Source organism: Lepidochelys olivacea (genome assembly GCF_965140295.1).
Source record: "Lepidochelys olivacea isolate rLepOli2 genome assembly, chromosome: 9".
In the NCBI taxonomy this organism is placed as follows: Eukaryota; Metazoa; Chordata; order Testudines; family Cheloniidae; genus Lepidochelys; species Lepidochelys olivacea.
Window position 1 is genome coordinate 72,846,877 of NC_140419.1, and position 123,580 is coordinate 72,970,456.

Genomic DNA, 123,580 nt, shown 5'->3' on the forward strand with positions numbered 1-123,580 from the left:
ATAAGCAAATCTCAGATAAAAGGAGAATGTTTGCTGGTTAAGAGAAACACAGAAGCTGTTGACACAGGTCTTGAGGCTACTATTCCCTGTTTGGAAATGAGGTTTGATGAACCATTGGCAAGAAATAGACTATAAGAAATTATCACTTATGAGAAATTAACTCAAAGGTCTGAGGATTCTTGAATAAAGGGGCTAGTTGACTTCAAGACCAAAGGTCCTGAATTATTTGGTTCATCCTAATCCCACAGTCAGATCTAATTGAATCCATTTCCCTGGACATTCTCTGCCATCCTTTCTGAGACCTCAAAAGAGTCTTCACAGGCACATTCCCAAGGAGAGAATGACAATCTTGGAGGAAAGAAGAGCAGTAAGTAAGAGGAATATATCTCAACTATCAAACCCCCTTCGTGGGTGGCCAATAAAACTCAGCCTCCAACGTCCTCAATGGCACTGACTGCCTCCAGCGCCAAATGCTATGAGTTTTGATGTACTCTGATCAAGTGAGATCAAATGAAGATCAAAACTCCTCATTCTCCAGTGTCATCATATTTCATTTGAATTGTATATGTACCATATAAGTAGCTTCTGTCAACTGCTACTTCCTCCAGTGCCATTGTCATTTTACATGCTGAATTTTGATTGGTTTAGGAAGAGGGGATTACTGTGCAATTGAAATTCCCTGACAGGACACAATCTGAGGACCAGCGTATTACCTTTAAGCTCCTTAATTCAGCATCTGGATTTGTGCCTCAGGATTTGCACATAAAAACTAATATGTGAACTATTAAGCACAAATTCAGAGGTCAAATTCAAAAAAAACTCCACTAAAAACTGTTTAATACTGTACTCAACTATGCTTGAAAAAATTAGTATCTTTAGTTACAGCAGACCTACTTAATCATAAACTTAGTTCATTTTGATTTAAAAAAAGCTTGACCCCCAAAAAGACTTATTTGATCTAACTTAACTTCCAGAAAATGTCAATATTTTAAAATAGACTGTAGCTCATTGTTTAACCAAGGAGCGTTTTTATGATATAAATGTGTGCTGCTGAGATTTTTAGTTGTTTAACATGCTGTAGACAGTTATTAGGTGGCAATATATAATTGTTTGGAATACTGAAGCACAATATTTTAAGAATATAAATTGCAAACGGTCATTGAATTAAAAATGTTTTTTAATGATGAAGAGGAAGTTGGATTCTTATGGGAGAAGGCATACAACAGGAAGCCCCAGATGTATTATTTACTCAGTCCACAGCTGTTGTTATAATGGAGATTTTTACACTTCTGGCACTGAAGCGAACTTCATTTAGTTATCACAAGCAATAATAATTATACAGACTCATGGTAGAGCCTCCATTGTTTTGGATATTTGGAGCCTTCTGTTAAACTTGAGGTTGAATATGTTATCAGTGGGAGAGCTTGTTCTGAACATTGAAATCTTTGCCTTATTGAAGGTATGGCAAATATTTTTTTTCAAAATTAAATATCTGTACATTTTTAATTTTAGTCAAATCTATAACAAATATATAGTATAAAGATTAAATGTTGATTTTAAATTGTTAGACTTAATAGACTTAATAGACAATAGACTTAAATTGTTCACTGTTTAAAAAAAAAATTGAAATGTAGGTCCAGTCCTAGAGTTGTTACTCAATCTTTAATCAAGCAAATCTCCCAGTGACTTCAGTGGGAGTTTTGCCTCACTAATTACAGCAGGGTCTGGACCTTAAATTATATATCTAGCCATATGCAGAATAATTTAGATTTAATTTTTAGCACAGGATCGCTTTTCAATAGAAAATAATCTTGAATCTAATGTGACGGAGGAAGGCCAGATGGCTATGGAAAAGTAGTGGAAGATAGATATATTAGCTCCAGGCTAAACAAATCCCTGGTACCAGGTTAAGTGAAATGGAAGCTGCTCCAGGTCAATTAAGACACCTGGGGCCAATTAAGAACTTTCCAGAAGGCAGGGAGAAGGCTAGATTGATTGGGACACCTGAAGCCAATCAGGGGCTGGCTGAAACTAGTTAAAAACCTCCCAGTTAGTCAGGTGGGTGTGCATGTCAGGAGCTGTGGGAGGAAGTTGTGCTGGTGGAGAGGCTGAGTAGTACACACCATATCAGGCACAAGGAAGGAGGCCCTGAAGTAAGGGTGAAGTGGAGCTTGAGGAAGTGAGGGCTGCTGTGGGGGAAGTAGCCCAGGAAATTGTACATGTTATGTTTCTAAAAGGTCAGCTACCATAGCTTATAGTATTAGGGCCCCTGGGCTAGAGCAGAAGGTGGGCCTGCTCCCCACCACCTTTCCCCCCCGATTAATCACTGAGACTGGGAGACAAGAGACTGTGCAAAGAGGGATAACTTCTCCTCCGCTCCATCGCTGGCTTATGATGAAAATGGCTCAGTAGACTGTGACCCTTGTCTCTAGAGAGAGAAGGGTTACGTGGAGGGTCACAGTGAGCTTTTGAGGCTAGCGAAACATGGGACCCACAGAGGCAAGGACAGAGCTTTGTCACACTAAATATAGAATGGTGAGACAAGCAATCTGCAAAATAAATGCACTTGAAAAAAATAACTTCTTTGCCAGCATTAAAACTAGAAGAATTCTTGTTTTGGGAAACCTATTTCTATTGAACTCTATATCCCAATAAACCCTTATTTCCAGATTCTTTATAATCTTTGTGGCAAATTGCCAGTACAATTATGATGGGTCCTGCACATCCTCTTCTTGTGGGGGAGGGTTCAGGGCGCAGTTTCCTGCCCCTGAACTAGGGTATTTACTGTCCCACTAGTAACTCGGAGAAGGGTAGTGGAGAGGGAGGAACTCAGGCCCACCCTCTACTCCGGGTCCCAGCCCAGGGGCCCTAGGTCATTTGCTTGGTCATTTAGTAGCATGGAGGAGTCCAAAAATAATGCAAGGCATCAGACAGACATAAAAAGCAAAGGGCAGATGCCTCCTCTTTGACCACTAATATTGAGGGTAAGTGCTTCATAGCATCATCACCTTAGTCTTGTTTGGATTCAGATTTTGTGCTAATTTTTGTGCTAATCAAGGAAAGAGCTGAAAATTGATGGTATTTCCTTTTGATGAAAAGGAGATGTAGAGCTGGGTGTTCAAAGGAGTACCACTTACACTTCAGTCTATATGTTTTTTGCCAAATCTATCAACTGCTTCATGTCTGTTAACAGTCTGAGAGGAAGAACCCTAAGTCACTTCTGTTTACCTCACTGTTTCTTGAACTGGGACATGGGTATTTGATGACCAACAGTATCAAATGCTGCAGAGCTGTCTGGGATCATGAATATGGATATACTTTGTCTATGTAAAATGAGGATGTCATTCACTGTGGCAACAAATACCGTATTATGGTCTGGCCTGAAGCAGCTTGATTGTGAGGGGTTCAAGGTACTGAGAGGTGACATTAGAAACTCTTTTTTGCTCTCTACTCAGTATTTAAGGTAACCTTATCATAGCTACTTTGTAAGTTGAATTCCAGATTGGAAGTCTGAGTGCAGAGGTCTGCACCAGTTGATTCTGATGCAGAATTGGGGCCATGACATGGTGAGAATGGCATTTCCACTCTTTTTAAGGAGGTTATTTGAAAGGAATCTCTAACGCTAAACACAGAAATGAAATTGTCAAACTCTGTCTTTGGCATCAGAAGCTCCCTGAGATCCTTTTTTATATATCTTCTAAGACACACAACAACAACAAAACAGATAAAGGTACTGAACTACTTTGGAATGGGATGGGGTAAAGTTAGATATAGAATCCAGCCTGTCATACTCATACAAGAAGTGTGCAGCCTAAAAAATTTCCCTCACCCCCATGTGACTGGAGAGGTGTTAATGGACCACTTCACCTTGAATAGTCCATTGAAATGTTTGACTACTTATGCTGAACAATTTGTTCCACCTTGTATTTAGCTGTGACACTGAGTGTGTTTCCCAGACTTGAAGAGCTAACTGTAGCTTGAAATATTGTCTCTCTCAGGGCAGGTCTACACTATGGGGTTAAGTTGACCTAAGTTACGCAACTCCAGCTATGTGAATAACATACTTAGAGTCGAGGTAGTTTAGGTCAACTTATTGCAGTGTCTACACCGCACTGGATTGACAGGAGAGAGTCTTACCTTACCTTACATGTCTCATTCTGGTGGAGTACTAGAGTCAATGGGAGAACAATCTGCGATTGATTTAGCATATCTTCACTAAACCCGCTAAATTGACCCCCGGTGGATCGATCGCCGCAGCCTCTATCCAGAGTAAGTGTAGACATGCCCTCACCAACAGAGGTTGGTCCAAGAAAAGATATTACTTCACTCACCTTGTCAGCCTACAAAGTGACATTCACTGCTTTAAAACTTAGCCACTGAAGTTATGTGTAGTTTGAAATTTTGACAAATGATGGCTGCACCTGAAGAATTTTTTAAATCTAAATACAGAATTAAGTATTTGGCCATTTTAAATAAATAAGAAATGTTCCATCATCTTTTCAGATAAATAAATCCTAGATTTTCCTATACTTCCAGTCTGAAAAAGCTTTGAAGTTCCATTTGGAGAGGGAAATCTTAGTTTCCAAATGTTAGCTGACTGGAAATCTGTCTGCAGCTTCATCATATTTCCAGTACATCCTGATATTGGTCAGGTTGGAAGGAGAATTTCTTGTGATATTGTTATCCATCCACTTCCAGTCTTGGATGAAACTAGGAAGTTCAGAACTACATACTTTTTTTTTAACTGAATTTTTTTCCGGCATGCAAAGGTTTATATTCAGCTCAACATTTTTCATCTAGTCTTAGCGTGAGGAAGAGGCAAAGGCTTACTCTGATTAGGCAAGTAGCAATTCAACACAAAATAAACATTCTCTTTTTTTTTTTAAGCAAACTATGCACCTCAAGACATTTCAGTGTTTGAAACTTAGATCTGTTTCCTAAGTCTAGCCATATTTTTTTTCTTATGGATTTTCACTGTTTTTGTCTTGATAGGGAATAATACTTACCTAAACCATGGCAAAAAACCCAATCATTTAAAAACAAAAACTTCAAATTGGTTCAACAGAATCGCATTGGAAATCATGACATTGAAGACTCTACAAAAAAGCTGAGTGTTTGAAATAATACTTAAATACTAGGTTCATGCTGTTTTTTATTTTAAAGTGGAAATCTTGAAAAGGTTGAATATGCTATGCAAACACAGTAATTGAGGATGGGATGAGGGGGAACCAAAATAAAAAAAAAAATCAAACAATAAAAACAAATAAAAGCCACCAAACTAAAATGCTAGGTTATGGACAAAACACTTAGAAAGTCCAAATGCATTATTACCATTGCATTGTATCAAAGAGAGAGAGACATACGTATTTTAGTAAATGTCCTATTTATTAGCTTATTCCACCATCTAGTGGACAGCTGAAAATGATAGTGTTGAGTTGATTTCAGTATCTTGCGTAATGCTTACTGAAAACTTACAAAAGACTGATTTTTCTAGAAGCTTCGAGCTTTTCATAGATCTTTTCCTGATAGATATCTGCTGCTGATTTGTGCTGTTGATTTTAAGAGCCGATTTAGAGCCTTATTTTGTGCCTTGTTACATCCGTTTAACACAATAGAATTACACTGGTGTAAGACCAGAAGATCAGTGTATGTGTGGGAGGGTGGGGAATGGAGAAATAATCTTTTTCAGATTAAATGAAAGTCAGCCCTCACCTTCTACATCTCATTGTGGTAGGAAAGTTTTAACATTGCTTGAAGTCCGTCACCATCTGCCAGTGGTAAGACTTGTGCTCCTAAGTCAGATACGAGATTTTGAAAATCCCCTTACGCACCTAAATATGGACTTCGAAGACTAATTATAGGCTCCTGTTTTTGAAAAAAATTGTCATAATAATTAGGACCATTTCTATAGATCTCACCCTTATTTTTTTAAAAGTACTAGGAATAGAGACAAGTTTCATTTATGAAACCTGCTTTTTTTATTTGTGGTAAGTTCAAATCAAATTCCACCTGAGAGGATACTTTCCTTCTCTCTCCCCACGTATACGAATATAATTAGGAGAGAAGGTTAAATTTGTCAGTAGTACTTTGTGAAAATCAGTTGTAGTAATAACCGCCACATAAACATCAGACTAATGTAAATGCATATGTTCAGCAATGACCATGTGCCTGAATTTATGTATCTATTTATATTGTACCACTATGTCTTTCCAAAAGAGCCCATTCAATTTGTCAGTAATCCATTAAAAATGGAGGTCTTTATTACTTTCTTTAGTTTCCTTGTAGGCAAAACCAGAAATGAGACTGCGAGCCCATTCATTAGTATTCACAAGGTTTCTTGTTCTCCTACTTAGGTTCTATACTTCAGTCTGTGCCCTAGCAATTTCCACAATGATAGATAGCAGCACACAGGTCTGTTATCACTGTGGTAGTCTCCCATAGCAATTTCTACAGTGATGGCTTCAAGGGGGCACAGTAGTAGTGGACACAGCCAATTAATTTTGTCTACCCTTTTTCTTTTCATAGTTTGATACTGTAACTGAATGTCAAGTGAAAATTGCAGTTCTTGTCCCTAAAACATATCTATCCTCAAAACAATATAGATAAGCATCAGAATAGGTGGTGCTTATCCAAACTGTGAATGCTTGAATCTCTTGAGATTTGCATATCACTAATTAAAGTTTAGAGATGCATGTGCCTATAATTAGCAGGGTTTTTATGACTACAGTGGTCCAATATTCTTCCCTATGATGGACAGACTTGTGGATTTCAGATCCCAGAGGAAAACTCTTAGGCAATGTCATATAGTTTTCTTTTCCCCCTATTGCCTCATGCAGTTTTTTTCTGAGGGGGCGGAGATGTTCTTCTGCCATGTGATTAAATGACTGATAGGCATTGCAGCAATCACATGCCTCAAGAGAAGCTCATCCCATTGTGAATGTACAAAATATTGCATAACCATGCCCAATCCTGTAACAGTTCTGCAATTTGACGATAGGAAGTCAAACTGTGCTTCCCGCAGAAGTGTGAATAGTGGAAAGCTTTGTCTGGCCAGTGGGAAGAAAAGGAGTTGTGGCTCCTCTAAGGGTTCCCCTCCTCCTTTGGGTTCAGAGGATAGGGCAGGGAGCATATCCCTTGAGCCAGAGGCTGACCAGAAGGAAATCAGGTGGGCTGGATCATGTGTACCTATGGGAGGAGAGGTATTTACATATCCTGTCCCCTTTTGGCCAAGGTTAGGGAGTAAATTATTCACTATCTGGGAACCTGATTGGGGGTGTGGAGGGGTCAGTCAAGCTAATTACTTAGCATCTCCATGTGGAAGGGGTCCAGTGAAAATACGGGATCTTGTTCCATACGGGATCTGATTCCCTGGTGCTTGGAATTAGCAATGGACTTAAGAGAAGGCATCCCCTAAGGAAGCTGAGGGAGAGGAGTTGGGTAGGGTTGTCGGGCATCCGGTTTTTGACCACAGCACCCGGTGTGACCCTGACTGCTCTGGTCAGCACTGATGACTGGGCCATTAAAAGTCCAGTTGGTGGCGCAGTGGGGTCCAGGGCTAAGGCAGGCTCCCTACCTGCCCTGGTTCCGCATGGCTCCTGGAAGTGGATGAGAGGTACTTGCGATCCCTAGGCACATGGGTGGCCAGAGAGACTCTGTGTGCTGCCCCTACCTGAGTGCTGGCTCCACAGCTCCCATTGGCCAGGAATCATGACCAATGGGAGCTGCAGGGGCGGTGTCTGCAGGCATGAGTGCAGTCTGCAGAGTGTCCCTGGCTGCCCATGTGACTAGGGGTTGCAGGAACCTGGCGGCTGCTTCATGGGAGTCGTGGTAAGCACTGACAGGACCCCACACTGCAAACCCCCTCCCACACCCTAAGCCCCTGCCCCAGCACAGAGTCTCCTCCTGCACCCAACCTCCCTTCTGGAGCCCTGCACCCAACCTCCCTTCTGGAGCCCTGCACCCAACCACTCCAACCCCCTGCCCAGTCTTGAACCCCCCCAACCCCTCGTCCCCAGCCCCCACCCAGAGCCCACATCCCCAGCCTGAGCCCTTACCTCCACCCCCACACACACACTTCAACTCTCTGCCTCAGCCCGGAGCCACCCCAGAGCCTGCACCCCCAGCAGGAGCCCTCACCCCCCCTCTACCAGCATCCAACCCTCTGCCCCAGCCTGGTGAAAGTGAGTGAGGGTGGGGGGAAAGCGAGTGACGGAGGGAGGGGGGGGATGGTGCAAGCGGGGGATGGGGCCTTGGAGAAGGGGCAGGACAGGGGTGTTCAGTTTTGTTTGATTAGAAAGTTCCCAACCCTAGGGCTGGGGCACCTAACAACTGGTGCAATCAGAGGACAATGCTCTTTCTCCAGCCTCTTATCCTTTGTCCAAGGGGAGGGCAGCTGGACAGGTTTGGAGGAGTGGAGGGGCTGGTGACAGCCCTGTCCAAATATGTGGAAATGATTTAAGGAAAGATAATGACCCGCACTGTACAATTTATTGCCATGTATTTCCCAAATGAACTAATACAGTTGCAGAGTAATTAAACTACATCCTTTGCATCTTGTCTTCCTTTCTGTGTGGCTAAGATGATTGGCTGATAGTGAGCCAGGTCTATAGCTATGTTATGCCTTATAACTCGAATTGCTGTTCATTTGTCATTCCAGTGGCTCTGCATATGCATCAGTGTGATGGGTACCCTTTATGTCAGTGTTGCTGAAATTGGGTCAGAGGTCGGTGGGTAATTTGTGCTTGGAAGACAAGAAAGCATGATGATGGGAAGGGAAGTGTGGTGTGGTTATTGTCCAACAGTTCATCGATTGTGCAATAGGATCCAGTATTTTCAAAGGCGCATAGCATCCTGCCCCATGTACAGTAATTTTCTGTAACAAGATTCAGTCACAACTTCATGTTGAAAGCAGTGTCCCTGAATTTTGTCTCTCCCCTCTGCCAAAAAAGAAATGCATCAACTGATTTAAAATTGATCTGTAGATTTAACCTGAGCATATTTTTTAAAAGGTCACCAACTGTTACAACTTTGTCATTATATCAAAAATAAAAAATTAAGATCTTAGCACTATTTTTCAATATACTCACTAATGAATCTTGACGAGCAAGTCAAATGAACGGCTGATCTAGATGGATGGATGAAAGAATGACAAATAATTGAAGATCAGTAATAAAATGTTTTTTTCAGTAACAATATTAACTTTCAAACTGGATTAGCAAAACTTAAAAGTGCTTAACAGTTAAACTAAAATGTTAAGTATGAAGTTGGTTGAATAGGATGAAGCTGAGGATTATCAAATTTAGGGAATCATAATTTCCCCTACAGAAAGTCAGCTGGATCTGTTTTTGATGATACTGGCTGAATGCTCAGGAGTGGTCTAATTTATAAGAGGAAATCAAGGCTGTCAGAATGGTTCTAGGGATATGAAGGTTACGTTTCATAGGATACTGCTCACCCATGAACATCCTTTTTATGAAATTCTGGTAAATAATGTACACAATTTCATTGGGACAGTTCCACACTCCTAAAACTTTGAGCACTTTGCATTTATGTATTAATAGTTCTCTTTTGCATTTTCATGTTTCAAAGTATACCTTTTGCTTATTTTTCCCCATGTAAAATTGCAAACAGAAGCGGTACAGCACCGGGTTTCTGCCATATGGAAAAGGAGCAGGTCGGCGCATGGGGTGCTGCTTCTGCCCTCACGACCCTTCAAGAGGAAGCAGGTAGAGCAGTAGCAGCTGGTCTTCAGCATGGCTCCCCACTAGCAGAATCTTATGGCTACGGTACTGTGGGGACAGAATGCGCTTAGGCAACTGTGCACCCCTGCACTGCAGGGAGCTCCAAAGAGGGTGACAGTTTACTCGGTAAAGACAAGCTATTGAAGTGATTATACTAGTGGTAACTGCAGTGTCTTGTAAACACAGGCGCACATGCAGTGCAATGTATTCTTGTTTGCAGAGCTCCAACCATTTGTTCATATGCTAGATTAATTTTCAGCAGTAGGGTTCTCCGATTACAACACAGTGGTGCAAGCACATTTTATGCTGGGACTTTAGGCCTGAATTTCTCATGTGTCAAACAGCTGACGATGTCTCTATTTCTAAGAGTAGTTTTAGGTTGGGTAACAATTAGCTAGGTGGGAAAATAATCAGACACTTGCAAAATTGTCATGAAGTCATTTATTCTTGATCTTTTTCTTATACATAATATGCTTTATTCATAGATGTTCATGAGCGATTCTATATACAAGCTCAAGCTAACATTTAATATACTGTTGTCATAAATATAAAGGGAAATTTAAACACCTTTAAATCCCTCCTGGCCAGAGGGGAAAACCCTTTCACCTGTAAAGGGTTAAGAAGCTAAGACAACCTCGCTGGCACCTGACCAAAATGACCAATGAGGAGACAAGATACTTTCAAAGTTGGAGCAGGGGGAAACAAACGGTTCTCTCTGTCTATTGCTTTTGCCAGGACCAGAGCAGGAATGCAGGTTAGAACTCCTGTAAAAAGTCAGTAAGCAATCTAGTTAGATATGCGTTAGATTCTGTTTTGTTTAAATGGCTGATAAAATAAGTTGTGCTGAATGGAACGTACATTCCTGGTTTTGTGTCTTTTTGTAACTAAAGGTTTAGCCTAGAGGGATTCTCTATGTTTTGAATCTAATTACCCTGTAAGGTATTTACCATCCTGATTTTACAGAGGTGGTTCTTTTACTTTTTCTTTAATTAAAATTCTTTTTTTAAGAACCTGATTGCTTTTTCATTGTTCTTAAGATCCAAGGGTTTGGGTCTGTGTTCACCTATGCAAATTGGTGAGGATTTTTATCAAGCCTTTCCCAGGAAAGGGGGTGTAGGGATTTGGGGGGGAAAGACGTTTCCAGGTGAGCTCTTTCCCTGTTATATTTGTTAGACGCTTGCGGATGGCAGCAATAAAGTCCAGGGACAAAAGGTAAAATAGTTTGTACCTTGGGGAAGTTTTAACCTAAGCTGGTAAAAATAAGCTTAGGGGGTTTTTCATGCAGGTCCCCACATCTGTACCGTAGAGTTCAGAGTGGGGAAGGAACCTTGACAACTGTTAAAACTGTATGTCTAGAAAGCTAAAAGTATTGGTTAAAACATAAGCAGCTTGAGAAGTAAGGCTTTCTAAAGCATTTTGTAACAGACCCCATAGTCTGAGGAAGTTTCCTTGCCAAGGAAACAATGACTATAAAGAATGCTGCAAATAGTTTGGACCATGTTGTATATTTATTTAGAAATACAATTGATAAGAAATATATATCTGTAATCACTACCAAGTATAACAAGATATTTGTTTGGTCTTTAAAGAATGATACATTTAGTTGATTCTTAAGAAGCCAATGTAAAATGAAAATCTCTTACCATGAAACTTACAAAAATGATTTATGATTAAATGGCAACAAGAGAGACAAGGTGGGTGAGAATATCTTTTATTGGACCAACTTCTGTTGCTGAGAGAGATGAGCTTTCAAGCCGTACAGAGCTACAAGGCATTTGTGGCTGACTGAGAGTGGAACAGAGATGGCTTAACGTAGAAAGTACTCACAACTCAAGGGATGGGAATAGCTTAATACTAGTGTACAAGTATCTACAGCTGTCTTGTCTTACTGTTTCATTATCATCAACATTAATGGGGATGAACCAAGAAAATGAGACAAATTGCTTTAAGTTGTTGCATAATTAACTACTAAACAAGTGCAGAATGTGAAGGACAGTCGAAGGGACATGAGGAGATTCTATAGATAGACTCTATGCTAATTTCGATATGGATATTTCAGTAGACAGAACAAGGTACTGCCAAAGAAATTGTAAACTGGGATTTAACATGGAGTCATGGCAAGATGGCCAAAGACCTCACCACAGGGATCCCCAAGGGAAACAACCTGTGGATATAGGTTGCTGACTAGAGGTTAACCAGTGCATGCTGAATAGTTGCCATGCTATGATGTCTTTTACAAACTGGTATGGCCGAACATGCCTTACAAAAACTGGTCTATAAGATGTTTACGTGACTGTGTGTGAACTTTGTTCTGGCTTCTAAGCAACAGTGTACAATTGCAAAAATGTCTCAAAGGAGATGCATCATTTTCTCTTGGATGAGGAGAAGAGCCCAAATCTGTATTTTTGTTAGATGTTTCAAATCTTTTACAGGAGCCTGGATCACCCCCACATTAACTTTGCCAAGAAGAGAAATCTAGATAAATAGGTGTGTATTCAGCACTTTGCTCAATGAAGTTAACATACCCTGACAAAAAGGACTGAAAGAAAGAACTGGATAGCCTCTGAGAACACCTATTAATTCATTCCTCTAAAGTCCTGAATTTCAAAATCCAGAAAGAGAACAAGAATACAGCTGTCATAACACCTGAAATTAATGGCTACTTGAGATAGATTGAAAACTATTTTAATAGTATTTTTCTATTAAAAATAGCTTTCAATCTGCCTCAGGTAGCCATTCACTGAAATTGTGAACATGACCTACAGAATACACCTTACATAGATTTACTTTACCCAAGAGATGACTTGGTTATATTCAACTAAATGCTTCTCAGGAAGTACATACCTGAGTTAATCCTAATAAAATAACTGTATAATGCATGTTTTTAACAAGTTTAATTTTACCTATTTAGAAATAATGCTAACTTTAAAAGTCATTGAGATTGTTGGGGTTAGCTATATGAGGCAGTTAATATAATAAGTTTTACTGGTAAGAGGAAATTATGCTTACCTATAGCAAAATATAGTGAAGAGAAATCTTGAGTATTTCAAAGAGATCAGCTTAGAAATCACACACATTTTGTGGTTTACAAAAAAAAAAAAAAATCCTGACATCTGTCTTAGACAAAAGAGAAGGAAGCATTGAATTGGCTTATAAAGTAAATCTTTCTGCCACTGTTTGAATATTTGGTTAAAGTGACGTAAAGAATGTACAGTACTGGTGAAATGCCAAGGAAACTAAAATAGCTTTAAATCATCATTTGTATAATTAAATTTGGAGGGGGCGGAGGAGAATAAAAAAGCTTGGCCTTGAGTATCTCTTTAAAGTGTGTGTGTGTTAGGGATTGCATTAAATTGACATCTTTAATAATAAAGTAACTTTAACTTTAGAATTGTTTAAACTGTCAAGGGCACCCTATAAAATAATTGGCACATACGCTTGACTCGCTAAATTAAGACAGACTCTGTGTCCTATCTCACAGCTGGAAATAGACTTTTATCTGAAGTATCCTTCAGAAGAATCCATTTCAAAGATTCAATGGTCTATAAAAGAGAGGGGTACATAATCCCAAATTATCTACCTTTCACCTAAGAAGACAAAGACACCAGCCCTTTGACTTTGGGAGATAACTGACGGAGCTCCTGGGACAGAATTTATCTTGATGGAAACGTGGTGAGGATTTTACCCTGAACCAAGTCTAGCTTGTTAAGTTTTAGGTACTAGAAGACTTTTTATATTTATTCTTTTGTAGCCATTTTTGACTTGTATTTACTTAAAATCTATCTCTTTGGAATTATATAAACTTAATCTAATCCAGTACTGCATTTCAAGTGAACTGTTTTGTACCTCCGGTTAAAGTAACAAACTGTTGGATATTGGATATTGACTCTTTAAAGGAGCAGTGAATCTGGGCATTTCTCTGATTGTTCCAGGATAGGGCTGGACATTACAGAACACACATTTATTGGGAAATTCAGGGTTGTGGAGAGAGTCACTTTACCGGTTGTTGAACAAGGCTGGTGGAGACCAAAGAAAGTCTGTGATAGTACAGGTAGGCTCCTGGATCCAAAGCATGGGACCAGGACTGCCCAATACATAGACCATAGAAAATGGATTTCTCTTTCTCTAATTAGAGTTTGAGTTCTGTCCTCTGGGATAGGCATTATGCCATATTGATGACACTCCATTCCAAATGCTGGGAAAGCAGAATACCTTTCTGAGTGGGGATGTGACCCACTACATCTTTTGCAAATGTTTTGAAACCCAGTGTTTTTTATCTTGAGACTTGCTCTGTAAGCACTTCAGGTTTCTATGTCTTTAGCTAATTGTGTGAGTTAGAGAAATCACCTTGCAAAAGAAACATGGGCAAAGAACATGGACTGCGTGTGTGTTGAGCCCTCATGTCAACTTGGGGAAGGAAAACTTGGACATGGAAGTAAAGGACGGGGGCTGGGGGAGGGTGGAATAGCTACAGCATTAAGAGATGTACTTAAAAGCAAAAGCCAGACAAACCATGATTTAGTTGTAAATTTTTTCACTTGAGAACATTGTAGTTATAATGCAACCTGTAGAATTATTGTAATCAGATGTGATTAAATGTTTAAATAATCTTCATTATAACTGTAACTTGTTTCATTTCTTTTTAATGACTAGTATGTCAAGATCCAGGGTTGCCATAATTGTTGGTTAGAGAAATTGCTCCTATATTTTTCTGCTGAAAGAACAGTTTAAAGCGCCATTATAGAAGAACTGAAGGGCATGTGCTGAACAGGGAAAGCAAAATGAATAAATTACTCTCAAAAACTTGGATGATCAAAAACATTTTTATTACATCTAAGACATATATAGTATAATTTGTCAGAACTGAACATAAATTCCTTTGACACAAAACTATACTGTTTAATGAAAATAAGCTACACATGGATGGAATCCGCCACTGAATGCTCTGTCAACCTCCTGCATTCCAAGAATAGTTGGTGACAATAAATATGGAGAAAAAGTAAAGAACTTTCTACTCAATTTTACACATCATTTACTGTACCTGCACTGATTCCCCGATTTAATGGACATTTTTCAATGTCACATGCAACATTAGGAGGAAAAGTTATTTTATAGGTTACCTGAGCTGCTCAAAGTGAGCCACTTATCAATACTGGATGGATGGACATACAGACTGACAGATGCACATGTACACCAATATCTCTTTTCCAATAGTGTTCTTGACCATTTTTTTTCAGATTGATCTAAAAATAACTTCCCATGGGCAAGAAAAATCACTTTCACTTGTGCTATTTGTTGTGTATATATCTACAAAATATGTTAATATATGCAGCAACAAAACACGTTGCTATATGCAGCTTCATATAGTAAGAAATAGACTTGATTGTAGAAATAGGTTTGATTGTACTTCCATTAACAACAGAATTTTCTCAGTTTATCTTAGGTAAGAGAAGGATCAGGCCCAGTGTTGGTTGCATGGTGTAGTAATAGTAAATTAGCATGGCAAATCAGTGCTTCACAAAGTTTGGTAATAAATTCCACAGAGTTTCGGATTTGATAAATCTGAATGTTCTTCTTTGGTCATTGGGTCTTGATTGAATTGACAAGTTGCAGTAACCCAAATTCTCCCCATCTACTATCACTGATAGTATGAAGGAGCTGTTATATTTCCATTAATACAATTCCATATAGATCATATAACTTGACAGACGAACACTCTCAGAATGTAGGAGGAAAGACCAAAACAATTACAGCTTTATTTTTTTCCCCATTTCATAAAATTCTAACTAAGGTATTATGCTATTTCCATTTGGGAGAAGGGAAAATTTTATGGGTAAGACACTGGACAGGGCTCAAGATCTAAGGTAAAATTTTCAGAAGTGTCTAACTGATTTAGGAAAATCACTTTTTTGAAAATGGGACTTAGGCTCCAAGTAAGTCATTTAAGCACTTCTGAAAAATTATCTTTTACTTCCTCACTCTACCTGTGTTTTTAAACAGGTCAGAATTTGGCCATAATGACCACATTTTCAGAAAAAACATCTAAATTGCACTCCCAGAACTTGCGTGTGCACCTGTTTACCAAAAAAACCCCAGGAATTTACAGTGATCATATGATGTGTATGTGCACAATTATCTGTTTACTGTGTCAGATGCCAAACTCTGTGTGTGTATGTTAATTTTTTGAACACCATTTCAGAGGCTCCTATGAAAACCTTAGCACTTAGATTTCAGCCTAGCAACAGTATAGGCCTCTGCCTGTAAATTTTCTGGGAAAGCAAAGCTCAAATAGATATCTCTGTACATATGTTATGATTTTGTTCTACAGTCCTGTGGCACTGAGCTCGGGGGATAAATAATCTGTCATCTAAATCTTTATATCACGCTTGTCAATAGGATCTCAGTAAGCTGACTTTTTTTCATTAACTATTGATCTTTACTCTGGGAAAAAATGTGTTGTCAATATTTCAATGGGCATCAGAGTTTATTTTTAGATTCTCTGTGATTTCCAAGAAACGTATTGTCACAGCCAGGCAGGTCATGGGTTGCCAGAGCTAGTAGTCATAAACAGAGTTTCCAGTCACAAGACAGAGAAGTAAGCTGGCTCAGGATACCTGGAGGTCAGGACCCCGAATCAGATGCCAGGAAATTAAGCCGGGGATCAGGAGCAAGAAGCACAAGGCACACAGTGCAAAACAGGATGGATCCCAGTTCTGACAGCTTCTTGTTCCTGCTGCTGGCTTAAGTAGGGCCAGCAGGCCAATCAGCTGCTCTAGGACTTTGCCAATAAGATGGCAGGGGGAAAGCCTCAAACTGGAGCTGGGCTTCATGGGTCCCAGGTAAGCAAGCATTAGCAGGCTGCCAGATGGAGGGTTGGAACATGACTGTTCCGATAAACCCTGCAAATCTGAGACCAGTGGGTCATGACATCTATCCTGGAAATTGTTCAGATTGGATGTATCCTCTTGGAAAAAAACTTTCACAACAGGAGTGCTGTTTTAAATTTATAAAAATGAGTTAATGTAGCAAATTTTGCTAAGATTTGGCTTCCTATATATGATTTTCATTTAATCTATATGTTTCATATAAATGTATAGTGCTTACTATTGAACTACTTCATACTGTACTAATATCATTTTTGGCATAATATTATGAAATCCCATTTTTTAGGATCATTGGGAAATATTATTAGCAGACATTGAATTATTTTATCCATAAAATAACCAGAGTTCTCTAAAATACCATATGATAATTCCTAATGCATGCTCATACACTGTTTGAAAATGAAATCTCTCTCTCTGACGATTTTTCAAAGAACAGAACTAAGTGGTACATTTCATAAATGGAATGCCAAACAAGTTTAGGTTAAACATTTGAGAGTGCTAATGACAGAAGTAGATACAAAACTTGAACCTTGCCCTCTGATGCTTTTCACTTCAGTTTCAATGGGTCTGCTGTAAGTGGTTACAGAATCAGGCCCCTATTGGTGAAGTATTGTTTCTCAAACTGTTCTTAGCAGCTTGAGCTATAAGTTTAGTTAAACATTGTAATTTGCAGACTTGCATAATGCTTTTTTTTCATGCCAGAACTCTCACTAAAAAGATAAAATTAAAGTATTTTACAACAAAATCACCAATTTCACCAATTTACTACAATTTTTTTCAGGGGGTCAACAAGCATGTGGACAAGGGGGATCCGGAGGATATTGTGTACTTGGATTTTCAGAAAGCCTTTGACAAGGTCCCTCACCAAAGGCTCTTAAGCAAAGTAGCTGTCATGGGGTAAGAGGGAAGGTCCTCTCCTGGATTGGTAACTGGTTAAAAGATAGGAACCAAAGGGTAGGAATAAACTGTCAGCTCTCAGAATGGAGAGAGGTAAATAATGGTGTGCCCCCGGGGGGTTTGTACTGGCACCAGTCCTATTCAGCATATTCATAAATGATCTGGAAAAAGGGGTGAACAGTGAGGTGGCAAAATTTGCAGATGTTACAAAATGACTCAAGATATTTCAGTCCAAAACAGACTGCGAAGAGTTACAAAGGGATCTCACAAAACTGAGTAACTGGGCAACAAAATGGCAGATGAAATTGTGTTGATAAATGGAAAGTAGTGCACAGAGGAAAACATAATCCCAGCTATACGTATAAAATGATGGGGTCTAAATTAGCTGTTACTACTCAAGAAAGAGATCTTGGAGTCATTGTGGATAGTTCTCTGAAAACATACACTCAATGTGCAGTGGCAGTCAAAAAAGCTAACAGTGTTGGGAATCATTAAGAAATGGATAGGTAATAAGACAGAAAATATCATATTGCCTCAGTATAAATCCTTGGTACGCCCACATCTTGAATACTGTGTGCATATGTGGTTGCCCCATCTCAAAAAAGATATATTGGAATTGGAAAAGGTTCAGAAAAGGGCAACCAAAACATTTAAAGGTATGGAACAGCTTCCGTATAAGAGAGATTAATAAGATTAGTACTTTTCATCTTGGAAATGAGACGACTAAGGAAGGTATGATAGAGGTCTACAAAATCATGACTAATATGGAGAAAAGTAAATAAAGAAGTGTTTGCTCTTTCTCATAACACAAGAATTCTAGGGGGGTCACAATTTTCTAATTGTTTAAAAATGTGAATACGCTTGAAAAGTAACAGACCAAAACACTTATATTTGCCTGAAGCTTAAACGCTATCATATTAAAAAAACAAACACAGGGGTCTAACATGTATTACAAATTTAAAAAAAAAAAGATTTACGGTTGAAAGTGTGTTTCCACTGCTAAAATGTTAAAGTAATTGGACAAGGAGCTGACATAATAATTTGTTTACTTAAACTGGGCGGAGGGGAATCTCATATTCAAAGGATGTATGTATGTTTGCAAAGAGGGAAGAGATTGGGGAATCTATTCACTTAAGAAAAAAAAAATCTCATAAGAGGCAAGAAACGCTTGGCAAACTAATATTATTTGTCAGATTCTGGAACTATACTTGAATTTATCTAAAATATACTGAGTACAGTGACTATGTAGCATGACATTCAGCTAATGTAATTTTGAAGGCCAGCGGAATAAAAACCTTGTTGGGAGATCTGGTGGGAGAGGGAAATATTTTAAAATGTTATATTTGGCTCTATTTAATCTATTCCTAAAGCAAAAATAAATAACTTGCCCAAAGTATTTTTATGGGGTCCAGGGATGATTACACAGTATCTAGAGAGGTGAATTCTATAAAATTCATTCCATTCCTTTCTTCTATATTGTAGAATAATTTCTACAAGGGGATTGAGACCACCTCCAGCACATCAGATTATAGAGGGTGCTGCACGGGGGCCCTTGTAGGTGTTCTGTCCTGCCATCACTTCCCCTGCAGATGCAAAGGAGAACCATTTTCCCCAGAAGTGCTTGACAGCAACAATCCAGCCTGTGTTCATTGGCATGTTAGTTTACTTGTCTTTTACAGAGGTTTTTTGGGTCTTGTTTCCTATCATTTTTGTCACTCCAGTACCGAGTAAGTCCACCTCCAACTACTTTGGACCCTTCTCCATCACCTTTATTCTCAATTCCTCCTCCGTTGCTCCCTCTCTGCAGTGCCATCTACCCTCTTTCATTAATCTCAGAAATGAAAAACCTAAAATGCTGCTATAATAATTCTGCTTCTGCACAAAACAAAATTCAGCAAAAGGCCCAAAATTAGTCTTCCAGGAACATTTTGAAATGTCCTCTGTGCTCATAAATGTTTACAGAATAGTGAAGAAGATTGAGGACATGTTTGAGTCGAAGTGTGATTTAGAATGAATTTGCAAAAACCAATCTCACTATTCACCAAGCACTAATCTCCATTACCACATAACATACTTAGAGCTCTTAAAATGAAAGGCTTGTGAAGTCAAGTTGCAAGATTTCTCTCATGTGGCACCTACTTAGTGTTTGTTTTCCCACTCTGTATTTGCAGGAGACTTTAAACACCAAGATTTTTGCCAGCCCCATCTACCCCCAAAAGGTGCTTGTTTTACTGAATAATTGTTTTACATTTCATAACAACATACACTCTTGTGGCTATGTTGGTAACCAGAGTGGTAACTCGTTCAGCATCACTAACAGCAGAATTCTTAATTGGTTCCTAGTGTACAGCTGAACTGATGGACTGAAACAGAAATTTCAAAGCATGGTCATTTCTGTGACTTTACAAAAATCTGCCATGTCTACTAGGAAAGCATTAGTTGAGCTAGTCAAATCTTGACTGCATTGTAATTTATGCCAATAGAAGGTCTGCATTAGCATCAGTGAGCTACTGCTAAGTGCTAAGGTCAGTTGTGCATTTCATACTTCAGCTGCAGAGGAAGAATTTTATTGCTTTTCATAGTCATGCTGTAGTGAAAAGGGTTCTTTACGATGCCACAGACGATTAATTGAGGTACATTACCTAGAAACTAAAAAGGTCACACATGGAACATAATCGACACCTCATAACCCCTATAACTGATTACAGAAATGCAAATGAGTACTTCTCAGATTCCTCTGAGTAGCATAACTCTTCTCCAGCCTTGAATTAACTCTCCATTTTCTTACCATCTTTATACTTTAAAATGCTTAATTTACCTTTTCAAGTAATATCAGTCTAAGTTAAAAAATTGTACATCCCTATTCATAAAAAGCCTATTAAGTTGCAATTATATTTTTGTATAATGTGCACAGAGAAAGGAACAGAACATATATTCTAAATAAAACACTTCTTAATGCTTCAATAATCCCCTTCAAGGCCACATGTAATACCTGTGGCATAAGAGCTCAAAAAAGGGCAAACATGGATGGAAACTTGGAACTCTACTAGAATTTTAGGTGATGAAGGACAAACAGTGAGATTACTTAACAAAAATATCATAGCACCTTTTATGAGCAACCCCCCCTTCTCCCCAACATATCAAGAATAGGGGTAGGTCAACTAAAGGATAAGATAATGAAAGATGTGGATCTGAGTTCAACCTATTCTATTTCATGCAACATCAAACGTTGGATCCCATTCACTTTAGGAGGAATTGAGTGCTCAGAGTAACTTGTATATTGCCATGGTGTTCATTTTTTAGCATATCTACACAATGATATTGCAAGGTGTCACTGTAGCATTCCTGAATTGTCACACAATATTGCTGTGTAATTTTACTACATGTAACACTGTGACATGCTGACCCATCATTGTGACTAGCATTCATTGGAAAAATTCTGGATCCTTGGCAGCCCACCTTGTGGACTGCTGGGGAACTGAAAGCCTGGAAAGCAGTAGCTTCCAGACATGCAACTGTTTGGCAGTCAAGACTCCCAGAGCTTCCAGGGTCTGTACACCATTCCGAATCCTGGAAAATTTGGGGGATTGTTCTGAACCAGAATGAAACTAAATTTTGAAATATTAAAATGTTCTGGGAAATGTAAAAAGAAAAGGAGTACTTGTGGCACCTTAGAGACTAACCAATTTATTTGAGCATAAGCTTTCGTGAGCTACAGCTCACTTCATCGGATACATTCACCCACAGGGACAACAGCAATCTTCTGCCTTCCTTTGGTGACCCCACTGTGCAGAGCAACTTGAAAAATCTGGCTTGGGTTCCACAGTAGCTATGCTGACAAACTGCTTTTTTGATTTCCTCATGTTGCCTGGTATCCTCCTTCCTGAACAGCAACACACCTCTTTTTGGCATTATGCTGGTCACTTTGTCTCTAATCTTCCATGTACAGATAGATGATTTCCCTCTCTTCACCCTCCATTCCCATTGCCATGAGACTGCAGTATTTCCACATGCAGTCCCCAAGCACTCACCATTATCTGCCATTTGGCAGTGGAATTATAGGAAAGCTAAGTATAAAAGCCTGTCTTATTCCACATATTCAACTGTCTTATTGAATTGTCATATTCCACATATAAATCCCCATCTGGATGCTAATCTCCTGGGTAAATAAGAGACACTGAGTAGGAGTCAAGGCCTGTTTGAGGGTTTTAAAAATAAATGCATAGTATATGGGGGCAGAGTTGAGACTGACTGTGGAACCTTAACTTTGAATTCCTAGACTTTCAAAGAGTATTTTTTTAAGCATCCTTTTGACTTGCAGCCAGATTCTGCTATGCTTACAAGGGGTAATACTTTTTTTCACAAATAGGCCCATTGGGCCAGATCCTCACTAGTATAGATTGACGTAGCTACCTTACCTTTAAGGCAGCTTGTTGATATGCACCAGCTGAGGATCTGGCCCACTTATTGAATGGGGAGTATTCATGAAATAAATAAGGTAAGAGCATTAAATATTTTCCCTTAGAATTTTCTGTTTTGCAAAAATGTTTAAAATCTTCTAGTAAGGCTTTCTTGCTCAAACAATTCTGTGTTTGTAACCTACAATGAGTCTCAGTGAAGATTTTTTTGTTTCCTGGGAATATCTTAAAACAGGCCTGCTGTTCTGAGACTAGTGAATGTACATATTTAAATAGTTTAAAGTGTGTAACTTTATTTTATTTATAAGATAGTGTGAAAAGCTAATTAAGAAAACTCAAGACCTTCAGCTCAGGTCTTGGTAAATACAGTGAGCAGTGTGTGAAGGAGCACTGTGGCACGTTTTCGATTCACATTTAAGGTAGTTTTTTTCTCCCCTTTTATTATTATTGAGACAAAGAAAGCATCTTCGGCCCTATCTAATCCTCACAGTGCCATGATACAGGAGTGGGTGCTCATACCCTTCTATCTTCAGATAGAGGGCAATGGCAGGAAGGGGACAAAGGATTTCCCTCCTAATGCTGCCACATGGAGGAATCCGAGATGTGGAAAGTCTTGTACATATCATATTACGCAGTCATGAGAGAGCTACCATCCCACAACACTACAGCCCCTGCCCTCCCTCCTTGATATAACACTTGAAGGGTGTTGGAGCGTCATGGTCAAGAGAAGGGGACCCAGATAGTGCTACTTTGTCACAGGAATTCATACTAGCAGCAGAAAGAGCAGGGACTGTACAAGTACTGTGATTGTCATCCTAGCCAATTGGTGTAGGTATTAATTCTCCTGGTAACATGTCACCTGAAAAGCAGTTTAATTCAGAAAAGTGTAATAAAAAAAACCCTGAAGACCAATTTAGATTCAAGTTAAGCAGACATGACCTTTGACATGTCAGTTTTCAGCTATTGCAAGTCATTATAGGTAAATAAACACAGAGGGGAAAAGTCTTGCCTTCTTTGAAGTTCTCATTTGAGCATCTTGATACTGTGTCCTAACAAGTAATTAAGGTTTTATAGATTTTTATTTTTAACTAACTAAATCCATCACCCATTAGTCTTTTTAGTAAATGACAGAAAACTTTATACAATTAATATATAAGGATAATATTGTCTCCTTTGCAAGAGCCACATATTTTCTCATTAGTTTTCTCATCTGTGAATAAAGTTCCTTGCTATTAAATCCAAAATACATGTGAAATGCCGTATCTTTGATATTCCAATTACAAGACTTAAAAATCTGGCTTCTTAGAGCACACAGGTGTTGATGATGATCAGCAATATGCAGCACCATTAATGAGCACCATTTGAGTATTATTTACACTCATTTAAAACACTTCTCTGGACTCATTTTAAGGAGAGGTCAAATGTTTGATAAGATACAACCCTCAATTTCTCATGCTGTTCAAATACTGCAATTTGTTCCTCTTTCCCCTTATTCTATCAAGCAGAGAACTTGCTTGTTGTGGACTTTTCTATGTCAAAATGCTTAAACATAAATCTCCCTTATTGCAATATCACTATTTCTTAATTTTTTTAGTCATATAGTGTTTCCATTGTCATCTCTGGGCACCCACTTAAAACTATACCATTCAGTCTATGCTGACATATCTGTGTGTGGTGTCCCTTGTGGCCGAGAAGAAATAAAAACTTAGTTGTACTGAATTTAAAAAGGGTTATTTATGCCACTGAACAGAGGCACAACATGGTAGTTCTCCCTTGGTCCCAAATTAACACAACCCATACTGTCTACTTATCACACCAGGTTTCCCTAAAACCTGGCCTGCACTACACTGTTCTGGAAAGGATTACTGATTAATCCACAATATCAATATTAATGAAGTGCTAGGTCCTTCCTCAAAAAAGAAACTGAACTAACCCTCACCCAACATATACTCTCAGGGAGAAAGCCTTAGTAAAAAGGCAGCGTGCCCTCAAAGTCAACAAATTTGTGCTCTGTCAGATCATCTGGAGACGCAACTCAAGCTAAGACCACTAATAAGACTCCTTATTTACAACCTCCATAAGAAAAGGAAGTGATGTCCCCTCAATTGAAAGACTGTCACCTCCATTGTTTCTTCTTAATATCTCCTACATCGTCCAGCATCACTGTTGTCTTATATAGGTTGTCTTTGTAAATAAGCCCTCATTTAAATCCTGATCTCACCCAGAATCCTCAACAAATGAGCAACCATACCATCAGAGAATCATGAAATGGAGGCATAGAGCTGTGTGTCATCAGTCTACTGATGTTACCGTACCCAGAACCAACTGAATTATGTGATTCAATTTCACTCCAAGCCACCTCCAAAATCATTTTCTCCATCCCTGTTCACAGACCCTCCTTTGACAGAGGTGTGGCCCATCCAGGAGTGGCGTGTGAAAGAACACGTTCCACTGACTTTTCAAGGAAAAGGGTTTTACTCCAGATATTTCTTGATTCTGAAGAATACTGGCAGCCTTTGACCTATTCTGGATCTCAGAAAGTTGAACTCCTTCATCTGAAGATTCAGATTCTGTATGTTTACCATGACCTTCATTATGCCTTCTCAATCCCTTTAAGGCTAGTTTGGGGCTGTTGTTTTCAGCCCCATTTGTTCTCACATCAGTATTAATCCCTCTCATTGAAAATACCTGAGATTTGCCATCAGTTGGCACACTGTCTATATAAGGTCCTTCCTTTCAGACTTTCTGAAGTACCTTTAAGTCTTCATAAAGTGCCTGTCAGCTGTGCTAGCCCAATTCTGCAGACAGGACATCCATGTCTCTTCTTACTTAGGTGTCTGGTAGTTCAGAGCATTGTCCCAAGGAGTTCCAGCAGAAGCCATGCAAACATTCTGCAGTCTGTTTCCATGGTTGGGCCTTCTCACCAACTGAAAGAAATCTCTCACGGTTCCCACCCCGGGCATGACTTTATTCAGGAAGTCCCTGGATTTGGTGCTGGGGAAAGTTTCTGCCAAAGGACAGGTCTTATGACCTGCACAGCTGTAGAACTCTTACTGGAGGATTCATGTCGGTCAGTGATAGTCTTCTGTCTGGTGGATCTAGGTGGCCTCCATTAAGTGTGGCTGAGCATGAGACCTCTCCGGTGCTGGTTGGCAAGATACTATGTCCCCAACATAAATTACAGTATCTGTGTTGTTGATGCTGCCCAGAGAAAAGCTTTACACTCTCTCTAAAGGGACAAAGTTTTAGGGGTCTGATCTTTTCATCTTTGTTTCTTGGGCAATGATAGTTTCAGATACCTCCAGCCACAGTTCAGATATTCACTGTCAAGGCCACTGAAATATCTGAGAAGTGAGATTGCATATCAGTAGATTAAAGTTTAGGGCAATCCACTGGGGGTCTGCTGTCTGCTTTCTTACATTCCTTCATCATTACCTTCATCTCCAGCACAGCAATGGTACGATATTGCAAAAAATCTTCAATGCACAATCAATGCATAGAGAAAATGCAACCTAGAAGTCAGATTCATCTTCCATAGACAAATTTGTTTTTAAATGGATTTTTTCTTTTAACTGAGCATAATACTGTCATACAGTTCTGGACTCTGGATGTGTAAAGAATGCTGGTGGTTTTTTTATATCAAATAACAAATTCTACGTTTACTTCAGTGAGAGCTAGACCTATGTCCAAGGGCAGAATTCAATCATACATTTAAAGAATGTGTCTATTCTAGGTTGGCTGGTCCCTGTGACTGAAGTAGATCCAGCTTACTTGTGCCAGAACAGAACTAACTGAGCTGTTAAGGGGTGGGGTTGCACCTGGGGCTAAAAGGGTCAGGAAGAGACCCAGTGAGTCAGAACTGACTGAGAGAAAGGGAAAGCAAGAGAGCTAAGATGCTGCAGGAAGCAGGACTGCCAGAGTCCCCTGGGATGGCAGGTAGTAAGAGCCTAAAATGTAAAGAGTAAGCTGAGGATCTCTGTAGAAGTTTAGACAACAAACTTACCTAAAAGAGACTGTGGATGTGGCCGTGAGCCCTTAGCAAACTGAGGAGAAGCCCTGCCCTGTGACAATGTCTTAACAGAAAACTGAAAGAAACTATTTGGATAAAGAATAACAGGGAAAAGCTCTATCATAGCAGCTAATTAACAATTTCTCAAGATTCAAGTGTATGTGCAGGTCAAAATTTCAGACTACAGTTCAATGGAGGAAGAAGAATTTAAATAAAGTTATGAAAGAGAATTTGAGAGTCAGTATAAAAAATGCTGGGACAGTAATTGGAAAATGAAATCCTTACCAGCGTTGACTGCAAAGGGAGTAAAATTTGGCATGCGTTAAATGAAATGTTACTATACAGGTAATTTATCACTCAAAGTAAGTCTGTCTCAGTCCATTTCATTTTGCTTCATTAGTTCCTCCCCTTTCTCCTTTCATTCATCCTCATCTCAGTCATACACACTGTTTACTTCTCTCCTCCTCCTCTTATAGATGAGTTTGTTTTGGTGTTTAAAGAAAATAAGTCTAATGTATCCCTTTTGCCTAAACCATGTGTGGCGTAGAGATTATCTAGAAGGACTTTGTAAATATATAAAAATCAAGTATCTTGATTGTGGTATTACCGTATGGCAAATGGCAGAAGAGGCATCATGTGAAGACTGATCAGTACAGTTCTATAGATGTTACCGGTGCTTTGTCAACTTTTATTTTATTTCCTTTTGGTTGTCATGTCTCAGTCTGTAGTTTTGTGTGCAGCCTAACTAATCTGTGGTTTTGGTGTCAGCCATGTTTTTTGCTTTCAATTCTTAATTACTAGTCCTTATGCTTCCCCTTCCCCTCTATCCTTATAGTTACATCTCAAAAATGTTTAAGTCTGAAACCTCCAGGATACTAATGAGCCACAATGTCAGGAAGAGATTTAGGACTTTTAGCATATGTGGATAGTGCTAAAAAGCAGAACCTATGCTTTAGACAGTTTGATACGCACCTGTATTGTTCTACAGCTAAAAACAATTAGAGCTGTCTCATTTTTTGTAGACCTGGCTTGATGTCAGTAATTGGACATGACTGAGACCTCCTTTTTTGGAAGACAGGATTAGGGAGGTAAATGGATCAGTATAGTAAAAGTAATGTAATGTGTAGATCTATATGAAGCAAGAGGTTTTCTATGTAACTTTGGATGCACTGTACCGAGTGACCCCATACTTATGCCTGATCAACTCAAGTGTAGTTTAACTGTATGCCAATAAATGAACCTGAGCGATGAGACTGGAGTCAAATGAGTTCTTTGGGAACTGAGTGGAAGACTTCTCGGGGGAACTCGAACAAAAGACATCTTATGTACCTGTACAAATAACTTCCAGCTCATTCCCAGACAAAAAATTAGGTTTAAAATGGAGTTAAGTTTGAGAGTACACTTCAGGACATTAGAGAAGTTATCCTCAAAACAAGTATTATGAACCCAAGAAATTTAGTTAATTTTAAACCTAAAAGAAATCCTGTGGAAACAATTCACTGTAACAACTCTCAAACTGTTGTTTATATTAAAGGTGTAGTTCATATATGACACCAAGATTTATGGCATGTCCAAGAAGAACAGCAAAACCCTAAATCTGTTTTCATGAAGTTTTCTAATTGGAAGAAACTTTATTGAAAAGGAAAGAAGTTTATAACAAATTGTTGACAGAATATTAAGATGATTAACAGCTATTATATAATGTTTCTGGCATCCTGCTATAATTATATTAATTGGAGTTGTGCAAAGCATATGTTATTAGAATATGGGAAAACGTAAATATTTCCATGTCCTTTCATTTCTGCTCCTTACATTTTGCCAGAATCATAAAAATACTTCTGAACCAAAGACCAAATCCAAAATTTTGGGGTTATATTTACAGCCTTTCTCTTAAAAGTAATAGAGGGGGGTGGGGGGAATGCAACAGAGTTCTGTTTGGGTAGCCAGTTGTGCCTGTTCTATCCTATGGGCTGAGCTCTGGCTGGATGACATCTTCCATGATGCATCTGCAACCATGTGACTCTCATGATGCAATACAGTCTCCCTGCTGACTGAGTGGCATGGTGCATCATGGGAGATGGAATCCAGCCAGAGATTCTGGTTCATTTGGTCACAATGGAGCATCAGGAACCTGAACTGCAGCTCCCATGAAGCAATGTGCTACAATAGGAGGAGGCTGTTCAATGTTGGACTGATTCAAAAAAATATTTTGAGTTAGATCAAAAAATCAAAAAGTTTTGATTTGGGTTGAACCAACGTGAAACTAAATATTTTGTAGAAAATCCAATATTTTTTGGCAAAATTTTCTTGTGGAAAATTTTGATTTTGTGGAAATGGAGTTTTCTAACAAAATATTACTATGGAAAATTTCCAATCAGTTTTAATTTACACTCGACCCCTAATTCAAATTTTAAAAATTTCTGGTACATTAGTGTTCCCACAGTCTTCTGCAGATATTGGGATATCATTGCTCTGCCCTACTCCATCTGCCTTCAGGTTAGGGTTGCCAACTGTCCAGGCTTTCCCAGGATCATCCCTTTTTGAGGTCATGTGCTTGGTGCTATAAGGGTGCACAGTGCATGCTGCTAGCTATCCAGCTTTATGGACTCAGCATCATCCTGAATGGCCTCATTTTTTTTGTACCTCGGAGGTGGCAGTCATGCTTCAGGTTCATTTTAGAAGCGAGATTTTGGTGGCCTTTCCCCAAAAACCTCTCTACATACCCCCTAAAATCAATAGCATTTGATAGGACCTCAGTGATGCATTCATTCTATTTTCTTTGCCTGATACTAGGGGCAGCGATGCTTGAGAGTCATTCTCAAGTGGCAGTTGAGGAGTGCCATGTTAAGTATCCTGACACAAGGCAAAACCACTTCTCTGACACAGTCCTCACACATTAGAGAACAGGGAATGCTGACCTGGCTGTTACACCCTGACAAAATTTCCCTCCAGGCCTCAAAGAAACTATTCCCTTCTTGCAACCCTGTGGTGGCATGACCCGAGCATCTGAGTTTCAGTGGCAAATAGATTTAATTAGTGGTACTTTCTGCAGAATTTAATTTGGATAAATCCAATTATGTCTTGGTAATAAGACTACTAAATTTTAATGTCTTTAATGAGTGGTAAAATACACTCAAAAACAAACTGAACAACTCTCTCTGCCCCAAAGGTCTTTAGAGATTAATACTTTTAATTGGTTATTGCAAGAAATCAGACCAGATGTGCAAAAAACGATTGATTTTAATAGCTTTTTCCTAAGCAGACCCCAAGCAGGGTTTGATATCATAGGTAAGGAGTTGGAGTGTCCTCCTTTAGCGTAAAGTCTTTCCTACAGCTGGTTGATGAGTGCAGAGCAGCAGAGTTAGTTACTCCTGGGGGAATTCTGCAAGATTGTATGCCCACAGAAAAAACACCTCACTGCAGAATTCCTGTGCTTCCCTGCTGAAAACATCAGGGAAGCCATGCCTGTGTGTGTGTGAGGAGGTCAAGGATGACTATGACCATGGGTGCAGTTTGGGGGGGGGGGATTGCCCCCCCAAACAGAGACTGGGCATGAGGGGGCACACGATGTTATGTGCCACTTCCTCCCCTCATTTCTGCAAGCGCAGAGCTGCCCAGCTGAAGGAGGCTGCACCTCTGCTCCGCTGACTCTGCAGCTGAATGCTGTCTCCTGGGTCCAAGTGCCGGTCAAGCTCCCCTTCTGTGTGCTGAGAGGCTTCCTGTTTTCTGTGCAACAGTGAGTTCCAGCAGTGGGGCTAGGGGAAATTAGGGAAAGGGTGGTGAAGGGGTTGAGGGAAGAAAGGGGTTGGAATAGGGCAGGTGGAGGGAAATGTGGGAGTGAGAGGAGGGGGCTGGGGCATTGGGCAGTGAGGGAGGGGGATGAGATGGGGAAGAAAAGGGGATAGAGGAATCATAGGGGGAAGCGGGAGCCTGGCATGCAGCATCCCCTGGGCAGCAGCTGGGGCTCCCCCATTAAGCAGGCCTATCGAACCCTCACCCTGACAAACCCTACAACACCCCCTCATGAGCCTCCCACACCCAGACCCCCAGATCTCCAAGCCCACTTAGCCCCAATCAGTTTCACCTGAACCCCCACCCTTATGATCCCCAACTAGCTGCACCTGGACCCCCACTCCATCAAGCCTCACTCCCCCAGCACCTGGATCCCCACACTGAGCTCCCAGCACCCGGACTCCCCTACTGAGCCCCCCATACCCAGACCCATCCCATCTCCCACACACAGTCCCCCCTGCTGAGCCCCAACCACCTTCACCTGGATACCCTTCCAAGTCCCATTGCCCCTGCATCCCCCAATGATTCCCTGTGCATCCAGATGTCCCACTGAGTCACCCACACCCAAATTGCCCCACACAGAAGCCTCTCACCCCACACCTGGATCCCCCCCACACTAAGCCACTCCACACTTGGATCCTGCTGGACTGAGGCTGCCGACCCACACCTCGTGTGCCTGGTGCAGTGGGGCAGGGCCCCGGGGTGTTTTTGGGACAGACCCGGTGCTTACACTGTGTCAGGGTTGGGTGCAGCCTCACTGCCAAGTCCCTGTACCGGGAAATGTGGGGGCTTGAGGATGATCTTCCACCTCAGTGCAACCATTGGCCTGTGCTTCCCCACTGCCATGCTGGAGCCACATTTACTTATTGACAAATGTAATTTGCAGAATTAACCAGAATTTTAAAATATTGAGTGCATAATTTTTATTTTTTTTTGGTACAGAATTTTAAATTTTTTGTTCCAGAATTCCCTCTGGAGTAATTAGTGCTGCCTGATAAAGATAAATATAAGTACGGATCAGAAATTGAGGGGCATGTGAAGTAACCACACAGAATCAAGAAATGGTTGCCTGTAGGTTCAAACTTTGGCCAAGATCTGCTGTTTGCTTTGGTTTCAGGAGTCCCTTTTCTCATTGCCAAATATGCTGGACTGTGGGTAGGATTTTGTAGAGGGCACATTTCCTCCATCCCAGAAGAGGTTGTTTGTGAATTCCTTTGGATAAGGATACCAGGAATAAAAACAAATGAAGAAATGACAGTAGGCATCTTACTAAGACTACCTGAGTTGGAGAAGAACACAGACCTACTGTCTAGATCAGGGGTCTCAAAGTCCCGGCCCGTGGGCCATCTGCAACCTGAGAACCTCCCCACTGCAGCCCGTGGAAACTTTTTAAAAAGTTCCCTCATCCGGCCCTCATGTGGGAGGGGAACAGGCAGGAGAGATTCACATGCCGCTCCCCGCAATTTTGTTCCATCCTGCTGCTCCTGGGACCCTCCCGGGGTTGCACTCGGCAACGTGTCATTCACCTCGGGCAGCTCCGCTCCCTGCAAGTGGTTCCCTATTCCTGATGTTGCTGGCTGAGCCGCGGAGGAGAGACCCATGCAGCCACACTGCCCATTCTCTGCTATAGGTGCCACCCCCTGCAGCGCCCATTGGCTGGGGGAGAGGGACAGAAATACCATCACTAGTTGCTGGGCAGAGTCAGCCATGGAGACAGCATCACTAGTCGAGGAGCAGAGTCAGCCGGGGCGGCATGAGGTCAAGGGAGCGAGGGAAAAGGGTGGGAAACCGTCTGGGAGGTAGTGTGAACACCATCTTCGGTGATCTTATTGGCCCACTGGGAGGATTTGAGGACTGGCACTGGCCCTAAGGTTAATTGACTTTGAGACCCCTGGTCTAGATCAACTCTCAAGTTACTGAGAATTAGAAAGGTCAAGCCAGGAAAACTGCACCAAGTGATCACTTGAACCTCAGAGTAGGGGAATACGTGAAGCCCCAATTCCAACCATTCCATATGATTTTTAGTTCTAGGATACACTAAAAGTCAGAAGGGGAATGTTTTGTGGATGTATGTTTGGTGTGGCCCAAGGTGTCAGAAATCTCATAAGAACAGCTGATCTCTTCACATTCCTCATGTAAAATGGCAGAAATTCTGTGAGCTCAAGTAATTAGGTAGGACTTCAAGTATTTGAGAATGAAATTTTGTGACATTTCAGCACTAATCCAATCCCTGAACCCTCGACTATAAAATACCCCGGGTTGTATATACTCTTTTCTGTCCATATCAACTTCACAACTGTGGAGTGCAACACTGAGAGAACTTCATATATCCAGATCCCCTCTGCGTAACGGATAGCAGTAATCGTGCATCATAAGCGGTTCGTTTCTGTTGAAGACAACTTTGTTCCAAAGTTTTTATAGGGAGGTAGGTAAGTGGCAATTTGGTGCAGAACTGATATCTTGTGAAATAAACTGTTATTTATTCAGCCTATAAACCAAAGATTGATGTTGTCAAAACATTAATATAAGAAATATATTCGTGCTTAAAGGTCTTGGCCAGTGTTTCTCCCACCCAGCTGGAGAGTTGTTATGAATTAGACTGAGATATAGGAATGGGAGTTCAGCCTTTCCACCCTGCAAAGAGGAAAGGTGTCAGTGGATCTTTCCTTCCCGTACCCCTTCCACAAATAATCCAAACAATTCAATTGCTGTTATTAGCTAGTGATGAAATACTAATTCTAATGCAACTTCCATACTGTAAGAAAGATTGGAGTAATTTGTTTTTGTTTTGTTCCATGGTCCCATTTATAGGCCAAATTGATTTTTAAAAAATGGACAGTCACAACCTGAAAGCCTGATCTAGCTGGTAGTAATTGAGCTTTTCAAAATGGGGTGGTTTTGCTTTTTATTTTTTGGTTTCAGTCTGAGACACGTCATATTCAGGGTTTGTTTTTGTTTGGAGTTCATTTGATACTGAAACTAAATAATCAAGTGTCCTGTTTTCCTAAATTCATGTGAAACCTGGCATAATTTGCATACTTTCAGTGTAAAGCTGCTTACAGAGTCAGTCCAGGTTTAGCTCACAGATTGAAGAATGCAGCCTGTGCTACAAAAAGTTTCCATACCAACTGTTTACATCTTGGCCTGGATTAAGCAATTACGGAACTAATGGTTGAAGATATTACACTACTTCTGCCAGTTATTTTCTATAGAGGTGGGTAGCAATCCCGAACACTGCATAATCATTATTCAGATTAATAGTTCCATTGAAACCCCAGGACTACTTACACAAGTAAAATTTGCTGATTTGGGCTCTGTGGTAGTTGTGCTAAATGGCCAAAATCTGCCCTTGTGTGTGTCATGTTGTCCCCAAGTCTGTAGGGAAATTAGTACGTTTGTAGCAGAACTTTGGCCTCAGCATCACATTGAGTCATGGTGCTATCACAGCTAATCATCCTCTAGATATTTTAGAGTCTGAATAATTGCACAGAAATGAAGTAAACTCACTTATGGTTTATTACTTAATTGTAGCATAAAAATTGTGTGGACATATGTTGTCTAGTTGTGGTGGACCCTTATTTGTAGAAAAAATGCATAATATACATAATGGAATAGATGCCAGTCAGAGTTTTTGTTTAAAAAAGCAGCTGTTATATGGAAGTGAGCTAATGGTTTTTATGAAATCGGGCAAATTAAAAAAATATGATCCGTATACCAAGTAAGCAAAGTACAGTATTATACAACAAATTTCATCCCACAGGGAATTTTGTACCTTGAATTTATAAACTGCTAAATAAAATAATGGAAGTATTGACAAAAACTTAACTATAACCTTGAGAAAGTAACAAGTTTTAATACTGTAGACAGCAGATATTTTTACAGATCTCCTAATTGTACTTTCTAATTAGCTTTTAAGACTCCCATCAAGGACCTGACATCCTGGTAGCACATAGCAAGGCACTTTTTAAAAAAAAAATCTTTCAGAAAGAGGCTTTTATCCTCTATTTTTGGAAAGCTGCATTTGGTAGTTATTTCACATTGATGATATTGCATCTGATGCATCATAACATATCTCTTCAGTCATATTTAAGTGCAGGGCTTGATACAGCTGAAGCAGTGTCCCAAAACCTGCACTTGGGGAATAGGAGTTTGAAAGAATTGAAATGGAAAGAATACAAGATTTTATTATTGGCTGATTTTTCACTCTTAATTTATTCAGTAGTTTTCTGTGGAAATATCTTCAATAGCAACCCTATAGGTTAGAATGACTTAGCACTCTCAATGCCAAAAAAGTGTGGTTTGTAGGCATTTATTGAAAGGGCTCAATTCTACAAGGTACTGAGAACCTGGCAGGATCATATCCTTAGAAGTGTTTTCTTTCAAATGAGGAATGTGAAGAGCCTATTACTGCATTAAGACATGAATAGAAAATAACAGGATTCCAGATCAACTTTTTCTCTTTCCATAAAATGATTCTTAAGCCCAAAGCTGGATGTGAGCAATTGCTGAGCATAGAGTGGCTTCTCCAGATGCTTACATATTCACATCAATATCATTTTGGTAAGTACTTTGGGATGTTCTGGACATATAATTGGGGGCAATGAAAGAGAGGTGGGCTTACCCATAAGCCCTTTTGAGGGGAAAGTACTACATCAAAACAAGTGAAATATAAAGGTATTTCAAGAACATATTCCCCAGGAAGCATAAAAGGTTCCGAATAAATCGTGTGGATATAAACCTTTCAAGATAGTGACTATTATCTAATCAAGTCCCCAACACCATTTTTTAAATAACTGTTGCACAAGTTTTCTTTCATCTCTAGATACAATATGTTTATGGCAAGGTGCCAGTTAGCAGAACTCGCATATCTACTTCTTGAAGGATGAACAAACCTGACAATCCTGGGAGAATTTTAAGTACTTTAGGATGGAAAGGTACTGGCGAAAAATGAAATTGGCTGTGAACAAACACAACAAATACAATGAAGCTAGCAGACAAAGTATATATAAAGTGAGGTTCTCAAAGGCTGAGCTTGATGTACAGAATAAAAAAAGGATCCTTTCTTTTACAAAGAGTCAGGTTGGGCCCTTTGGGGTATCAAATGCTGAATGAAATATAAGATGCTGCTATATTATAACTATGAATGTTTGAATATAAAATCCAGTAACCTGCATATATGTCAGATTATTAGAATTAGTATGACTTTTATTTCCTGGTTTGGAAGTAAAGTAGCTGTATTAACAAAAAAACATGGGCTCACGCTGTTTTTAGTGTGGAATATCATTTGTTCTAAAGGAAAAGGAATGTTTCTGAGTTGTCTCATATCGCTGTTGCTTTCTGCTTTCCTTCATGATTATCGTTCTTTGTTGGTGCAGTAAATAATCAAATAAGACGGTTTTAAATTTAACAGATTAAATGTATTTTGAAAGCCCCCCTCAACTTATTTTTGAGCCAATCTCTCTACCTGCTTCTTTGTTCCTTCTCTTCACTTTCTGAGTCAGTTCCTGGCTCAACCTTCCCAATCTTTTCCTATTATAACAAAACATTGTTAATTTTGTATACACAATGTAGCCTTTGGGAGAGGGAAGCTATGATAATTTACTTTTATTTTTTAAAAAAATGTGTTTGGTTACACAACTGTTGTAGTGTGACCTCTTTCACAAAAGGAACTGGTTAATAAACGGGATTGGACTGAGTTTTGCTTTATCTGGGGAAATTTTTTTCCGAGTCTGGATGTGAATCGTACTACTTTTTATCAGCAAGGCCTCAGGCAGTATATACCATTTCCAGTTACAATCAAGAGTTGTTCAGCAGCTAGATGAAAGTATTTTTCTTATCTAGAAGATTTGATTTAATCTATTTTGATGTCTACTGGCGGAATTCTATTTTGATTGTCCGGAGCTTCTACTATTGCTGCTGGGACTGATTGTTGGCATCACATCTTGCAAATTTTTACAGGAAAGGAATGCCAAACAGCAGCTGTAGGTATATTAAAAATTAGAAGTGGGAGGATGAGCGAGTCAGGGCATCGGGGTTGGGGCATGGCATTGGTTGAGTTAGAGGAACAAACTGTGGAAGCAGAAAAGTAAGAAAATTAGGTGGGTCTGAGGGTAGATGTCTTTACTAATTGAGGAATTGAGCAAAAGAAAACCCTAACCCTAACAACCCAAGAGTTGTAAGAGATGCTGGTACCATTGCTTTTAGTTGATAAGGATGGAATGCTGACTTAAGCGAAACCTTGAGATAAGGTAGGATCTGGAGGGAATTTGTATAAACAAAGGATAACCGTTAGCCGTTGATGTATGTAACGGGAAAGTATAAATCCTTATCTTATACTTCTTGTATGGGGAAGATCTGCCTAAGGTCAGGGGAGCCCCTGTCCGACTGCAGTCTTCCCTTGCAATTGCTCATAATAAACTCTCTGGCTTGTCGCTAACAAACGCAGAGTGAGGACTTGTTTTCTTCCACAAAACCTTTGAGGATTGGAGAGTTGGTGATAGCTGGGGTAGTGTAGGGAAAATGGGGCTTTCAGGTTTTGGAGAAAATTGGGGGAGAGGTCAAAGGAGGAACAGGTGGAGCTATCTCTTTATTGGGCAGTCTGATAAGGGACTCCTAGAGGAAGGAAGGCGTGAGCAGGAGAAATGATTACAAGTTTAATATACTCTTTAATATTTAAACTGCCGTGAAAGGTTTATGTACCGAGAGAAGCCATGCTGTAGCTTTCATGCTGTTTGTTCGTTGTTCTGGGATCTAGGGAATTCTAGTGTCTCAGGATCTAGTCTCAGAAAAAGAGAAACGCATGTGAAGGGCTGCAACTGAGGAAAGGAGCTTCTTTTCTCTCTCACACATGCACATTTAGTTATTTATAATACACTTTTCTTCCTACCTTAACAGTTCCCTTTTCACCTAGAAACATCAGTTGATTTTGAATGAATAATGAGATGGCAGTATTTGGGAAGTCTACGCACAACCATTCTGTAAGGGGTGTCTTTGCTAATTTGCTGTAAAATTTCAAAGCTTATTGTCATCTTTTGTACTTGTAAAGGTCAGATTTAAAATGTAGACTAAATGTAAGAAGTAAGGCTGATCAACGAAGGACAGAAAGTTTTCTTTGCCTTGTTTTCAGAACTAGCAAAGTTGCCCAAAACAACTTTCCAATGTTTCCTCCAGGCATGGTGGTCATTAGAGGGAAGAGCAAAGCATCCAAGTTGTCTGTTATGTTTTAGAGGAAACTGACCAGTAGATGTGAACCTCTCTGGATGTCCTAAACAGTGAAACATAAGTAGTGATTGTGTTTTCTGGACAAATGGTGTTGTGGGATCTGGAAGCAATGGAGACAGAGGTCAAACAAATTAACATGGCAGTATGGGAGAAATTCAGATAACAAGAAGAATAACAGCAACAAATATTCCATGAATGGGCCTCTGTGTTAAAAGAAACTGTTGGAGGATTGAAGTCAAAAAGTTTCCATAATATAGACCTGATTAACCACTGAAAACTCCTCTCTTGCCTACCCTTGTCTGTATATAATATGCTGAATGAATCATACATTTTTGGAAGTATTTGATTTAAAAGAACAAATTAAATGTGTTCAACTATCAACCAACAGTTTGTGTGCTTGGTATTCAGGATTGTTATACATTATGTAGTTATCACCTTGTTCATTCTGATGATTTTTATTATGATTAGCCAAACTCGGGCACCCCTCCCCTTTTGAGAAGAGTTCTTTTTATCCTTTCAATTCACAATTTTTGTAACCCTTATAGACTAGTAAAAGGAAAAACTCAAACACTAATTTGCTGAATGTATCATGAAATTTGTATCGAATCATCCATGTTTACTGTCACATTAAGACAATCATGGGAAAAATAGGAGGGTAGTACGAACTTCAGCAGAGCCTGGCATTGTGTCCAAAGTTGTTTGTAAAAATTCAACAACATACCTATGCCAAATATAGAGAAATGGAGGAGATGGCTTTGACAAGAAGGCAGTAGACGATAGTAAAGTATTATAAAATGGGGAAGATAGTTTGTCCATTTTATTCACAATTTAAAATAACTTATTACAATACTATATTTTCATGGTAAAAGGAGATTTCATAAAAAACCTTATCATATAGCACCATCTTCTGAGCAAACTTCATATTGCAAAATGTATGACTAAGTTAAAGATCATCTAGTTAAAATATTCTTACAGACATTTTAAACTGCAAAGTTTGGATCGAATCCAAACATGACAAAGTTGCAGGATTTTAGTTTGGGCCCCTCCCTAATGTTTGTGACATATTGAGCTTAAATATCTGTTATTCAGAAAACCTCTAGAACTTGTATGTGAAAAGTAAGATTTATTCTCCATTCATTCATTCATTCATTCATTCATTCGCTTTGTGATAAGTGCAGTATATGAGCACATTCTGAGAGCAGTGCAGAATTGAATCTTGTCTCTTGTACCCTTCCTCCTTTTTTCCTTCATGGTAAGCAAACATTTTATTTTTAAAAAAGCATCCTGATTACACTTGTATAGATTGTTGGACTCATTGGCAGCCACTGGGACATTTTATGAACTTCTGTCCCTTTCTGTCCCTGAGAAGCAGTCACATTAATATTCGGGACTAGAAACGGACTGAATCGCTGCAGAAAGTCTTATAGTCTGTTACCTGACATTTCTTTAAAGTCCAAGCAGAGGAAAGGGACTGTGGTCAGTGAGAAAGCTTCTCAATTTGCTCAAGCCATTGTTGGCCATCTTAAAATGGGTACAAATCTTCTCAGGGAACTAACAGTTGAGAGAGAGTATAGAAGGAAAATAAATGGGATCTATTGTGAGGCATCTTTAGTAACCAGTCTGCAGGCTCAAAACCAGTAACCTGCTTATCCAATCCCATAGTCTTGAGTATGGGTTCATAGTGGGGTGAGAATATGACCACTGATGGAGAAATATCCCACTATTATCTTGGAGAATGAGTCTCAGACACGTACAATTTCACTTGATACCAACAGTATCTTAGAACAGAAAATATGACCAGAACAAAATGATTCTACCCATTCAGGTGTAACTAAAGACCTACAAGCACGACAGTGGCAGCTAGCATTTTTAGGTGCTGACAGCTACATGTGAGAACACAAAAGCAAAGCATTTTTAACTCCTGTTAAAATCATTGCATGAGCTGAGTTCAAAGATAAACTAATGCTTTAGGTCAACAAACAGGCTCTGTTATTTGCTATGACTGGATAAATAGCAGAAAAATAGTTGTTGAATCAATTATTTGAATTTTGAAATGGTTAAATAATTTCTTCTACAAATACTGCTCACCCAAGAAGATTTGGCTGAACACCACAAAATTATGTGTTGCATAAAATACCTAATGAAAAGCAGAAAAATTCACAGAATATAGTATTCAGCCAAGTCTGTTTATACTATTTAACTTTCATCCATGTATATTGTCAGTGCCTGAGATTGGGAAACCTCCTAAAAAACATCTTACAGTTCTAACCTTTCATTTAACCCAATTTTCTAATTAATAGGTAATACTTGAATGAAGTAATCTTTAATCCTTTGATATTGTTGAAGTAATCAAGTGGTGGAATTCCCCCTTATTTAAGTTAGGCTGGACAAAACTTGAGATGATACAGTTAAGAACTATCTAGTCCATCTAGAATCTTATACCAAGCTCATCATTGTGCTGTGTATTCAGTATAGGAACAACTGATGTAGTAATGGCCCAGACCTCACAAATGGTTGATTCAGTATCTAATTTCTGTAATTCCAGAATATTTGGTACTGTTACCTGGCCTTGGACTTGGAGGAGGTTCTTAAGCTACTGCTCCCTCTCCAGCCACATCACTGTTTTATTTTCACTGTTTAAAGTATAAATTAAAATCACTTTTCTTTTTGGATTATGAATGACTCTGTTAAACATTTTGTGATGCTGCATATTAAGGACATTACATAAAATATCAAGTGTTGTGTATTGTATCTCCTAGGAAGTAGAATTCTTAGACTGAGGGAGGGGAGATTCAAATACCAAACTTCACATGCACCTGCAGTGTGAAAATCTGTGTAGCATCAAAAATTAGCGATCACATATGCATGTTAGCCTCGATCACTCCTGGACTCAGTTCCCTATCAGTAAAATATGGATATTCTTTCCCTTCTTCAGAGGGGTGCTATTTTTTGTTTGGCACACAGTTATGAGGGTGATGAGGGCCTAGAAAGGTCCATGAGAAAATTTATAATTCTTGTATTTAGTGCAGGGCTTGGATGATGAGCAATAAATAAAGTATGAGGCCCACTCATTGAAAGATGGGGTTAAAAAACAATATTGAACTGAGGCCTCACATAGAATTGTCCATCATGACACCTAGGGAGCCAGAGGTTATATGGAAACAAAATAGTTTGTGATCACATAATAAAAATCTGCACCATAATGCAGTGAGGAGGGGGGAAGAATTTAGATTTATTGGTTTCCTCTCCCCACCCAGTTCTAACCTATTAATAAATAACATTCACACTACCTCTTTGCAGAAGCATCTTTGCCCTTTTTGAGAGGGCTGAAATTAATGAGCATCTGGAACGTTCTTCCTTTCTTAATGTTACACTGGACAAAGCCTTTGAGACTATAAATGTAGTTGCAGACCCTCTAGCTGCTAACACTCTATGACTTTAAATCATGGCGAGTCTCAAGACACGCTCCTATCAGGGCCCTAGACACCCTATCTCTGTTACCCATTCTTCCCAACTTTCAGCAACTAATCATAAGAAGAAAAGAGAAGCAGCAGATAAACCATCTGTGCTCAGCCAATCCATCACATTCTGTAGAGAACTATCTGTTCCATTTAGGTTCCTTTGCCAAGCCCATTATGGGCATCTAAACAACAGAGAAACAATCTTATACAACATGGTGGGGGGTGAACCAGTTGAACCAATCGTTCTCTTATGTCTCTAATTACTCTGATTCTGTGACCAGTGTTACTGCTGGTCTGCCAATGGAAGGCCTGACATGGGGAGATACTGTCTTTTTGAGAAATGGTGTATTACACATACTGTACACTGAATTTTATATTACATTCTTAATATGCATGATCACAAACTGCTTTACAAAGAGGGTCACTCAAAATCCAAAGAGAAAAGGGAATTTTCAAGACAAGTCTTAGAGAGGAAAGAAACTCAGTGATTTGGACAAAGAAGGAGGGACAGCATAAGTAGCAGTCACTCCAGTGGCGAGAATCAGGTTGAAGGGGGATAATGCAGTACTGGGTCAGAGAGGTAAGAGAAGATCACTTTCTGTAGAACCTTACTCCAGAAATAGAGTTTGCAGATGGAGTAGCAGGTATGAGCATTGTATGGGCTGCTGCCATATAGTAGTTTGTAAACGATGAAAGCCAATCGTCACTTCTGCCATCATTGTAGATTCCACTCGTGCTTTTAAAATGGGAAATCTGAAGTGAAGAAGCCTCATTGTAGGGGATACCTATGTTCTCCTCTCACCTTAGGATGGTTTATAGTCTTCTTCACGCTCCCCACTTTACATTTTTCTCATTTCTGTCTTCCTTTTTCTGGATTTGGGGTCTCAGTACAACCTCTTCCCAATAGACCCTAGCGCTTATGTTTTCCTTGATAATGGTCCTTAATTCTCCAACATTTATCAAATATTGTTAGTTACAAATATTGTAGAACAACAGAAGACAAATATCTTCAGTCTGAGAGAAAATGGTGATTAATGTTCAATCCGTTCCATCTGTTACTTACTTTTATAATTTTAATTGTACCATTTTAATATTGGAATCCAGGCTTGACCTCACTGCCCTTTTTGATTGTCAAGACTTCTAGATCTAGATTTACAGTAGACTCTTTCATCCCATCACCCTAAAAAAATATCCTAAAAAATAAATCAGGATACAAGTGTAACCATGTTTTCATCCTTAAACATTCATTTCAGTAGTCTCTCAATCCTTCTTTTTTTTAAAGAGGTCAATATTTTCTTTATCTTGAAGAGGCATTTTTAAAAATCCATTTTTACTGTTTACTGTCTGAGCATGCTAGAGATTTAAAGGAGTAGGCCCGGGGAAATCGGATTTTGTTTGATTAGAGTACACATCCGTGCCAGTAATATGTGGCTTGGGAAGAGGGAGAATTCATGTTTCCATTTTAAAATTTACCGGCCAGTGGCATTCATTTAGTTCCTTTGTAGTGCTTACATGTTATCAAGAGACAGAGCATGTTATATGTAGAGGCACTTGTGGCAACTCTCATAGTTAAGGTTTTGTTAAGATTTTCAGTTAGAACAGGAATTCTGCCCCTTTTTTTTGGAAGAGGAACACAACATGTGCACTTTGAGTAATATTAGAATTTTTTGAGGATTTTCAAGAATTAATAATCGGTCCTATTAATAAACTTGTCCTGGTGAGCCTCACCTTGTTTAGTATCCCTTTCACAAAAAAACTTTTCAAAATCAGATTTTAAAGATATATATTTAAACAAGTTATTTCCCCTCACTTACCATGTTTCTTTCTCCATTGTGCTTTTTGTCAATGAATATAGACCAAATTTCCCCATCTCCTCTCAGCCATCCTCACCCTTATGCTCTTTTCTCCACAACCAGGCTCATCCTTCATCCCCATATTATGTTGTCCCAGTTTAAAGTGAACTGGCAAGCAGGGTTTTCCTCTGGATGGGCATGGGGAGAGAAGGTCTTGGAGTCTGAATGCCATCTGGAATGATATGTTAACCTTTGTGAAACTGGAATAATGCCCTAGTAGGACTATAGCAGCTGGCATCTAATGCAGCTGTAGAATTGGAAAAATCATAAAATCCATGATGGGGATTTTGGTCAATAGATACTGTTAGAATAGAATGGAACTTGCCAGAATCCACTAGCTGCATTTAGTATTGAGAATAACAAATTAGAGTTTTCTCCTTTGGAAAAAATATACCTTTCCCTCTCTGTGTCTGCATTGAGAGCTTTGCTTCATGGAGAGTGCCTTCTAGTACCTTTTTCAACCCCCTCTTAACTGGCTTACTTTAGTTAGTTTAATTTAAAGATAGATCAGTATCACAATACCATCCTACTTTTTGTTTTTTTCTTTCTAAATATACAGTGTATTAATAGCTGGAACAGCGGTATCTTGAAATGAGGAAAAATGAAAAAGAGTGCACTTCTCAATGGTTATGTAGTTCCTAACAAAACTGGGAATTGGAGGAGGAGGGGAAAGAATATGCAGAAAGGCTGGAGAATTGCCCTTGATAAATTCTTACTATTTTATTCCTAGGATTATGTCATCTGTACTCTTTGAATTCTCTCAGTGGCTTCCCTGGTCTTCTACATTAACCTTTCACATTTCCCTTTTCAAAGGTCTTTATAATTATCCTCATCTTCACCTCTGCCTTAATTTCCAGAAAAAAACATGGGTTTTGGCATTGACCCTATATTCCTGTATTCATCCTCACTTCTCTCTAAGGACTTTTTTAGATCCTCCAATTTGCTGCTTTGTGCCTTCTTTCACCCCATTCTATATTCTTGGAACATCTTCCCATTCCTCGTAGGAACCTTCCTCTCCATCTGAGACCCATTTATTTTGCTAAAAGTAGTGATTTCATCAATGTCTCCCAACCTCCCTTCTAGGACCGGAGCCCTTGTTGTGTGTCCTACATTTGACTTAGTTTTTAAATTGTGGAGAGAGTTTGTCCTTGGTTGTTGGGGTTTTTTTTGTTTATATAAAGCTACGTAAATATACATGTAAAAGAAATACTCCATGAATAGTAATAAAACATAAAATGTGGAAAAATACAGATTTCTCTTTTGTTGCTTGGATACTAGCCTGATGATTGATTGATTGAATAACTCCAAAGTGATTTGGATTTAGAAACCCAAAAGACTTGAAGTCTGTTCAAAACTGGTAATTAGTAAGTGAGATTCCATGTGCTTCATGGACTGCACTGTACAGTGGCCCCTCTAAGTAAACTTGTCAAATAGCAACCCTCAGCACTTTGCAAGTGAGCCATCTGGTCTTTCTGTAGAAGGATTGGGAGCACCTGAGTCTTTCTGCATCCATAGAAAGGGGATTCTCATGTGACTGCATTAGCATTGTAATAACCTTCTTAGAGGTCACACAGAATAGAGAGGTAAGATGCTGAAAGGATTTGGACATTGAGGGCAGGGGAGTAGATCTTGGTTTATTACCTGAACCTGTTATGTCAAGAGAGTGAGATTAGCTCAAGAGAAGAGCAGGATGAACAGCACAGATATCTGGTGGAGAGATGGGTCTAGTGTGCTGAGGGCTAGGTAAGATTTTCTATTCCTCTTAAAAATGTCATTTCTCAGCTATTGGAAGGAACACATGACCTATATTGATGCAGCATCACCAAGAAAGGAGAGAGACTTGCTACTATGAGCAACACTGGGTCTTTTATATAAAACTACTTTAGGAAGAAAATGTCTTTTTGTCACTAGTACTGTTGGAAATACATACAAGTTAGGAATCACACAATTCTTGAAATACTGTTTAAAATTTCATAGAGACTTTCTTAGCAGAGAAAGTAAAATTTATTTTAATTCAGCATGCCATATTATAAACATAATTTGTGTGAATTGATTTGCAACTTTAAAAGCATTTTATTTTTATAAATAATCCCATGGTTGCTGAGTCTTAGAACTTTTCTACACAATATATAGTATAAAGCCTGTTAAAACAGCATATTGAAGAGTTCTGAAAATGCAACATTCCATTCCCAAAGTTGCCTACATATTCATAAAGCACATTTGTTACTATTTTACCCTGAATTTTTCTCAGAATGAAATGATGATGAGTTTTAAAGGCTAACATAGACACTATCCAAATATCATGTTTTACGGTATAGAACATTTTACATATATGATAACATTCCCTAATGTATAATTCCAGCACACAAAATTATCAGAAATGAAAAAAAAAATCCTTCATATAAACTGGCACATGAAAGAGATGTAATGCAGTTGAATATTTTGTGCTGTTTTTCAAGTGATCCTTTGATTCAGTGAAGTTTATCTTCATTCTTAGCATTCTAGCTGGTTTCAGATAAAATGTAAACATGCTTATTTTAATGGTACATAATGTTACACAGTACACATGTTCTTTGACTACATTATTTTCTACTGTACATGTGAGGAAGCTGGCACTCTTCAGCTGAGGTCCTAGATTGTCATATCAATATGATATACATTTTTCCATTATGCAAGCTATATTTGATGAATGTAATTACACTAACATTTTACCAGTGATAAGTCTAACGCATGCTGATTATTCCAAAAAAGCCAAATTTCTTTAAAATATTTTGACAGATGGTTAGTGGGCAATAAACTGACTGTGTGATCAGGGTGCTACTAGTGCATATCAATACATTATCAAATTACCAATTTTTAGATACTGCAAGTTACATTAGCAATCTTTTTTTATAAATGAGATTTCATTTCAGTGGCAGAAACTTAATAAAAGAATGATTTGTTCAGACTCGGGCAGATATTTTAAAATGTTAGAGAATTTAATCGTCTGTATTGCTAAAAATGATTATTCTGTCATAGTGTTTAATAATAAAAGGTTAGACAGTATCATACTTATTATTAGTAACTAGGTTTTGTAATTTGGCACAGAATCAGTTCCACAATTTTCTGATATAATTTGCTTCTATATGCTTTTTAAAAATCCACTAAATATTCTCATTTGTGAAATTAGATGTCATTAAATGTAAACTTACATTAAAGGAACTTTTTCTGTGATTTTCAGTTGCCAGTGTTAGTTCTCAAACAGCCTTTTGCACAGTTACCTATCATTGAAGATTTATTTTATCCAGTGTCTGCTTTTCACTTACTTAAACACACATTTCTTGTTTTCGAAACATATAAACATTGCTGCTGATACGGACAAGAAAATGTCTATTAAGTCTTATTCAGTGACACACATCTATCACTTTAGCTGCTGTTGTATATTATTAACAACAACAAGTAAAGTTTTATAATAGACTTGAACCATTTAACATTATTATTGTATTACTGTGTATCAGGTGTAACAAAATATTGATATTTGCATATGATTCATGTTTTGCAAAAACCTGTCTGTGCAATGGAGATAAACTTCAGTTTTGTGCTCAAACCACGTAATGGCTCAGATCTGAGTCTTCCTCCAGTAGAGAGCTGCAAAAATGTATGTAGTTTGTAGTATGTTCTGGAACTTGTCTCTTCTCCTCTTGTCACATGGTTTTTATGGAACTGTACTCAGGGTTTATTTCACACCAGGGACATCCATCATGGCAATTTCACCACAACAACACAAGCTCCAGCTCTTCCAATATTGACAGGGACTTCCTAAAAGGAGGAAACACATTTCTCTGTTTAGTTAACTTCATGTAATCTGTCACTCATGGACTCAAAGGAAAGCAGTGTTTTTTTTTCTAGTATGTAAAATCATTAAATATGTTTAAATAGAACTATGCAAAAGAGTGATTTAAAAAAAATGCAATGTTTGCTGTTAGCAGAATTTTAATGAACGCTGTCATGATTTCGTGGCCATATGGGGCTTTTCAGTTAGTGGAGAGAAAACTCAGTTTCTTGTGCTCCAGGAGCATGGGTCATGCTACCTACAGGAGAATCTCTGACAACTATAAGTAATAGGAGGTGGTCCAGAACACTGGTTCTCAACCCCTTGGGGGGTCACAGAGGTTTTCCAGGGGGTACATCAACTCATCTAGATATTTGATTAGTTTTACAACAGGCTACATAAATTCAGTACAAACTCAAATTTCATACAGATAATGACTTGTTTATACTGCTCTATATATTAAACACTGAAATGAAATAAATCAATTGGAATGTAAACATTATACTTACATAACTAAATGGTAAAAATAAGATAGCATGCTATTACATAAAGTTGAGCAGATCTTAAAATACCTGCCAGTAGAGGGCGGTGGTGACAAACATTAGTCAAGGCAATACCAAATCTATGCAAATATCAGTATTTTGATCAACATGTAAAATTCCACAGAACGGGATCAGTCTATGTGAAACTTTATTTTTAGGCAGAAAGAGAGAACCAAAAGAATCGGAGGTTCATTATAAAGTGAAAGTATTTGCTTTGACCTTTCACTTCTGCTTTCACTGTGGTTGACACATTATAGTAGGACCAAATAATCTTCATTGATTAGAGCTGCCTTTTTATTCGCGTTATCAAATTTTTACCTTTTTCTTGTATGTTCCAAAATCTTGTAGATTATTACAGCACATTAGAATTTCATAAAGAACTGCATAGCTACAGTACACAATATGTAGTGGTGCAATACAGCTAAATGGTCAATTGTAACTGCAATCAAACAACTATATACTATCTACTTAAGGTGTTCTGCTCATCAGACTCTGAAAGTGGCTGTGCATCCACTAGCTTGGGAAGCGGGGATTGTGGCGTTTAACATTTGATCAAATACATCTCCGTAATAGTCTTGTGTTCAACAGAGCATATCCTGGTCTTGGCATTATAAGTGTGATCAGAGCCCACGGTTGAGGACATTTTGCAAAATTGCTGAAGCTTAAAGTGTGTTACTGTAAATTATTAACATATGCTCTCAGTGTTAATTCCATCTTAATATAGTTTTTGTTTGGGAATTAAGTTGATGTCATATATGAGGCACTACCAATATTTTATACATACGCAAAATAGTATCTTGATTTTTATATGTCCCAGTGTACAGCATATATAAATTATTTGTTTTTAATGTACTCACCTCTACTGTCCCTGTAATAATTAGTGTAGTGTCAAGTTTTTAATTTATTTATATGACATTACCTCTGTCCATTCATTATTTTGTGCATCATATGACTCCACAGTGTCCAGGTAACTGTGTCCATCATAGCCTCCTATTGCATATAATCTGTCCCCAAGAGGACAGACGCCAACAGCATCACGTGGTACGCTTAAAGGTGCCACTGTTGTCCAGGTGTCAGTTTTAGGATCATATCTAGGATATTTTATGACCGTGATTAGAAAAATAATTGGTCACAGGTAAGATAATGATTATAGCATTTTTAAATTCTAAACAACTCAGATTAGATGAACTACAGTACAGAAGAAAATGAACCAATTCATGGACAATTACAGTTAACAGCAGAGAGAGACAGAAGTAAAATGGTTTAATATTTTATTTAGCCACTAGAGGACTCTTCAAGCACACGCACAAAAAATCTTCTCATTTTACAGGACATAGTCACTGCCTATCATCTTAGATACAATTATTTCATGCTGTATAATGTGAAGTGTGCAGCAATAATATTGTGACAGTAGCTTAATCAGATAAATTGCTGCAGATTTCAATGCATTCTTCTTCCCCTTTGCTCATAAAGCATGCAGCCACTATTTCAAGCCAGAGTTAACATTTAAAGTAAACTTCATTGCAAACATGAAACATTTCTCATGTAGGTAATATTTATTTTGATTAAAATATTTATCTTTATAAAAGTCGACAACTCAAAATATATACAGTAAATCTAACATGAGTTTTTTAGTTTGCTTCTGCCTATACAATCGCTTCAGGATACACTGGTATAAATCTCAATTCCCATGGAGTTAAGTTATTCCAGATTTACATCAATATAACAGAAAGCAGAATTTAACCATTCTGTCTATCCCCTCTGGTGTTTTGCATGTTCACCAGTGTTTCCCTTGCCTTTCTCAAAGCACCGCACTGCAGGAGACACCCAACAGTTCTCTCAGTACATACTGCCAATACTGCTAATTAAATGTCCAGACAAGTCACTGTTTAAGCAGGCTATGAGCATACTCTTTTCCTAGTTCATATTGCAAACTGGGATGGTGTGGGGGGCAGCACATAATATAACAATATTATTGTCCTTAAAAAGATGTGTCCAGTGTCTGCATTTTTCGGAGACTCTGTACGTCTGCTGGTAGCATCTCATATGCAAATATGCTTCAATAAGGTTCATTTAAAAATCTTTGCATAAAAGGGTTAATATGAAAGCTTTTCTTCAATAAATGCATACAAACCCAGCAACTATCTTGTAATATCTTGTTGCTGTTCATACTTAGCTCATGGCTTTGAGGGTTTAAGTGGGACTTAAATGGTGCATAGGCCTCGTGTTGTTGGGTATCTGGATAGAGATGAAGCTCACCTTTGAAGAACAGTAATTTAGGGAGGGAATATGCCACATGAGATCAACTTAATGTGCTTCTGAAACAGCTTTGTAAAGGGATGAACAAGTCCTCCATTAGCCATGATAGTTTATACATGCAACCTAGGGGTTTGGTGAAAACATAATTCGTTCAATTGACCTTCTAGAAGAAACACATCAATAGGGCTGATAAAACCTTGCCGGATTCTACTGCTGCTGGGTACGGAAACCCAAACTTTCAGATTCTGTTGATTTGTGTTCTATATGAACCCCAGCCTTCAAAAAAATCTATTTAAATTCAGCAGACCCTTAGCATTTTTATAATTTTACTTTTGTAATATATTTTGCAAATGTAATGTTCCAAGCTAAGGGATTTCCATTGTTGTACTGTAAGTAAATTTGTTTCCAGAGATTTTAAAAAAATAAATAAAAATCCTTACCTTTCCACACAATCAGAAAGTCTAGAACAGTGGTTGGAAGCAGGTGCGTCATGACCTCCCACTGCATATAAAAATCCATTGTACGTTGCAACACCAACACCGCCTCGCCTCTTAGACATTGAAGCACACATACTCCATTTGTTAGTATGAGGATCAAAGCATTCCATGGATTTTAAGCAGGAGCTACCGTCCCGTCCACCAACGGCATATAATCTACAATAATCCACATAGGGATAAACCAGTGCTGTAAACATATGTTCTGTCTTCACTCATTCATTTTAATAGAGATCTTATTTGTTTATTTTAAAGCATTTTAAGTGAGGCTAATCTCACAGACTGAAATTTGGAACTAACTATGCACTAGGGTTCTTTTCCATAATGCTTTCTGGAGAATATGATTCTAATCTCAAAGGGAAAGAATGCTACCATATTTTTGCATGTCTCACTATTAAGTATTATCAGTAGTATAGAAAAGAAAAATAAGATTAAAGAGCCTTTTCACATATGAACTATTCATTAAACATAATCTGAAGAGACAAAACAGGAAACAGGTAATCTTAAAAATAATATTGTTTTCCTACAGATGCTACAAATGTTTATTTTTGGATGGTTGACTTGTTGAACAAGGTATTGTTAAACAATGTTATTATTCCATTAATAATTTAAAACTTTATTAAACTGAATCTTATATCAGTTAAATTATTTGACACATCATTCCCTGTGTCTGAAAGACCTCAAGGTAGATTTCAGCAGGGACCTGTTATATCATCCTTTCTATTAAACTTGTGTGAAGCTACTGGAGGACACAGTGATGTAGTTTGCACTGTCTTGCCATTAGTATTAAAAAGGCATTTTACTTTCGGTAGTATGGTCTTTTTTGTTTTTTCCAGTGCCTGGCTAATATTAGGACCTTGATTAAAATGACCTGACTGAAGTTCAATCCAGGTAAGACACAAATGATGCTGACTGGTTGGGAGCAGAGAGAATATGGTGGGGATGGTGCTTGCTCTGTGACTCAGGATATTTTTCAGCCTTTTGTCAATAACTTTTATAAATCCTGGGACCCTTCTGGATTTCCCAATGTTTCTTGGGGGTTGCTCCCAGGCAGCTGCAGTGGCTTGATGGTGATTAGTGTGAGAATTTATTTCAGATCTGAACCTTATCTGTTATCCATGCCTCTTTCGGTTCCAGATTAGACTTGTACAATTTCTACTTGCAGATTACTCAGACATTATATCCGGTACAGAAGGGGGCAGTGTATTAAATGGTACCTGAATGGGGAAAATTGAATGTGTTCTTGAAAGACTTCATGAGAGTCCTATTCTCTTTTAGATGTAGTTCTTCAAGGTCACGTTGATCTTTCAAACCTTGCATGATGTTTATCCTACACACCAGAGAAATCATCATCTATCTCCATGAAAACCATCTTTACAGGTGAAATCAGATGATATATTCCCACTAGAGCTGGTTAGGAAATGTTTGTTCAAACCAAACTTCTTACTCTCCGCCCCTAAATGTTAACATTTTGTATGCTCATGGCAGTTTCTTTGACTCTGGCACACTCTTCATGGGTTGGACCCTACGAAGCTCGAGTTTTTGAATTCAGGGCAATGGATAAAGCTCACTTCCCTGCACAGTTGTTTGGGCTGAGGAGGTATATACCTGAATGATATTTTTTCTTAATGTAAGAATATATACCCAGGCGCAATGTGATGGGCATGTTTTAGAAATTAAATATAAGATGTACCTCTCCCTTTCTCTGAAGGAGAAAGACCAAATACCACTACAAACTGGTATTGTTCCTACATGTTTCCTTGGGCAAAACACATTGTGTGTACTGAAACTCAATTAAAAAGTTTTCTGGTGTAGTTAATAATTGATGGATAAATATTCTAATTTCAGTACCATTGCTTTTTAAAAAAAAATAGATCCTGGGGAAACAAGGGAGAAAGTCTTTAAAAGTCTACATGGAAGCTTTTCACCAAGTTGAAGGGCAGTAGTAGGAGCTAAATGAATCACACCTGATCTCATCATATCCCCTGTTGTGTAGTAGATTACCTCACAAAACTAACAGACATAATTTAGGTCAGGTTGGAGCCAGGCAGCCTGTTTCAAGAGTGCTTGAGGCCTGAGACACCATGGGGCTGGATTTCCTCTTTAGCAAAGGGATTTCCTGCATATCAATGTAGAAGACACTAAGAGGAGTTTCTTGTAAAATTTATACTGAGGATGTCTGCAAGGTATTTCCTCTGTGATAAAATGGGCTTGAATAGCTAGTTCTGCTTCTCTAAATGTTTTGAGTAAACATATACATGAAACTCTTTTCTTAAGGTCATTTGCCAGCTTCATTCTGCCGTTGCATATTTTGGGTTATAATTTGCTTGAATCTGAAAGTTTTATATAAATGGATTTGGCAGCATGGGATGCAGAGGGGTGTGAGCCAGGGGACCTTGTCATGCTCATCCATGCCCCACAAAACATCATACTGAGAGGCTTCGAAAAGCAGCTGTGCCATTTCACCTGGTTTTCCAATTTCCTTCCTGACTGGTGTGTGGGGAATGGAGGATAAAATTGATCCAACCATATACCAATTTAGGAATTGCTCCACCAATAGCTGAAATGCTGCAGCCCCTTATTAAATTGGAAAAGAGAAGAAATAAAATGTGCCTCACTACACAACACTGGGAGGAGGGGCAATTTTTAGCCAAAGATGCATGGATAGAATGTCTACTTTTGTGCAAAGTTCCTGGGGATCTGTAGTGTCTCTGAAACGTACACAGAACATCCATTTTAAATTCTCATCAGAAAGATCCAGGAACAATAAACTGCCTGGAACTCAATTTGTCTAGATTAGATGGAAGAAAAGACTATATAAACCCTGACAAGACTAAAAACTATGGCTCTGGGGAGATAAATTATTTCAAACCTGTGGTATCATTTCAAATTAGCATAACTATGAATAGCTAAAATACCATAAAGATACAATTTATGAAGGGAAAATTTGAAAGGCTATTTACCACAATAATTTTTTGAGGTTGTGTGGTCTGTGATGATGTCTTTTTGCTATTCTACAATCTTAAATTCTCTTCAGAGAAGACGTTATTAAATATTGGAAGTAAATGGTCACACATACATAGCTGAGCAAAAGTAAGTAAACAACCCTCCAACCCACCCCCAGTCCTTCAGCTTGTCTGTTTACATACTTGCTATTTAATGGGGCAACCCCCACTGTGCTTCTAGGAGTTGACATGCTAGCAACATAATTCCATTGCCGTGCCTGGGGGTCCCATCTTTCTACTGTATTAAGATAACTCCATCCATCATGACCGCCAACAGCATACATTGGTCCTTCAAGCATTGCTACGCCTTTGAAAAATAGAATTAGGGACAAAATTAGATAGGTCTGACATCAGAACATTTCAGTAACTAATATTCATTGCCTGCTATAGTTATGGCTTTTCATTTCTCTAAAAATGTCTTTACAGAATAATCATCTCATATAAATCTATATAAAATCTGCATGACACTGAGCAGAATGTAAGTCACAGACACTTAATGTGAATACAGTATTTCTGCTGGGAAAACACTGACTTTCACTCAAAGATAAACAGGGAAGCAGTTTTAACATGGACGCTCCCCGCTCCAGGGTTTGGCCATTTCCATTTGTACTGAACCCTTCAGGTTAGTAGTAGTAGTATTTATTAATATGTTTAGGAGTTGCACATAAGCTCATTGACGCTATGCATTTAGGTACAGGAACAAGATCATTCAGCTACTGTGGAGCCTTTGAGTTTTCTCATTTCCCTTTAGGGATGGATGGCCCTTCATATTGTTTAGTATACTTTATATTATGTTTAGTTTTTGTTGGTTTTGTTTGAATCTGGATGCCTAAAGTTCGACTTCTAAATCCATATTTACAGGCCTAAATATAAATAGCCTGATTTTCAAAGACACAAAATCTAATTGAAGCTAATAGGAGCCATAGGTTCAAGACAGCTTTGAAAATCAGGCTGATTTAGGAACCAAACTATAAACATTCAGGTTTTAAAGTTATAGTTTATATATTGGGTGAATCCTCCCCATTGAAGTCAGTAGTAAAACTGTCATTGATTTAATTGTGGCTAGGATTTCACCTGTTTATGTAAGATATGTAGAGCTCCTACTTGTCTTATCAAAGCAAATAGTTGCAAAGTTGACAGACCTGGAAGAGCGCTAAGCTGTGATGTCAGTACAGAGTACTTGGTGGAAAGGTATAACATGCCATGGGACTGGGGTGATTGAATGGTTATGAATCTAATTTCATCAGTCATTTGACTTTTTAAATTATTATTCTTATTGTGTTTACTGTAACGATTATCTTTGTGAACAGCTTGAAGATTTTCATGAAATACTTGTTTCTAGAATTGTGTCCTTCTCAATTCACATGCTACAATTTATCCCAAAGAAGGATTTTCAGCCTTTTAAAATCCTGCTTATATTGAGCCACCCAGCCTTAAATTTGTCCCTGTTTTTGTTGTTCTGTAATGGGAACACACAATTGTATGTTTATGGTTGATTTCACATAGTTATTAAAGATGTATAGAGGGATATAGTCCAAAGGTACATTAAGTTGTATGAGCTTTCTCTCAGTAGGATAATTGGTAAAGTAGAAGAATATTTTTCTAAATAGAATTGAAAGGACAAATTCATTGAATGTTGTAAAGTGTGTTGATTATAGGATGTAGGTGTTTGTAAATATATTATTCTTTGCACACTTATATTTAATTATATTTACCAGTGTTATAGGTCCTTATTTTCAGACATGCTGAGCACTCCCAATGCTAATTGAAGTCAATGGCATCTGCAAGGTCCATCGTGTATTGCAAACGGATCCCTTAGATAGTCAATGGGAATTTAGAATTTCCTACTAATTTGTTACTTTTACCTTTGTATATATTTTTGCAAATGTTCAGAGCAAAATTAGCATTGAAAGGCCAGTGCAAGTTTGTTAGGATAATAACAAGGCAGGATTTTATAGCAGTGGGAAAGTAGCTGGATTTGAAAAATATCCTGTATAAACATTGCTTTGTACTGGTAAATATTTAAAAAAATTATGGCAACACTTAACTTTTACATTTATCATTCTTAAAATCAGTAGTATTAATCTGTAAATGTGGTGCAATATGTATTGTACAGTAACTCTAACTCTTACCTAAGCCGTGTCTGTGAGTTGACATAGGAGGCATTATAGTCCAAACTTTGGTAGTTGGATTGAAACATTCAACTGTATTAGAGGTTTTCAGGCCATCTCTTCCTCCCACAATATAGAGCTTGTTGTCTATTACTGCTACTCCAAACTGCAATCGTCTACCATTCATGGTACCAATTTGTATCCAACTGTTTGTCCTAAGGTCATATTTCTCAATTGTAGTGGTACCTGTTAAAAGCATAATTATAAAAACTTTAAACTACATCAGAAGGTCCTTAGTGTTTAACATTCAGTAGTTTCTATTCCAAAACCCTCTCCACTCCCCAACGCATCCCCGTCATGGATACCATTACTAAATTTGAAGGCTTTAACAATGCTGTGCATGGACTCTTATTGAGATCTAGTTCTTAGGTTGAAAATTGGGGACTTACTGAGACAGCTGCATTAAATGCATTGGTATAGCATCGTCAGGCATATAAAAGTAAACCAAGCACTAGAGACTGCAGAATTAGATGTAAACAAATGTTTTGGCTATAGTTAATTTTGCAAAGTTGTTAAATTCATGAGTTATTTAGGTACTGTGAGGTTCTCTTCTCTTCATTTCCTTATGAATATGGTATCTGGGGGCACTGTGGTGCCTAGCAATATTCGTACTTAAATTGTTGCAACCATAAGAAAAATTGCAGATGCCATGTTTAAATATCTGCCCTTTAATATATTTATGAATGTATATGAGTCCTGCATGTGCATCCAAAACAACATTTGATATACTTTTTATTTTATTAAAAACAGACATGGTAAAATTGTCTTGTTACCATGAATTCCAGCCATGTCATGGGCTTGAAATAATCCTATATCTGCAATAATACATGATCTGTATTTTCACTTTTCTTTTTACATTGCTGTGTTTTTTGTAATGCTTTGAGTGAAAGGGTCATTTCTACCTCTATTATTAGAACCCTGACTCCATGCCACTCAAAATTACACTTTTCAAAGCAATGGCTCCTGTCAGTCATTCAGTAGTTGCTGTTGCTTCCATAATTGTTGATTTAACACATCGGGGAGGCAACTGCCCAGTAACTAAGGTAGGCAGGCGGCAATTGTTAATCATACCTATGAGTCCGAAGATTCTTTCTAGCATGATTGGGTGGTTTCATTCATGTGGTCTTGAAGGCAACCATATGGAAAAACAAATTGATTTTCTGCCTGTCCCCTAATGTGAATAAAATCTACTAATTTTGATAGAAGTGAAGGCAAGTACCACAAGCCCTGTAATTAGCAATTAAAGTATGGTTTATGGCACCAACACAACAGCAGGAAGAAACTGGAATGAAGGTTTAGAATTTACTGCATAGTACTCTCACAAATCCAGTCAGGAGTGACTCCACACTATGTTTAAGTATATTGAAATAACCAGAACAATATCTAATGTTCTCTTTTTATCTCCTTCTGGTGGCTGTTGCATGCTTTTCAAAATCTAATGACTCTTGAAATTAATCTGACTAATCCCTACTGCTCTGACTAACACCATGGAACACATCGCTGCCTACCAGACCCTGTTTGGATATACCATTCCAGATACATTGGAGGAATAATGGGGCAATGGAACTAAAGAAATCGAGAAGTTTAAAATAACATTTTAAAATGGTTTGTCTTTTTATATTTTGGCCGCCTTCTCCCCCCCCCCCCCCGCTGATCTTGTCCCTTTTCCTAGTTTTAAACTTTCTTCCCCTTCCCTAGTCTCTCCTTTTATTCTGAATTTGTATATCCCTTTCACTACCTCTTTCAATGCTCTCCATTTTGTTTGCCTATTTGCTACTCATTCCTTTGACCCCTCCCCATTTGCTCTGCTCTCCTAATGCGTGAGCTTTCACAAAATCCTCCAGTCTGATTATTTCAAAAGATTTAAAGAAACATTCAACCCACTAATTTTAAAAGTAGGTGAAATTACATTAACTCTGTATGGTGACACTAGTCAGCTCTGTGTTTTTGGGGAACCAGGGCGCAGTATCTAGCCTGTTTGACTCCTGAAAGACACACCACCCCACAAGTCTCTGATTGAACCAAACTGATCAGAGAAAAGGCTTGCAGAAAGCAGTGAAGGGCGTTGGGAGACATGGCTAGACCTCTTCTGACAAGGGTGACAAGATTAAGAAATCTCCATTAGTATACAGATTGAACAACAGAGACCACTCCCCTAGCCTCATCTGCTTGAAAGATGGGACAGGGAGACCTCTCCATTTGCATACAGAATGGAGAACAGAGAAGCGCACTGAACTCTGGTACCTGAAAAGCAGGGAAGCATTGCATGGGGGATCTCTGTTCCAGACGTTAATGAACCTACACCTGCACACACCCAGATCAGCAGTTATCAGGCCAATTCTAGTAATGAATCCTTGATTGATATCCAAAATACTGAAGCAGCCAAGTTGTACTGTGAGCTCCCTGGAAGAAAACACCACCCCATAGCCAAGAGTGATCAGCTCCTATAGTCTAGCCTAAAGAAAACCCTTGAGTCATCAGTTTACCCATAAACAAAGCTAATGTTCTCCTTGAACCCTTGTTGTTTCTCTACAAAAACCCCTACCTATGCCCAAGTAAGTGTTCTGATGCATGGGCCCAAACTCTGCCTCAGTTCCACTGGGACTCCATCTCCTGACTGATAGTGCTGGGGGCTCTGCCTTTCTCCAGCACTCAGGACACTGAGCTACCACCATCACCTGGGAACCCCGACCAGTTCAAGCCTCATGGAATGGGTGAGATTTCTTTTTCTTTTTCTTTTTCTTTTTCTTTCTTTTTCTTTTCTACCTCAGGTATTAACCTTTAATAATATAACTGTTATGTTGGTTTAGGCTCTCCTTGTGTAGTTATCACTATTATTGAATAAGTAACTTTTATGGCTAAGCTGGTTGATTCTCTCTCTCACAACTTTACTCTTTTGTGTTTTTAGCTTCCCCCATTTACTCTGCAGCAACGCTTCTTTTACCTAAGCTAAAGATCCCTACAGTGCCCAAAATACTCATCAAGTGGGTTACTACCAGTATAATTGTGACGTGAAAGTGGGGATAGGGACATGTTAAACCTATGGCACATAAGAGTGGCAGCTGAAAGTGCTGCTTGGCCCAGCCTGATGAGACCAGGGGCATATAAGGATGACAGCTTGAAAATGCTGCTTGACCCAACCCATTGAGTATAGGGACATATAAGGGGGTCAGCTTGAGAGTGCTGATTGATCTGGTCTGCTCAGACTTGCTCTGTGTGTGTGTGTGTGTTCTTCTGGTTCTAGGGCTGGAGGATCACAGTCCTGGGGAACCTAGGTCCTGCAAGATAGCTCCATTGGGAGGGGACTTGCAGAAGGAAGGAGTAGAGCTCCATATGAACACACAAGTGACATAAGCAGTACATTAATAGAATTACAGACCCCCCCACCCCAGAAGAGTAACCCTAATAAATGAGCATACCCCAAAGTAACGGGCACATCTGGTAACAGTGTATCTGTGCATACCAGCTGTAATTTTCAGAGAAGCCTACAGGAGTCAGGCAGCTAGCTCCCATTCAAATTCAATGGGATTTGGGAACCTAGACGCCTCTGAAAATTTCAGCAAATAAGCCTAGTTTTGATCTTCCTTTGAGCTGTTTCACAATATCCTCTGATAAATACAAATGGTACCATAGGTGGTTGTGGAGTTTTTTTGGTGGTTTTTTTTTGGCGGGGGGTGGTGGGAGTGGGGGTTTTTTGTTCTCCTCACAGAATTGCATTATTGGTAGAGGTGATAATTTACTCCCATTCCCCATGCTGTTGTACTAGTGTACAGTAGTTAGGTGTTGATTGATTTTATCTTACAAATCCAATGCAGGCTCAAGATGTGAGTCAGAGTGGTTATGGGAAAGTGGGGAAGTGAGGAAATACTGACTTCCTAACCATCAAAAGGCGAAAGTTCAAACAAATGGACTCTTTCCAAGATAATGAGTAAAAAGAGTCACTGATGGGAAGTACACATGTTCATAAAAAAGTCCTTTCTTTTTATAGTCCTTGCTTGGAAAACAAATTGCCTTTTTTTTCTTTTGATGGGGGAAAAAAACCCTAGTTTATCTTTAAGCTTACAGTTCTTGGTAGCAGATGATTTACAACAATATCATTTAGTTTGATGAAACTAACTTCAGGAAAGAGCCTCAGTTTCTTTCCTTTATCTAGTGATAGGTGTCATCACGTGTGTTTCACTTTTAAAAGATTGTAGAGTTGCAATTATTTCAGACTCTTCAGGGAACACAAATCAATCATGCTAACCATTTTTCTTGCTCTTCATAACACTGGCTGTTATGGATATTTGATGTTTAGGAGGTGAGCTGTAATTTTTAAAGGAACTCAGTATATGTAATACTTTTAAAACCTAAAAGTGGAATGGGCAACTGTCTTGAAATGCTATTAATATTCATTACATACAGCAAAATGTAATAAAGGAGTGAATCACTAGTCTTGAACCTAATTATAACATCCTATCTTGCTGCTTATTTTCTGAAGAGCAGGAGCTCTGTGACGTAACCCTATGACATTTTGGAATAATTGTATTTCCAGGCTCACATACTGTAGGTATGAGGGTAAGGTTCCTGCAGAACATTAATCAGTATGTTCCTTAATGTATGAACTATTCCATTTTTAAAGTGACATACATAAAAGTATTACAGTCCATATGAACTTGTACTTCCGGTCTCTTGTTAGTAATCTGAAAAGGCTTAATCACAGAGTGCTGTTGAATGACATTTCTATGTATAATTCTTAGTAAATCATTAAAGAATAGGATGCGGACTGTGAAAAGAAACTGCTAAGTGATATTTCCTTGATTTTTTGGTTGTGTACATGCCATTATGACTGAACATGACTTCAGGTGTGAGAATGTGCTCACCACACTGTATGCTTTGGGTTCTTGTCCAGCTGGTTGGAAGAAAAGGGTTTGTTGCATCTTGAGGGGATCCTTCCACATCTGGTAGCAGAGGTAGAGGAAGGGGGGAAAGTTTACTTGTGCAGAGCAACGAGGAGCAGGAAATAGCTGGAACAAATTGGGGGAAGTGGAAGGTGGTGGTATTTATATTTCATGCAGTCCCAGAGAAAGCTCTGCTTCACTTGGATCATTGAGAGGCTGAGAGCACTTCCCCCTCTGCCCCATAGAATCTAGAAAAAAGGAACAGTGTCCCTTCGTGATCCATTGTGAGTATCACACTAGTTTCCCTTTCCTCTCAGGGGCTATGATGGATTTTTTCCCTCACTGTCAGTATGGGCTTTTTCACCTTCTCCACAGCAGGTTTGGGACCCATTAGGGTGGGGCCAAGGGAGTTAGGTTGTAATGTTGCAATTTAGTAAGTAAAATTGTGGCATATGTCAAATGAAGGTTCCTGTTATGGAAAGGCTATAGTTAGTTATTGGATAAAATGGATTGGACAAGGTTGTAAAGGAAATCAGCCCTTATGGGAGCTGAGGAAGGGAAATTCATGGCACCTACATCTGTTACACCAGGGAACCAACTTCCTTCCTCCTCTAGCCCCCTTAATCCTCTTATAAGGGGAAGGCAGTGGCGTTCCAACAATGGGATGGCTGGGAAATGTAGAACACCACTGTAACAATTAGTCTTCAGGGACAAGCTGTAGGAATTTTCTTTGCAGTACTGAAAAATGTTATGTATTGTTGCAAGAGTGAAAAAAACCCAAGACTCTAACGAAAGGTTCTCTTTTTTAAAATATGTGATTAGCTTTGTTTAGAAGCGATAATAAATGATACTCTTAAAATGGTCCAATAATATTGAGTTAATTTTTTTTACTTTTCTATATTTTCCCTCTCACCTTTCAGGATTTGGTTGAGACTGGTGCTCAAAGTTCTAAAACAATATGCAAAAGATCGTTTCACAGTATTTCCAAACTGGCCACACGTAGGTAATAATATAATTTTCTTCTCATCATTTTTTCAGAAAAATTCTGCTGTAAACCTCTAAATTTTTGAGTGCTCTTCTGAATTGAACCTGAAGTCTAAACTTTGAGAAGTTAATCTATTACTTACAACTGTGGGTCTTCCTGCTTGAAGGCATAGCACAGAGTAAGAGGATCATTTATTCTTTCATCCCTAAATTTCTGTGTTTAGAAACTTTCTAATAACCCAATAACTGCTTTGTCACTTATTATCTGGGTGTTCCTAAAATAACTGAAAAAACTTCCAAACTTGCCTTTAGTAGCATCCATGCCTCCCACAGCATAAAGTGCACCCACTGTAGACTTCCTAGGTTTAGTTCGAGGACTCTGCAGCATGGACCTTCTTTCCGGTAGGAGATGATACTTCATAGCTTCCATAAGAAGTTTCTGACACTCAAGGTCATGTGTGAACATTGGGCTATTTTCAAGATCTGCTAGTAACTGAGAAATCAAACAGATTGATCTATACTCATTTAAATAATAAAAGATAGGATAAAGCTTAATATCTGAAACAAAATCACAGATCTAATTATCTTGGGCCCATCTTTCATGTGAGGTTTGTCATAGTCCAAATAAATTATCTGATGCAAACTAATGTAAATATAAGAAAATAAAATCTTGAAAAGGTTTTTATTTACTCTTATGAACAGCCACAATCTTGCTCCCATTGAAGTCAGTGGCAAAACTCCCTTTGGCTTGATTAGAAGCAGAAGCTCGTCCAATATAATAAAGGAGGCAACTTTACTAATAGAGAAACTAATTAGAAGTCCTATGTCCAGTGATGAGCTGCCAGAAGCTCAAGAACCAGTTCCTTCACTCGCTCCAGGTCTTTGGCAGCACTGAAGGACTCGCCGCCGAAAACCCAGAGCGAGTGAAGGACCCACAGTCGAAGTGCTGCCGAAGGCTTGGAGTGCCGCCAGGTCAGTAAAAATTCTCGTGGGAGCCTCCCCAGCTGAGAGCTCAGGCAGAACAGACAGGACGGTCCCGTGGGCCACATCCTGTCCATCCCGCCTGAGCTTCCCCACCCCTTTAACAACCAGTTCTAAACCAGCTTCAAAATTTAACAACCGGTTCGCCTGAACCAGTGCGAACTGGCTCCAGCTCACCACTGCTTGTCTTTTATTTTTTAAATGAAATATGTGTAATATCGATATCCAGCCTGCAACTGTAGAAGCTTATGCACTTTGGGAACCCACATGCAGTGTTGGAGTCTAGGTTTGATCAGCACTTCATATTCTGACATGCGTACCAGACTGACTAGGGTCCCTCTCATACCCTTTAAAAAAACTAGGAAGGAAAGAGGAATGACCTCCGATTCTGACCAACTAGCATGGTTGAAATGCATAGAGTAAAAATATTAAGAGAATCAGAAAGCCATAAAATAATTATGAAGTGATATCTAACAATGCATGTCATATAATGCATTGCAACACATTACATTCTGTTTTGATGTTGGGTTGCATTGACAGTCTCATACCACAAATATCACAAAGCTGTAATAAGATGTCAACTCACTACAGAATTGTAAAGCTGTCTCTGTGACTCCCTTTGATAAAGTGTCCATTTCAATGTTAAAGGTTGAGTAATGATGCATGTAATGAAATGTACACTGCTGGTTTCTATGTTGTGTGGTATGCTGCTAAAATTCAAGACAATAAAAGTTTTGGATGTTTTTTAAAAATTATTCAGTCTTCGGACTGATTTGCAATTTAAATTTAGTGATTTTGTAGGATATCCAAGTTTCTGTTACTAGATGAGAAAATACAGCAAAGCACTCACTACATTTCAGGTAGATACGCTGTAGACTGGTATTTTAAAAATGGGCAGATTTTCAGCACGAATAACCATATTGGCCTTATGATATCCTTTTTATCTGTTTATTGGATCTTTGCAAATCAATAATAGTTACTTGACCATTTACCAAAATATCAAATCTTTTTAGTATAGAAATATGTTCTTTACCAAACTGAAAATACGTACGTCTGTGTGTGAGAGACAGAATACGCCCCTGTATTAGCACCCAACACATGATTGTAATAATCTTTGTACAAAATATGTCTTTTCAGGTATCATTTAAAAACTCATAATTAGCTGGTCAGTATCATCCTGATAAAATATTTGTGGCAACATTTTATGTAAAGTTATAAGATTTACTTGTATATTGTTGTTAACACACATTTCAAACACCACAGCCCTGCCAAAACAGAAATCAGCAAATAGGAATGTTCTAGACAAAGGAATGTGTACTTGCCTTAATTTGCACTTAAGCAATAGACAGAGTCATCAAGCTGGGAGGGAAACAAAGAAGGCTCAACCAGGTGAGAAAAAGCCATCAGGGAACATCCTTCCAAACAGACTCTTTGTCTCTTAGTGCCCAACTTGAAATATTTTTTTCAAGAGGGGGACTGAATCTATAAAAAGGAGGGACAAACGCCCCCTGGGGCCTCTTTTTCTCCCCCTGCCTATCGCATTCACTGCACGTGAAGAGAAAAAGGAATCAGGTGCTGGACTCTGGGTGAGGGGTCCTGATCTCAGAGTTTGCTGAGTTTGCAATAATTTGCTGGAGAAACTTTTCTTGAATCTAATATAGTTGTTTGGGCATTAATAAATATCTGTATTTTCTGGTAACCATTTCTGATTTTTATGCCTAATTACTTATACTCAAATCAATTTCTTTGTAGTTAATAAACTTTTTACTGCTTTATCTAATTGTGACATTCCCCTGGTGTTATCTGGACCAATGATCTGCTAGGTCAATCCTTGACTCTGGGATCCAGCCTTACCCTGCTTCGTTATGAGAACCCCCCCTCCCAGGCTGTTCACTCACAGCCTCTGGCATGTAAGCTGCTGCCAGCTATGTGAGTGAGCACTTTTGGCCAGCAGCTGCTTGGATTGTACAACTGAATGACACTAGCCAATATCTCCAATCCCAGACACAACCCTAGGAACCCCCATCTTTCAGCGTCCAGTTATGCCCACTGGATGCTGCAAGCTTATATGAGTTCATCAATTTAACAAAGAAATTGATATGTACAAGGCTTATCATCCCAAGGGGAGTCTCTGACATACTTCAAACCAAACACACTGCTTCAGATAGAATAAACAAACAAAATTATTAACTACAAAAGATAGATTTTAAGTGTTTATAAATCCAAGCACCAAAAGTCAGATTTGGTCAAATGAAATAAAAGCGGAATGCATTCTAAGCTGATCTTAACATTTTCAGTGCCCTTGCAAACTTAGATGCTTCTCACCACAGGCTGGCTGGTTGCCTTTCAGCCAGGCTCTCCTCTTTGATCAGTGCTTCAGTTGCTTGATGGTGTCTGTAGATGGAAGTGGAAGAGAGACTGCATGGCAAATGTCTCTCCCTTTTATCATGTTCTTTCTTCCCTCTTGGCTTTGCTTCCCCACTCCTTCAGACTCAGGTGAGCATTACCTTATTGTAGTCCCAAACTGACCAAGGGAAGGGGGATGACTCACTCGAGAGTCCAACAGATCCTTTGTTGCTGCCTAGGCCGGTGTCCTTTGTTCCTGTGAGGCTGGGCTGGGTTTGTCCCATCCATGCCCTGATGAGATGTGAACTGCCCCTCTGCTCCTGGAGAGTTTTGCCTGGGCTTGTTTTAAGCCATGAGGACACATTTTGAGCCTCAAACTATATACATGAAATTACAACCTATAAGAATACTATAACAACAATGCTCAGTGCATCATGAGCCCTCCAAAGACATCCGACAGGACAAATTTGCATTGGATACCACACAATCATATTTTAAGGATGAATAAGGGGGTGCAGGGTGTTCCCTTAAGGTTCAGAGCATCACACTAATCTAATGTGTTTAAACTGAGGAGTCTGAATAACTATTTGAGATAATAAACTGGGATACAATTCCCTTAAAGGAATAACAAATTTAAAATATGTGTACTGTCCCAGAGAGGGCTGAGTAGGACAAACATGTCTGTGGAAAAATCTGAGACTGGGGTGTGTGTTAGGGTCACTCTGCAGAATAACCGAGGATGGTGAGTGCCACAGTGTAACCCAAAGATGGCTGGCAGGTAGCAGTTGCATACAGACCTTCAAGGTGTGGCTTGAATACTGGAAAGGCTGTTTCTGAGTGGCCCAGGTGGGAGCTACTTCAGCAAGTCATTGCAAGGCTCCCAAGATTGTAAGGCAGGAGTGACACAGCCCCCTACTGAGCTGGATTGTACCCTGGCAGCGAGGAAAGATTTTGAGCAGGTAGTGATTTAAAGCTATTACCCCTTACTATACATTCATATACCTGTGGTGGGAGTAGCGGCAGCCTAATGTAAGAGAGGAGCATTCCTAGGTCTTGTTGCCTGCTTTGCAAATCATGTCTCACCCACATCATTAAAGCCTGGAATATAGCTTCTTCATCCGGTACATTGATGTCATCGCTAGACAGGAGTTTTGCAATTTCACTAGCAGGAAGCAAAAGAAATTCCTGATTCTTTATTACTTCTGTGAAGTGTTCCTAGAAAGGAATAGATTTCAATGAACTCATGTTATTGACACCCTGATACAGTATATGAACAGAGAATGCATCTTTTGCATAGATTGTATGCCTGCTTCCCAATAGAATTTAGACAAATGTTCTACAGATTACTGAATCTAACATGGTTTCTTAAGTACAGCCAAAATTAATTTCTTTAAGAAATTGTTTTCCATGCCTAAAAAGAAATAGATAACTTGAAATGTAGAATGCAATTGAAAACCACATAGAAAAGATCTAGAGGATTTGTACTGAGTTTCTATGCCAACCTTTCATTTGTGAATTCCAGACCGTGACTTATGACTTAAGTGAGATATCAAAGTGAGTTTTGTGGCTTTAGCCTTCTTTAGAGATAGTGTATGAACAGGATAGATCTAGAGGCCAGGAACTGTTTCAGAGCAAAGCACAATGAGCCCCCAATCCAAACTGGGCCTCTGGACACTGCTGTAATACATAAATAATAGTACACCACTACTAACAAGATAGGTTAGAATTCCTCTGGATCTTACATCTTTGTTCTTGGAGACACTGGCAGTTGGGTCTGAGCCATGTGTTCCATTCTAATTACTGCTGCCTCAGCTCCTTCTAGAATCTTCTGTCAGTCGGTCTCTTTATGGTTAGCAAAGGAGCTCCCGCACAGGAACCATGCACTGGATTTTTTTCCCCCATGGCTACTCCAGTTCTTTTGAGGAAACTAACTATTTTTAGGCAGCTCCATCTCTTTCAAGCCATTGGTCACTCCTTCATCAGAGGCATGGAGGGCTAACATGCATGAGAGGTTCGAAACATCATCATAGTTGCTTTGACATTTCAGTACTAGGTAGAAGAACAACTATGTTTTTTCTGCCTTAGCACACTAGCACCTAGCAGGCTCAGGGGTCCTCCTTTGATACATCAGCAGTGGCAAGGAAAGGCAACCTGGTGAGTTGGCAATTTTAGGGGTGCTCCCTCAGGAGTGTATTTAGAAGGTTCTGGCGGGGGAAGAGGCAGAGGTGAGACGGAGCTCAGGGGAGAAGCTCATACCCAACTGTCCGTGTCAACAATCTAATACCTTGGAGATCTCGAACCAGTTTGGCACTAGAAAGCTGAGGCCCCAGGACAAGAATCTTGGGTGGTATCTTCAAAGAAACAGAATTACAGGGTAGTGATTTTTTTTTAACATTGTGCTATGTTGTGAACAAACTTTCGAAACACTTTGGCTTAGTTGTCACACTCTGCCCAAAGAGAGGCCCAGGAACAGAAGCACAATGGTGGTGAAGTTCATTAACAACAGTATGGAGAAGATTGTATGCCATATGCCTAGAGAGCACCCAGGTCCAGAGAGAGATAAATTCCTCACTTTTTTGAGCATTAAACACTCAGATTGAATGATTTATTCTTAATATATAGAGGGATTATTAAAGATTGTTTTACTATTAATATGATATTTCATCCAAGATTAGAAGTAAAACAACTCTCTAGGTCTCTCAAAACCCCTGAAAGTTGCACCCATTTTATAGAGATTAATGACCTGAGTTTCAGCTGCATGAGGAGCATGGTTACTAAGTACTTCTGAAAATGATTCTGTAAGTGATTTGTCCAAAGTTTACAGTGAATCAGTGACAAAATCAGGAATAGAATCCAGGATTTTTGACTCCATCTTATGCTCTGAATCAAGATGGAGTGATTTAAATCCAGGTTATTTAAATGACTTATTTTTAAAAATTGTATGTGCGCACACGCGCGCGCTTTTCATGAACAAGCTTTTCTATCTTGATTTAACATGAGACTTTCTCTCTGTAATCCATTACTCTATTGTCAAGTTCATGTAAAAGAAGGAGGAAATTACCCAGTTTTGGAGGCCTGATGCTGCCCCAGTTTCAGAAGAGGAAGCAGCACCTGCTAGCCCCTACACTCCAGCACAGTCTCTACACAACGACTATATGTTGTTCTAAAACAATTTAAGATTGAAAATCAGAGCTAAATTATACTAATAAACCTGGAATAGAATACATACAATCAGTTTGAATGTCCAATTTATTGCTGGTTAGATATTGATGAATGCAAATGTCTTAAATACACCAAGTTCTTACCTCAGCATTCTTTTGCAGTAAACTGTGACAAGTCTTGACCACATATTTGTACTACTAAGGGCAGAAAAGATAGCAAGAGAAAATACATTTTCTCTTTAACAATACCTTTTGTTAGACCATGGAAATTCAGTCCTGGTTATACATTTCTCCCGCTAAAATCTCAAATACTTGGGGACCCAGGCCTGCAGTTTTTACTCAGGTACAGTTCTCCATGGACTGCAGGATTTTGCCATGAATCTTGGTGTCCTAAAATCTTTCATTCAAAGCAATATTTTTATTTTCCCAAAAAACACTACTTCTGGAAGTCTAATTACAAGTCAGTAGTAAGGAAAATAAATTAAAGATGATATTTGTTGTACACATGTAGCCAGGTATGTTTGCATTCAGTGGATGTGCTTGAAATATAAATTAATATCTACAATTACATTAAAGTAGTATATCATATTTGAAAATATAATGCAACCTGGAACAAGGAGATGGAGACATTTTCAAAGTTGAAAATATCATGCGTTTTGTTTGTAGGCAGTAATATGTTATAGACTTCATTATAGTAATGTTAGAGACTTTATTACTATTTAACTTGAAAAGAGTTATTGTATTTAAAATAGATATAAAAATAACAGTATTGGGGGTTTAAAGGAGATGTTCACTTTGGTCCTTAATACACATCCTGCTCTAATGTTGTGATACTCCAGGGAATAGGAACAGGAAGAGAAATCCACTTTAAGTTACAAAAATAGTACAAGCTGTTTATCAGAACAGGCTTCATCTGCATGAGAGAGATACCAGGCAGGAAATTGTTAATACTTTGCATCAATAACTAAAGTAATTGAACAGAAGTTCTCAGGTTTGCTTTTTTGTGGCTGATTTTCTAATCTGTTTACTATTAGTTCATATTGCAAGCAATCTCTCTATCTGCAATATGCCTTTGTAAATTGCTCCCTTAATTTGGATATTTTTACATGTTTGAACTGGTGATGGGCCAAAATCATAATCTTTTATTCAGTTCACTCCCCTGAAGTTCAGGGTGTGTGCAGTATTACCTGACCTTCCCCAAAACATTTTGTAAGACAGGTTCAATCTACTTTAAAACAAATTTTCTTTTAAATTTATTCCTCAACTGATTCCAGAAGGTGCAGGTTTCCTTTCTTGTCCCTAAGCACTTAGTGATTGGGCGATATAAGGTCCCCTTCTGGGGCTTGCAGTGTTCTTCTCTGCCTCACTTCGCCAGCACCATGCTTCATTTTGTAAACAAGAACAGGAGCCAGTTCTGGAGGCTGGGATTTGCTCCATCTGGGTAGCAGGAAAAAGGGGGAGTGGGAGTAACATCTGTGCAGTGTGACCAAATCTCATGACTTTACCCTGAGTCTTGATATATTTTATATTCTTCTGAAAGCCTCAGCTCCTGGATACATGTGAGTATTTAAGATGTTAAGGAGAACAATTTTTCTCAATGCTCCTTGTAACAATCTTTTATGTACGTGGAAACTGTTATCATGTCCCTCCCTCAGTCTTCTCTGCTCCAGACTAAACAAACCCAATTTTTTTCAATCTTTCCGCATAGGTCATGTTTTCTAGACCTTTAATCAGTTTTGTTGCTCTTCTCTGGACTTTCTCCAATTTGTCCACATCTTTCCTGTAATGTGGCACCCAGAACTGGACACAATACTCCTGAGGCCTAATGAGTGCAGAGTAGAGTGGAAGAATTACTTCTTGTGTCTTGCTTACAACACTTCTGGTAATGCGTACAAGAATGAAGTTTGCTTTTTGCGACAGTGTTACACTGACTCACAGTTAGCTTGTGATCCACTATGACCCCAGATCCCTTTCTGCAGTGCTTCTTCCTAAGCAGTCATTTCCCAGTTTGTATGTGTGCAACTGATTGTTCCTTCCTAAGTGGAGTATTTTGCACTTGTCCTTATTGAATTTCATCCTATTTACTTCAGACCATTTCTCCACTTTGTCCTGATCATTTTGACTTTTAATCCTATCCTCCAGAGCACTTTCATCCCCTCCCAGCTTGGTATTGTCCACAAACTCTATAAGTGTATATATGTATTCTAGTAATATTATAGGAAGGGACACAAAAAGTGCCGTCAATCTGTTCATGCTACTTGCCCACCTTACTGGGTGAAAAACTGGATGGGGCCATCAGTGACTGGGAGATCCCAGTAGAAATGAGAAGGCGAACACACACTGGGGGATGCAGAGGTGACCTCTCCAAGTGCTTCGTCTCCAGCCACTCATTGGCCAGATGGGAGAGCGGGGGTAGTGATTGGTCCCTAACACATCCCTTTCATTAACTTAAACCCTAGCCAAGGCCATGTGGAGCCTCATTTTGACCCATTTCAACAGCCCCACCCTTCCCACATTAAACTGGTAGCTTCAGAGCTGCGTTATTGCAGATGCAGTGGGGTTGACCTGTTTTGGGGTCAAGAAGGATTTTTTTCTTCCCATAGGGGCCAAACTAGCTAAGGCCCGGTGGGTATTTTTGCATTCCTCAGGGCATCCTGGAGGAGTTAAATAAGAATAGGATGTAGTGTTTGCTAGGGATGTAAGTTTGTCACAACTTGTAGCTAGTTTCCAATCTTAAAAGGAAAAAAGCAAGAGTTCCCAGAAGTGTTTTAAAAAAAAAAAACAAAAAAAAACAACCTGACATTTTGCTGATGGGCCTTGTGCCTTTGGGGGCCAAGGTTCCCCCTTTAGTACCCTCTGTCCCCCTGTCAGAGAAACTGATGCAGTGATAGGATTCAGAAGAGTGATCTGAGTCCTAGGGTTAGGCTGAGGAGAGTCTGTGGGTTATGTGGTAGGAGCCATGTAACCCTGCACTGAAACCACTTAAAATGCCTGATATCTGAGAGTATAGTTGGCAAGGAGGGTAATACCTCTCTGCTGTGTTAAATTTAATAAATTTGTAACCTGTGACTTCAAATTCATCCCAGCGTTTGTCCTCATTTGCCACAATGTCCAAATTAATTTACTTCTATCTCTGGAATGGCTTTTAGAATTGTGAAGCCTTTACACTGCTACTAAATTTGTTGATATCTTGTGCTCATAGTTTGAGAATAAAATTGCTATTTGTTTCCTCAGAATGTTTCCTCTTACATTAATTTTGCTATACTTGCCACTTTTTTGTATTTTTTTCTAAATCTCATCTACTTTTTCTTTTTTGCCTTTCTTCCTGTTTGCCTACCCCTTGAAAGCAGTGTTTGACTTCTCTTTGCACTACCATTAGTCAATAAAGATGAACTGTTGTCCTTCCTTGACGGCCGCTAGACCAGAATCCTGTTGACTTTTCAAAGGATACAATATAGCTTGCATACAGTATCTTCAAATATAACAAGATGGCTGTTCATACTTTTTCTTTTTAATAACAGCAAGTTATTAAATAACAAGTCAAAAATATAAACAACAAAATCAAATGTTCCTTTCTAATGTTTTTATCAGCTCCCAATTTCATCCCAGTAATTACACCTATTACATTTTCCTTTTGAGGATGGATTGTGGCACATATTTCTTGTTAGGCATTGTGCAGGATACTCCTGCACTGGGAGTTCCTGGACGCATGGTACCTTAGCAAGGCTCAGTGTCTCTGGATCTCAGGTGTGCAAATGGAGAGCACAGCCTCTGCATCAGTCTGTGAAATTACAGCATCAATACATCTCTGCACTCAGCTAAGTTCTGCTGCAATAACCCCTGGCCATCTTTCCATCACCCCATTGATTTTACAGATCCAATATAGTATTCATGCCTGCTCTTCATACTGTCATTTCAAAATGGTTGGATTAATAATCTTACCATAGTGTACAGATGTGCCACCTTCAAGAGTTCCATGCAACCCTGTGCGTCTCCAAAGGATCGAATCCCTAAACAGTTTGAAGGATGGAGCTGCTTCATGAGAAAGTTGCAACACACTTCAATGACTTGAGACAGCTGGAGAAGACAAGCTGCAGCCAGCAAACTTTCTATAGTGTCTTCCTTTAACTCTAAAACTCCTATAGTGTGGTTTAGATCAAGAAAATTATGCATTAATTGGTTTGCCATTCATTTCCCTTGTACCTACGGCTACAACTACCCTACGAACAATGGGTGTGATTTCCAGCTCCTGTATGCGTACTCATGCTAGCTCTTATCTGAGCTAGCACAGTAAAAATAGCATTGCCATGGTAGCACAGGCAGCAGCACGGGCTTGCCACCCCAAGCATATACCTACAGGGTTCAAAGGGTTTTGTATTTGGCCCAGCTCGCCTGTACTGCCACTGCCTGTGCTATCATGGCTACGCTACTATTTTTGGTATGTTAGCTCAGATGAGAGCTTGTCCAAGTATGTGTATGCCATAGCTTGTATGTAGATGTACCCCACGGGTCTATTTGTATTTTTTTTCCCCATGAGTCTTTCCTCATTGGGGAATAATCTTTGGAAAATCTGGGCAAGCCTTCAGGTTGTATCACCACCTCTTTTCCACTGAATGCATCCAATGAAGGGAGCTGCTTACGAAAAGCTTATGCTCGAATAAATTTTTTAGTCTCTAAGGTGCCACAGGTACTCCTTTTCTTTTTGTGGACACAGACTAACATGGCTGCTACTCTGAAACCACCCCTTTATAGCCACTGTTTCAGTCTAGGTTGCAAATGAGTCTGCTGTCGTCCTATATCCCTTCTGTGTGCATTTGTCAGCAACTGGATCTTATCTAATTGTCAGCCCCTACCGCAACCCACTTCTGATATACCATTCCATGCTAATGACTGCACAACAACTAACAGTGGGGCAAAATTTGTCTGGGCTTACCCAAAGAAAGGCAGCTCTGCTTTGTGGTTGGGGGGCGGGGAGAGAGGAGGAAGGTCAGAAATTGCTGCAAAAGGTGCTTTGCAGCAGTGACTCACCCCTGCCCCCCAGGAATGTGCATAAAGGTACGAAATCTGGGGGAGGGGCAAGTCTCTATGTCCAAGCAGTGAGGAAGCCAGCACCCACCCAATCTCCGCTAGTGAAGGTGAATGGCAGGCTGGTTTAGGACCTGCTGTGGGCATTACGCTAGTAGCCCTTTTTAAAGTGGGGCTGGGAAGGAATTTTTCCCACACCACAACAATTGGCTTCAGTGGAGTGTGATTTTTCAACTTCCTCACAGCAGGTGTGAGGATGGACCTTTTCTGGTGAATAGAAAAAGTGGTAGGCGATTTGTCACAACTTATTTTGTAATATTGGGTGGATGTTCAGTGAATGTATTGCATAGGGAGGGCAGCCAGTGACCAGATAAATGGCCCGGTAAAGGACTTAAAAGGAGGTCCTGGATAAAGGAACAGAACAGGGGAGGGGGTTCGGGGACTCCTATGATCGGTATGGCTGGGAGCCAACCCCCTCCATTCTCATAGCCCTCCTTAACCCTCTTACGAGGCTGGTGGATGGTAAGGTCCAAGCCATGGGTCGGCTGGGGGACCTGGATGGAAACAAATAGGGGCTGGTGGAAGTCCTGGAGAATTGAGTTTAATAAGCATGGATTTGCCTGCACTGTATACTTTATCTGCTGGGTAGGCCCAGACATCTATAGAATAAGGTGGTGGCTTGATTAAAACCCATAACAAGTCTCCTGTCCTTCTTGCGGTATACCCAGACAATTCTGAGTCAAGATACAGAAGGATGTTTGTTGATCATTCTTAGGTTGGGTCAGTACTGCTAACCGGGATATAAAGTGTATCTCTGTAAATAGGAATCAAGGGATTGGGATGGAGGAGGACCTGCAGGGAAAATCTAGAAACAGCCAGTCTGGGGAGAAATCTTAGGCTGAAATTCACGGCATCTTGTTTGAGTTACCCACTAACCCAAACCCCAGAAAATTGGTAATTTTGTACTAGGTAGGGGGTTGGTAGACTCTGTTTAATGTAACATAGTATTGAAGGGGTCAACTAATATTAACAACATGGAAAGTTTATTTCATACTTATATGCTATGCATTTATTTTCAAATAAAATACTATGCCTGTAGATTAATTTAAATTCTGATGTTAATTATGAATTAAACTTTTCCCATATCTCATTTTTAAAAGACTTTTACAGTTAATTTATATTAATCATATTTTTCTTTTAATTTTACCAACTAAAATGTGTTAAACTTTTATAAAATTGCATTCATCCATTTTCTTGAATTACACTTACATATTTTGTTCCATAATATCATTGTTGTGAGGTTTATTTGAATATTAGTGTAAAATCTCTAGTTGTAGGTTGCACTTTTACATAATACCTGATATTTCTACAGGTTCTAAGACCATCAAAGTGGAAACAGTCTTCTATATTTTTAGCACTTTAATGTAAATATCAAAACACAGTAAATGAAATGAGCACTTGGAAAACATTTTAAATGCCAAGTTCTTGCACAGTAACCTTTTTAAAATTTAATTTTACTTTATATTTGCCATGAAATAATGTTTTACTCTCTTTGAAATGATGCATGGAAAGCTTGGACCCACTCAACAGGTATGAGCCACAGTTTCTCATGTCCCGTTCTGGAGGTGATGCATGTAGAAAATTGTCTTATTCAAAGCAAACCAATGAGTGCATGTATGAGAAAGGGAGAATGGAAGATCAGTCCGAGATAGTTCATCTCTGTACCATAGACTGTGCAAGGGTGTTGTTCTGGTAATTTGTGTGCTGCTACATTCTGGGAGACTGTTTTTTTCCCCCTTCTCAAGATTCAGGCATGGGAGAAGGAGCTCCTTTAGCACCTATGGCAGAGTGACCTTTATTCTGAGTTGAATAATCTCCCAAAGAGCTAGTATCTGCAGCCTTTCAGTGCTTGCATAACTTTGAATGCTGTGGATATTTTTAATTGGATTGTACACTAGAGTAACAGAAATCTGTTCTACAACATTTTTTCTCCACAGATTACAGAGCAGCAAGAAAAAGACAATTCACACTTCTCTGGTTTGGTCTGTTTGGCTATTGACTAAGTTCTCAGAATCAAATTAGTAATTAATGTAAACATTGGGGTGCAGTTGTACTGAAAAGAGTGGGGAGAGTAGAATAGAAAAGCTGAAAATACTCTGCTACTAACATAAAATATCTTAGACCAATTTTTTTCAAGTAAACATCAGTAGTTAATTTTTCAAATTTGTGGCTAGTTCATGACATTAAGGAGTACATCTTATTCCCCTTGATCCAGTTCCAAGGACGGGCCTGTGCCTCTCCCCCTGAAGGAGATGAGTTGCTGAAGTTGAACCTGGCCATTTGGTGGGGCATCCAAAGGGCAAAGGTTCTCAGCATGCTCTTCCCATATAACTTCATGAACAAAGCAACAGGCAGAATCTGGCCTTTATTCATTTAAATTACTATTCCTCTTCTTTGTGCCTGAATTAAAAATAGCAGATGTTCTAATCATGTACAGAGTAACAGAATATTTTGACATTCGTATATCTGTTGGAATAAGTACTTGCGGTGTTGATATAGCCATGTTGGTCCCAGGATGTTAGAGAGACAAGGTGAGTGAGATGATGTTTTATTGGACCAGCTTCTGTTGGTGAAAGAGACAAGTTTTCAAGTTACACAGAGCTCTTCCTCAGCTTCAGAAACTTATCTCTTTCACCACAGACATTGGTCCAATAAAAGAATAAGCTATTTGTCATACAAGATGTGGAGTGTGAGGGAGTTGTCTATTTTTATATATATCACGTGCACCTCAGTTTACTTATTTGATATTATCCTGCCTGACTGCAAAGAAGTGAATCAAAGGAGGCTTTTTAGAGATGGGGGAGGAGAGAAACAGGAAACAAAACAATGGCAAAGAGAAAGTACAGTCTGAGAAAATATCATGGGGTTCCTTGAGGAAACAATGGGGGTAGTTAATAACCCCCTCACTCTCTGCCTCACTCCAGTGAGGTTTGTTTTTCCCAAAGCCAAACCTAGGATCTAAGTGGATTCTGAAACCTTAAAGATGCTGGCATGGGTAAGAAAAGGGATTGAGTTGGTTGTCAGAAGCTGCCTGAGATGGAGATGCCAATGCAGACTCATGGAAGGAGGGAAAGAATGCAGCAAGACAGTCTGCTTCTCCCAGCTGAGATGGAAGTAACTGGACTGAATTGAACTTACCACCCAGAGGTCCAGTCCCAGAGGGGTTGAACCATGTTGTTCCACCCTTCAGAGAGATGAATGAAGCCAGAACTTTCACCTTAGCGGTGCACTCAAAGGACACAAAAGGGTCTAAAGCACAGCTTACCCTGTAACTATGACATATTCTTATTTTTCCTCACAATAAGAGCTAGCTAGGGTTGTTGTGGGTTATTTTTATTTTGTCATCATATTTAGTAAATAGCATTCTACACAAATATATTTTCCAGTATTGGGTATGTATCTAAGCACTAATATAAAATGGATGAGGTGAAAAATTTTGCATGCTGGACAGTGTTCACCTTTCTTTACAGAATTAGAGAATAGATTAGGAATTACCTGTATAGGCATAGTGCACCAAAGCTTTCAGTGCATCTGGGTCCACTCCTTCCATTTTGATCTCTTCTTCTTTTGCTTCACGCACATCATTAGTAAACATTGCAGCAAAATAATCAGACACAGCGCTAAGAACCAATCTTGAAATGGAAACAGCCCATTATTATGCAATTCATTTGTGTGTTTAGGAGAAACATATTGGCTGCCTTTAAAAGACTTTATCCTTACAGTGGTTTACAGTGAAGTTAAAAGGGAATTAAGTAATCTAAAGTAATCTAGTAAATTAGAATCTGAACTTTTCTTTCAGAGGGTGTCTTTGTGCTGTTTGCTTCACTCATCTCTCTAAAGTTTGACTGTAGCAAAATAGAAAAAACTGGTTCATACTTGAATTTCTTTCTATTTACAATAATGAATTTAAAGCTGTGATCATATCATTTAACTGTCTTCAGCTGATGTGCTAATTATTGTAACCATTCATTCATAACTAATCAGGGACAAGGTGGGAACTCACATTGTCTGAGCTCTTGGAACTGTCAGGCTATAAAGGCTAGTAAACAATAAGGAAAATTCCACCTGTGAGCTGGAATCTTGTGATTTCCAGCAATGAGAAGAACATCACACAGCTGCTTCTGCTGGAGATAGTTCTCCATCTTGCGAAATGTCTGCTCTGCATGATTTGTAGATTGGAAGTATTCGTCTGAGCCATTGGTGTTCATTCCAGTGGGTGAACAGCTAGCTATTGATAATCTGTTAAAGAAAGAGAAAATGAGGTTACTGTAGCATTATCAAACCCGAGAATGCTTTTAACTTCATCTTTAATTGAGCTGTGGAAATTGCAGTATAACTGGAAATCTTTAAATATATTGATCTGGTGAGAGTGGACTTAATGTGTCATTTTCCATTTGATTCTTTTAATTATACTTCAGACCTTTTGTAAACTATTTTAAAACTTATTGTAACTATAATAAACATTTTCTAAGAGAAAAACAAAATAAAAAGAAAGGGTTCATATCTGGCAAATATAAATAATATTAGGGATATATTACACTATTTTAGTGAGTTCTATGAAGTCAGGCAGAGGATTCTAGATTTGAGTAAAAGAGATTATGAATCAGGACTAGGTGGCGCTGGTTTTTTCCTCCAGATACTACTTCCTTCTCATTTACTGCGCTGATTTTATTAAATCATACAGTAAATATAATTTGGGTATTTCCAATTATTTTAAGTAGTTTTTGCTGCTCAGATGTGTGCTTTAGGCAATTGTCATAAGTATGTCTACCAATTTATTAATATGAATGCAATACTGATAGTTTAAAAGCTTGATTTTAGAATTATTTCCTGTGGGTCTGATCCTGCAAAGACAACTAAGTCCACCAATTTCTACCAAGAGCAGTTCCATGGGCATCAATTAGAGGACTATTGATGCTAGTAAAGGTTTACATGGGTAGAGCCTATGAAGATAAAGTGTCATGGTCTAAAAAGTTCATGGCAAATCCCAGACTTCAATACAAAAATAACGCATTACATTACACTCCTAAAAATACACAAAAAAACCGCTGGTTTTTGACCAAACATTTGATTGATAATTCATATTAATTAATCAGCAAGCACATGAGTGTCAATAAATGTAATGTGAAAAGTCTCAATGAATTCATGATTGGACCTCTCCTCTTCTTGCTGAATACCATATTACTCAATGCATGATTTTTAATTTTTTTAACAAGTAGGTACCTAATCTGCAGGCCATTTCTATGAACTTTAATCGTCTGATATGCATATTATTTTTCCCAGCTCCTTTCATCACCTCTTCAAATGATGTTTTTGTTTTTATTTTTTTGTCAACTTTTAATGGATGTTTACTTTTTCCTAACTCTTCTTGAGTTAAGATTAATCATTTCTTTGGCCATTTATCATGTTGATGAAATCTAGTTTGCTATATTTTTTTCCTGATACTTGGTACATTTAAACTGGAAAATTATCTTTACAGTTATATTTGGATTTATAGTGGGCCTGAAGATGTCAAGAAGCAGCAGCAAACCTTAGTTCTTTTGGGTTCATGCATTGTGCATGTGAAAACTCAAGTGAAAGAAACAAGCAACTTTCATGATGTTAAGGTCTTTCAGCAACATGTTCTGGATTTGTAGAATCAAAGCTTCCATTTTAAAGAAATTTCTCACTTTCACTGTTTTCAAAGGTAGTCTTCATAATATAACACTTTGGTCCTGTAGGGTTGCTGCCATTGTGTGTGTGCATTGGCCAGGTCTGGAGTAGAAGAGGTTTTCAGATATAGCTATACCAGCATGCCTGCCTAGTATAAATGCACATTATGCAGACAAGAGTTCTGTTGCTGATATAGCATCTACCAGTTCTCTCAGTGAAACTACCTACACTGACAAAAGCATTTTCATGTTTGTATTACTGTGTCTACATTTGTGATTTTGCCTCTATAGATGTGTTGTTCAAAAGTTACATCCTTCACCGACATTACTATACCAGCAAAGTTTTCTAGTGTAGATCTGGACACTTTGTGTTTTTATTTTGGCACTATCTCAACATTGTGTAAAACCTATTTACTTAGGGGAAGTCTACACTTAAAATGCTGCGGCAGCTGCTCCGCTCTAATGCTTTAATGAAGATGCTCTAAGCCAATGGGAGAGAGGTCCCCGGTGGGCCTAGTTAATCCACCTCCCCGAGAGGCAGTTGCTATGTCAGTGAGAGACACTCTCCCACTGACATAGCACTGTCTTTATGGTGGGGAGAGGGTTAGGTCAGTATAACTGTCACTCAGGGGTATGGATTTTTCAGACCCCTAAGCGACTGTAGTTATACTGACATAGGTCTGTAGAGTAAACCAGATATTTGAGAAAGTGTAACTTCAAAGTCAACTTGAGATCATTAATTTTGCACCTAATTCAACTTCTATTGAAATGAATGGCAGGACTTAAAAGAGAGCAGCCCCTAAAACAACAACAAAATAAAGATTCTACTGGAGTGAGGCAGCATTTTCATGTGCCCTTTAGCTCTTCCCCCCTCCCACCGCCTGCCCGCCCGCCCAAACAGAATGAACTCTTTTCTTATTCTTTAAAGTGAGGTTTCCTTGTCACATTAAATAGTTTGGAATGAAATTCAGATTTTCCTTGCCCATTCATCTTTGGAATTTCTTCACTTTATTTCTCATTCTTTCCTTCTTTATAACAACTGCAATTATTCAGTTTGTTTGTGCAATGGAACTGGATACGGTGTGTCTGATTCTGCTTGTTAACCATACAGAATGTGCAAGCCATTATTACATTTAGGAAATAATAAATTGAGGTAATAAGAAATTCCAGAAGCTTTCACGTAGTTCTTGTTGCTAAGAAACGTCTTCTGTTATCCATGTGTCCACAATGTCTGTATCCTTCACAGTCTAGCTGTCTAGAGTGCAGACCAATTTTTGTGACCCCAAAGGTGAAAACAGAATAATTCTATCATAAACATACTACTCAGATTGAAACAACGAGAAGTCCTTGTTGCACCTTAGAGACTCACATATTTATTTGGGCATAAGCTTTTGTGGGCTAAAACCCGATGCATGGAATGAAAAATACAGTAAGCAGAATATATTTTATAGCACATGAAAAGATGGGAGTTGCCTTACCAAGTGGCGGGGGGGCGGGGGGACGACAGTGCTAATGAGCCAATTGAATATATTTTTGTAGACGTTTGGGGATTATGGGAGTATAGATTGTTTTCTGGTTAAGAAATTGGATATATTCCTTATTTATTCCTGTCAAGGTTTTTCTGCAGTTTTTTTCATTTTGTTACACAAAGGAAAATGCCAGTGCTGTAAGTCATTCAAAAAGTATTCGATATCAAACCTGTGTGTCACAAACAATCTTGTAATTTGGGTGCATCATGCCAGATCCAGAAAGCTGATGATAGAGCTTTAATTCCATATGATAGATGTTATCTAGTATGCAATGAAGCAGGTTTAAATTTCACTTGATACATGAAGTGAAACTGAATAAAAATTAAGCTGGTTTACCATGAAGTAGTAACAAGTAAAATTCTAGCAAGATGATGACAAAACAACTAATGACTCGCAATCTGACCAACTAAGGGCCTCTACCTGATGTCAATCGAATAATAGAATCGCAAAAATATGGGGCTGGAAGGGACCTCGAGAGGTCATCTAGTCCAGCCTCCTGTGCTGAGGCAGGACCAACTATACCTAGACCATTCCTGATAAGTGTTTGTGTAACCTGTTCCTGAAAACTTCCAATGACTGGGAATCCACAACGTCCACTAGAAGCCTATTTCAGTACTTGACTGTCCTTAAAAAATAATGTTTTCCCCCAAAATATTTAGCCTAAATCATTCTTGCTATACATTAAGCTGATTACTTCTTGACCTATACTCATAGGATATGGAGAAAAATTGGTGACTGTCCTCTTTATAACAGCTCTTAACATATTTGAAGACTGTTATCAGGTTACTCTTCAGTCTTCTTTTCTCAAAATTAAACATGCCCAGTTTTTTTTAACCTTTCCTCAAAGGTCATATTTTCTAAACCTTTTTCATTTTTGTTGCTCTCCTCTGGACTCCCTCCAATTTGTCCACATCTTTCCTGAAGTGTGGCACGCAGAACTGGACACAGTACTCCAGCTGAGGCCTCACCGGTGCCAGGTAGAGCGGGACAGTTACCTCCCTTGTCTTACATACAACATCCTCACTAATACACCCCAGCCTTAGCCTTATATTAGTCTTATTTGCAACTGCAACACATTGTTGATTCATAATCTGTTTGTGATACTCTCTAACGCCCAGATCTTTTTCCCAGTCATTCCCCATTTTGTACTTGTGCAGTTGATGATGTTCTTCCCAAGTATAGTATTTTGCACTTGTCTTTATTAAATATATTTCATCTTCTTGATTACAGACCAATCCTCCAATTTGTCAAGGTCATTTTGCATTCTAATCCTGTCCTCTAAAGTGCTTGCAACCCCTTCCAGCTTGGTGTCACGTGCAAATTTTATTAAGTATATTCTCCACTGCATTATCCAAGTCATTAATGAAAATATTGAATGTTACCAGACCCAGGACAGAGCCCCGAGGGACTCTACACAATCTGTTTGACAGCAAACCATTGATAATTAACTGCTCTTTTAGCACAGTCTTTCATACATTTTACTCCCACCTTATAGTAATGACTAGGGTATATACCCTAGATCAGGGGTCGGCAACCTATGGCACGCGTGCCAAAGAAGGCACACGCAAGCCAATTTTTAATGGCACGCTGCTGTCTGCCGACCCCAGCAGACAGCAGCATGTCATTAAAAATCCTGCCTGGCCCGGACCACTCTTCTCCGCCCCCCGCCCTCTCCTTGCAGGGCAGGCAAGCTTCCCCCTTCCCCTGCCTCTTCCCCCAGCGTGTTGGGTTCCTGTCCCTCCTTCTCTCCCTCCCTGCAGCCTATCAGCAGATGGCCCTTGCTATGGAAGGGGAGAGGGAAAAGTGGAGCCGCAGCGCGCTCTTTGCTCCCGCTTTCTGCTCCGGGGACCTTGGGGAAGGGGGTGGAATCAGGGCATACCCCTCCAGCCCCCTGCCATGAGCCGCTCATGGCAGGGGGCTGGGAGCACCCCCATGACCCCAGCCCTCTTTTCTGACCTCATGAACCCACCCATACCCCTCAGCCCTGGCCCCTGCACCCCCCTCACACACCTCCAGCCCTGACTCCGGTACCCCCCACACATACCCAGCCCCCCTCCACACCCCATGCCCTGACTCTTGCACCCCCCACATTCTCACCTGCACCCCTCGCATCAAATGGGAGCTGCATAGGTAAGCGCTCCACACCCAAACCTCCTGCCCCAACTCTGAGCCCTCATTCTAGCTCCTGGCCAGACCCTGCACCCCAGCCCCCAGCCTGCTCCTTCACCCCCAACCCTGTTCTCAGCATACTCCCACCCTCATCTCAGTGCAGAGAGAGGAAGAGAATGGCTAGAACCGGGGAGAAGGTAGGTACTTACTCTATGTGGACAGGGCCGGGACCCCAGACTGGCAGCGGGCTGAGCGGGGCTGGCGGATGGAACCCCGGCTTGCAGGAGCTGGTGGACGGAACCCCAGACTGGCAGCGGGCTGGGCCACTCAGCCCACTGCTGGTCTGGGGTCCCGGCCGCTGGCCCCACTGAGCCCACTGCCGGTCTGGGGTTCTGGCTGCCTGCCTCTTGCCAGCTAGGGTCCCGGCCGCAGGCCCCGCTCAGCCCACTGCTGGCCTAGGTGAACGGAACCCCAGGCCAGCAACGGGCTGAGCGGGCCGGCGGCATAAGATCAGCATTTTAATTTAATTTTAAATGAAGCTTCTTAAACATTTTGAAAACCTTGTTACATACGACAATAGTTTAGTTATATAATATATAGACTTATAGAGAGAGACCTTCTAAAAAACGTTAAAATGTATTATTGGCGCGTGAAACCTTATATTAAAGTGTGTCTTCGGCACACCACTTCTAAAAGGTTCTAGATGGTGCTCTCTACACCCAAGCAGTGCATCCCATGTCTACAGTGTAGTGTCCCACTCCCTCCCTATTGCCAGAGCCTCTCCCCACCTCCGTGAAAGACTCCAACAATAGAGAGATGCTCTGGCAGCTCCCCTGTGCTGGAATCTTTCCCCGCTGCCTCCCTCTTGCCAGAGCTTTTTGCTACTGTGTGTAGCTACACGCTGCATTGTGCACACAGCTTGCCTTTCACTGCAGCATGTAGCTACACGTACCCTAAACACCACCACCAGTGTAAATAAGGCCTGGGCTCTTCCAGAATCACAAATTTGTTCTGCTTGGCTATGATTAGGGGGAAATATTTCTGACTTGATTTGCACGAGTGAAAAGCATCAAAGGTATTATGTGCCCAAAGAAGGGGGATAGCAAGGAGGCAAATGAGTTTGCATCCTCAAATGCTTAGCCTGTGAACACCTGCCAGACGCTAGTTTTTAAATAAAACTGAAAACAAATATTTCCCCTTTTTCTCCCAGATGTGCAGAAGTCATGATAAAAATTCATAGAAATGCTATATTTGGTTATTTTTATCATTTTTAAAAATGTATTCATTATAGTTTCCCTGTCCTTCCAAGATCTATACAGACTTGGACACAGTACAATAAAATAACACATCAGAGAGTGAATCTGACACGGACAATAGGGTAATGCTAGTCTCTCACTGAGGAGCAGAGAAGAAAGCCAAGGGACAGGCTGCAGACAGAGTTGGCTGGCTGTTACAAAAATTAAGTCTATGTTGAAGTGGCTCCAGTCTTATTCCTTCTTCCCCTCCCCCATACTAAACCCCACTCCTGTATGTCATTACACTTTTACATTATTCTGACCACTATTACTAAGTAAAGAACACTTCTGCTGTAACTAGAAGTAGTGATTGAAATGCCTTAATTGGTATTTAAGTTGTGTGATAAGTTCTTTTTTTAAACCCTTGGGTCTTTAATATTTTAGCACCTGAGAATGCACATACAGTGATATTTCTCCACCGAATAAATTTCTGCTAACAGAATAGTAATACTGCTGAAGGAATTTAGAAGTGTTTTCCATTTAGCCACTTGTTTTATCCTTTTACCTAAACAATAATCTGGCTATTCTGTCAAATAGCTATGTGAGCAAAAAGATTTGTAAAGCATTACAGTGTTATCGTTCCTGCCACCTCTGAAGCTATGGTGAGCTCTCAGGAATTCATTATGTGTATTGTTTCTGGCTAAAGGAAAAATTAGCTAGTAGTGTTATATGTATGTTCATATTATATAATATAAATGAAATCATTAGGCCTAGTAAATTTTAGATTAGGATGATATGGATCACAAATATCGCAGTCTAATTAGTCTAATTAGTTTTGTTAGAAAATGCATCATAGCTTTAGAAGTGGTTCACGATAAAGAATAAGTGACAAATAAGTTGGAAAGTTTTGTAACTCTTTTGAAGTGGCAAAATTCATGGAGGATGTATGTACAGAAACCCATTGCGGTGTTGATCTTGAAATGCACACACAAATAAGGGGGAAGGTTACTGGGGCTTGAGAGGGTGGTTGCTGTTATGCATGTTTTCTTAGAAAAATGCAGAGGAGCCTTTCCCCTTTTTAAAGGTGATATGGAAAGTATTCCTTCCTTTTTGGTGTCTCATGAGCTCAAGCCAGCTCTATATTACAAAGTTTTGTCGGGGTAGTTATATTGGCCAGAGTGTGTGTGAAAAAGCTACACCCTTTGCCGATGTAGCTATACTGGCAAAAACACCCATAAGAGTGCTCATGTCGACATAGTTAATGTGGGTCAGGGAGGTGGTGCTATGATGCTGACTGAAAAACTCCTTCCATTGTCACAAGCTGCATCTGCAATATGGGCACTGCTGGTATAGTTAGTGCTATAGCTATACCAGCAAAGCCTTTGTCGTGTAGACATGCCCTCATTGTACACCGTTCTATAAACATTCTTGGATTTATGTCATTTAATGATTTGTTGGGATTTTCTTTGAGAAAATCTGAGAAGATTTTGACAACTCTGTTCTTACAGACATTCTAGTTACATTAGATGACCGTGATTGAAGACAAGTGAAACTTCTAGGTATGGTTATACAAAATATTTTAATTGACACACAGACAGAAATGGAGAAAGGTAGACAGGAGGAAAACAACATCAACATTGTTTGAATTTGTCCCACACCCTGATTATCTGGTATTGTTTTGTAATCATATAGTAGAAAGCTTCACTGTTGCATAATTTTACATATGGTTGGTTTTGGAATTGGATGCTATAAAATGTTTTTGTTTCATGCAGTAATCCATGACTGCCTAGCAGCTTGTGCGACAATTTGCTTTTGTAAATTGGTATGACACCTACTTCAAGTGCCTTTCCCTCATTTTGCATTTTCGTTCACCTGTATAGAAGAATACAGTAAAAATTCTCTTCTTATGTTTCCAAGAAAATCTTTAGCAAACATATTCTTGTGCATGAATTTCCACTTATCATTTCACTTGGTGGTTTTGTGAGTGTATATACATGTAGGTGTTTCCAGCAGACAGTGTAGACCACAGAGCTACTTAGGTGCTTTAAAAACCCACATTGAAAAATCCAGTTTCTGAAGAGTTTAGTGGCTAAACTGCCTAATCTCTGCAAGACTAGAGCTTCTTTGGATCTGCACTTACAGCACACCTTGGAAAAAACACACTGAGACGGAGGAAAAAACTTAGAGAAAATAGAGAAATGCTTCCAAAGAAAGATTTCACGTCACTGTGAATTGCACACAACTTTCCACTTAATTAGGCCCCATCCCACAAAAAGCTATATTTACAAAAATTATATTTTCACACAGTAGAAGCTGTACATTTTTGACACTCCATAATGTGTGCAAAAAATGGCCACACTGCAACTTGGTTGGGGTTTTTTCATTGGTTGTTTTGTTTGTTTGTTTGTTTTCTTTTGGTATTTTGTTTGTTCGTTATGGAATAATTTGGACCCTCCTGGAATCTTGCTTAAACCATTAAGACCAACAATTTCAACAGCGGCCAATGATTGTCTCCACTTTGTGGTGCAGTGTGCCCTGTGGATCTGCAGATAAAAGTGCAACCATTACTCCTTGTTCTGTGATCCCTTTCAGTTCACTCAAACTACTGTAACAAGCATTCGGGTAGTCAACAGTGAGAGATGCAAGACTGCCAAGTAGGGTGATCAGATAGCAAGTGGGAAAAATCGGGACGGGTGGAGGGTAATAGGTGCCTATATAAGAAAAAGCCCCCAAAATCAGGACTGTCCCTATAAATCAGGAAATCTGGTCGCTCTACCAGTGCCAAGTGACTCTTAAACATGCTTATAGCAAAACAATATTATAATTAGAGCTAGTCAAAAATTTTCAGAATGCTGATGAATAATGTAGGCAAATGCAGACAAAACAGTTTTTTTCACAACTCTCTTCACATTTGAGACCAGCGGTGCTAATACTTAATTGTATTCTTACTGAGTGTTAGAGAATTCAATGAGTTCCAGTCTTGCGTCCTAACATTCTACTCATTACATAACCATCACACTGATACTTTTTTCTCAGACTTTTCAGAATAAGGTACAAATTATATTCTGCTTTTCTGATTTGTTAAACCCTCTCCAAAATGAGTCGCTCTCTTCCTAGGGAAACAAATCGCAATAGAGGAGGGGAAAATGAGGGAGTTACACAAGTATCCTACTTCAGTAATCAAAATACAGGTAATTCAAAATGGAGGAGTTTTTTTGAGGAAAATTCAAACAGCTGAATGTGAACTATTGGGGCGGGGACCATGTCACCTTTGTATTTGTATAGCATCCAGTATGCTATGGGCCAGATTTTGCCACCTTTATTCATGTTGAGTAGTGTTTTATTCCTTGAGGAATCCCACTGAAATGACTAAGGTACAACCGATGAAGAAGGGTGGCAGAATCTGGCCATATGGCTGCTACTGGAAACAAACAAAAAACAAACAAACCTATGCTGATGGCCCAGTGTAACGTGTGCAGATTCAGGAAAATAGAATTCTGCTACTCAGTTCAATAACAATGAATGATTACCTTATCAAACGTGCTGTCACAGACTTACCCCCATACTCCCACTGAGTAGGAGATATTCTGAGACGCTGAGATAAAATATTTAATATCTCTATCTCTTTTCTCATAAAGTGTTTGTAACAAACAAAAGGAGAAATAAAACAGTCCAGCAGAATAACATGAGAGTGACATTCGATGTCATGCTTAACAGAAATTAAGAAATGACTCACAGGAAAATATTCTGTCCTTTCCCACTCCTTTGCCCTTTAAACCAACCTCTAGTACTAATCAGCAACATATTCAGCTTTCTTCTGTCTTCTTTATTCTGTCCCTAATTATGCTTTAGACTTGCTTTTCAATCATCTTTTCAATACAGCACATTTAACAAATGTTGCACTATTGGATTTATTATTCACCACTGATGTGGCATACACGTTATATTGCTAATGGTACATAGAACTGGGTGCCCCTCTTCCATTGCTTATGCCTCAAGCTTCAAATATGCATATCACATTCAACTTCACCTTCGAATTCTAGCTTTAAACATTATAGTATGCACTCATCATTTATTCTCTTCTATGTATTTGGATTAGCTTCCACGAAGGGCTTCTAGAAGAAATTGCTCTTAAAAAATGTAAGTGACATTATCACAGAAGAAAATCATTAGAAGAATAATTAATTAGAAAGCTAGTGTGTAATATTTTCTCCAAAAGCATGCTGTGTATTTAGTTAACAAACAGCTGAGGAAATAATTGCTTTATGGGGGTGGGGGAGATTTATAAGTTAGAAACCATCATTTTGTTGTCAAATACTTTTTTGATACAATGATCTCTTTTAACAGTAATGATACCAATTTTCACTGATTGCCAGATCAGCTCAGTATCACTTGCATTTGTGTAATATTATAGGAAATTAAAGGAGATAGTCTATGTGTATTAGTATTGTAGGTGGTTTATTACCATCAGTATCAGCTGTTCTCCTTTCTAGTCCTGGAGGAATATCTCACCCTGTTTCCCCCCCACCACCCCATTTCTCCCAATATAGAAAGAGTATCATTTACTAGTAGATGGCTATATAATTTCAAATTTAATGTTGTCTTTATTTACAATGGTAATCTGTTTAAATTAAAAAAAACCTCAAATAGGTAAACATTTCTGTTAGCAAATCAACAGCTAATATGTGTTGTTTAATGCAGTGAGCAAGTTAAATTGCTTTACCAGTGCATCTAGAAATGTAGCTAGGCAAACATATTGAAATATGAGCTGTAAAACACTTACAGATTGATACAAGCATTAAATATACTTTTTTACAACTAACATTGCTATATAAAAATTTAGATAGCAGTGGCTCTAGATTGATGCTTGATGTCTCTTTCTACTGCAGATGATTTCAGTTTCTCTACATTTGTGTATCTAATTATCTCCCTGCAATGCTAACCACTGGAAACAGTGTGACAGGAATGGTCACAAAACCCTGACCAAGGTCAGATGACTGGGTTTAGGAAATAAAGGTCAATACTCTCTAGCAGCCATCTTGTGTTTCAAATTTATTGTAATTCCCATTATAATTTTAGTTGAATCCTATGAGTTCAGTTTGGCAACTCCATCATGAACAGAGCCAGACAGATTTCATTTAGCTCCTGCAGTGCTGTAATTGTTTTGAGTTATGTCTAGGACCGTTTTATTCAGAAAACCATACTGGAGAACCAGATTTTATCAATTAATAATTATATCATTTCATTAATTATTTGTATTACCATAACACCTAGGAGCCCTAGTTATGGACCAGAAATCCACTGTGCTGGGTGCTATATGTACACAGAACAAAAACGGTACCTGCTCCATAAAGCTTGCAAACTAAGTATAAGAGAGGAGACAATAGCTGGATACAGAAAGATAGCTAGGGGAGCACAAGGAAATGATGAGACCAAATTGGTCAGCAGGATAGGCATTGGTAACAGTACCCCAGCAGCCTAACCATTCTCTAGTTTTTCCTTAGGCATCATGGCAAAGGACAATATTGAAGGAGGATAATTATGTAACTTTGTGTATGTTTATGGAGAGCTCCTCCCAAGTGTATGGGGCTACATGGAAGAAAGCAGAAAGGTGCTTATTTAAAATTTTTTAAAAAGTGGATGGTGGCGGTTGGCATCATGGAACGATTGGGGGCAGGAGTCGATGTTTGGATAATGAATGAGAGATGATAGGTAAAATGGGGATAGTCAATGAAAGTGGACTTTGCCTTGAAAGTGAAGACAAGCAGCTTATGTTTGATGTGATAGAGAAAGGGAAGACAGCTGAGGGATACAAAGAGTAGGGTGACATGGTCAAAGTCATGGCCTAGGAGAGTAATCTTAGTAGCAGCATTCTGAGTGGATATTAGTGGGGCAAGATTACACTTGTCAAGAGAAGAGAAAAGGAGGTTGCACTAATTAGGCTGATGAGCATTTGGATGAGAGTTTTAGCTATGTGTATGCATAGAATCATGCGAACGTAGAACTGGAGGGTACCTCGAGAGGTCATCTAGTCCAGTCCCCTGCACTCATCACAGGACTAAGTATTATCTAGACCATCCTTGAGAGGTGTTTGTCTAACCTGCTCTTAAAAATCTCTGATGATGGAGATTCCACAGCCTCCCTAAGCAATTTATTCCAGTGCTTAACCACCCTGACAGTTAGAAAGTTTTTCCTAATGTCCAACCTAAACCTCCCTTGCTGAAATTTAAGCCCATTGCTTCTTATCCTATCCTCAGAGGTTAAGAAGAACAATTTTTCTCCCTCCTCCTTGTAACAACTTCTGTGTACTTGGAAACTGTTATTATGTCCCTTCGCAATCTTCTCTTTTCCAGACTAAACAAACCCAATTTTTTCAATCTTTCCTCATTGGTCATGTTTTCTAGAACTTTAATAATTTTTGTTGCTCTTCTCTGGACTTTCTCCAATTTGTCCACATCTTTCCTGAAATGTGGCACCCAGAACTGGACACAATACTCCAGTTGAGGCCTAATGAGCGCAGAGTAGAGCAGAAGAATTACTTCTCGAGTCTTGCTTACAATGCTCCTGCTAATACATCCCAGAATGATGTTCGCTTTTTTTGGAACAGTGTTACACTGTTGACTCATCTTTAGCTTGTATCCACTATGACCCCCAGATCCCTTTCCACAGTACTCCTTCCTAGGCAGTCATTTCCCATGTTGTGTGTGTGCAGCTGATGGTTCCTTCCTAAATGGAGTACTTTGCATTTGTCCTTATTGAATTTCATCCGATTGACTTCAGACCAGGGCTGGCTCCACAGTTTTGGCCGCCCCAAGCATTGAAAGAAACTACCACCGCGGACAGCAAAAGGAAGAAGCTGCAAAGGGAAGGGGCTGCCGCCAATTTGCCGCTGTGGTGGGCAGCACAGAGAAGCTGCCGCCGAATTGCTGCTGTGGCCGGAGGAACTGCCGCCCCTTTCAAACTGCCGCCCCAAGCACCTGCTTGGAACGCTGGTGCCTGTAGCCGGCCCTGCTTCAGACCATTTCTCCAGTTTGTCCAGCTCGTTTTGAAGTATAACCCTATCCTCCAGAGCACTTGCACCCCCCTCCCCCCACAGCTTGGTATCATCTGCAAACTTTATAAATGTACAAAAGGCCATACCATAAAGATGCTGTGCAGAAAGAATCTGCAAGATTTAGACGTAACCTGGGTGTGAGGACACAGAGAGGGATCTGAGTCTAAGATAACATGCAGGTTATGGGCTTAAGTGACCGTCAGAGTGGTGGTTGTGTCTGCAATGATCAAGAAGTGAGGGAGAGTTTAGGGGGAAGGTTTAGATTTAGAATAGCAATTGATTAGAAATTGTTGAGCTTGAACAGATGGCTAGATATTCATGAGGAGGTGTCAGAGAGACGGGCTGAGATTTTAATGTGGACAGAAAGAGACAGATCAGGAATAGAGAAGTAGATCTGTGAGTCATCAGCATAAAGATATGGTTAAATTTGTGTTTGTGTATGAGATTACCTGGAAATAAAGTATAGTGGAAGAAGAGATGACGACCAAAGAGAGAACCTTTGGGGGTGGGGGGAGGGGGATGAAAAGGATCCTCCACAGAAAATCCTGAATGAGCTACTGGAGGTGAGAGGACAACTAGGAGAAGACAGAGTCATGGAAGCCAAGGGAAGAAGAGATTTCAAAAAGAGAAGCATGGATGAGTGTTGGAGGTAGCTAACTGGTCAAGAAGGATGAGGGTGGAAAACCAGTTCTGAGATTTTGATAGGACGAGGTTCTTAGAGACTTTTCGGTGAGAGTGGTTTCATCTAAATGCAATGGGGAGAAACTGGATTAGAGAGGGTCTAGTATGGAATTGGAGGAGAACTCCAGACCACAATTGTAGACCGCTTATTCATTGAGCTTTAGATGTATGGGAGAAAGGAGATGTGGCAGTAGTTGGAGAAGCAAGTGGTGAGTTTTGAGATGGGAGAGAATAAAGCTTGTTTGTATCATGAGGGGCCAGAGGAGAGTGAGAGGTTAAGGAGAAAAGTAAGGGAATTGATGAGCAGGTGAGCAGATGTGGTAGGATCATGGGGGCAAGTGGAGAAGTTAGAGGAGGAGGGCGGATCAGAAAATTCTCTCTCTGACAGTGAAAGAAGAGGAGGGAGAGTGTTATAGAAAGGAAAGCAAAGGCTGAGGCATGAGGAAATTTGAAAAAATACTACATGACCTTCTGTTGGAAGAAAACAGGAAGATTCTGTGCATGCAGATAAGTGGTGGTAGGAGTGTGGGAGTGTTTGAGGAGTGAGTCAAAGGTGGTGAAAAGGCAGCGGGGATTTTAGCATGGAATTCAGTTAAGTTGAAGAAATAGAGTTGTTCAGATAGGAAGGCAGGACCAAAGGAGGAAAAAATGAATTTGTAGTGGAGCAAGTCATTCTGTCATGGAATTTCTGCCAGTTATGTACTGCAGAGTGCGAGCAGAAGTGTATGTTGGGAGGTGAGCCGGGGCTAGGAGTTGACGGGGATGACCTTGCAATGGGGGAGAGGGGCAAAGGAGTTAAAATTGGAGGAGAGTGACGCATGGAAAGAAACAACCATATCAATAGAGGAAAGGGAAGAAAGGCCAGGAAGTGGCCAGGAAGGAGAGGGATAAATGTTGAATTAGTAATCAAGCCAGAAAAATAAAATTTGAGTTGGATTTTTGTCTATATTTGAGGTGATTTCTCTTCTCTTATTTATTCTTATTGACAGAGTACAAGTTTTCTTTGTTTCATTTTAATGTTTTGTTTTTTTGCTTTTCATTGGCAGACAGAATAATAAGGCTGAGAATATGTTAGAAAACCTATTTACAAGAAAATTAAAGATTGTCTCCTTGCATTAGTATTGTGGTGACATGCCTGCTGGTTATATAAAGGGTACATCTGTGCTCAGATCTTTTGTACATTATATCAAATGCCTATTATACACAGCGGAACTGGAGAGCAAATGCTATAAATACATTGTTAGTAGAGGTTAGGGAAATTATATTGTGGGAAATCTTTGCAGTTTGCCATCTCATCTTGTCTGCACCTGTCAAGCTATACACACCAGCTGACCACTTCCCTTTTCTAATAGTGATGAAGAATAAGAATATAACCATTAGAAGTCGTGTGTCTCTGTCCAATATAATAAGAGAAGCATGGATTAAATGTAATATGTTTAATCTGAAAAATATTTTGGGTTTTATCATCCATTGCCTATTGTGATCCTCCATGCAGCATACAGTAATGGCAGAGCTGATTTATATACACTGATTACCTGCTGGGCTAATTATACTAGATTGTTCAGCCAACTACCTTATAATAATTATTTACTATTTGTGAACATAAGAGCATAAACTTAAAATTTGATTACAGTACACTGGACTCAGGAATGTGACTTATCAATAGATATATAATGAAATTGATTGAGCCACCTTAAAATCTCTGTGAGAAGACTACAGAGAATAATAATAAAAAAAACCCTCCCATTTCTAACATATGCTTCACTGTATCACTCTCTTTTTGGCATCAGAAAGAGCCTGCTAGTGATGGTGCCATATATTTTTCTGGTGATACACATTATTTACTATTTTTAATGATTTTATATTGAATTACTGTGCTGCAATTAATAGAAGTACAGTAATTGCAACTATTAGCCTCATGATTGAAAGAATGCTCTTCAGTAACTTGGTGATTGCTCAGAAATTGCAAGTCAGTGTGTGTTACTGATAATAGTACAAATAATTCCATAGTCCAGGTTTTTCTTTGCTGTGTAGACATACCAATAAACATTAAGGCCAGAAGGGACCATCATGATCATCTCCTGCAGATAGCAGGTCACAGAACCTCGCCCACCCTCTCCTGTACTAGACCCATAACCTCTGGCTGAGTTACTGAAGTCCTCAAATCATGGTTTGAAGACTTCAGTTTACAGAGACTCCACCATTTACTCTAGCTTAAGCCTGCAAGTAACCCAGGCCCCATACTGCAGCGGAAGGTAAAAAAGGTAACCTTGGGGTTAGGTCTCAGTCCTGCAAAGTTTTTACAGGATTAGGCATAGGCGTGGTCTTACTCAGATACTAGGGGGTGCTCAACTCCCACTCCACCCCAGGCCCTGCCCCCACTCCACCTCTTCCTCCAAGTCCCCCACCCCGCCTCTTCCCACCCCACTCTGCCCCAGACCCTTCCACACTACACCCTTTTCCCCAAGTCCCCAACTGTGCCCTGCCTCTTCCTGCCCTGCCCCATTCTGCTCCCTCCTCTAACTACCCCCACTCCTCCCCCACCCCAACCAGTGCCTCCTGCATGCCGCTAAACAGCATTTCCGCGCCAAGTGAGAGGTGCTGGGAGGGAGGGGGAGGAGCTGATCTGTGGGGCTGCTGGTAGGTGGGAGGAGCTGGGGGGGGAGTGGGGCCTAAGTGAGTAATGTGTAATAGGAACTATAATACTCTTATGGAAAATGACATTGGTTTTTGAAAGTTTCCCAAAACCTTAAGTACAGACACTAAAACTAAAGAATTACAATAGGGGTTATGGGCCAGAGACGATATGACAGATATCTGTTTTTGTGCAAAAAATGCTGGGCCAAATACTTCTGTTGCATTTGTACAAGCCCAATGACCTTAGTGTGAATGCAAATATGCCACACAGCAAATGGGTTCACAGAGGTTTGGCATGTATGTTTAATTCTGTTTTTGTATTTAATTGGGACCATTCCTTTTAAGTTTAAAAATCACTGTATGTTTCTTACCTTCTAAAAAATATACCCTTCTGGAACTTGAGGATTCTAATGCTCTTTGATTCTAAAAGTAGGAATGCATATCCTTGTTCCTCTAGAAAGTCTGATGTACTGCAGACTGCTAAGTCATTCTGGGGGCGATTAGTGAGAGGAGGAACAAAAATGCAATGAGCTTCTCTTTGACAGGAGTTGTCACGAGTTATAGCAAGATGTTTCAATATTTTTTCATTTCTCTATGAGATTGTTGTTGTCTTAATTCCTTAACCATGCATATGGTGATTGGAGAAGGTGCAGAGAGGAAATTGAAGCCTACAGGTTGGTTATTGCTGATGTGGTATACAGTCTTCTTTTTAAGCTATGGAATGTGCTGCTTTTGTGGTACCATCTAGAAACTCACTTGTAGTCCAGTTTTTAGGTATAGCTAAACAGTGTTGATTGGTGATCCTCAAAAATTCTAGAGGTTCAGTTAAAAAAGGGCTTTCAAATGTTGCTGGTTATCCCCAGTCAGAACAATAAAATGTCATGGCATGAAGCAGAATGTGCTCCACCAGGGGTGATATAAGTAGGGAAAAGTGAGTCTGAAATAAGAGGTAGAAGTTTAGAAACAGCCAAGAAATAGGCTGGCCTCCCTTCCACCTAGCTACTTTTGTCTGCCTTTTTTGATCTTCTAAAATCAATATATATAAAAAGAATAACCAAAAATTCACCAAAATACACACATAGGTGAGTAAGGGTCTCGGACTCTCACCTTACATGAAAATATATCCCTTGAAAGTTTTATTTTTAGAAATTGATTACTGAACAAACATTTGATTTCATTGTCAATCTCTATCTTTCACCACCACAGACTCTGAAACTTCCCCAGAATACCTGACTGTCTGGGGCAGCACTCACGGCCCTGCACACAGGGTCCCAGCCCCACGCCTGGGGCTCCCCTCCCACCAGCCCTGTTCCCAGGGCTCCGCTCCAGGCCCACGCGTGGTGTCTTGGCTACTAGCCCTGCACCCACCCCCAACCTCGACACCCTTACAATGGGTCCCTCCCCTTCCAGAGGGGGGGCAGAAAGGGGTAAGGGGATGGCTTTCAGCACCCCCACTAGTAAAAATGTTCCAGCGCCACTGGACAGAGCAAAGAGAAATTGATAAGGGGTCCTTGAGACCAATTCCTCCCTCCATTCTACAGCTTGCTCCCTCCAGAGCCTTTCAGTGGCTCAGGGCTACTCCCTGCCAGCTATGTCAGCCAGTTCTGTCTCCCAGAACATTACAGAAGTTGACAAAGACTCCTTTTGAATGTCCAGGGTTGGAGCCTGGTGCTTCAGCATGTCCAGGTCATGGCCTAGAATCTCCCTTGAATAAAACATGGCACCCTAGGAAGCCCACTACTGTACCCAGGCTAGCACCCTGGTGTGAACTACTCTCTTCGGGAAAAGAAGCTGCTCGGAAGAGGTCTCACATCACTCCCCACACTCCAAAAAAGCACTAAGAGAAGAAGAGCCCATTGATTCCCTTTATCTTCTGAAGATTCTGGTCCAGGAGATTTCTGTAGGAGTTACTGCAAGAAGTACAAAGGAAACATTCCAAAATCTGTTTCCCTCATGCCATATAAATCTGTAGAGTACAGCAACTCCTCAGCATCTTTTCCCCCTACTCCCCTTCACAGTGTGCAGCATGAGGGAAAATCATCCCCGCCAGCTTCCCATGGTCACCCTCACAGAGTGCAGCATAGCAAATCAATGCAGAAAAGACCAGGCCATAGTGTTGTATTGATCCTCTAGGTGTGCATATGCTCTTCTCAACAAAGGGAATTCTCCCTCCATGGGGAAGGAAGGCCAGCATTCCAGATAAGATAGTAGACTCAAAAAGTAAACCTAAAAACCTCAAACCCTCCTCTCCCCGCTCCAACCCACAAAAAACAAAACTACAGAGAATAGACTTTTTCAGGCAACAATGCACTGAATATTGTAAATGATGTTTAGGAGGTCTGCAGCTGTCTTAGAGAAACTATGTATTCCTTATCATGTACCCTGGGAGGTTTAATAGTGGGTTAGGGATCTCCTGCCACACCTGAGATTGGGAAAGTATTGGTTTGTCTTCCCCAGAGGCTTCTTTGGATCACTATGTCCTAACTTTTGGGCTGTCATTCCCAGGTGGCACCATAGGTCACCAGGCCCTTATGTTCAGGTTATTGCTCCCAGTTCCTGTTTCAGTTTGCTATGCTTCATCACCACCTTGATGATGAGTCCCTGTCTACAATTATATTTTGAGACCTGTCAGGCAGTTTTAATCTCTTTCATGTGTGCCATGTTTATTTTGTATGGTTGTGGGCTTTTTTAACCAAAATGTCATGTGGTTAAAATGTCTATTTGTCTATGGCTATGTCAAATGTCTCACAGAAGTCTAAATATATTACATCAACATTTTATCAACCAAATTTATAATCTCATCAAAAAAAGATATCAAGTTAGTTTGACAGGATCTGTTTTCCATAAACCTATGTTTTTTCAGAGGTGGGACTACCCTTCACTGCCACTGATTGACAAGGTTGGTCATCTTCCATGGCTGCAGAGAGCAGAGACCCAGTGTCTGAACCTTATTACTCCAAGAAAGGAAACTTAAGGTAAGGCACAGATAAATTTTACAATTAATTGGTAGTGAAACATTGTGGAAATGTATTGATTTTGATTACATTTCATATTAAGAAAATGGAACTGAATGTTAAGATCAAAACGTTACATTTCAACCATTTTCAAATGAAACATTTTGATTTTCTATTTCAAAATAACTTTGTTTTAAAATTTTATATGGCATAATAAAAACATTTTAAAAATCAAAATGAGACCAAACTGTTTCAATTTAATTGAAACATAGCATTTTAATTGATCCAAAATACTTTTTTCCCAGAACTCTGTTTAATGGTCCTTATACTGAATAATTTTTCCATTTAGCAAATATTAGTTTGTGTCCTTCCTCTGAAACTGATTATTTTATGTTAATTAACTAAAGTAAACGTTGCAGGTGATAGAATTGTATTAGAAACATGGTAATTCTCTCAGGCCCTGATCCTGCAAGCTTCCACATGTAAGCACAAGAGTCTGCTGTCCTGTACCTTATTATAGCATCAGGGCCCTAAATTTCTATTATATGAATGATAGATGTCTATTTCCTGGTGGGAATAGAATAATTGTAGTACACTCAGTAGTTGTTACTTTTGATCATAAGAGATAGCAAATTATATGTGTGATTCTCATGCTGCATTTCAGCAACCACTCAACAAAGCAAATCTAAATCAAAGTTTAAAGGGGTAATTTTACAATGCAGTAGTACATGGTGCTCTCGGCTGCCTGTTTTTAGTAATGTTTTTGACTCTCTATTGACATAATCTTATCACTTCTCAGTGTTGGAAATGGTTAAAATAAGTTATCTCCTGTATTACAAGTACAAATGTACTCGTTGGCATTTCTACAGAAATGTTCAAAGTGTGGCATTTACAAAGTATATATTAAGGAAAAAGTACTGCAGTTGTATTTCCTCTCCCCCGCCTCCCCCAAGCACAATGATGTATAAAGAAATGCCACTATAACTTGCACCAGACACAATTTGGGAAAATCATATCTTAATTCCTCCTATAAAAAGAAGATAATACATTTCATTTCTGGAGTTAGTCCACTGGCAAACAAAGAAGCTGAAAACACAGCAGGATACAAAAACATTTAGAGCTGCTATAAACTGATAAACAGATGAAACAATAAACTTACTATTTATTCTATGAACTATTCAGGAAAATACAAAACTATATAACTTTACCTGAAATGCTCTAAGAAAGTTGTACCTAAATTCTTATACTGAGATTAGGCTAATTGTGTGGTTAATTGTAAAAATTAATGTTCAGGACGATTGTAATGCAGATTATTAATGATTGTGGGCATTCCCATTGTTCAGTTTTCTTTTTATTAAATATGGAAGATTCTCTGAAGCACTTTATCTAAGACAGCATGTTGTGGGTTTTTTTGTATTGACATCCTGTGCCTGCCTTACAGTTTTATACCAACAGTTTGCTTTCTAGGGTATATTCTAGAACAAGGAGGCTTTAATGTAAAATTGTCGCTAGTATCTTATTGAGCAAAATGAAAAAAATGAAAATAACATGGTTCAATTCTCCTTTGGCTATGACAACTACAAATCTCTAATAATAATAACACAGTATCAGTGAAATAAACTATTTGTTCAACTGTCAACATGCACTGTTGTCTCTGCAACAATAGTGATTTTTCTGCTGCTGTTTGAGGGTTGTCATGAAAGTTGCTGACAACTGTCCCTGATGCATCAAAGAACCTCTTTGACATAATCTTGCCACTTCTCAGTGTTGGAATTGGTTAAAATAAGTTATCTCCTTTATTAAGGATATGAGTAGTGTGTTGTCTTAAACAACTTGTGGTTCTGATCCAAAGCCTACTGAAGTCCATGGAAAGTCTCTCGTTGACTTCAGTGGGCTTTGGATCAGACCTCTTGAGTTTAAAGTTAGTCACGTTCTTAAGCAGTTTGCTGGATCAGAGACAGAGTGCTCTGCCCCTTGCAGTTTATAAATAAAAATCTGGATTCACACCTACCAATATGTTGTAAGGACCATATGTTCAATTCCTATGGAAGAAGATAATTTGTATTTAAAGATCAATAGCATAAGGATATGAAACACTGTGTTGTATTATCCGAGTTCTGTGCACCAAGTTTCTGGTCACATGAGGCAGAGGACGAGACCTGAACTACTTGCATAAGCCAAAGCATGGGGCACAGCTGATTTGCAGGACAGGAAATGCTGGGGGGCAGAGGACTGGCTCAAGGTGCTAAGATGTACAACTGCCTAGGTGACTATTAACTCCTAACAACAATATAGCTATTCCTGTTTTAAAAAAAAACTAGGTAATTCAATGGCAAAAAAAACTATGTTAATACCCATGCAACCTTAACTCTGCCCTCTTTCACAATGCCCCAGTACATCATATTAACGCACTACCTTTGTTCTGGCAACAGTCTTAAGATTCTGACGACCTATGCCCCGATGTACCTTTAAAGTCTGTAGATGGAGTGGAGCTTCTATATGTGGATCTCCTCTTTTTATCATGGACCTGGTCCAGTAGATAGGACACAGGACTGGGACTGAGGAGACCTGGGTTCTCTTCCTGGCTCGCCACTGACTTGGGCAGGCCTCTTCACCTCTCTGCGCTTCGTGTTTCCCCTCTGTCACCTCCATCTGTTTTGTCTATTTACAGTTTAAATTGTTTGGAGCAGAGATTGTCTTCCTCCGATTGTACAGCATTTAAAACAATGGGGTCCCAAACTTGGTGAGGTTCTTGGACAGACATGTAGAATTTTATAATAATCTGCTGTCCATACACATTTTTGATCCAAAATTCTCACTTATTCACTGACAGTACTGCTCACCATGTTTCAAGGATGCACCGCATCAGATGATGTGCGATGGCAGAAGATTAGAATACTGGTGGTGCATCACCATCTCTGATCTCAATAGGAAAGAGCAAAACCTGTTTTATTCCTTTATAGCTGTGAAGGAAGCCAAATTCATTCTTTCTCCATCCAGCTGGCTCTAAATCAGCATAACTGCACTACACAGAAAACTAGTTACATCAGTACAGTCTGTGCTCATCCCCATAGCTGAATACCTCCCACTGTGAGGAGCTGGCTGCCTATTTCACTGAAAAGATCAAACAAATCTGAGATTGGTTAGCTGGTCTCAAAAAGAACAAAGAAGGACAGAGAGAGGTTTTCATTGTGCCTTTTTTGTTTTTGACTGAGTTTGGCTCAGTCACGCAGGCCATAAAGACACTGAGAAACATATTGTCCTATATATACCAGACAGACTCCACCTCCTCCAAACTAATGAAACCCATTGCAGAACCCTGGATCTACAATGGACTGAAAAGCTTGTTTCAGAGAGAGAATTACTTCCCAGACACACTAAAATGTGTGATAATATAGCTAGTCCTCATATGACACCAATGACCCTGGCCGTACTGCCTGTCTCAAGTGGTGATCATCCCCCTCCAAACCCAAATATTTTGTTTTCTGCTTCTGTCCTGTTCTAAGCTCAGATGTTAACATGCACTGCATATTATTTATTCACGCTCTCAGAAAAGTCATTTGATGGGTTTCTGTTAGATTTTGTTTATGTAGTTTACTTTACAAGTGCAATAAAATCCTTTCCCTATTTTTCTGAGATATGTACTCATTATTCAAGAAATCATTTTTGTCTTTTTAATAAATTAGGTTTTTAGCCTCTGAGTGCAAGGTAATGAAATAATTATATTAATCATCTTTACAATTTGAGATTACATGATATAGGGCTGTCTTTATCTGAGAACATCAAGTATTTAATACTATATTTTAAATAGTCTGACTTATAGAAGCATACCATTCTTGGTGTTAAAGTTGGACAGATGTTTTCTGTATCTGGAAAGAAGGCAGTGGTAATTGCCTGTTATCTATTTCAATGGGTCTTTGTCAAATGTGCTTTTAAGCCTTCACTTAACTGAATTTGGACAATGAAAAATATAAATAAAATAAAGTCTGAAGAGCTAATATGATGTTGATATGAATGGCAGAAAACCTTGCTTAAAGCCTCACTGCTACTGAAATATCTAATTTCAGTTGTGGTTCCTTGGTAAAATATTTACATAAAGCACTACCATAGACAATAAATATGGGAACCAGAACAACGTGAATTTTATGTAGGAGAAGCTTAATCAATATGGTAGGGTAGAGATAATATTGCCCCAACTTCCCCTTCCTCCAAAGTGATGTACATAGAAGGTTGGGATAGCCACGGTAACTGCAAACCTTTGCTTCCATAGAAACAGTGGTATCAGGAAATAACTTGTGATGTTGATGTGTGTAACCACCACACTCCTGTTGCACCCTGATGACGTAGAAGATTATAGTCAGCACCAAAGGATGTAATTTAGAAATAAGTGGTGAAAGTGAGAGGAAAAACTAAAGAAAAAAGGGATAGGTATGGATGAAGGTAGGGGGAGAAAAACATAAAATACAGTGTATTGAAAGCTTTGTTCTTTAGTCCTGCCATTGAAAATGGTTTAGATTGTAAAATTTTAATGGAGCAATGAAATCAAGGTAATTTCATAAAAATACATATTGAATTGTAAGCTGTGATAGAGAGAGTGAGACTATCAAAGGCCCTTTGTGGTAATGAAAATTTCCCCCACCGTGGAAAAGTAAGCACCATTTTAATTGCCGGCAGTGCTACCATTATCGTCTGATGTGGTGAAGGTGAAGTGGCCTATTATTCATGGACTGAATAGAGACACTACATTTATGGCTTATTACAACAATCTGTAACCCACTAACAATCAGACTGCCAGCTGCTTCCCTCCCCCCTTACTTTCCTCAATATGACTAAAGGGGTGTTAAACGGCCACTTCACCTTGACTGGTCCCTTGAAATATCTCTTAACTACTTATGCTAAACAATCTGTTCTACCTTGTATTTAGTTAATGACACTCTGGGTTAGTTTCCCAAACCTAAAGAAGAATTCTGGGTAAGGGCTTGTCTACACTGGCAAGTTTCTGCACAGTAAAGCATCTTTTTGCGCTCAAACTGCAGATGTATACACACTGCCACACCACTTTGTGCAAGAAACTCCTGACTTGCAGTGCTGCACAAAAACCACCTTGACAAGAGTTGTAAGGCTATTTATGCAGAGGCTCCAGCTCTCCATTGCCAGTGTAGACACTTGATTGCTTTCTGCGCTGTAATTGGCCTCCAGATCTGTCCCATAATGCCTCAGGTGACCGCTCTGCTCATTGTTTTGAACTCGGCTGCCCTGGAGACATACACTACCACAGTGCACTGCTGTCTTTGCCATTGCAAAAGCTGCTAATGTGGATGCACTCCAGTGTCACAAGCAGCATAGTGTGGACACACAACAATGGTTTAATTCCAGCGTTTTAATAAAAGTACTATAACTTGTGATGCAGAAACTTGCCAGTGTAAACATACCCTAAGCTCAAAAGCTTGCCTATCTCACCAACAGAAGTTGGTCCAATAAAAGATATTACCTCACCCACTTTGTCTCTTTAATAATCATAGTACTCAGTCTGCACTCAGTGCTGGTTACTTTTTAATGTACTGTTAACTAGGTGAGCCAACTGCAATCTGAAGTATTGTTCATGATTTCTATTTGTGGTAATTAGTGGGAAGAGGATGTAGTAGGCAAATTATTTGTTGTGAAGCAATTATCTGATGAATTTAGCCCTTTTTTCTATTGTGAATAGGTCCCAATTTCTATAAATACATAGGTTATTTGCAAGTATTTGACAAGTAACTAACATGTAACATGAACAATTCTCATAGAACGGTTGACAGTGAAATGTTGACTTTACCTATTCGCTATTCTTTATTTATGGTGTGTGATTGGTCATCTAGGTCACATCATATTGATTCTGCTCCCTAAGCAGACGATTGAAACTTCTAAAATATAAGAATAATGAATGGTGAATTATGAGTAATGATTTATGGGTAGCAATTTTCTAAAATAGTCCTTCGGTTTTAAAAATTGAGCTAAGATTTGCAACATTGTTATTAAACTGATTATCAACAGAATATTCATAAATATGATCTATGAATAGTGTCAGAGTGATTTCATTACATTTATTCAAGAAAATATTTATGGCTCTCTTCTTTTACTATTTGAGCAGCTCAAGTTGAGGTTATAGTATCATAAGAGAGATTTACCATAAGTAAAATATGTTGTTGTATGATGGTAACTAAGCTTACAGTAAAGAAGAAAAATCATTAGCTGAAAGGAAAACTAACTTTTTTCCTTTGGCCCCTGTAGAAGATGAAATTGGTAGTGTGGATTGCTTAACAACGGCTGTTTCAGCTAAAATGTATCACATAAAATAATTTGTCCCTTAAGATTGCTCACCATTGTGTGTGTCACAGTGCTTCTCTATTCCAATCAGCTTTACAAAACTAATAACTCCTGGTAATTTGAAAACCTGAAGAGAAATAATCATGTATTTAATGGGGATTCAGAACCAACATGAGTTTGAAAATATTATTTAGTCTTTATTTAAATATAAATCTGCCAGCTAACTTTTTTCTAGACAACATTTATGTATTTGATGGAAAAATAGTAGGGCTGTCAAGAGATTAAAAAAATTAACCGCGCTGTTAAACAATAATAGAATACCATTTATTTCAATATTTCTGGGTGTTTTCTACATTTTCAAATATATTGATTTCAATTACAACACAGAATACAAAGTGTACGCTGCTCATTTTATATTATTTTTATTACAAATATTTGCTCTGTAAAAAAACAGAAGAAAGAGTATTTTTCAATTCACCTAATAACAGTGCTGTAGTGCAATCTCTTTATCATGAAAGTTGAACTTAGAAATATAGAATTATGTACAAAAAAGACATTCAAAAATAAAACAATATCAAATTTTAGAGCCTACAAATCCACTCAGTCCTACTTCATGTTCAGCCAATCACTCAGACAAACAAGTTTGTTTACATTTTCAGGAGATAATGCTGCCCAATTCTTGTTTACAATGTCACCTGAAAGTGAGAACAGGCATTCTCATGGCACTGTAGTAGCCAGCGTCGCAAGATATTTATGTGCCAGATGCGCTAAAGATTCATATGTCTCTTCATGCTTCAACCACCATTCCAGGGAACATGCTTCCATGCTGATGATGGGTTCTGCGTGATAATAATCCAAAGCAGTGCGGTCAGACACATGTTCATTTTCATCATCTGAGTCAGATGCCACCAGCAGAAGGTTGATTTTCTTTTTTGGTGGTTTGGGTTCTGCAGTTTCTGCATTGGAGTGTTGCTCTTTTAAGACTTCTGAAAGCATGCTCCGCACCTCGTCCCACTCAGGTTTTGAAAGGCACTTCAGATTCTTAAACCTTGGGTTGAGTGCTGTAGCTATCTTTAGAAATTTCATATTGGTACCTTCTTTGCATTTTGTCAAATCTGCAGTGAAAGTGTTCTTAAATGAACAACGTGCTGAGTCATCATCCGAGACTGCTATAACATGAAATATATAGCAGAATGCAGGTAAAATAGATCAGGGCACATACAATGCTCCCCCAAGGAGTTTAATCACAAATTAATTATTAATTATCCCATTATTTTTTAACAAGTGTCATCAGAATGGTGGCCGAAGCATGAAGGCGCATGCAAATGTTAGGCATATCTGGCACTTAAATACCTTGCAATGACAGCTACAAAAGTGCCATGCAAATGCCTGGTCTCACTTTCTGGTGACGTAAATAAGAAGAGGGCAGCATTATCTCCTGTAAATGTAAACAAACTTGTTTAGCTTAGTGATTGGCTAAACAAGGAGGAGGACTGAGTGGACTTGTTGGGTCTGAAGTTTTACATTATTTTGTTTTTGAGTGCAGTTATGTAACAAAAAAAAATCTACACTTGTAAGTTGCACTTTCACAACAAAGAGATTCCACTACAGTATTGTATGAGGTAAATTGAAAAATACTGTTTCTTTTGTTTTTCATTTTTAGTGTACAAGTATTTGTAATAAAAAATAATATACACTTTGATTTCAGTTACAACACAGAATACAATATATATGAAAATGTAGGAAAACATCCAAAATATTTAATATATTTCAGTTGGTATTCTATTGTTTAACAGTGCGATTAAAACTGCAGTTATGTTAAAGTTTAAGTTAATTGTTTTGTTAAGTTAAAGTTTGTTTAAGTTAATTGTGTGAGATTCAAATGTTCTGAAAGTTTGTGATTGCAGCTTTTGCATTTTGATTTGGGGCCCATCTCTTCTTAATACTGGGATTTTCTCCTAAATAGAACTCTGAGTATTTCCAAACCAATCCAAAATGAATAATCCCTGCAGAAATTCCACATGTGTTAGCTAAAACTATTCCAGAATATCTGACTTTTGCCAGAAGTCCTCAGTTTTTGTACAAAAATCCCTCAAAAGGTTTACTTTGGCAGGTTAAGATGCGGTTCTGTCAGAGATTGACATAGAAATAGTAGTGCTGGAACCAAGTAATAAATTGAAGATCAACTGGTTCTTGGGGCTGGCTGGTTATTAATGAAAGAGTTCTAAATAACTTAATTTTTAAGTGGCTGAACTGCTAACAGAAACCTGCAATATGTCATTAGTATCAACTTTCATAACAAAGGACCGAAGAGTAGCAAATATTGTACCTAGTTTTAAAAAAGAAACCAGAATGAAACTGAAATTACAGATCAGTGAGTCTTCCTTCAGTAATAAATAAATTGAATGACATTATAATTTAAAAGTAGAATTATAAAACACCCACATGAAGATAACTGGAACAAACCAGCAGAAAGTCTGCAAAAGAAAACAAGTGCCTCTTCCGTAGATTTTATTTGAGCATTTGAACAATAAAAATAGTGATTCAAAGAGAACCTGTTGTAGTTGCTAATGTGATACATAAGGTTGTGGTATAAAGGCCATGATCTAGCTTTCTGTAGGCAGATTACTCCATAATTTGGCACACAAGTTTTCTTTCTCCTTCCTCTGAAACATCTGGTACTGGTTTGAACCTGTATGCCAATGTCTATGTTCCTATTGGTTGTTAGTGTAGGCCAGTCATTCTCAACCTATTTACCATTGTGGGCTGCATATGCAGCTTTTTGTGTGTTATGTGGGCCATAGTCACACAATATATGTACTACCTATATGGCCCTGAGGATGTCACATGGGCCAGAGCTGTGTGCTGATTGGGCTGCAGGTTGAGAACCACTGGTGTAGGCCATATTAAGTAACTGAACTCCCAACTTTTACCAAAACATTGTTATTCCAGAACTGATGTAACTTTTTTATGGTAGGTCCACAATTTCCTATACACTGCCCCCTATGTAAACACAGACATGCTTTTGAACATAGTCTACTGGAGAAAATTCAATGTAAAGTGCTGATGTAAGACATGGACAGACAAAGTTGAAACTATTTATATTTTATCTGGGTCAGGACCTTTTTTTTCCCATTGCTTTCCTTTTTATCTTGCGAGTTTTCTACAGACCATTGAAAGCTATGGCAATCCCTTCCTGCTTTGTACCAGCCATTCTTACATTGAAAATTTAGCTTTAAGTATATCATAACACTCAGGACAGGAGTGTTTTATTTTAAGGATCTGCTAATGTAGGACAACACAAAAAATCCTGATAAATGTGGTGGGCTGATTACAAAAGAAACAAGTAACAAACAATACAAATATTTTGTCATTCATACTTTAGCATTTTTAACCTCTTTTAAGTACATGATATGACTTCTACATTAAAAGATGACAAACAGGAAAATCAGATCAATGATCACCATCAATTTAGTTTATGAAATGTCACAGTAGTATCCAGCAGGAATGAAATAATGGCTTTTTCCTCTAATTATCTCAGATGTGGCGCACAACAGAGGATGTTTTATTAATTATACAGAACTATGTTTGATTCAAGAGATCATCCTGTATATATGAACAGAAGAAGAATAAATGTGATGTTTTGCTTAAAAAAAAAATATTGGGAGAGATGTACTTTGTGCAGTACAAATAGGAGCTTTATATCTGACAAATGAATACTCTTGAATTATTAAACAGGTTGCACAGTTGTTCCAGACCTTACTTCACATTTGTTGCCAGTTGTGTTAAATTCAGTTTTTAATGCACTGTAACACTAACTAAAACAGTGTAATGAAGCCTTAATTTAAACAAAGCTAGATAGTAATTGAACTAGATAGTGATTTGTTCATAAGGGTAAATGGAGAGCATGTACCTGAGTGCTATTGCTTAGAGGACTCTCATGTAAGCTTCATATGGAGCATCTTTATTTGTATATTTTAACAGAAATGAGATCTAAAGCCATTAGTTTTCCTTCAAGGTTCACATAGGCATGGTTAAATGTATGAAAAAAAAATAAGAAAAAAAACCTCTTCGCAGTCTTAAGGTGGTTGTTTTGTTGTCTCCACCCCCTCCCCCCCCCTCCATAACCTTCCCTGTCTAGAGGGACTGTTATCACAAGCTGAGACTTTGCCTGGTGGACCAACAATAACTGCCTGGGTTACTACAATAGGAAAACGGGAAAATTGCTATTGCCAAATGTATGGATTTACTGTACAAAATACTGAAGTAGACACATGGCAGGATATTTTTTAGTAGAGTAGATAAAAAGATGGAATGTTTCTGACAAGATACAACACAAAGAGGTGTGTGTTTGTGTGTCAGATTTAAAATTCTTGGTACTGCTATGGTTTAGTTATATTTACATCAGTTTTGAATGATAAGAAGCTGTCAGAGCTGATGAACTAGGAAACCAGCAGAAAATTCTCAATCTCAGAATTGTTGGTGCACCGGAAAAGAGAGAATCTGATGACCTGGGAATAATTTGTGTGGAATGGCTGATGTCTGCTTCATAACTAAATGGTGCCTTTCACTACAGCAACTAGATTGCCTCATAGCAAGAATCAATTTCCCCCTTCCTCCCCAATCCAGTCTCAAACTGGTTTGGTAGTTCTGAGACTTTAAAACTACACAACTAGGCGTCTTTCTTTCTCCACCTGCTGATGTAAGACATGGACAGGCAAATGATATTTTAATAAAGGTGTGGTCCACCAATAAACAATTTCTCCAGTTTCTACATTACATAGTACTAAAGATTTGGTGAGTTTTGTTATCATTATAAGTGTAGTTCTACTCATATATATCATCACAATTTTCATTTCAGTGACACTCATCTCATTTCCTTTCTTTATAGGTAAAGAATTTTATATTATAGATTTAACTAACAAACAAAATAAAACAACTCTAACTGCTCTAACAACAACTTCATAACTGCCCATCATGAAATTTGTCAGATTATGGATTGGCAGGACAGTCTTAGATGCACTTTATTAAATTATTACTGAAGGTAAAGATAGGAGCTTTTTTTGTTGTCTCAGAACACAAATCATTTCTAGCTGTTGTCTGAACCCAGTCTACTCTTTCAACATCCATTATAAAATCTGGACACCAGAGGTGGACTTATTTCCACTGTACAAATATGCAAAGATAAGATCACTGCCCCCAAACATTTTATAATCTAAAATGTGAACCTGTACGGATCAGAATTTAAGAAACTCTGAGTGCACACTTTTTTGCTGTGAAAACTCAGAACTGCATCCTGATATTTTAAAAATTGCATTTAAAGCTAAGCTTGTGTCCTGGAAGCAAAGAAATCACAATGAATGTGGCAAACGAGACAAAACACGAGAGATCCCCCACAAATACAGGACATGGGTAAAATATAATTAATCAGATACATATTTAAACAATAAATATTTAAGAATATATAATTCTTAAATATATAACATATAAATATTAAGAAAATATAATTATAATATATATAATTCCTAATATTCCAGTGCAATGTAAAATTATAACATACACAGAGCTTGCTGAGCATCTGTGCTCAATTCATATTGTGTTTATATATATATATAAAAAAAAAGGTTTCCCTGGCAACACACACCATACGAATGATCTGAGAATAGCTGTTCTTCCACACTTAAGATTTCTTACCTTTCAGTGGTTCACACATCAGTTTTCATTTACATCCAGGTATGTATTGCCCAATTCTGAAAGGTGCTGAATTTCCACAACTTTCGTTAAAATCAACAAGCATTGAAAATACTCAGCACTTTGCAAGATTGGCACCCTCTGCTCTTTATTTCTAACTTGTAAGGGGAACTGAAGCATAGCAAATGTTGACAGTCTCTGCCCTCTTTCTCTGATGAAAACACTCCAATATTGCCACTGTCTGTTACTACTGTTTAGATCATTGTATTGCAATAGAAAATGTAATAGTAATATAGTGTAGCTGAGATTTTTGTGCGAGTTAATGTCATGGGAAAAATGACCTGTGAAGCAAAGTGGTATACTGCATCAACATAATTTATTAATTAATATTATTAAAAATACTTTGCTCCTGTATAGCATCTTTGATGAAAAGATGGGTATTTGCAAACACTGATTAAGCTTTACATTGTCCTTGAAAGGTAGGTAATTGATACTTACTTTTAACATGGGTAAACTGAGGCACAGAGAAGTTGGATTATTTGCTCAAGTTTATAGAGGAGGTCAACAACAAAACTTGGAATAGACCATAACAGTTTTGATTGTAGGACCCAAATGTACATAGTCAAAAGGCATGGGATCCACAAAGGTACATACTCTCACTCTCTCTTTCTCTCTCTGGCCTAATGTCTGTTCCACTCTGGATAAATATTTAAATACAAACACCACAGTTATGAATTGACCAGTTTACCACACACCTCATTTGGAACCAGAAGTACAAAACTAAGGCAGCAGCAGAGGCAGAAGAAACAAAGCTAATACAGTACAGTCCTGTGTTAAATGTAAACTACTAACAAAAATAAAGGGAAAGCAGCATTTTTCTTCTGCATAGTAAAGTTTCAAAGCTGTAAACTTTTGAAAGAATTATAAGGTTCAGAGTTACGAACATTTCAGAGTTATGAGCAACCTCCATTCCCAAAATGTTTGTAACTGAGGTTCTACTGTAGCTGTTGTGCCACAGAGAGAGAGAGAGAAAGAAAGAATGACTCTGCAGTCCAATGGTTAGGGCACCCACCAGGGAGGTGGGAAAACCTGGGTCCAGTCTCTCTGCTCCAATCACTCATTCGTTAGTTATGCATTGTGGAGCAGCTGCAAGAGTAAAGATTGAAGAGCCTCCCCCCCTTCCCCATCAGAATATCTCGTAGCTCAGTGGTTAGAGCACCTCTCCTGAGAGGTGGGAAACCCCTGTTCAAATCCTTTCTCTCGCTCTGGGAGGGCAGCCCTTCCCTTCCCCCAATTCATTTCCAAAATGTCTGGGTAGTCCTAGCCAAACACAATCCACAAAAGCCAGTATGCTAGGCAGGGAGCTGCCTAAGCTAGCCAATGGGAGATGTTGATGACGAGTATCTCCTAAACCCTGCCCCTCCTATGGAACTAGGCTCCTAAGTCCAGGCTGCAGGAAGGTGCCCACCTCTGCAAGCGATCCGCAAACAGGACCCCATCTCCTAGAGTCAGGTGGCTTAGGTGCCTAAGGCACATCTTGTGAGAATGAGTTAGGTGCCTGTCTCATGCCACACAAACAAGCCAGAGGAGGAGGAAGTGCTGGTGGGGCTCACCTTGTAACTTTTAGCGCAGTAGTTAGAACTCTCTCTTGAGAGGTGGGGAGAAGGCTGTTCAAATCATTTCTTCCCCTTTGGCAGAGAGGGGGGGATTGAGCCTGGGTCTCCCACATCCCAGGAGGGTGTACTAACCACTGGGCTAAACTTTATAAGGTGACCACCACTTCTTCCAGCCAGATTTTGAATAGGATCTGATCTGGTAGGCAGTCTCTGAGTGTGCCTACTCAATCAGGCCCCATGCAAGAGGCAGCTGAATGTTTAGCTTCCCCCAGTTCGTGAATCACTCTGGGGCTTAGGTAGGAGATAGGTGGAGCAAAGTTGGGACTCAGAGGCCTAAGTCTCAGATTTAGGCACCTAAGTACCCTTGTGGATCTGAGTCTTAGTATTTTCTGGTGATGCAGACTGCGTTAACAAGCTGAGGTATGTGTTTTGGTTAGCTGTCTGTTTTTGGTGCTAGCCCATGTTCCCTAATGTAAGAAATGACAGATAAATAAATTAGCTTTATTTTTTATGATTCCCATCTATATTCCAGGCCACACTCCATCACTACTGTATCTGACACAGGTTGTCTATCAAGGGATCTTCAAACACCTGGTAGTGATTCAGACAATATGAGCTAAATGCTCCCGATATAGTTCTATTGATCAGGGACACACTTTCTTCACATCTATAGGACCAAGTTTATCTTCGTTTCTGTACATCCCACTTCAAATGTGATAAAGGCATCTAATTGGAAAATTATTTGCAAGTAAATAAGGCCAAGACTGTTTTTGTACATGAGGCAAAGGTATTCTTGCAACAAAAGAGAATGTATGGTATATAAGCCTTTCTTACACATGACTTCCAATCAGCTGACAGCATTCGCATGAGACATTAGAGACAGATAACTGTATTTGCTTCTGTTTATATAATCTGAGATACTGTATAGAGGGGACTCAGAATAGCAGCCCTGTTAGTCTGTATCCGCAAAAAGATCAGGAGTACTTGTGGCACCTTAGAGACTAACAAATTTATTTGAGCATAAACTTTTATGGGCTTATTGCATCCGATGAAGTGGGCTGTAGCCCACGAAAGCTTATGCTCAAATAAATTTGTAAGTCTCTAAGGTGCCACAAGTACTCCTGTTGCTTTTGTATAGAGAGGAAAAATTCACAAGAAACTAACATTTCCTTGAGTTCTGTCTGTGTGTGTATTCATGCAAAGTGGAAAACTGCTGCTTGCAAATAACCGGTCATATGTTAAAAATGTACTTCCATCTCAGACTCACATGATGCACTTGTTTCATAAAAGTTTCTTGGGTTTTCCAGACCTTTGTTTGATAGCACTTAGTAGTTTTTGCAAAAAAGGCACATATTTCAGATGAGCTGGTTTTCTGCAGTGATTGCAAAGAATGGTTAGATAGGTTAATATTTGTAGGTCAATGGTATTGTGCAGAATTACGCAGGTTATCCTCTCATAACTTTTTTTAGAATTAGGGAGTTTGGTCCCAGAGTTACTGATTTTGAGGAGGATATTTTTAAGTAATTGCAGACACATTTTGACAATCTTTTTTATAGTGATGCAAGTTAGCATGTCTATTTTAATGAAGTGGCAGCACATTACCTTGAGGTGTAGAAGATCTGATTTCAAGAATAGATTTGAGTCTTACACTTTTTTTTGTACGTGTCTACTAATTGTTGCATTTATACACCCACTGGCAGTCAATACATAAGTAGTACACGTCTCTCTCTTTGAAGTTTACCCATCTCATGATATGAGTATCATGCTCTTAATGTCAATGGAATTATCAATCAGAAATAAAGACTGGTGGAGTCTCCTCCTTTATTTCCTTTTTCCTCTTCTTGAGCAATTGAAAACATTCCCTTAAAGGAATATACAAAATTCCAATTAAGGATTTCTAATACCATCTTATTAAAACTAATCTGTTAATTAGTGAGACCTGCTCATGGGGTCATGAAATTGTTCAGTGTAAAAATTCTTTTGAGAGGCTTAGCCAATTGGAAGAGTATGCCCGTCTTCAGTTGAACATCCTTTTGCATATGGTACATGGAGAGACATTGAAGGCAGTTATGTGGCTAAAACACACTGCATCGCTCTGAAAGCATACCCTGTTATGTATGACACAAGCACAGCAACACTGGAGACTCAGGTGAACAGTCTATTTGCGGAAGCAAGCTTTGCAAACCTATAAGAAAAGTTAGATACTAATTCATAAAAAAGGAAGCTTGAAAATCGTGGTGTCAAATTTACCAAATGTGTAGGTTTGTCATTCAGTACTATAGATTTCCCAGAAACCTCCAGAATAATTCTGACCACACACTTCTTCTAATACTTACTTTAATTTTGTTTTTATTCTCAGTTTATAACATTTCAGCCATGCATTTTTCTTTACTTATCTATATTTGCACATAATTTTTAGCAAAAATGTCATATCTCGGTAAGGGAACGTAATATTAAGAACTTTTTCACAGCTCTTGGGGCGGAAGGGCCAGATCATGGCCTTTCATGTGTGCCAGAGCAAGGGGAACTAGAGTATATAAGTAGGGCCCTACCAAATTCACGGCTGTGAAAAATGCATCGGGGACCGTGAAATCTGGTCTCCCACATGGAATATGGTCTTTTGTGTACTTTTACCCTGACCAGCATTTCTCAAACTGGAGTTCCGACCCAAAAGGAGGCTGTGGGGGGGGGATGGAGGGGGAGAGAATCATGGTATTGTCACCCTTATTTTGGAGCTGGGCAGCTGGAGAACGGCGGCTGCTGGTTGAGGGCCCAGCTCTGAAGGCAGCAGTGCAGAAGTAAGGATGGCAGTACCATATCATGCCATCCTTACTGCTGTTGGCACCAGTGCTGCCTTCAGAGCTGGACTCCCAGCCAGCAGCTGCTGCTCTCCGGCCACCCAACTTTGCAGGCAGCACCGCTACCAGCAGCAGCACAGAAGTAAAGGTGGCAATACTGCAACCCCCCTACAATTACCTTGTGACTTCCCCTGCCACCCACAACTCCTTTTCGGGTCAGGACCCCTGCAGCTACAACACTGTGAAATTTCAGATTTAAATAGCTGAAATAACTAAATTTACGGTTTTTAAAATCCTATGACCAAGAAATTGACCAAAATGGACCATGAATTTGGTAGGGCCCTACGTCTAACATATCCTTTATGCCAATGATCCCTACCATTGCTCTGAAATCAGGAAGGGAAGCTAGCTCTGCACAGACCCTATTTCCCACCTCCCAATGCAGCTCCCTTCCACACTTGCAGAATGAAACATTTTGTTTTCTTGTTCTGAAATGACTTCAATTTTGTGAATATGAAATGTTTTGAACCAAAATGATTTTTTTCCCCTGAATACTCCTTTGCAGAGAATTTCTAAATTTGGGGAGTGAGTTTGTTTCGAATTAAGCCACATTTTGAAATCTTAAAATCCTTTGTAAAAAGGAACTTCCATCTTCTGCACAGCTCTATATTTTTTTTCTCCAATATAATAGTTAGACCTTTGGTATAGTTTAGAGTTTCCTTTTTCTCTTAGAAATAATGAAAGCATTGTGTTCAGCATCTTAAGCCCTCAGTTTTATCTATGCTGTTTTCCAAACCTCTTCCTCTGTCTTGCATGACTGTAACATATAGCTTGCCTAACATCCAGTAACCACTTTTAAAATCAGTTTTCAGCTCTTGATGAAGATCAGAGGCAAACTATTTCTTGTCCAGCCACATTTTTTAGCGTTCTTTATTACATTAGTGAGTATGTCAAATAGTGTTGAAAGGTTTCCTTTACAACACTAGAAGTTCAGTGAGACCATGGGATAAAATAAAACAGCTAATGGCTTCATTTAAAAATAAAGATTGCTGCCGGATGAGATCAGCAATAGTAGTTCTAAACTTTGCCTGAAGCATCAAGAAATTGTCTTACAAGTCTGACTCTTTACTCTTGGCAGGGAACTAGTCTCCCGATGGGGCATATTGAACACAGTAGTTGCTCACCTGTTCTACTAAATATACCATGGTCTGTCCATGTTCTAGTTAAGGCTGGAAAATGAGTGCCTTGTCATTTTTATTCTTTTCACATTCTGCACTGAGACAGTTACTAAGTAGCCTGCTCAAATAACTAAAGTAATGACATTTTACAGCCACAATACTGTCTTAATTCCTGGGTGCTGTATACAATTAACTCATTAATTTTTTCTTTTTATTTATTCTCAAACATTATTAACTAGTCTAGAAGTTTAAGCTGAATACTCAGAGTTGTATTCTCAGTAAGGACAGGATTTTTTTAGCCTGAATATGCTCAGTTTAAAAAACAAAAATTGTATGTTCTCTTTTCAAAGAAATGATCAACTCTCATCCTTTTTGATAGGAACTGATCTTTTGCTCCTGAGAAATTAAAATGCCATTATGTGTCACTGAATGTCTGTTGCAAAACTTAGATGGGCATGAGTGTGTAGTGTGAAAGCTTCCCCAAAAGGGTCCTTTATTAATAAGAAATGTGACAGACTGTGCCACTGGCAAATGTCACATTAACTAAGACAAAATGATATTACTCTGAACTGGCAATTAGGACCAGAGAACTCTCATTGATTCATTTTCCATTGTTTTAATAGTCTACACTCTCCCAACCTGTCAGGATATTGCAACAATCAAACGGATAATTCTTTCATGATGTTCCTACCTGAAAAATGTCAGCTGAGGCTTTTTTCTGATAATATCAGACATTTATTTAAAAAAGAAACAGAATTGTAGCGTTTGTCTATCATACTCACCTCCAGTGTGCCCCCTTGTGTCAGGGTGTGATGTTGCAGGGACTTTTGTCTCTGGTGCCCCCGCAGGTCATCTTTCTTTGTGCACCACTCAGCCCTCTAGTTGAGAAGTTGCTAAACGAACCCCCTTCTGGGGCAACAGATGTCACAGTACAGTCAAAAGTCCCGAAGAGAATCAACCTTTCTTCTGGGTCTGGTGCTTAACCCCTTTCCAGGGGTTCCATTGCCTCTCTCCATCTCTAGAATGAAGCTTCCTAGAATTTCCAGCCTCCAACAGCCTCTGGCACTTCAGCCTTTCATAGGATCTTGTCTGCTCCCTGTTACTTCTCTGATCAGAAGGAACTTTCCTGCCTTTTTGGGGCATCCGTGTCCACTACGTTATCACCTGATGCCTTCCAGTCCCACACCCTGTGATTGAGATGTAACTAATTAAGTAATCTATTGTTTCCCGTTAATAATTATTAATCTCTTTCTAGCCTGTGATTGTTTTTATCCCATCACACCACCTTCTCCTCCTCCTTACTGTGCTGGTCCAAATTCCTGTTCTAGTTCTTCTTTTAGTTCATGCACCCACATAACCCATAGGTCTTTTTCCTGCAGACTCTCTTGATAGTATTCCTCCGGCTGTTCTTTGTCTTGTATGACCTTTCGTATGGCCTGATCAGCAGTCACCAATCTGTGTACCCTGAGCTTTCTGCTCATCCTTTTCTGGTATCTCCCCAAGTTGAGAATCCAGTTCTGTGCTAGTACAGCCTCCTCTGTCCTTTGGGATCCAGCAGGCAAGACTCATTAAAACTGTTCTAAAATTATTCACTCAGATACTTTATCCAATGAGTTCCTTTCAGGACACAACCACCATGTCATCAAGTCAATTGGCATTGTCCTTTGAGCAAGGCTCTCCTCGCAAGTGATCTAAGATAGCCTCCTTCACATATAACATAGTCTGTCTGTGGCTTCTGCCTTCAGACTGAACTCTCCTCCCTTTAATGGGACCAAGGTGTCCATGAAGTTACCGAATGCATCCCATCCCACACTCTGCAGCTGACATGCATATTATTAGGTACATCTATTGCACCTGTGCTATAATTAACTTTCCCTTTCCATCCTGTGATGGGTTTCACCCCATCATGAGCACCCACAAGAGAGATACCCTCACTGTAATAACACATGAAGGGTCTACTGGCTTACTGTATAGACAGCTGTCTATCGGAGAGAGTGAGGGATAGGATTTGTAATAATGTTTCTCTGTGTGGATGGCATACATAGCTGACATTTAAATGAGTTTTCAGTCTTCAACAAGAAATCTACTACACATTTCTTATAAGATACTTCAGTCTATCCTCTCAGTGTTTCCTCAAGTGGAATCTCAGACACTTCAAAATCTTTCAGAATGAATGACCAGATATAACTGAAAATTGTAAGTGGAAACTACAGAAAATACATTGCCTCCATGGAGAAAGGAGTCCTACTGAATATATACTTCACCATACTATACACCATTACTAAGACTTTCAAAACCACCTTATAATTTAGAGGGGAAAATTCTACTCATATTAATGGGAGTTGTACATCTATATCTCCAAGGCTGAGGTTTTTCAAAAGCTCCTTACTTGGACAGTGCTCACATTTACCCATAGGTAACACATCGTGATATCATAGACACCACAGTTCAATCTCTGCTGAAAAATGGAAATAGCTGTGGTATCTTACATACCACAGTTAATTCTAATTCTCACATACTGTACAATAACCTGGATGAACATAGTGTTAAACAATACGCATGTGGTAGTGTGTTTCCTGGAATAATACATCTCTGCTTTTATAGATACTGTATGCTTCCACAGATCCGGATACATAATCACATCTATCAGGCATCAATTCCATATCAATGTTTTCATAAAAAATATAGCGAACAGATATTTAATATCCAGCTTATATATAGGTTTGATGTGGGAATTTGCCTACAAAATGTTACCTGGAATTTATTTGGTGTTTCAATTTTTTTGTTTTCTATAGGGATCACTCTTCAGTAGTCTATTTTGTTAATTTTAATCTATCTTCCAATTAGTGTGTAATCTAAGCAGCCTTTGCACTTTCCCTTCTCTAGTCACCCCTCTAGTGTATAGTATGTATGTATATTTTTCCCCTTAAAAACTTGATTTCTATAATGTAAGTAGCCTCCATTTATCAGACTTTCACTTCTGCATTTTATCTCTGTCCATAGTTGACATTAGAACTAAATTTCTGTTAAAATCTGTTCATGCCCTTCCCTGCTAATTTTGCCAAGTTGAAATAAGACTGTCTAAAATGTTCCATATAGGATCTGATGCCAGAATAGATCTTTATTCTTAAAGTACAAGGAAACTTTTACCATGTATTTTAGAGATGCTAACCTTTTTAAAAATCAGGTATTATTTTCTCAGCTTTTTGGAAAGTTCCCTTGTGTTTTTGGCTTATAGTGTCTCAAAAACAGCTTGGCCTAAAAATACCCAGCATTTTATTGTATTTGTCTGCTTGAAGACAGGTGCCTCCATGTACTTTGAAAGAGTTTGCTTATTTAATAAACTAGGGTTCCTGAGGTTAAGAAATGCCAATTTTCAGCTGTTTGTAAATATATCTATATAGGTTTGGAAGTATATTTATCTATATGACACAAAGCTGTCTCTTGAGCCCATTCCAGAAAGAGGGAATGGAAAAGAAATTCTGTATGTGTGTCCAAATGTTCCCTTGGGACTTCCTTTGATATCTCTGGCATCAATGCCATCTCTCTCTCAGGGCTTGCCTGACTCAAGGAATTGTGGTCTTTCTGAGGCCCAAGGCTGAAGGTTTGTACTGTCTTTTGTAGACACAGACCTTTACAGCTAGAAGACAGATGAGTCCTTAGGAAAAGATGAAAACTTCAAACATCCTGGCCAGATCTTCAGGTTTGAATCAATTTTTTTTGCAGGGAATTTTCATCTAGATTCCATAAGAGTTACATTGCCAAATGGAAGTGGTTTCAAAAGCCTGTTTATGGTAAAGGTCTTGACCTGGTTTCCTGTCCTTTTCCATTTATCATAGAGTTCTTACTGTCTCTGGTTTGGTCAAAGTGACCCTTAGAACTTCTCCCCTCTTTTTTAGAGTCCAGCTACAAATAGGGCTTCTGAATCTAGAGAGGAGTGGAGGGATGGTTAGAAGCAGCATGGTACTTACACTTTCTGTGTTTTGAATACTGGGATTGAAGTAATTGTGTATACCTCCTGATTGCTACCTACTACAGTATAGTGATTCCATGGCTATGTGACTGCACACTTAAAGAGTATGGCAGCAAGGCACTTCTATGGAGGCATTACACTCCTAGAACAAGAGCTACTGTTGATAACACCTTTTGTATGGATTCAGGCACGGATGAGAAACTTGGAGTGTATGGCTGTGGTAATCTGCCATAGCTTTAACAGTGTAGTAAGATGTAGTAAGCAGATCCAGAAGACTGAGTGAGACTGATATTTCAGAAGGCCTGAGCACTGGCAGTTCCCTGTGACTCTGGTTCAAATCGTGGCTTCCTAACATCTCTGGGGAAAAGTGAGGCCCTGTGTGGTTTAAGATGATTGCTTTTGTCGGTACCTGAACAACGAGAGCATTAAAGAGCAGAAAACGTATGTGTCAATTTATGACAGCAACAACTTCTATTGGTAACGTAGTAAAGGCTTTGTCTTTGTATTTGTTATGAACTGTAGTGCATCTATTATTTAACATCTACTCTTGCAATGACAATATGAATTAGTGTGTGTGGTTTGTGTATGGAGTTGTATGCCATAGAAATAACTTTTTTTTTTTTTTTTTTTTTGTGGAGGGGCGTTGATGGTGGAAATTGAGATATAGGAGCTAAAGTAAGATTGCTTGGATGTATTAAAACTTCTTTTAAGGTATTTCCCCCACCGCCTTGCAGTTAAGTTTTATATTTTCAAGTTTAATAGGCTTTTTAAAAATATAAAACAAAGCAGAATCTTTTCTTAATATTTATGTGGAAAGAGCACTGGCTTGAATAGCTGCATTATTTCATAAGAGACTTATATTTGTAAAAAAATTGATAGTCTCAGTATAAAACTTTTACAAGAGACACTAAAAGGAGAAGAGTCCAGAGAGAGATTTGTTTTCGCTGTGTGCACATACTAACATATGCTGTATATTTCTATATAGGTTTTTTAAAGCAAGAAGCAGACTCTAGTACTTTTACAGATTCTTGAAATGACTCATTGGCTGAAATGTTAGGACACAGAATTTTGTCAGATTATGATAGAATGTTTATATACAAAAGGGTAAATGTTGTGAATATATTGTTTTGAGAGAGAGGTCCTTAATAACTTCTCTAATTGAATTTGATCATATCTTTTTCTTTTTCACTTCATAGTCAAAATGTATAGTTTTTTTAAAATTTGAAGCTCAGGTAGTTTCAGAACAGTCAGTGGACACTTCTCTGATGCAATACAGTTCTTGTTGGCAGTGTTTTCATTCACATACTTTCTCAGCAAATTTATACTTTGACTTAATTTTTAGGAAACGTTGACTGTTTTTTCATAACAGTTCCAAATATCCAGTATTATCTCAACAAAGCATGTTCTGACCTTAGATCTTTCATTCCTCTTACAATTGATTGACCAAGTTAACCTGCATACACCTAATTTTATCTGATCTGATTGCATTTGAGAACTTCAGTGATTTGTTTATATACACTGCTCCCTATTTGATTTTGTTTTGTGATGAATTTATATAATAAACACTGCCTGGTAGGATGCTACTTGAAATGAAATTTCAGGCTAAGAAATTTAAGAATGCATCTTCTTTTGTATAGACATATTTAAGGAATCACAGATGTCCTATATGCCAGATATCACAATTTGAACAGATAACTGCTAAAAATACACGAACTGTCAACTGTGTCTTACTGCCAGAAACTGTCTCTAAGTAAATTAGTCTTGCATTTTTGTTACAGTGTAAAGATCCTCAATTTTCCCGGTAGAGTGAAAGCAAATCCACAAAATACAACAAATAAATTGCCATGTTAAAATATACACTCGATTGGATCTAATTTTGTGTGGAATTGTACATAATGTTGGTATCTGCTTATTAAAAATCAGCAAAAATAAAATAAGCATATTACCTGTCACCCTCAATCAAATGACTTGTATAAATATCTTAGCCCTCAATATCAACATTTTAAAATAACTCATACCCTGTGCTTCCTGCATTAAGATCTCATAGCTGTAAGTAATGTTTTATTACCTGAGCTTGCAGAGAGTATTTATTCTCTCTCTCTAGCAAATTAGCTGTGAAGGTAATATGATTTGAAATGAACCTTTTCAAAGCCAGGCCAAGTAGGTCCCTTTCCACATGGTTCAAGGTTAATTATATTTATCAAGAAGGAAGTAAAAAGGGGCAGTGAAGATGCTAACAGACTGGTGGCAACAACATAATGGGTGCGTCTCCAACATTTTACATTTCTCAAAGTTGCAGTTATTGATAAAATCAGAATGAGGGCTGTGTTTTATGATGGATTGTTTTTCATTGTTTTTATGCATAGGAAATTAGGGCAACAAATTAGCATGTTTTTTGGAGCTGCTAAAAGCAGTAACAAAGGAAACAGTGACAGATCTTATTCATTAGGAACTAGATCTCAAAAATGAAAAATGTGAAGCATAAAAGATACAAAAAATACATAGCAAGGCTCATGTTCATTTTGAACACTTTTTTGTTTATAAATATTCTTTGTCAGTCACATCTGTATTTTACAGTGCAAGTTCAAGGAATATAGTAGGCAACTCTAGTTAAAAACAAAGACATTATTTAGGAATAATTTGGATAGGAGTATAGTGCAGACATCTAAAACGCCTACCTCTCAGTGGGTTCATCTGTATTGTCGTCTGTGATCATCTGCAACTCCTGTATATTTTTACTTGAATCTTCTTTGACACAATTTTCCTCTGTGCTTGCTTTGGGGATATCCTCATTTGCTCGCAGCTGTTCTATGAGGTTTTGTTGATGCCAGGTTTGAATAGATCGGTGGTGCACAGGGGTTGGACCTGGCACTGGTGCCAGTATATTGTGGCGAACTGGACTGTTGTTTTTCTTTAGCCCATTTCTGTCCCGAGAGTGGCTCTTCAACCTATTCTGAACCGGTGTCCCTCTATGCTCATATCCTTCCTGAAGGCAGCCTCCAGTGCCTGTGGAACCTTGAGAGGGGTGACTGAACCACCTCCAGCGTAGCCTTAGGATCTGTTTCACATCAAACTCTTTCTTTCCAGAAACTGACATTTTTGCAGGAAAAAAGAACAAAAGCCTATTCTTTTAGAAAGGAAATGGATTCTTTGTTATCTCTTGTGTTTCAGCGCCTCTTCTTAAGAAAAGACGACAAAGGAACAAATACCAGTAGCCCTCTTTTTTTCTGACAATATACTGCTAGCACTTCAAGCCGATGCTAAGCTGCTGTTAACTGTATAGGTGGGAATCCATACTGACAGGATGGTGAGGTCAGACCTTAAACAAGTAAATCAGCTTAGCACAGGAAAGCAGCTACCATAACACTACCCAGCTGCTAAGCTTACATACAGCACAGCACTCTCAGATATAACCTAGCCTCACATGATCCTGAGGGATCTTAGGCAGCAACTTAAGATGCAGAGAAGCACATACAAATAAAGTGGTAAGACCTTGTTTCCCATGAGGATTTGCATGTAGTCTGCTAATAAACAATACTGCATTTCACTACAAAATGATGAATGGTGAACTAATTATGTGGATTTTGCTAATGATTCACTCTGAAAGTATCCTGCAGCTCACATTTTCCTTAACAGGTCTACTACATTTGTTGCAGTAGACCTCACTTTACTATGTGAAATATCTATAAATAGTCTTAAGCGTTGAAGTGCTTACCTAAAAGAAAGTGAACATTCTTATTTAAAATACATTGTGCAGTAGTGTATGAAATATTGTCTTAACGAGGGATAGCATTTCTGGTGTATCATTATGACTAAGTGTGGGGACGAGAAAAGGAAGAGCTTACAAAAATTGGAGGAGAAACCCTCCCTAAATGATCATATCTGTGAAAAACACAATGCTTCCTGGCTAAGTGCCTGTGTAAACGCCCTCTTGCCCTCGTACACACTCTGTCAAAGGGTGGGATTTTTTTAAACCATTCTTTTGATAGTGTGCATCAAAACATGTTTTGAACAAAATTAATTACATTTTAGAGATTCGTTATTAGATAAGCATTAAATGTTCAGAGCTGTGTGAAGTGTATATAAATATTAGATAGTAATATACATAACTTTGACACACAGAAACTGGTAGTATTAGAAAAAGACACTCACTTTGTCTTACTTGGAGATATATCATGTGTAGTTGTCTGTGTACCATTCTTTAAGTACCATTTTAAATAACTGCTAGTAATAGTCAAACCTCAAAAGACTGCGGTTCAGTTTGGATAGGCCCTGAGAGGTGTGGGTACTGATCCAAACTTAATGCAGCACTTCCCCCATCCCCAATTTTTTTTTTTTTGCTCTCTCTCCTCCAACTTACCTATATTGTTTTCCATTTTCCTAACATTTCTCTTTTCTTGATCTCCAAAATTCCACTGTTCAACAACACTCAGATTCTGAAATCCACTTTCCCTTTCCCATCCTTAGAGTCAGGAATAGTTCAAATCCAAGGATTATGGAGGGAGGACAAAGCAAAATGAATGAAGGATAGGACTGAAGAACAATCAGACTTTATTTATGTTTGGTCATGAGGTTTCATTCCTACTCCCAGTACCCATGCCAAATCTAGATAGTATCATGGGTTGAAGCAGTGTGAAATTTACTGGGGACAGAGGGAAGAAAAAGTTTGAGGGAAGGGGGAGAAGTGAAATAATGAAGGAGAAGCACAAGAATGATTCACGTATATGAGGGAGGGGAAAGTAGTTATTTGCAGGTGTGGTGCTTTGGGGAATCTATCTGTCAACCTGTGAATTCTGGTTGGTATTGCAGAATTGTTAAGAAATGGCTTTATCATGGAATGCCTCTCTGTCTGTGTCATAAATATAAAGGGAAGGGTAAACCCCTTTGAAATCCCTCCTGGCCAGGGGAAAGCTCCTCTCACCTGTAAAGGGTTAAGAAGCTAAAGGTAACCTCGCTGGCACCTGACCAAAATGACCAATGAGGAGACAAGATACTTTCAAAAGCTGGGAGGAGGGAGAGAAACAAAGGGTCTGTGGGTCTGTCTATATGCTGGTTTCTGCCAGGGATAGACCAGGAATGGAGTCTTAGAACTTTTAGTAAGTAATCTAGCTAGGTATGTGTTAGATTATGATTTCTTTAAATGGCTGAGAAAAGAATTGTGCTGAATAGAATAACTATTTCTGTCTGTGTATCTTTTTTGTAACTTAAGGTTTTGCCTAGAGGGGTTCTCTATGTTTTGAATCTAATTACCCTGTAAGATATCTACCATCCTGATTTTACAGGGGGGATTTCTTTATTTCTATTTACTTCTATTTTTATTAAAAGTCTTCTTGTAAGAAAACTGAATGCTTTTTCATTGTTCTCAGATCCAAGGGTTTGGGTCTGTGGTCACCTATGCAAATTGGTGAGGATTTTTATCCAACATTTCCCAGGAAAGGGGGGGTGCAAGTGTTGGGAGGATTGTTCATTGTTCTTAAGATCCAAGGGTCTGGGTCTGTAGTCACCTAGGCAAATTGGTGAGGCTTTTTACCAAACCTTGTCCAGGAAGTGGGGTGCAAGGTTTTGGGAAGTATTTTGGGGGGAAAGACGCATCCAAACAGCTCTTCCCCAGTAACCAGTATTAGTTTGGTGGTGGTAGCAGCCAGTCCAAGGACAACGGGTGGAATATTTTGTATCTTGGGGAAGTTTTGACCTAAGCTGGTAAAGATAAGCTTAGGAGGTTTTTCATGCAGGTCCCCACATCTGTACCCTAGAGTTCAGAGTGGGGGAGGAACCTTGACAGTCTGTATGTCTACCATTGCTGGCAAGGGTGTATTACATCCTTTCCAGATCAGGGACAATGGTATGTTGTTAAGTCTCAAAGACCACCTACTCAAATGGAAACACCTGAATTACAATGGACTGACTAGACCTGGGGACTTCCCCAAACTTGTCTGCAGGGAGCACAGAAGTGCCAAATTCCCAAACCAGACTGAGACAAAGAGGACAAAGTTGGAGTTTTAAAAGGACTCTGAGTGGGGACTGAGAGCCACACAGGAAGTTTTGTGCAGGAGAGGAGAAGGGGTGGACTGGCCAGGTCAGAGAAGATAAGCTGAGGAAAGAAAGTTCCTTGTTGTTCAAGTGATTACATATTTCCATTAGACTAGATGTGTGTGCCTTTTGTACTTCAGTGCT

The 123,580-nt window shown here is 39.0% G+C and overlaps 1 protein-coding gene across 2 annotated transcripts; it reads right to left on the minus strand.

Moving 5' to 3' along the window:
• Positions 1–44,303: 44,303 nt before the first annotated feature.
• On the minus strand, positions 44,304–120,804 carry KLHL4 (kelch like family member 4). Of its 2 annotated transcripts, XM_084638213.1 has the most exons (11): positions 120,085–120,798; positions 76,060–76,233; positions 75,490–75,626; positions 70,852–71,048; positions 64,751–64,963; positions 60,728–60,914; positions 54,519–54,743; positions 52,531–52,693; positions 49,328–49,540; positions 47,548–47,719; positions 44,304–46,073 (listed from the first exon to the last, which is right to left on the minus strand). In XM_084638213.1, the coding sequence occupies exons 1-11, from the start codon at positions 120,501–120,503 to the stop codon at positions 46,014–46,016; spliced, it is 2,160 nt and encodes a 719-aa protein (XP_084494339.1). In that variant the 5' UTR covers positions 120,504–120,798; the 3' UTR covers positions 44,304–46,013. The 2 variants fall into 2 exon arrangements, with proteins under 2 accessions (XP_084494339.1, XP_084494340.1); XM_084638214.1 differs by lacking the exons at positions 44,304–46,073; positions 47,548–47,719 and adding an exon at positions 50,599–50,711 and having other exon boundaries at positions 49,374–49,540; positions 120,085–120,804.
• Positions 120,805–123,580: the final 2,776 nt, after the last annotated feature.

Coding starts and splice junctions, on each gene's coding strand:
- KLHL4 (XM_084638213.1), bottom strand. CDS start 120,503: ATGTCAGTTTCTGGAAAGAAAGAGTTTGATGTGAAACAGATCCTAAGG. Junction 60,915..64,750: donor TGCCGCTACTCCCACCACAG/GTATATGAATGT, acceptor TTGATTTCTCAG/TTACTAGCAGATCTTGAAAA. Junction 49,541..52,530: donor GTTGCCCCATTAAATAGCAA/GTATGTAAACAG, acceptor GGATTATTGTAG/ATTATATGCCGTTGGTGGAC.